General features: G+C 37.8%; 2 protein-coding genes across 2 annotated transcripts; one reads left to right on the forward strand and one right to left on the reverse strand.

Moving 5' to 3' along the window:
- Positions 1–14,928: 14,928 nt before the first annotated feature.
- Positions 14,929–68,696, reverse strand: LOC121374366 (H/ACA ribonucleoprotein complex subunit DKC1-like). Its single transcript, XM_041501471.1, has 15 exons — positions 68,631–68,696; positions 63,598–63,638; positions 61,790–61,876; positions 59,907–59,998; positions 54,779–55,028; positions 53,114–53,240; positions 47,624–47,754; positions 43,000–43,143; positions 36,471–36,591; positions 34,239–34,357; positions 31,401–31,504; positions 30,789–30,852; positions 25,399–25,518; positions 21,059–21,163; positions 14,929–15,796 (listed from the first exon to the last, which is right to left on the reverse strand). Exons 1-15 carry the CDS (start codon positions 68,644–68,646, stop codon positions 15,737–15,739), a joined length of 1,581 nt encoding a protein of 526 aa, XP_041357405.1. The 5' UTR covers positions 68,647–68,696; the 3' UTR covers positions 14,929–15,736.
- A 7,569-nt stretch (positions 68,697–76,265) lies between these two features.
- LOC121374375 lies at positions 76,266–108,427 on the forward strand. Its single transcript, XM_041501479.1, has 7 exons — positions 76,266–77,352; positions 80,802–81,143; positions 82,653–82,789; positions 90,371–90,497; positions 91,527–91,795; positions 101,156–101,228; positions 105,282–108,427. The coding sequence occupies exons 1-7, from the start codon at positions 76,374–76,376 to the stop codon at positions 107,699–107,701; spliced, it is 4,347 nt and encodes a 1,448-aa protein (XP_041357413.1). The 5' UTR covers positions 76,266–76,373; the 3' UTR covers positions 107,702–108,427.
- Positions 108,428–143,404: the final 34,977 nt, after the last annotated feature.

Genomic DNA, 143,404 nt, shown 5'->3' on the forward strand with positions numbered 1-143,404 from the left:
ACCACGAAGGTTTCAAGCATGTCTGTCCCGGGGTCGAGTTCTGGATAGCCAGAGGTCTACTCCGGGACAGAAAATTTAACGGGATAATTTTGAATTTTACTCAAAAATTAAAAATATATATAGGGGGACAAATTTAACTATATTTAAAAAAAAAAAAATTGAAGGTGTAGTCCAAAAATTTATTTAAAAACTATTATTATATCCAAAATTTTCCTAGACTAATAAATTTTTCACCATTTTAAATGGGCGTTCTAAATTAAAATAATACAACAAACTCTAAGCCCTATCTGGAACGAAGTTGGAGGTTGTTGATTGAAGGTTGTCACAGGAGGTTGATATTAAAATATAATACTAACAGTAATTTACCTTTATGGGGAGGTACCGGGTCCATTTGTAGCTTCAGCGTGGCCGAGGGGGGGGGGGGGGGGGTCAGGGAGAGCGAGGGACGGGGGAAGGCCCCAGACAATCCTATCTCTCCCTAAATCCAAAACGCCTACGCCTAAGCGTCTAACCCCTAATTTCTGGTGGCATCCCCCTCCCCCCCCCCCCCCGAACCACCACCCACATCCGCCCAACCGTCGCGCCAGCCGGAACCCAGCACCACTCCCCTAACAAATAATATACTAAACCAGCGATGGGGTCTCCAAGTGATGGAAGACACTGTAATTAACCCAGCCCTGGCTACAGAAAAATAACTTTAGTAGATTAAATACTTAAGACAAAATTAAAATTTAGCAAATCATGGTAGAGGAAATGCACCCGGTCGACGCGAAGACCCATTGCGCCTCCAGTTAACCCAAAGAACAATATATATATATATTTATTTATTTTTTAAACAAAGTAAATTTTTAAAAATTGGATAAAACAAAACACATTAAAAAGAGCACACCAGTAAACAATTAAAGTTAAAAAACGCCAAACACATTATAAATTTTTAAATAACAAAACCTAAAATTGTTAAGGACAAGCCGGCGAAGGATGGAGTGCATTATTGCCAGATAATGGACCCCAGCCTATACAAACCTGAAGCTGACCAAACTAAACTAAATAAACATACATTCACACATCCATACAAACTAACATTTAAAAATAATTAAATAAAATTTAAAACTGTTAAAACAAGCCGAGAGAAAATTCTTTAAAAGCGGATAGAGCGCGAAGCGTTATAATCCGCGGACGGCGAAAGACAGCCCTCAGAGGTGAGAAAGCGTGCTAGAACAAAAGCAACTAACGCCAAAGATGAAGCAAACAGTCAATACAGGCAAAAATAACCAACCAACAAACGTAATTTGAGCTACAACAATAATGCCAGCAGCCCCAATAAAAATGGGGCCAACTGTACACAAAAATATAGGATCCAGTATATGGGTCCGGACACGACTGAGGAGGACAAACCATAAACAACAGCAGCACCCAGCCCCAACATACGTCTTAACCTTACGTAGAAGATCCAAAAATTAATTAGCAACAAAAACACTGGTTAGTTGGAACAGCAATACAAAGCAGAAAAATAGTAAATTTTAATCACAACATACCTGTTAGATATGTGCCCTAGATTGATAAACGAAGGCCACCAGAAGTCTATCAATTACTGCTTTATAACTGTCTAAAGGATTTAAAATAGTATAGGAATTAAAGATAATATTTTTTGATTTGAATAAGTCTTCCAGTTTCTGTCTAATGAATTTATACTTGGTACACTCAATACAAAAATTATTAACATTATCAATATTATTGCATACCAAGCAGTTGGGTGTATTGGATTTCCTGACTTTAAATTGAGTATCATTTAAACCATAAGATACACCCATTCTTAATCTTGCAATAATTTTAGTAGCTTTTACATTAAATGAAACTGGACCAGGAGTAGTGACCTTCGGTTTAATATAGGAGTGCCACACTCTGGTATGGTGATCCCATTCTAACTGCCACAACTTACCAAAGTGTGGCTCTGCCAGGGAACATATCTTAGCGTAGTTGTAACTAGTCGTCACCCCGACCTTGACCTCCTGGAGAGACTTTTTGGCATTTTCATCAGCCAGCTCATTATCGGCTATCCCCACATGGGCTGGGACCCATTCGAGGGTGACCTTTACTCCAATGGCTACTAACTTATTTGAAAATTTATAAATGTGTTTAACTATTACCGGTCTGACGCCATTAGAGCCTGATATTGCCTGTAAGGAGCTAAGACTGTCCGAGAAAATCACGTATCTATCAGGGCTATGATTTCGATGGTAATTTTCAATCCACATTAACGCACAGAGGATGGCCATTAATTCTGAAGTATAGACAGAGATGTTATCCGTGAGTCTAGCCCTAACAGCCACGGGTCTGTCCTGAATGTCTTTATTATAAATAACAAAGGCCATCCCTGTCCTGTCTGTAGCTGGATCCTTGGACCCATCTGTATACACATGTATAGCATCCGGGTACAAGTCCCCAACCACAGCGGAAAAAAGAATTTTTTTAATATTATCATTTTTAACTTGTATAATTTCTTTTCGGATGTAGTAGCCGACCTCGGGGGTACTGATCTGCCAAGGGAACTCAAAGTTCAGATCGGCACGACTGATTGGCAGACCCGCAATCCCGAAATCAACTGCAAACTTATACAAATATGAAATAATAGATACGTGTTTATCTCTAACAGAAGCTATTTGAATAGGTTTAATTTTATTTATGGGAGAATCAGGGACCAGATTTTTGACTTTACTCATATATCTGATCCCCTGCTTGATTCTCCTAAGAGCTAACGGGACCACACCCAATTCAGCCAAGACACTCTCATATGGGGTACATACGGTCCCTCCTACTATAATTTTGAGGGCCTTACAGTAGATCCCATCAAGTTTCTTAAGCTGATTATCAGTGGCACACCCAAAGGCAAGGGCCCCATATTGGAGTCTGGATACTATGAAGGCTTCAAAGATCATAAGAAGTGTTTGCCTGTCTGATCCCCATGGTGTGCCTGACAAGACCCGGATTAAATTAATGTAATAAAAATACACCTGTCAGTCACCTCCGCAATGTGCTCACCGAATGCAATGGACATGTCGAAAATAACTCCCAGAAATTTGACCGATTGCACCTGGCTAATCAGTACACCATTATATTTTAACTTTAGTTCAAAAATACTTTTAAAATTACGAGCTTTTTGAAATATAATACATTTAGTTTTTGCCTTGGAAATGGTAACACCAATCGACTCCGCCCACTTATATAAATTATTTATATCGTTCTGGAGATCTCTTTGAATATCTAAATAATTATTACCTACTCTCCAGAGCGCAGTATCGTCGGCAAAAAGGCCGACACTTAAATTAGTCCCCTGATTTGAGTCCCGAAATAGCACCGTAGCTAATGAATTAATAAAGACAGAAAAAAGAGTTGGTGCTATCACTGAGCCCTGAGGTATACCATTCTCCAAGACATTTATAGGGGATAGGGTACCATTAAGGTTTACAGCAAATGTTCTATTGGTTAAAAACTGATTAATAAAATTAAACATTGCTCCTCTTATCCCCATCTGAAATATTTTTATTAACAGCCCGCGTCTCCAAACCATGTCATACGCCTTTTCAATATCCACAAACACACCAGCCACCTTCTGTCCCTTTCTGAAAGCATCTTTAATCTCAGACTGAAGACGAACAAGGTGGTCAGTGGTTGAGCGGTGTTTCCTAAAACCACTCTGGTAGATAGACAACTTATTGTTCAACTCCAGAAAGTGGCTAAGGCGATGGTTAACCATGTATTCCATGGTTTTGCAGACGCTAGATGTTAGTGATATTGGCCTATAATTGGTCGGGTCGGTTGGGCCCTTACCCGCCTTGTGGAGAGCAAACACTTCTGCATGCTTGCAACTTGGGGGGAGGATTCCTTCCGACCAGATCAAATTAAAAAGTTCCAGGAACAACTCAAGTGTTTCTGGAGGTAAATGTTTAAAAAAGATATAACTAAAATTATCTGGGCCTGGAGCTGTGCCCTTACGTTTACAGAAAGCATCGAGTAGTTCCTGGATTTTAAAGGGTGCATTATACGGCAGGTCATCTTTCTGGTTAGCGGATACATGCGGAATAGGGCTACTTCTTTCAACTTGTATTTTTCTAATTTGAATTTTTTTCGAATAATTAGAAGTATCCGAATTATTTTTAAAAGTTGCTCCCAATACTTTAAACTTTTTCACTATCAGTTTTATATAATTTACTATTTTTTAACACATTATTTTTTTGTAAGTGATTTGCCTTGTACCCGCTTTATTCTCGACCAAACTTCTTTGGCTTTAGTATTAGAATTCAGTGAGCAACAAAACTGACGCCATGAGGCCGACTTCGCTTTGCAAACACTAATTTTAAATTTATACTTGCTATCTTTATAATTATCAATATTTATTTTAGAATTATCTTTTTGAAGAATTTTACGGCATTTATTTCTGGTCTTCTTGAGCCTGGTGTGTTCATCAGTCCACCAAGGGACCGAATTTCTTACACCAGGCCCCGAAGACTTAGGAATAGTTTTATTAGCTATATTGATGATGGCACCTACTAGGTTATCATTAAACTTTCCGGTGTCATCATCACGGATTGAATTATGATCTAATTCGCCACACAACATACCAAACTTAGGCCAGTTAGCTCGTTCGAAATTCCATTTAACTTTAGGTTTATAATTATTAGTTATTACCCCTGAAATATTATAAGAAATTTTAACAGGAAGGTGGTCGCTACCCAAGTCGTCCAGGACCTCCCACTCGCACCTGGCAGCCAAATTACTAGTGACTAAGGTGACATCCAAACAAGACCAAGTATTGTAGGCATCAGATAAGAAAGTAAAACTACCATCATTTAGACAGGCTAAATTTAAACTGTCCATCAAATTACCAATAATACGGCCTGTCATATTGGTAACCTTTGACCCCCAAATAGTATTTTTACTATTTAAATCACCTACTATAAACAAATTTTGATTATGGTTACCAATAATATCCAAAAAGTCATTTAAACTAATTATTTTCCTTGTTAATTTTAAGCCTTTAACGGCTGGATGTATATAAAAATTAAAAATATTTATATCATTAGTAGTTGTATGAATAGATACCCCCAATGACTCGATACATTGATGGGCGTCACCAGCTGGAATTTGCGAGTACGAGATACCGTTTCTGACAAAGGTAGCTATACCCCCTTTACTATTATCGCTATCTGTAGAAAAGAGACCCACATAGCCCGGAAATTTAAATTCTATAAAAAAGTTTATGTCTAATATCTTTAGGAGTCAGTTTAGGAAGTAAGGTCTCTTGAATAGCGATAATATCAATATCGGTATTAGTATCTAGGAATTTCTTGAGTTCCTGGCCATTAGCCCTAAGCCCCCTGGCATTCCACTGAAGAATGGTTAGGCCCCTGCTCTTACCAACTACAAAATTATTTTGATTATTAATATTATTATTATTATTATTATGTACTGACATGATGGAAGTGGAGCAATTCTAGCTGCAGAATAAACTATAAAGCTAATCTACACTATTGTTGCTCCTACTTTCCACCATAATAAGTTCTTTGGCCCCGTACCATGAGACACTACGCTTCTCAATGGCATCGGGGTCAATCCGCAAAGCTAAATGTTGGTTCACTACCTCACGGGCGTCTCTAGACGCTCTAATGACATCATCTAAATAAAATTTTGTATGCGGGACCTTTTCTAACTCTCTTGTCAAAAATAAACCAGAAATTACCCTAACCAAATCGAGAGCTGTAATGTTTGAATCTAAAGAAGAAATTTTGGTCCCTGAAGCCGCGCCGGCATACGTTTTAGTAGTATTAATTTTAGCGGCAGCTGTACTGACTGATGACTCAGTCTTATTAGTTGTTTCACGCCAGACGCAGCTGTGGGTTGACGGGGAGTTTGGCTATTTATCCCCTGGGTCGAACCTTTGGGAGCAGGCCTAGCTGCCATGATGCGGACCGCCCGCTGATAATCAGGGCACTCCTTTGCATGCGAGCAATGAGGTCCCCTACAATTGGCACACGAGATTTCTCTCGTGCAAGGACTTTCTGGGGACCTCTTGGGGTGCGCGGTTCCGCACCTGAAACAGACTGGGTGTTCCCTGGTCGACCTACACTTCCTGACTGTGTGGCCCCATTTCTGGCATCTGGCGCATTTCACTGGTTTAGGGATGAAGGTATTTAACTCGTGTCTCACCCCCTTCACCCTAATGAAATCAACCCCCGTGGGGCGGGTTAGAAGGACGTCCAGAAAACCATTTGCCCACACTGTCAAATTTTGAATGGACAAGTTGGGGTTATCCCTCCGTACCGCCTGGAGGAGATTCCCCCCCCCCCCCCCGGGCGCCCCTCAGATCCGTCTTGACAATCTTTCTTAGGGAAGGGGGGCGGGCAGTGTCCCTGGCGGGTTCACCCCGAATGGCCGAACACACCCCCCTGTTCACCTCCCGGAATGGTACCTGGGTGCTATCTGGGACTGGGGGCGGACGAACCTGGCTCGCCCCACCCCCCTCCCTGACTGGTTTAACCTGTCTGTAGAAGTCTGTCGGGACCCCCCCCCACCCCGGGGGAAACATCATCCCTGGGCTTAAGTGGGGGGGGGGGGGGGGGAACTGATCAACCTCCATCGCAGACGTATTCAACCTAATCGGTAAACTAGAATTAAGCTTTGTAGAGGGAAGTTGTACACCCCTCTTGGCCCTACGTTTGGCCGCGGGGGGGGGGGGGGGGGGACAATTTAGTTTTGGATTTTTTTAAAAAACCCTGCGGGTCGGGGGACTCTTAATTTCCACGGTCGGAGATGGTACGTGCCGGCGCTTCCTCTTTTGAGTAACCTGAACAAAGTCACCCCCGGGGGTAACCTGAGGGTGAATAGTTACAGGGTCATCATCCCAAAGACCCACGGCGACCGCCGGCTGTTCAATTTCAGCTTGCGCTGAATTATTGATTTTCTGACTAGCAGTCGCAGTAACACACACTGCCTCGTCAGAAGTAAACAATACGGGAGTCGCCGAAGGCTCACTCGGGGATTTCCGGTTGACTGTATCAGTCTTAACACTAGCCGGCTGACTACGTGCAGAATTCAAGTCTCTACCAAGAGAGGGCCTTTCTCGCTAGCGCGTGATCGTGCGTCGCAAGTGGCGCTTCAGCCGACTTTGCACGATCCGATCCCGATTCAACCCTTTTTCGATGCTTTTCGGAGCAGAAATTTAACGGGGGACAATTTATGCTGTATATAATCAACATGTATTTTGCCTGCCAAAGCCAAGTCCTGGCTAGGGCCGGGCCCAAAAGTTTAATGTAATGTCGGAATCAGACCAAATAAATATATCGGTGTTGTCTAAATAATTTAAAATTAAACACCCCCCGTTGAACTGACCATCCAAAAGGAAAAATAACCGCAATCTCCTTAATATTATTCAGGGATGCCCTTGTCTGGAGATTGGTGGTTAAGAGGACCCCAAAGGGTTCAAAAGCAACGTCGCAGTTTTAGAATTATATTTGTCTGGCCGTTCCGGAGTCCGAAAATATCGGTAAGCTATTAAAAGTGGCTAGGTTGAGAAGGGGGGGAAGGGGGTATGCTGTAAGGCTGCAACCCGCGAGTGGGAGAGGGGTCAGAATCTCCAGACAACACCCGTCTGATCCCAAAGGCCTGGGGGGTCGACTTTCGCCTTTCTGGCCTTAAGTCTAATCTTCCGGTTAGGGTGATAAAGGGGCATCCCTGAGAGCGTCGAAGCGGTTGCTGGTTGGAATGGGAAATTTGCTGTCATCATAACTAACATCATTATTGCTATGTTCAACACTACAATTCTCACCTCTCTTACTGGGCGTAGCCTCCGACCGAGCCAAAACCTGTTTCCTCTTTCTGGACTCACCCAGCGCCGATCCCGGGGGCGGGGTTGGTGATCTTGGCGAAGTTGGCTCGGCCGAAAGTGTTGGAGATTCGGATGTAGGGGCGCTTACCTCACCCGTGACAGCAAGACAAACATCGGAAACAGAACTTTTATTATTTATTTGTTCTGGCTTCCTATCCTCACCCCCCACGGGCAAACCGGCAACATACGGTTGAGTTTTATGTATTTCCGAGAGGGATGAGGAGATGTTGATCAAGTCGTCATAACTCAGCTCACGGGCTATATTGTCGCCGTCCGCGGAAATTTCCGGCCCCTCCCCCCAGGGGTGGCGATTACCGATGTACTTTTCCACGTTAATGGATAAACCACCACCGGGGAGTGGGGTATCACGCCTCGGTCGCTTTGACGGAGTTGGAAGACCTGGGGTGACGGTTCGGAATATATAACGAATCAAAATAACTGTCCGTCGCCCCCCGGGAATTAGCAAGTTCAGACCCGTCACAAACAGAAGTCTGTGACCGGTCATTATCACACGCCAGTAAGCTATTATCCAAAGTAGCAGCGATGTCGTTTGCGGACGACATAATAGCAAAAACAGTTACAACAAGAAAAGTTTACAATTAGTTATTTTAAAGAAAGCACGTGCGAATTTGGATTCTATATGTCTGGCAACAACAGAATCCGCGTAGCACGTGTCAATTACAAAGACAAGTGTAGCTCGGTTACTACACTTACAAAAACGATTACACGACACAAACTTACACACAATAACTTATTCAGCTTCAGGCTTGATTGGCCAATTAATTAGCCAATTAATAGTTTAGAAAAAGTAAACAATTTATCACTATAATGGGAGCGACGTAAAACGTGACTACACCATTCGCCGACTTGACCTGAACTGAGCCATTTGTAAATAGCAATAAGATAATAGAAAGGCAAACAAAATAGACAGGAACAAAAAGGAAATAAGATAGATACACTGGAAAGAAGAAAGAAAACACAAGACAGGCAGAGAAAAGAAAAACGAAGAAAATTTAAGAGAAAGAAACACAAAAGAATGAATAGAAAGATAGAAATATAAAGCGAAAACAGATATATAAAAAAAAAAACCCAAAGGAAAGCAGAATGAAAAAGAAGAAGAATGGAAATGTAAAGAACAAAAGAGAACAATTTGAGGAGACTTTCAGGGGCCTGTTTTACATTGCGAGGGGAAGTTTCACCCCTGTCAGAATAAGTCCCACACTATTAATGGACGATATGATGAAGCTGACGAAATGTTAACTCCAAAGCAAAACATTGTAGATATTGTAAGGTATGTTTATTTCGATAAGGGTGTTTGGCGTATAAATTAATAGCGAATATTTAATAATCATTTGTAGGAGACAGATCATAATTCTATATGTCAATCCACTTTCTAAAATTACATTTTGTACTAAGAAAATAACAACAGTTTATTTGGGAAGTTTACCCTGAGCCACCCCGTGTTTGTTATATATGTGTTGGATGTGCACTACTGAACATTCGTTTATCATATGATAAACATTATATGTTTAGTTTCAGAATTGGAGTCTAATCTAAATATTGAGCTGATCTTCGATTGCGACCTTTAGTCAATTTTTGCTTGGATTACCACTTTGCTTTATTTCCGAGCCATCCCATATTATCGTTTATTCCTAAATCATCCTAAATTGGTTGTTTTCATAGACAAACACTTGTATCTGAAATGAAGTTTAAAAAAAAAGTTAATTGCATCTTTCAAAAAAATATACTGAATGTTGAATGTTGTTCTGTCAGACCAATATTCAATACTGAATGTTGAACGTTGAATATCGAACATCCAGTCCGCCACACGTGTAAAGAATGCATTTTGTGAAAAATGAGGTTCAACACAGCCACCCCCAATTCACATCGCTGAAGTACACTCGCTGTTTCAATGACATAGACAACTATGTCTGTGTCGAAAGCACAGAAAATGTCCATTCCGTTCATTATGAAACAGACAGAGAATGTGGATATTGTTTATTGTCTACGAGTCAGGACAAATTTGACTACACAAAATGGGACTAAAAGCCGCTATGGTTTCCAGTTAGCTTGATGTCTGAACTGTAAAAAAATATGTGATGGACATTTCCGAAGCCCAGCTAAATATGAAAATGGCGGCCATTTTAGGAAATGGCGTCAACTGTATTTATCTGTTAATAGGAAGAAAAGATGGAATGAATAAAATGGTATCTGTGCAACATTTCAGGTTTTGTATTTTTACCATTCGGTTCATCTACTGTTATCCTTGTCTTCTGGAGGTTTTCTTTTTCTTTTTCTTTTAATTGTTATATTCTCATTAGGATATAGTCACGTATATCTGGTGTCAATCTAATGACAAAAGCGTATTCCATGATCAAAGTCGTATCTCTGTACAAGGCAGTCGAAAGGAAGTGAGGAAAAATGATTATTGCTTAATCATCCACTACCAGGTGCTCGTCCTTGGGAGGACAGCCACTCTCCTAGAAGATTCGAAACAGGGTGTTTCATGCATCCTACACCGTTTTGAAGCTTGGTGAAATTATTTTTAAAATGTGTTTTCTTCTTCTTTTTCTTCTTTGTATGTGCGCGCTCGTGCGTGGCTGTGTGTACAGGGGCGTAGCATGCTCTCACCCCAGGATGATTAGAGTATAAAACAAGCAGACTCTTTTGGTCTATATTTTTCCTGCACACGGTAACAACTATATCAACAGCCTAACACTGCGCTGTAAAACATAGCTTTAGCCTCAGCTGGGAGTTCGTTCGAACATCCCGAACCCTCCCTGGTGTGTGGGCGTGTACGTGCGCATAAGCGTACAAGACAGGGGGCAGTCTTTGATACTTTACCTACAAAGGAGAGTGGAGTTAAAGTTTCACGACACCATTAGAGCACATTGATTTATTAATCATCGGCTACTAGATGTCAAACATTTGGTAATTCTGACATAGTTTTATGGAGGAAGCCCGCTGCATTTTTCCATTAGTAGAAAGGGATCTTTTATATGCGCCATCCTACAGACAGGAAAACACATCCTTTGACATACCAGTCGTGGTGTACTGGCCGAGACGATAAATAGCCAAATGGGCCCACCGACAGGGATCAATCTTAGACTGGGAGTTCGTCAAAATCGTGAATAGCGTATCACTTCTGACTGAACTCTTAGAGGCCAAATTTACACACGTTTTTCTTAAACGCACGTGCAAGCCCCCCAAAACAGGCTCTGTATATTCGGCGCTTGGTGTCTCGGACTGGATTTTAGGTGTCAAGAAAACGTTAGAGTTTATTTTGTTTAACAACACCACTAGAGCACATTGATTTATTACTCATCGGCTATTGAATGTCAAATATTTGGTAATTTTGACATACATGTACTCTTTAGATAGCACATACCACGTCCTTTGAAATACCAGTCGTGGTGCATTGGCTGGAACGAGAAATAGCCCAATGAGCCAACGGGTTTAAAAAGAGACATCTTGAACTATTCTGGTTAATCAAGACTTCTACCAAGCTCACCGTGACGTAGCTGTGGAGGGTGGGGTGGGGTGGGGTGGGGTAGGTACAACACGACTCGGTGAGGGTGCCCCAACCCACCCCCAAATATACAATCCTGACTGTGCCAAGGACCAAGCTACACGCCACTCATGTCATATGCATTCCATTAGTAGCAAGGAGCCTTCCATAAATAAAGAATAACTAGTTAATGACGTAGGATATCGGCTTTATCCCTGTGATGGTAAGAATTTTAAATTCCGTGTCATTAACTAGTTGTTATCTTTATTCTGCAAACGATAACAAAATTATAAGGAAATAGAGAATACTACATGAGTGGCCGTTAGATCTATACCGTTTATCTTACGAGTTGTTTAAAAACGTATCTAACGAGTGAGTTGGAAGGAAATGTTTTACTTAAAAGACGCACACAACACATTTTATTTATGGTTATATGGCGTCAGACATATGGTTAAGGACCACACAGATATTGAGAAAGGAAACCCGCTGTCTCCACTTCATGATTAGCAGCAAGGGATATTTTATATGCAGTCCCACAGACAGGGCTGTACATACCAGTCTTTGATACGTCAGTCGTGGTGCACTGGCTGGAACGAGAAATAGCCCAAATGGGCCCACCGACGGGGATCGATCCCAGACCGACCGCGCATCGAGCGAGCGCTTTACCACAGGGCAACATCCCGCCCCCGAAAGTGAGTTGGACAAGTTTTTAAACGAGTTGTAAGACAAACGGTATCTAACGAATACGAATGCAGTATTCTATTTCTTACATATCTTCAGAAAACAGTTTTAAAATACATTTAAACGCCCAAGTTACAAACTAAAACCTATGTACGGCCCTAGCGCTTAAATTTAACTTGTGCGTCACCACAGAAGTCAATTTCAGGTTAACTTGTACGCCACATCTAGTGATCGATCTCTACCATGATTTTCCATTGGGTGGTATGGCATTGGCGACCTGGTCATCACCTAGGTGCAGCCAGTCGTGTTAACAAAAATAACGAATAATGTTCTCACCAATCAATTATTTCTGTTACATTGTACATGACCTAGAGGTCAAACGAACTATTTTGTAATGTAGCTATGCATGACGTCACAAGTCATAATCGCCCAGTACAAACTAGTTGCAGGATAAATCCACTTTCACAAAGTTAAAACTTACAAAAATTGTTTTGTTTAACTACACCACTAGAGCATTGATTTATTAATCATCGGCTACTGGATGTCAAACATTTGGTAATTCGGACACGTAGTTATCGGAGGAAACCCGCTACATTTTCCCCAATGCATCTTTTTATATATATATATATATATATATATACTTTCTCACAGACTGGAAAGCACATACCACGACCTTTGACCAATTGTATTGTACTGGTTGGAAAGAGAAACAACTATCAGTTTAACATAGGTGGTTCGATCCTGTGACGTAAGCAGCTCAGGCGAGCACTCAACCGACTGAGCTAATTCTCGCCCCCACCTAGCGTCAATGAGTGATTTTGATATGCAACTTCAAAGTGTGATAATTTGCTAGTACAAACACTGGTTGCAGGATAAATCCACCTTCACAAACAAAACGTTTAACTTGCCGACTGCAGGCAGAGAATAAACTACAAACTCAACATTTCTTATAAAACAGCTGCTGTGACAACAGCTCGTGTGATGTTTATTTATAGAATGTTTTCACGTTCTTCATGTACAAAATCATATTGTTCATTGATGTTCACTTTACATCCAAAGATTTCTGAGCTAACAAGAGCAACACAACATAATTTCATTTCAGTCTGATCCATTACAAACACCAGGGTGACCACCCCGATATGATTTCATGTAGAGGGTGGGAGTACAGTTTTAATAAAATTTATCCTTCAATTAAAATAATAATAAATCTAAAAAGTTAAAGTTACTCCACACCTGCTAAAGTATCTGGCTTAATGTACAAAACGTTTAAATAAAATTACACAAGTCCCGTGTAAATATACTTGGAACAAATAATTAAGCATCCCTTACTCTTTGATTAAAAAAACCTCCGTTATTGACACAAAATACTGAATATAGCAATCATTATCTGTAGAGGGCTGGACATAGCCCAGTGGTAAAGTGCTCGCTTGATGCGTGGTCAGTCTAACATTGCTCCCAGTCAGTGGGCCCATTTGGCTATTTCTCGTTCCAGCCATTGCACCACAACTGGTACATCAAAGACCATGGTATGTGCTATCTTGTCTGTGGGATAGTGCATATAAAAGATTCTTAGCTACAAATGGAAAAATGTAACAAGTTTTCCCACTTTGACAATATGACAGATTTACCAAATGTTTGACATCCAATAGCCAATGATTAATAAATCAATGTGCTCTAGTGGTGTCGTTAAACAAAACACTCATTATTTATGCTTTTTGTTAGTCAATAGATTCACCTTTCAGATACATTAATATTTCGATCATATTTCTGACTTGATGCAAGTAATTAGAGCACATTTATTATTAATCATCCGCGATTAGATGTCAAACATTTGCCAATTCTGACTGTCATAGAGGAAACCCACTACACGTTTTTCATCTGTAGCAAGGGATCTTTTATATGCACCATCCCACTGACAGGATAGCACATACCACAACCTTTGATATACCAGTCGTGGTGCACTGGATGGAACAAGAAATATGATGCGAGTAAGAACAGTTTGTTAAACAGTCAAGGTAGAAACAAAGGGGGAGGGGTGGTGATTAGTTAAGCTTTCTTTGTACATTTCTGAGATGTATTACTGAAGAAATTCAAACCAGTGAAATCTTCCCCAAAATCAGTAGTGTTTAAAAAATTTTTTTTTGAATAAATGAATACCATAAATGCTTAACAAACTAAATTGCACATACATCAAATCGGATTCAAATTGACCAATGAAACTGCACACAACTGACCATTCCATACATTTAAAATATATCACACACCCCCCCCCCCCCAACATTTCACTCCATCAGGCCAGTGTGCAGGAATTTTAGTGCGGGGAGGGGGGGGGGGGGGGGGGGGGAGAGAAGGAGACAGAAAATGTGCTTGAGCAGGGAGGGGTTTCAATCCTCAACCTGGACCTGCATCTAAAATAACTGGCAGATGTATATATACACAATGAAACGTATTAAAGATTACATCACAAAATTCTTAAATCGAAGTAAATGTGATGGAAAATGTTGGGACTTTTGAGACAGCCACTTAATCAAACTGGTTTACTTCTTCCAGTAGCAAGTGAACAATTCTATGTCTATTCAAATCAGCTAAATTCATCAAACTGGGCGGGGGAGGGGAGAGAGAGAGAGAGAGGTCTGCCGAGACAAAGGTGGCTGTGTATACGCCGGGGGGGGATGGCGGCCTGCTGAGTGTGTAATACAACTTGGCTGGGGGGGGGGGGGGAGAAGGGCTGAGTGGTATACAACTTGGGGGGGGGGGGGGGGGCATTCTTCTTATGCTAAGTCACATGACTGCCTATTTAGAACACTATTTCTCACGAAAATCACATAAGATGACCACAAAAGCAGATTCAGAAAACTGAAAATTATACATTTTAACACATCCTAGGTATGTAACAGACATAGATATTCCATTCTAAAGGCTTAAATATTAAAACTGTTCTACTGATGGAAACTCAGAGTTCGAAACAGCAACCTGCAAAAAGAAGTCAGTTTTTTTTTTAGACCTAACAGGTGCAATAAATTCACCTGCTAAAACTACTAAAGTATCAGAGGCAACGTTTCAAGAGACGGATGTATGTACGATTGTGTCATCTGTTATTCAGCTTGTGAACCACATTTTAATTCCATAATGTCCTCAAATATACCTTTAGAGAACCTCATTTTCACATACTAAATCAAAACTTGCTCACATTCCATGTTGTCATATTTCCAGCAGCTCATATGTTTTTTAGCAGGACATAGTTCTGTTCGCCTGCTATTTAAAAATAATAATACGGTAATAGCAGGCCATATTTTATTTCCTATTTTGAGCCCTGCAACCTTAACCCTGTACTCAAGTCTTCAAGACATATGGAAACACACATGACGGAGAAATGAAATAAAAGTGTTTTTGGACATAAAGGGCCATTCACACCATCCATTTATTTATGAATGAAACTGCATGTAAAGCTTCTTCTGAAGCAGACATCTGATCCAACCAATATTCTCCAACCGCTGAACAGAAGCTTAGTAAAATAATATAAAAACATTTATGTAACATGTTTTCAGTCACTAAGCCTGGATCAAATACCGTTGACCCCTACATGCAGCCAGTGTTTATGTGTTAAGAGGTCAGGAATTTCAGTCATTCATTCAGTTCAGTTTGTTTCAGTTTATTACTTTCTCTTAATCACTGTCTGTTTCTTTCTTGTGCTTCTTCTTTTTCTTCTTCTTCTTTTCCGAACCCTGAAACCAAGGAGAGTGCACAGAATGACAGAATATGGTTTCACATTTTAAACTAAAAAAAAATGAGAGAACAAATTTATTGTTATGACAGTGATTCATGAGTACATGTAAGCAGCATTGTGATGTCACATTTATCACCAATCACTTGTGGTGTTAACTTAAGTTAACTTAAGTTGGGTGCACCTTGAACTTTGACCCAACTGGAAGTTATTTGGTTTAGTACTACCTGTAGATGAGGCACCAGATAAAGATTCACGGAATCATCCACTATTTCGCTAAATGCCCATTCAACTCTACATTGTGAAGATACACAGCCCTGATCATGTATTACGGTTTTTTCAAAAAAGATAAAAATTTACAACCAACCATCTGCATCACATTTTTTGACTGACGTTGTGGTGGTTTCATTCTACCTCTTACCAAAGTTAAACCTTTGTTTTGTTTAACGACACCTCTAGAGCACATTCATGTATTAATCATCAGCATTTGGTAATTCTGACATACATGTATAGTCTTAGAGAAGAATCCCACTACATTGTGGGGTCGTTAACAAAACAAACATTTTCAAACTAAAAACGAATTTTTGTCCATCTTAAGGCATGTGAAATCCTCTGATGTACCATGAAACATGTCAACAGATCGCACGCATCGTGGTGTGTAGGACTAAGATGTTCAGTGCAGTAACTAGGATGGCAAACTCGTGTAGCCAAGGGTTAGTAACCCCAGGACATTTCTAAATGCATGTTCCCATTCAGGACACAATGAAACCACTGATATGCAAGTTGTGAAGCAGTGAATTTAACCAATATATATATATTAAATACCAGTTCAAGGGTTCGAACATTTTCAAAAAAATTACTTGCCACAAGGCAAGTCCCTATCAGATATTCACTTGCCCCATAGTTTTCCACTTGTGAATACTTCTTAAGGCAACAAATTGTGTTACTCCTATTTAATTTAATACATTGCTTAATAGTGTAATCATCTTGAAAGTTTGGTTTAATTGCACAAATAAAGAATTTTGCCAGCAGGTTACAACACTTACCCAGGAAGTACTAAATGTATATGTCTGTCCAGTAGTATCCAACGTCTTCTCTACTTGTTATTTAAACTTTATTTAAAAAATAGTGTCCATTTGTTGATTTAAACTTTACTTGTTTGGTAGAGTCCACTTGTAAATCTATATATAACTATTGTGTCAATGTATGTCTTAGTGACCACTTGTTGTAAGACCGTGGATGTGGTGAGATCCCTTTCAACTTATGAGCCATTATTTTATGGCTGGCATTGGTTGAAAATTGTTTAGGGATTTTGGCCAATGTGTCATTATTGTGCCCTAAAACACTTCTCTGGGATGTTTTTACCCTATTCATAGCTGAGAAAAGTCTCTCGCAAACAGCCGTGGATGGGCTCAAAGTAAACATGAGCTCTGTTATTCTGCAAATGTTTTTAAGTAGTGCAGGCTTGGCAAACAGCAGCAGGGGAGGGGGTGTACATTGACTGCAACCTTTGTATTTTTAATTTATTGATCATAATTTATTTGTTAAAAACTATTAATAAAACAGAAAAAATTAATATATTCATGTATGCTGATATATACCAGTTGTGAAGCACTGAAACTACTGACATATACTAGTTGTGAAGCACTGAAACTACTAACATACTAGTTGTGAAGCACTAAAACTACTGATATATACTAGTTGTGAAGCACTGAAACTACTGACATATACTAGTTGTGAAGCACTGAAACTACTAACATACTAGTTGTGAAGCACTGAAACTACTGACATATACTAGTTGTGAAGCACTGAAACTACTAACATACTAGTTGTGAAGCACTGAAACTACTGACATATACTAGTTGTGAAGCACTGAAACTACTAACATACTAGTTGTGAAGCACTGAAACTACTGACATATACTAGTTGTGAAGCACTGAAACTACTGACATATACTAGTTGTGACGCACTGAAACTACTGACATATACTAGTTGTGAAGCACTGAAACTACTGACATATACTAGTTGTGACGCACTGAAACTACTGACATTCACTAGTTGTGAAGCACTGAAACTACTAACATACTAGTTGTGAAGCACTGAAATTACTGACATATACTAGTTGTGAAGCACTGAAACTACTGATATATACTAGTTGTGAAGCACTGAAACTACTAATATATACTAGTTGTGAAGCACTGAAACTACTAACATACTAGTTGTGAAGCACTGAAATTACTGACATATACTAGTTGTGAAGCACTGAAACTACTGATATATACTAGTTGTGAAGCACTGAAACTACTAATATATACTAGTTGTGAAGCACTGAAACTACTAACATACTAGTTGTGAAGCACTGAAATTACTGACATATACTAGTTGTGAAGCACTGAAACTACTGATATATACTAGTTGTGAAGCACTGAAACTACTAATATATACTAGTTGTGAAGCACTGAAACTACTAACATACTAGTTGTGAAGCACTGAAACTACTGACATATACTAGTTGTGAAGCACTGAAACTACTGACATATACTAGTTGTGAAGCACTGAAACTACTGACATACTAGTTGTGACGCACTGAAACTACTAATATATACTAGTTGTGAAGCACTGAAACTACTAACATACTAGTTGTGATGCACTGAAACTACTAATATACTAGTTGTGAAGCACTGAAACTACGGACATATACTAGTTGTGCCGCACTGAAACTACTAAGATACTAGTTGTGAAGCACTGAAACTACTGACATACTAGTTGCGAAGCATTGAAACTACTAATATACTAGTTGCGAAGCACTGAAACTACTAATATACTAGTTGTGAAGCACTGAAACTACTGACATATACTAGTTGTGAAGCACTGAAACTACTAATATACTAGTTGCGAAGCACTGAAACTACTAATATACTAGTTGTGAAGCACTGAAACTACTGACATATACTAGTTGTGAAGCACTGAAACTACTAATATACTAGTTGTGAAGCACTGAAACTACTGATATACTAGTTGTGAAGCACTGAAACTACTGATATACTAGTTGTGAAGCACTGAAACTACTGATATACTAGTTGTGAAGCACTGAAACTACTGATATACTAGTTGTGAAGCACTGAAACTACTGATATACTAGTTGTGAAGCACTGAAACTACTAATATACTAGTTGTGAAGCACTGAAACTACTGATATACTAGTTGTGAAGCACTGAAACTACTGACATACTAGTTGTGACGCACTGAAACTACTAATATACTAGTTGTGAAGTACTGAAACTACTGACATACTAGTTGTGAAGCACTGAAACTACTAATATACTAGTTGTGAAGTACTGAAACTACTGATATACTAGTTGTGAAGCACTGAAACTACTAATATACTAGTTGTGAAGCACTGAAACTACTAATATACTAGTTGTGAAGCACTGAAACTACTAATATACTAGTTGTGACGCACTGAAACTACTAATATACTAGTTGTGAAGCACTGAAACTACTGACATATACTAGTTGTGACGCACTGAAACTACTAATATACTAGTTGTGAAGCACTGAAACTACTGACATATACTAGTTGTGAAGCACTGAAACTACTAATATACTAGTTGTGACGCACTGAAACTACTAATATACTAGTTGTGAAGCACTGAAACTACTAATATACTAGTTGTGACGCACTGAAACTACTGATATACTAGTTGTGAAGCACTGAAACTACTAATATACTAGTTGTGAAGCACTGAAACTACTGATATACTAGTTGTGACGCACTGAAACTACTGATATACTAGTTGTGAAGCACTGAAACTACTGATATACTAGTTGTGAAGCACTGAAACTACTGATATACTAGTTGTGAAGTACTGAAACTACTAATATACTAGTTGTGAAGCACTGAAACTACTGATATACTAGTTGTGAAGCACTGAAACTACTGATATACTAGTTGTGAAGTACTGAAACTACTAATATACTAGTTGCGAAGCACTGAAACTACTAATATACTAGTTGTGAAGCACTGAAACTACTAATATACTAGTTGCGAAGCACTGAAACTACTCATATACTAGTTGCGAAGCACTGAAACTACTAATATACTAGTTGTGAAGCACTGAAACTACTGACATACTAGTTGTGAAGCACTGAAACTACTGACATACTAGTTGTGACGCACTGAAACTACTAATATACTAGTTGTGAAGTACTGAAACTACTAATATACTAGTTGTGAAGCACTGAAACTACTAATATACTAGTTGTGAAGTACTGAAACTACTAATATACTAGTTGTGAAGTACTGAAACTACTGACATACTAGTTGTGAAGCACTGAAACTACTAATATACTAGTTGTGACGCACTGAAACTACTAATATACTAGTTGTGAAGTACTGAAACTACTAATATACTAGTTGTGACGCACTGAAACTACTAATATACTAGTTGTGAAGCACTGAAACTACTGACATATACTAGTTGTGCCGCACTGAAACTACTAATATACTAGTTGTGAAGCACTGAAACTACTGACATACTAGTTGCGAAGCACTGAAACTACTAATAAACTAGTTGTGAAGCACTGAAACTACTTAGATATACCAGTTGTGGAGCAGTGAAATCATTGAAATACCAGTTGCGGAGCAGTGAAATCACTTATATATACCAGTTGTGAGGCACTGATACTACTGATATACCAGGTTGTGGAGCAGTGAAATCATTGAAATACCAGTTGCGGAGCAGTGAAATCACTTATATATTCCAGTTGTGAAGCACTGATACTACTGATATACCAGTTGTGGTGCAGTGAAATCACCGATATATACCAGTTGTGAAGCAATGAAACTACTGATATACCAGTTGTGGAGAAATATCGCTGATATACCAGTTGTGAAGCAATGAAATCACTTATATACACATGCAATACAATTACTGATATATACAAGCAATGAAATTACTGATATATACAAGTTGTGAAGCAATGAAATCACTTATATACACATGCAATACAATTACTGATATATACAAGCAATGAAATTACTGATATATACAAGTTGTGAAGCAATGAAATCACTTATATACACAAGCAATACAATTACTGATATATACAAGCAATGAAATTACTGATATATACAAGTTGTGAAGCAATGAAATCACTTATATACACATGCAATACAATTACTGATATATACAAGCAATGAAATTACTGATATATACAAGCAATACAATTACTGATATATACAAGTTGTGAAGCAACTCACCATTTCCATAGCAGAAACGTCTTCTTTCTCTTCCTTCTTTTTCTTCTTCTTCTTCTTCTTTTTTTCCGTTGATTCATCAGAACTATCACTGTTTTCTGTTTTAACCTGAAAAACATTCATAGTTGTTTTCATTTTGTTTTTTCAATTGGTAATGGAATATTATATATATATATAAATTGTATTTTCTTTTCTTTGGGACTATGTAATTGGTAAGTTTTGTGATTTTAGCTGAGAAAGTCTACTTAATCAAGGGTTTTACAGAATTAGTAATAAAGCAGGACGGCTGATAATGGCCATTATGATTTTAGGGGTGGCTTCACGGTTATCCCACAACACCCTGTGATCTTCATTAAACAGGCACATATTTTTTGTGTGTCTAGACACCTTGACTGGTAACCGTCAAAAATTAACACCTGCTAATCAGTAATCACAGGTACAGGCCACGGAAATAAATATCAATTAATTAAGAAAACACTCCGATTATTATTTCAATATGTGGGTTAATGTATGGACAAAACATAATACAGTTATTTCGCCACTGACAAATGGTGGTTTATTTTGTATTGAAAAATAATATATATTTATTGTTGGCTTACTGGGATGGATATTATTACAGAACATTGTGATCCATCTGCAAAAATCAGGTACGTTTTGTTTCTTCAGTTCTAAGACTAATTCCTGACGTGACATGTTAAGTGTTGCGTAACCACCGTCTCGCCAGAGGGCATACTCACTGGTACAGTATAAAATGGCTGTGCCGGTTATATATAATAACCCTCGGATTTAACCATTTTATTAATTAAATATAAGATTATACTTGTTGATATTAAGCAATGTACATCAAATATATACATGTATACCAGTCCAAAAGCCTTGCTTAAGCATTCCTTTAACCCAAATAAATCCACTGGAAAATACTTAGTGCGTGCCTTCTTTTTCTCAGTACACAACCATAACTACTTTTATCATTTACTGAGATAATTTGTAACAGAGTAAGTGATGTGCAATCAACCGTTAGAAAGTAGTTTTAACCGTAGATGTTCAACATTAAGATGGTTGTGGATCCCTATCTGGATATTAATAATGATCACTGCGCTCCAACCAACTCTTGCTACATAGCACACATTTCCCTATCCACCATTACCATTATCATTACAAGAGTTCAAGTCCTATTATTAGTAAAGGACAGGATTTAGGCTCAGTTGGTTGAGTGCTCGATTGAGGTGCTTATGTCGCAGAATCAAACCACCTCAGTGGATCCATTCAACTGATTGCGTATTTTCTCTTCCAACCAAAATTGGGTCAAAGGCACATACCACGCCCTTTGACCAATTGTGGGCACTGGTTGGAACCAGAAGAAAGCCAATCAGTTGAATGGTGGTTCGATCCTGCATGGTAAGTACTTCTGGTGAGCACTTAACTGACTGAGCTAAATCCCACCCCTGTCGCTCTTTTAAAGCAGATTTTTATTTTCAAACTTGATCCAAAAAACTCAGAAATCCCCAATGCATGAAGATTGAAATGCATGAAGATTATGAAGAATGAAATGCATGAAGATTGAAATGCATGAAGATTGAAATGGAATTCAGGGCAACAGAAACAGTTTTGAACTTAATGTCAAAAGCAACGTTGGTTTACCTCGCAGTGAAACAATTTCAGATATTCCCTTAATGAGCTTTGATATTTAATCCTTTTAAATTAACCCCCACCCCAGTAAATTAACTTGCTAAGGGGGGCTAAAAATTACTCTTTTTAAACTAGTTTGAGGGGAGTGATAGGTCTGACATCAATCTTTCAAATGAATTTTTATTTTTGTGGTTTAAAATATTGATTATTCTATTCCACATACAACCAACATTAAAGGTTTCACATCAGTCTACATTTGCATGATAAAGTTAAACAATAGAGCACTCAGTTGTAATGGAGTAATACAGTATTTTATTAGTGAGTCTTTGCTTTAATATAAAGTTAAACAATAGAGCACTCAGTTGTAATTGAATAATACAGTATTTTATTAGCGAGTCTTTGATTTAATATAAAGCCCTACCAGTGTCATGGTTAAGCGCTCAGATATAAGGCTGATAGGTACAGGGTTCGCAGCCCGGCACCGGCTCCCACCCAGAGCGAGTTTTAATGACTCAGTGGGTAAATAAGACCACTACACCCTCTTCTCTCTCACTAATAACTAACCCACTGTCCTACACAGACAGCCCAGATAGTCGAGTTGTGTGCCCAGGACAGCATGCTTGAACCTTAATTGAATATAAGCATGGAAATCAGTTAATGAAATGAAATATATAATGCCAATTTTTTAAAAGATTTGTTAAAAGATTTGTGTGAGACATTTTCCAAGTCACAGTGTAGTATGTAATCGGAGCGTGACACGTTTTGCAGTCAGACGGGGGCGAGATGTAGCCAGTGGTAAAGCACTCGCTTGATGCAGTCGGTTTTGGATTGATCCCCATCAGTGGGCCCATTGGGCTATTTCTCCCTCCAGCCAGTGCACACGACTGGTACATCAAAGGCCATGGCATGTGCTATCCTGTCTATGGGATGGTGCATATAAAAGATCCCTTGCTGCTAATCGAAAAGAGTAGCCCAGGAAGTGGTGACGCGGGTTTCCTCCCTTGATATCTGTGTGGTCCGTAACCATGTCTGACGCCATAATACCGTAAATAAAATGTGTTGAATGCGTCGTTAAATAAAACAGTTCCTTCCAAGTCAGACGGTATAGTGTATAATCGGAGCTTGACACGTTTCCAAGTCAGACGGTGTAGTGTATAATTGGAGCTTGACACGTTTCTAAGTCAGACGGTGTAGTGTATAATTGGAGCTTGATATGTTTCCAAGTCAGATGGTGTAGTGTATAATTGGAACTTGACATGTTTCCAAGTCAGACGGTGTAGTGTATAATCAGAGCTTGACATGTTTCCAAAGAAAAAGAAATGTTCTTATTTAACGACGCACTCAACACATTTTATTTACGGTTATATGGCGTCAGACATATGGTTAAAGACCACACAGATTTTGAGAGGAAACCCGCTGTCGCCACTACATGGGCTACTCTTTCCGATTAGCAGCAAGGGATCTTTTATTTGCGCTTCCCACAGGCAGGATAGCACAAACCATGGCCTTTGATGAACCAGTTATGGATCACTGGTCGGTGCAAGTGGTTTACACCTACCCATTGAGCCTTGCGGAGCACTCATTCAGGGTTTAGAGTCGGCATCTGGATTAAAAATCCCCTGTCTCGACTGGGATCCTGTAGACCAATGGCCTAACCACGATGCCACCGAGGCCGGTGACATGTTTCCAAGTCAGATGGTGTAGTGTATAATTGGAGCTTGACACGTTTCTAAGTCAGATGGTGTAGTGTATAATTGGAGCTTGACATGTTTCCAAGTTAGACGGTGTAGTGTATAATTGGAGCTTGACATGTTTCCAAGTTAGACGGTGTAGTGCATAACTGGAGCTTGACACGTTCGTTCATACTCATATAGTAAGCTGGCTTATTAAACCAGCATGGTGCAGATACCAACATGTACCCATTTTACTGTAAGAAAGTAACAAGCTGGTGTCTGCAATACAATATTCCCTTGTTCTCTGTCATCTGTGCCTGGTACCATAAATACTACTGAGGAAAATTGTCTCTTTATTATGGTGATCACAATTAATGTTTTTCATAGAATTTGTTAATATTTTCAGAAATATTTAAGGTTTCATGTTTTCAAGGCTGCCTACTTACCCTCGAAACCCATGAAATAAAAGCCCACAGATGTTTCCCACAAGTATATACAACATTGTTGCAACACTACTATATGATCATCAGGGGATAGTAAAATATTTTATAACCCACCAGGTGAACGTCACCATTTTCGGAGCACTTGTTTTTCATTAAAAATACACAAAAATTAATTAAAATAAACAATGTAATTTATGTGCTTGCTTTAATTAATTAATGATAAGAGGTATATTTTATTAATTAATAATAAATTTTTGGGTGTTTTATAAAGTCAATTTTAGAATTAATTACTGAAAAAGGCTTGTTTAATCTCAGGGCAGCATGGCACTGATTGAGGCAAGATGGTGCTAGACTACTGAGGCATGGTGCTGCACCATGCTAAAACAAGCTAGGGAAAACACTACTTTATGTTACATAAAACTACCACATTAATGTTTGCTACGTATCATTTTTAGGAAACTTGTGAATCTCCAATGATATCTGACCTCATTTTTGTTCGGTCCAGTACCATGGACAGTTCACACATCTGTTCAGACCAATGCCATTTCATAAAACTTGTATCTAGTGAAAACAAGTGTAGTATTTTATGTCTACTAACCACTGCAGATTTGTCTTCTTCTTCCTTTCTCTTCTTCTTCTTTTTCTTTTTGTCTGTTGATGGCGTGACGGCAACAGCTGACGAATCATCAGAACTACTGGAACTTGTCTCGTGTTTCCTCTAAATTAACAAAATGGCAGTTTATTTTTTCATATTACAAAAGAACTAACTTTCAAAGCAACTATCACAAGCGTCTGCCAATTGCCCAATGAGCAAGTCTAGTTTTACATAACCTATTTGTCATTTTTACACTAATTTATTTATGTAATGAAATGGAGAACCTAAATTTCATGTGCTTGGATTTCACAAAAACAATCATTTCCAGCCCCACGTCGATAAATGCATGGAAACGAAATTCCGTCTGTCATGAGTATTAGATCAAGTATGACTATTCAAGAAAAAACATAATATATGAAAAAATAATACATACATGTATATATACATATTTTAAAAAGTTTCCGATGGGTTCCCATAATCACACGGCATGGAAGTGAAAAAGTGTTTTCCATGAAGCTCAGAATCCTATGGCCCGATTACCATAAATACCTGTAGTTTACACAAAATGATCTTGTAGGCTTGTATCACGTTTACAAATTATATTAACTTTGAAAGGACTGGAAGAAATATTTTGATTAAAAGCTAATTTTTTGCATGGGAATTTATTTCTTTTCAACATCACCTGTCCTCATAACTACTAGTGCATATTCCTTATGGTTAGTAGACTGGTCCGAACATCCCAACAGCCAATGTATGGCCTAAATTCTTCTACTGTGTACCCCTTCCTGTTCCGGTCACGTGACTAACTTCCTTCTTTTTCCTTCACTTCTATGGTTCAGACGGTCTTTATTTTGCTCTGTCATAATCTGAGCCATCTGTTTTATTACTATGGTTTATGTTTCGATTTATTGTGGTGACACATTCTTTAATGTTATTACCTTGCTACTATACCATTATTTTTGTTGTAATCACTTTATTTTAAGTGTTATATGAAATTCTATTTTTGTCATGTTTAGCTTGTCGGTCGCCGTTTTAAAAATGGCGCCTTCTTGTTTACCTGATTTGTACACTTTTATGTGTTTACTTTCTCATTACAGAGTGTTGAGAATGTCGGATACTAGCTCTACTAGAGTTGTTCGTTCCTGTACTAAAAATGCAGGAAGTTTTTGGCGGAGGGATACCCCCATGATATCTGTCCCGGGTGTTGGTCGCCTTGCAATGTAGAGTCACGTTGTCTGCTCTGTCTGCCTCTCGGGCCTGTTGAATTCGACAATTACCTGAAGGTGCTGGCCCAGTGGGCCAAGAAGACGGATCCTGTTCTGTCGGCTTCTCCTCTGGCCACATTGATTTTGGAGTCTGTTGCTGAAGTGCTCAAGTCTCTCCTACCTAGCATGGTTCAGGAAACTATCGCTTCGCTGCACACTACTACTATTGCAGTGTCAGTTCCAGCAACGGTTTCTTCACCGGGACCAGTATCTACCGTGATGGTACCAGTTACTACTCGGTATCTGCGACGGTGACCACGGCTACCGCATCGATGGGTGCTACAGTGTCTAGGCCAACCAAGGACCCTACCTCAGGTCATCGCAGATCTACTTCGTCTGTTGCTGGTCATCGCAGCCCCAGAAGATGTTGTTATTACAATATTAAATCTCTTGCTGTGGCCACGATGATCGCCAGGGTCAACGCGGAGTTGGATGCAGTTTTTGCGGAGACAGCTTCACCGTTGGCATTACCTCTGTGACATAGTTATTCCTATCCTGTCTTTAACATGCCTATCAAGCTCCGGACTTGGATTCTGACGCATCTCGACTTAGCAAACCTCCCTCGATGGTGGAAATTCCAGAACGGACTAACAGCTATCGATACTACTCAACGACAGCTGCTCTACGTTTTATCGTATTTAGATGTGTTTTTGGCTGCTCTAGCTTCACAAGTGAAGGATGGCAAAGGTTATGCACTCCTACAACAGTCAGCTAAGATGACTGTGATGATGACGTCGATGATCACATCTACTTCCACCATCTTAAAGCATCAGAGGCGGACATCTTGTTTAAAGATGATGCTCATAAAAAGATACTGCTGTCTCAACCGTGGTCGTCTTCTAAGCTGTTTGCTGAGAAGGTTGCTGATGTGATGACGGATAATGAAAAGGCGCAACAATCAATTGGGACCGTGAAAACCCTTGCAGTTGATTTCAACTTTGGAGTCGTCTAAAAGGAAATTTTCATTTCCTTCGTTAACTGTGTCGAAAAAATAGAAAAGCACTCCTTATAAGCGGCAGCCTTTTCGTGGACAACCTACACCAAGGAAGTCTGCCGGATCGGGGAATCGATCCCAAGGCAAGCCTCCCCGACGTTGACGCCAGCCATCACACCCAGGACTCCTCACATTATCACGACCTTCACCCGTCCCTCGATTATCCATTGAACAACGATTATCAACTCACACTTCCGGAGTGTCCTACACTGGTCGAACCGTCCAATGTCGGAGGTTGACTGCAGAGGTATTGGAGGAATTGGGAACACCTCTGCAACGACGTGTTTGTAACAGGGATATTACGACATGGTTATCGGCTGCAACTGTCTTCCCCACCATCTTTGACCACATCACCAAGGGAAGCCTGCCATTCAGATTCCTATGTGATGGTCTTGCAAGACACAGTAAACAAACTGGTCGAGAAGTGAGAGGTATGGAAGATATCGATGCAGCACCAATCTCCGAGGTTTTACTCAGAAATCTTTCTGGTTCGCAAGAAAGATTCAACCAACATCAGAATGATTCACAATCTGGAGTACTTCAACTTACATCATCTCGAACCTCCACCGCAGTTCAAGATGTTCACAGTCCATGATGTGAGAACCGTCATTCAACCAAACGGCTGGTTAGCGTCACTGGACATCAAGGATGCCTACCTCCACGTGCCTATCCATCCAGCCTACCACAAATATCTCAGGTTTGTGCTGCAGGGAGTGCACTACGAGTGGATGGTTCTGCCGTTTGGCATTTCGGTAGCTCCTTGGCTGTTCACAAGAATAACAGCTCTGATGTCGCGAGTTCTCCATCAGCAGGGTATATCATTTAACCCATGCCTGGACGACTGTCTTTTGACATGCCAGAGCAAGACGAAGTTAGCGGGCCAAGTCAGCTATATACTTCAGTTCTTGCACTGCCTCGGATGGATGGTCAACCAGGGAAGGTGACTACTGCTACCAACACAGAATCTCCAGTTGGGATTCACATTGATTTATAAGCAAAAGCAAAGTTTGTTTTATTTAACAACGCCACTAGAACACATTGATTTTTTATCTTATCGGCTATTGGACGCAAACATATGGTCATTCTGACAGGTTTTTTTTAGGAAACCCAGTTGCCACATAGGCTACTCTTTTACGACAGGCAGCAAGGGATCTTTTATTTGCACTTCTCACAGGCAAGATAGCACAAACCATGGCCTTTGTTGAACCAGTTATGGATCACTGGTTGGTGCAAGTGGTTTACACCTACCCATTGAGCCTTGCGGAGTCACTCACTCAGGGTTTGGAGTCGGCATCTAGATTAAAAATTCCATGCCTCGACTGGGATCCAAACCGGTACCTACCAGCCTGTAGACCGATGGCCTAACCACGACGCCACCGAGGCTGGTCTGACTAGTAAGAAGTACTGCATGTGTGCTTGTACGCATGTGCGAGCTCAACTTTTGAAGCTGTAATCGATTGTCAGGTTCAGAGCAATCATTGTTCTATATTAATTACTTTATATTGGGATGCTTTAGTAATTAAAGGTTTAGAAATCAATCATCATAGGTGGTCATCACATGTATTTAATAAATGTGACTGAGAAAGGGTTTTTCATTTTTTCATTAGATGCAGTGTACGTTATGTCTGTTAAACGCAAAAGCAGCGATTTGTCACTTGCTGATAAATACGAAGCTGTTAAATTTTTGAACTCCCAGCACACGTGCCTGAATTGGTTGGATTGTTAAAAAACAAGAACAAGAAACAAACACCCTGTTATTTACGGATCGTCACTAAAAGTATCGCTATATAGTTAGACACCAATCAGTCGGACCGCAGTGTGAAGGTCAGTCAATTGTGACAGAATGGTCAAGCATGCAATGTAGATTGCTGGAACTGATAACGACTCACTGACAGAGTTTAGCTTTAATTGCTTAACAATAGCCAAGTCATTATTTGGGTGTCACAAATAATGCCAAAGTTTGCCACATCTTTTGTGATGGAAAGAACACCAGACCAGTCTTCTCTGCAACTTGTACATGGTCACATAATTCTACTAGTAAGGTGCATTCAGTGAAACAACCATTCAATGGCCCAGTCATTCCGGAAACTGATGATATTTTGTAAACATGTGCACCGATGAAATGTGTGATGGTTCTGTTGTTATCATATTTAACTACATGGCTAATACACTTCGTATACACTTTGTTTACACTACTTGATGGTCAGTACTTTTTTTTTCTGCACAAAGTGTGTTTATAATTTTTGTTAAATTAATTATTTTATTTAGTTTATTATTTTTTTTAATGCCAAGATCTACGGTTGACAAGACTTATAGGCCTACATGCCATTATGTAGTGTTCACGTAACTTATTGTAATACTTTTTTAAAAACTTGTTTTAAATTGTGTAAATTTAAAAAATCTCCTGCTTTTTGACAAGATCTCCTGCTTTTTCAACACACACATCCTGCTTCGTCTTGACTAAAGGTTGACAGTTCTGTGTGTGTACAGTAGTCGACTGGACTGGAGTACAAACAGATCCTTGCGAAGTGCATCATCGGCCAAGTACACAGAAGTCAGTGAGCAGCTCAAATCAAAAGGGGAGCAGTAGTCAGAATGATGGGAAACTCTCCAAATGGCCTTGTATGTTAGATTTTCTTGCCCACTGGACTGAATTAGAATGGTGCTCGATAAACCTGCCTGATGTCATAACTAATGTTTCTCAGAATTGTGCAATTACTTATTCCCCAATTAGCCATTTCACATTGAGTCACTGTTTTTAAAGTATGTAAATAAATTACTATTTTCATCTCGATATTTATAGTTGTAACATTTTAATGTTGCATAATTTGGACTATATTTTTCCACCAACAATTAAATGAGTTTGTAGGTGAAGTGTTTATGAATCATTCAAGAATAAACAAACCGTAGGTCATAAAATTAATGTTTTGTTACTGTAATTAAATAGGCAAGAAAAAAGAATCTGTTTCTGTTGTGAGGTGTAGATAAGCCCTCAATAAACAGTGACAGTCACAAAATGTGTCCCTTGGGGAGGAATTGCCGTATCTACTCCTGACAACAGTGATAGATTCTGTTAATAGATTCATGTCTCGACGATTTATAACAGGGCTGTCGAATGAGAATGGCATACTTACTTTAGGTGTTTGTGGTTCTTGTTTTATAGCTACTCCATCACCAGACTCGGTCGGTTTCTTTACACTGTAAACAAAACAAAAACACATAAAACAGGCAATATAAATATCATATATATTGTTTTGTTTAACGTCACCATAAAGCATATTGATTTATTAATCATCGGCTATTGGATGTCAACCATTTGCAATTCTGACATACAAGTATGATGCACAGTCCTTGAGAGAAAACCCGCTACATTTTTCCATTAGTAGCAAGGGATCTTTTACATTTTACATGCACCATCCCACAGACAGGATAGCACATACCACAGTCATGGTGCACTGGCTGAGAAGAAAAAACATTTTAATGCATTTGATTGTTCGCCTGGCACCATTTCAGGAGGGTGATCTTCAGCTCCCCTTTTTTGGTCATGGCAAAACTGGCAAGGACTCTTTTATATGCACTTTCCCATAGACAGGACAGCACATAGCATGGCCTTTATAATATACCAGTGATTAAAGATTTTGGATGTGTTGTAGGGGACAAACTTCAATTTCTTTTTATACAGTTTTTCTAAACCCATGTAGATTTAACTTACAGATTCAAACCTCACCAATTGACAACAAACTTACTTGAAATCTAAGTACGACTTCTTCCAGTCTGTGGGAGTTTTGTCGTTCGGCTTACCATGGTCATCTAAAAGACCATCTTTTATCATCTTTTTCTTCAGTGATGCCTGAAATAACAAGCATTATGCGAGTACTGCTACAGCAATACATATCCCCTACCGAGCACAACATTTTATTTTAATCTCCTAACTTGAAGGATCGTAACTCTGTAAACAATGGGTAAATCGACATAATGTGTAACAGAACATCATAAAGCTATACACAAAATTTCAGCTCAATATCTTGAGGCATTGCAAAACAAAGGCTAAAGACCAAGAGTTAAATCGCCATAAAAGTTAAAACTTGATCTGTAACAGAATATGATAAAGCTATATAAAACCATTTCAACTCATTATCTTAAGGCATTGTGAAAAAACCCATCTGGAAAACTATGAGGGATGGACAGACAGAAGGATGGAGATGAAACCTATCGTCCCCTCCGGTTGGACCAGTAGGGAATTAAGTATCCTGATAGTACTGCTAAAGCAATACATGTCTCCTACCTGGCACAACAAATTTTTGTATGTCCTAAATTTCAGGGACAACTTTGTGATCAAGAGTACCAGTGAGGTACATGATATGTCCATCAGGAGTTTGATGGAAAATCATATGATGTTCAGAATATAGACAAATTATTCAGAGACTTAGTAACTGTATGTGACACACCACCATCCCAAGTTGTTCCTACATGCAAGATTTGATGATCCTGTATGCATCTGTATGCAAGATATGGCCCGAACAAGGATTTACTGTTATAAAGTTACTGTTATAAAGTTATAAAGTATTAAGAGTTAGAATAAAGTATTAAGAGTTATAACGTATGAGGAGGATAAAGAACATGTATAAAGAGGTGAATAAAGCATTAAGAGTTAGAACGTACATTGAGAAGGATAAAGAACATGTATAAAGAGGTGAATAAAGCATTAAGAGTTAGAATGTATGAGGAGGATAAAGAACATGTATAAAGAGGCGAATAAAGCATTAAGAGTTAGAACATACGAGGAGGATAAAGAACATGTATAAAGAGGTGAATAAAGCATTAAGAGTTAGAATGTATGAGGAGGATAAAGAACATGTATAAAGAGGTGAATAAAGCATTAAGAGTTAGAACGTACGAGGAGGATAAAGAACATGTATAAAGAGGTGAATAAAGCATTAAGAGTTAGAACGTACGAAGAGGATAAAGAACATGTATAAAGAGGTGAATAAAGCATTAAGAGTTAGAACGTACGAGGAGGATAAAGAACATGTATAAAGAGGTGAATAAAGCATTAAGAGTTAGAACGTACGAGGAGGATAAAGAACATGTATAAAGAGGTGAATAAAGCATTAAGAGTTAGAACGTATGAGGAGGATAAAGAACATGTATAAACAGGTGAATAAAGCATTAAGAGTTAGAACGTACGAGGAGGATAAAGAAATGTAAAAAGAGGTGAATAAAGCATTAAGAGTTAGAACGTACGAGGAGGATAAAGAAATGTATAAAGAGGTGAATAAAGCATTAAGAGTTAGAACGTACGAGGAGGATAAAGAACATGTATAAAGAGGTGAATAAAGCATTAAGAGTTAGAACGTACGAAGAGGATAAAGAACATGTATAAAGAGGTGAATAAAGCATTAAGAGTTAGAACGTACGAGGAGGATAAAGAACATGTATAAAGAGGTGAATAAAGCATTAAGAGTTAGAACGTACGAGGAGGATAAAGAACATGTATAAAGAGGTGAATAAAGCATTAAGAGTTAGAACGTACATTGAGAAGGATAAAGAACATGTATAAAGAGGTGAATAAAGCATTAAGAGTTAGAACGTATGAGGAGGATAAAGAACATGTATAAAGAGGTGAATAAAGCATTAAGAGTTAGAACGTACGAAGAGGATAAAGAACATGTATAAAGAGGTGAATAAAGCATTAAGAGTTAGAACGTACGAGGAGGATAAAGAACATGTATAAAGAGGTGAATAAAGCATTAAGAGTTAGAACGTACGAAGAGGATAAAGAACATGTATAAAGAGGTGAATAAAGCATTAAGAGTTAGAATGTATGTTGAGAAGGATAAAGAACATGTATAAAGAGGTGAATAAAGCATTAAGAGTTAGAACGTACGTTAAGGATAAAGAACATGTATAAAGAGGTGAATAAAGCATTAAGAGTTAGAATGTATGTTGAGAAGGATAAAGAACATGTATAAAGAGGTGAATAAAGCATTAAGAGTTAGAACGTACATTAAGGATAAAGAACATGTATAAAGAGGTGAATAAAGCATTAAGAGTTAGAACGTACGAAGAGGATAAAGAACATGTATAAAGAGGTGAATAAAGCATTAAGAGTTAGAACGTACATTGAGAAGGATAAAGAACATGTATAAAGAGGTGAATAAAGCATTAAGAGTTAGAACGTATGAGGAGGATAAAGAACATGTATAAAGAGGTGAATAAAGCATTAAGAGTTAGAACATACGAAGAGGATAAAGAACATGTATAAAGAGGTGAATAAAGCATTAAGAGTTAGAACGTACGAAGAGGATAAAGAACATGTATAGAGGTGAATAAAGCATTAAGAGTTAGAACGTACGAAGAGGATAAAGAACATGTATAAAGAGGTGAATAAAGCATTAAGAGTTAGAACGTACGAGGAGGATAAAGAACATGTATAAAGAGGTGAATAAAGCATTAAGAGTTAGAACGTATGTTGAGAAGGATAAAGAACATGTATAAACAGGTGAATAAAGCATTAAGAGTTAGAACGTACGAGGAGGATAAAGCACATGTATAAAGAGGTGAATAATAAGAGTTAAACGTACGACTGGTCCGAGACACCACTTCCTGGGGTACGTGTCACGCTCCATGATCACTCGCTTGATCTTGGCAACCACCCCGTGATCACACGACGACATCACCGCCGTCGTCATCTGACCAATAGCTGAAACAGTCACAGATCACAGTCACAAACACAACAATCACAGATCACAAACACAACAATCACAGATTACAATCACAAACACAACAATCACAGCAATCATAGTCAAAGATCACAAACTACAATCACAGTCACAGATCACATCACAACAATCACAGTCACAGATCACAAACAATAATCACAGTCACAGATCACAAACAACAATCACAGTCACAGATCACATCACAACAATCACAGTCACAGATCACAAACTACAATCACAGTCACAGATCACATCACAACAATCACAGTCACATATCACAAACAATAATCACAGTCACAGATCACAAACAACAATCACAGATCACAATCAATGGTATTTTTTCTTTTTTTCAACCAAAAAGAAATCTAAAGCAGGATTTTCCAAAAAAAAATTCAATATATACTCTTCAAAAGAAGAAACGCAAAACCACATTGTCGTAACATTTGGAGAATTGATTTAATTATTGAATGGTGAGTCCGATAATTACCAAATGTTGCAGGATTGTTCACAATTCACTCTAGTCCATTGTGAGTAAGAGATAGGACACACCGTCAAGGTCATCTGGAGTCAATACCGGGTGTGGCCTCCGCGTGTGTTGACAACTGCCTGGCACCGCCTGCCCATTGAAGCAACCAGAGTACGGATGACATCCCGGGGGATGGTGGCCCACTCGGCCTGCAAGGCTGCTGCCAGCTCGGGCAGGGTCTGTGGCTGTGGTTGTTGCTGTCGGAGGCGTCGGTCCAACTCGTCCCATAGATGCTCAATTGGGTTCAAATCCGGTGATATCGATGGCCAAGGAAGGACATTAATGTTGTTCTGTAGGAAAGCCGTTGTGAGACGTGCTGTGTGAGGCCTGGCGTTGTCATGTTGGAACACTGCGTTGGCGTTGGCCATAACTGGAACGATGTGTGGCCGGAGGATCTGGTCAATGTAGCCCTGTGCATTCAGGTTGCCCTGCATGTGGACCAGGTCAGTTCTGCCAGTGTGTGAGATGGCTGCCCACACCATGACACTACCCCCGCCGAATCTGTCCACTTCCTGCACGCAGTTTGCCGCATAACGTTCACCACGACGCCTATACACGCGACATCTTCCATCATGACGTCGGAGCAGAAATCGGGACTCGTCACTGAACCACACCCGTCTCCATCGCAGTTGAGGCCATTGTCGATGAATCTGGCACCACTGCAGTCGGAGTCGACGGTGTTGTGGTGTTAAGATGACACCTCGAACTGGACGTCTGGTACGAATTCCTACCTCACGTAGGCGGTTCCGTACGGTCTGGTCGGATATCCTGCGCAAACCTGGTATTGCTGCGGCTGTGGAGGTGGCAGTAGTCAATCGTTCCCGAAGGTGGCGTACCCGGATGTAGCGGTCCTGCCCAGGGGTAGTGACCCGTGGTCGACCGGATCTAGGGAGGTCACGTGTTGATCCATGTTGCTGGTAACGGTCCCCCAGTCTGGAGATGGTGCTTGGGGACACATGGAATGCCCTGGCAACGGCCGTTCTGGATTCGCCTGCGTCTAGTCGGCCGATGGCATTGTTTCTCTGCGGTTCACTGAGACGTGGCATGTCCTGGATTGTCAACTGTCGGCCAGATACAGAGGCCAGGCAAGCGAACACCCTGCACTTTTATACTGTCGGTGTTCATGTTGCACGTGCAGACAACGCACGTGCAGTGGTGACATGGTTTGCACGTGGCTGCGTTTTTGCGAATATTCACATTTTGGAACTTTATTGTACAGTAGCTGCGTTTTATCGAATGTAACCGTGGGAATGTGTTTGGGACATGCAATGACCTTATATTCACAAAGCATGAACCGGTAGGAAACATAAAATCGGAGTTATAACCCATTTGTACCCTTTTGCGTTTCTTTTTTTGAAGAGTATATTTAAAAATAAAACCACCATCATTGGAAATAAAAACATACATAATCTCCTGATATTCGACTACAACTTGGCAAACCATTTTTTCTGGTCTGGTTTTAACATTACTTTATTAAGTTAACCTTAAAAACTATTTTGTTTTAAATAAATTAAATTAGATTAATATAACAGATTATAAAGCTCATAAAAAGTAAAACCGTTTCTCACCAAGAGCAATAGCTTCTCCCTTGGTTGTAATTATGACGATCTCTTCATCTACTTCAATTCCATCTTCATACCGTAACACGCCCGGCAGCATGATCTTAGCACCGTAACATATAGCATTTACCTGAAAACAGTGAACACTTACCATCACATTTTGTCAAAACAAAAACAAATTTATACACAAATGTAATATGATCTTAGCACCATAACAGTGCATAAAATTTGGCACAAAAGATTTTGTTCTTCGTCTTGTCAGTTAAGCGTACTGCTCACCTTCTTTCTTCCCAAGGGGAATAAAGGCTTTCAAATAGCATATCCTGGATTAGACAAACTTGGCCAATCGCAGCGAAGCTGACGAAATCCAGCCAAGGGAATGTATTGCGCGGGAATACTACTTGCGATCGTGCGATACTACTTTTGTTTTTTGTTTGCACGTCGTTTTTTTAATTTAACGAAATAGAAAAGTGCATTTACACGTTTCCACGTAGCTCTCACATCCCTGAAAAGCTGTAATCGTTCATCAGAAAATGTTTTAAAAAGAAATCACTTTTTTTAAAGAAAATAAGCCTAGACTGCCGATGCGTGAAAGATGCAATGTATCCAATTGAAATCAGAATCGCAGTCGATATAAAAGGAATGTTTTATTTAACAACGCACTCAAGACATTTTATTTACGGTTATGACATCAGACATATGGTTAAGGATCACCTTGCTTTTACAATACTTCGGTGGGTTTAAAAGGTTTTGTTTTGTCATTTCCAACCCCAAATCAGCCATTTGTTTCATTACGTATTTGTCTTTCTTCATTATATTTCTCACAGTGTAACAAATAGTAAGATACATTTTCGGTTTCTTTACAACGTAAACAGTTTGACGTTGGGGAGCTTTTTAATTTAAATTTTGTATCATATTATATTATTTATACTTCATGGAAACCCTATGATGTAATAACACTCATCAAATGCAGCCTCATATTATAATTGACATACGTATTATTTATACCTCGTGGAAACCCTACGATGTAACAACACTCATCAAATGCAGCCTCATATTATAATTGACATACGTATTATTTATACCTCGTGGAAACCCTACGATGTAATAACACTCATCAAATGCAGCCTCATATAATAATTGACATACGTATTATTTATACCTCGTGGAAACCCTCCGATGTAACAACACTCATCAAATGCAGCCTCATATAATAATTGACATACGTATTATTTATACCTCGTGGAAACCCTCCGATGTAACAACACTCATCAAATGCAGCCTCATATTATAACTGACATACGTATTATTTATACCTCGTGGAAACCCTACGCTGTAATAATACTCATCAAATGCAGCCTCATATTATAACTGACATACGTATTATTTATACCTCGTGGAAACCCTACGCTGTAATAATACTCATCAAATGCAGCCTCATATTATAACTGACATACGTATTATTTATACCTCGTGGAAACCCTACGCTGTAATAATACTCATCAAATGCAGCCTCATATTATAACTGACATACGTATTATTTATACCTCGTGGAAACCCTACGCTGTAATAATACTCATCAAATGCAGCCTCATATTATAACTGACATACGTATTATTTATACCTCGTGGAAACCCTACGCTGTAATAATACTCATCAAATGCAGCCTCATATAATAATTGACATACGTATTATTTATACCTCGTGGAAACCCTCCGATGTAACAACACTCATCAAATGCAGCCTTATATAATAATTGACATACGTATTATTTATACCTCGTGGAAACCCTCCGATGTAACAACACTCATCAAATGCAGCCTCATATTATAATTGACCGATGTAATAACACTCATCAAATGCAGCCTCATACATTATAATTGACATACGTATTATTTATACCTCGTGGAAACCCTATGATGTAATAACACTCATCAAATGCAGCCTCATATTATAATTGACATACCTCGGAAACCCTGATGTAAAACACTCATCAAATGCAGCCTCATATTATAATTGACATACGTATATTTATACTCGTGGAAACCCTCAAACAACACTCATCAAATGCAGCCTCATATTATAATTGACATACGTATTATTTATACCTCGTGGAAACCCTACGCTGTAATAATACTCATCAAATGCAGCCTCATATTATAATTGACATACCCATTATTTATACCTCGTGGAAACCCTACGATGTAACAACACTCATCAAATGCAGCCTCATTTTATAATCTCCCGTTGGAAGGAAGGAAATGTTTTATTTAACGACGCACTCAACACATTTTATTTACGGTTATATGGCGTCGGACCACACATGTATTGAGAGAGGAAACCCGCTGTCGCCACTTCATGGGCTACTCTTTTCAATTAGCAGCAAGGGATCTTTTACATGCACCATCCCACAGACAGGATAGTACATACCACAGCCTTTGTTACACCAGTTGTGGAGCACTGGCTGGAACAAGAAATAGCCCAAACCGATCGTTCATCAAGCAAGTGCTTTACCACTGGGCTACATCCCACCCCTCGCAGTTGATACAAAGTCAGCACTGCAGTGATACAAAATTGAAACTGTGTTTATAAGTCTCGAAAAAGTTTAGTAACATACATGTAGTTACACATTCCATTTGATCATTTCGCTATGTGCACAAAATCATACGCTGTTCAGAAATTAAAGTGCCTGTCCTGAATTTCAGCCATAGCAAGAGTTCCATCCAACCTCCAACAAAATAAATATATACCCGACTTTTTTTTTTTTTTTTAAACAATATCTTATCTTAAACATGTTTTAAATGTGAAACACTACACACATAAAAACATTCAGAATTCCCCGACTTAATTATTTCAAATTTAGCTTAGCGGGTGGAACAAAAAATAAATTGCAGAGCATAGAATTTGGCACAAACGATTTTGTTGTTCGTCTGTAGGTTATGCAAAACCAATTAAATATCAACATAAACGGATTGTTCATGCAAAAGCTGTAATCACTTATCCAAAAATCCAATATCATCAATGTTTTGAAAAACTGCGTGCAGTGGGAAATTCCTGACCTAGATGTACGTCATATTTACTTGATGGTAATGTTCTAACCAGCTTTTTCTCCATCATTCAACGTTTATTGTCCAACCCAGTGTTATTGTGTAACCCAGTGTTTATTGTCCAACCCAGTGTTTATTGTCCAACCCAGTGTTTATTGTCCAACCCAGTGTTATTGTGCAACCCAGTGTTTATTGTGCAACCGTGTTCATTGTGTAACCCAGTGTTATTGTGTAACCCTGTGTTATTGTGTAACCCAGTGTTTATCGTGTAACCCAGTGTTATTGTGTAACCCAGTGTTTATTGTGTAACCCAGTGTTTATTGTGTAACCCTGTGTTTATTGTGTAACCCTGTGTTTATCGTGTAACCCAGTGTTTATCGTGTAACCCAGTGTTTATCGTGTAACCCAGTGTTTATCGTGTAACCCTGTGTGTAACCGTGTTTATCGTGTAACCCAGTGTTTATCGTGTAACCCAGTGTTTATCGTGTAACCCAGTGTTTATCGTGTAACCCTGTGTTTATCGTGTAACCCAGTGTTTATCGTGTAACCCAGTGTTTATCGCGTAACCCAGTGTTTATCGCGTAACCCAGTGTTATTTGCGTAACCCAGTGTTTATTGTGTAACTCAGTGTTTATTGTGTAACCCAGTGTTTATTGTGTAACCCAGTGTTTATTGTGTAACCCAGTGTTTATTGTGTAACCCAGTGTTATTGTGTAACCCAGTGTTTATCGTGTAACCCAGTGTTTATCGTGTAACGTAGCAGTGTTAGTAGTGTAACAGTGTTATTAACCATGTATGGTTGTAACCCAGTGTTTATTGTGTAACCCAGTGTCATTGTGTAACCCTGTGTTATTGTGTAACCCAGTGTTAATTGTGTAACTGTGTGTTTATTGTGTAACCCTGTGTTTATCGTGTAACCCTGTGTTTATCGTGTAACCCAGTGTTTATTGTGTAACCCAGTGTTATTGTGTAACCCAGTGTTTATTGTGTAACCCAGTGTTATTGTGTAACCCAGTGTTATTGTGTAACCCAGTGTTTATTGTGTAACCCAGTGTTATCGTGTAACCCAGTGTTTATCGTGTAACCCAGTGTTATTATGTAACCCAGTGTTTATTGTGTAACCCAGTGTTATTGTGTAACCCTGTGTTATTGTGTAACCCAGTGTTAATTGTGTAACCATGCATGTGTAACTAGTGTTATGTGGTAACAGTGTTATTAACCCAGTGTAACCCTGTGTTTATTGTGTAACCCAGTGTTTATCGTGTAACCCTGTGTTATTGTGTAACCCAGTGTTTATTGTGTAACCCAGTGTTATTGTGTAACCCAGTGTTATTGTGTAACCCAGTGTTTATTGTCTAACCCAGTGTTTATTGTGTAACCCAGTGTTATGCATGGTTGTAACTAGTGTTATGTGTGTAACCCTGTGTTGTATAGCTGTTGTATAGTAGCCATGTTTATGGTGTAACCCAGTGTGTAACTATTGTCTAACCCAGTGTTATTGTGTAACCCAGTGTTATGTGTGTAACCAGTGTTATTGTGTAACCCTGTTTATTGTGTAACCATGCATGGTGTTATTGTGTTACCCAGTGTGTATTGTGTAACCCTGTTGTTTAACCATGCATGTGTAACCCAGTGTTAATTGTGTAACAGTGTTTATGTGTTAACTAGCTGTGTAACCCATGTGTTGTAACTAGCTGTTATGTGGTACCCTGTGTTTATCGGTGTAACCCAGTGTTTATTGTGTAACCCAGTGTTATTGTGTAACCCAGTGTTTATTGTGTAACCCAGTGTTTATTGTGTAACCCAGTGTTTATTGTAACCCAGTGTTATTGTGTAACCCAGTGTTTATTGTGTAACCCAGTGTTATCGTGTAACCCAGTGTTTATCGTGTAACCCAGTGTTTAACTAGTGTAACCCAGTGTTTATCGTGTAACCCAGTGTTATTATGTAACCATGCATGGTGTAACTAGCTGTTATGTGTAACCCAGTGTCATTGTGTAACTAGCTGTGTTAGTAACCATGCATGTGTAACCCAGTGTTATGTGGTAACAGTGTATGGGTGTAACTAGTGTTTATAGTAACCATGCATGGTTGTAACCCTGTTATGTGGTAACAGTGTAACCCAGTGTTTATCGTTGTAACCCATGTGTTGTAACTAGCTGTTACCCAGTAACAGTGTATATGTGTAACCCAGTGTTATTGTGTAACCCAGTGTTTGTAACCCAGTGTTTATAACCCAGTGTTTATTGTCCCAGTGTTATTGTGTAACCAGTGTTATGTGTGTAACCCTGTGTTGTATCTAGTGTTGTACCCATGTTTATGGTGTAACCCAGTGTTATTGTGGTAACCCAGTGTTATTGTGTAACCCAGTGTAACCCAGTGTTATGTGGTAACAGTGTGTAACCCAGTGTTATTGTGTAACCCAGTGTTATGTAACCCTGTGTGTAACCCAGCTGTTTATTGTGTAACCCAGTGTTATTGTGTAACCCATGTGTAACAGTGTATTGTGTAACCCTGTTGTATAGTAACCATGCATTGTGTAACCCAGTGTTTATTGTGTAACCCAGTGTTTATTGTCCAACAGTGTTTATCATCTAACCCAGTGTTTATTGTGTAACCCAGTGTTTGTTGCGTAACCCAGTGTTTGTTGTGTAACCCAGTGTTTATTGTCTAACCCAGTGTTTATTGTCTAACCCAGTGTTACTATCTAACCCAGTGTTAATTGTCTAACCCAGTGTTATTGTCCAACCCAGTGTTTATCGTCCAACCCAGTGTTTATCGTCCAACCCAGTGTTTATTGTCCAACCCAGTATTATTGTCCAACCCTGTTTTTTTGACAAACCCAGTGTTTACTGTCTAACCCAGTGTTTATCGTCCAACCCAGTGTTTATTGTCCAACCCTATGTTATTGTCCAACCCAGTGTTTACTGTCCAACCCAGTGTTTACTGTCCAACCCAGTGTTTATTGTCCAACCCAGTATTATTGTCCAACCCTGTTTTTTGGACAAACCCAGTGTTTACTGTCTAACTCAGTGTTTATCATCCAACCCAGTGTTTATTGTGTAACCCAGTGTTTATTGTCCAACCCAGTGTTTACTGTCCAACTCAGTGTTTACTGTCCAACTCAGTGTTTACTGTCCAATAGTGTTTATTGTCCAACAGTGTTTACTGTCTAACCCAGTGTTTATTGTCCAACAGTTTTATTGTCGAACCCTGTCCAACCCAGTGTTATTGTCAAACCCAGTGTTTACTGTCTAACCCAGTGTTTATTGTCTAACCCAGTGTTTACTGTCCAACCCAGTATTTACTGTCCAACCCAGTATTTATTGTCGAACCCAGTGTTTATTGTCTAACCCAGTGTTTATTGTCTAACACAATGTTTATTGTCTAACCCAGTGTTGATTGTCATAAGTATTGAAATAGAAATAGGCTTGATATTGTAGCTTTAAAATCAGCACTGGTGTGCTGACAACTCCAGTAAGGTAACGTACAGCCGTGTCTTTCATGATGATTCGTTTGTGAGATGTGAGCAGAGCCTCGAGGGGTCGGATGACGCGACGCAGGTACGACTCATCTTTCTGGGTGTCATACACCCACTGTGCATCCATCACGTCATGCATCGTCACCAGTCCTTCCTGAAAACAACAGCAAACTATGATATTCTTATTCTTTTCTTAAATAAATATTTATTGTCCCATATCATATAGCAGTTCCGGGGTTGGGAGCTATGAATCACTGCTTAACACACATATATCCACATGTTCTATGCAACAAAAAACCCTTTAAAACTAACAAACTAATTGAAACAAATCTGATATTCTTATTTCACTTCAGAATATAGTCAGATTAAAAAAAATACATTAAACCTGATAAAGAAATAACCAGCATCAATGACGAATCTGTTCCCTGATTTAGGACCAGCTCAATTATTCTTACTCAAATACAATTTAGAATATATTTAAGGATGTTTTTAATACAACATTGAGAAGGCAGATACATGTACATGCAAGTTATCTTTAACCATAAGCTGATTGCGTGTTGAGTTACTAGAAAACTAACCAATTCAGCAATCAAACATAACTTAGAATATATGAACATACTGTGTTAGTTCTTTACAAATATACTACTAAGAAAGGCAGTTATTTTGAATTAGAAACTTACATTTTTAATTTGGATATGAATTTTGTTTTCAGACAATGAAAAGAAACTAATCATTAATGTTAAATAAAAGACAAGAGTACCGGTGAGGTACATGATACGCCCATCAGGAGTTTGATAGGAAACCATATCTATATTAATGAATAATGAATATGTTACGGGTATGATTCAGTTGTCAGTGCACAATTTTAAGGATTTTGGTTGCTTGCCCAGAGGGCAAGTATGGGTTCACATTGAGATTGCCCCTCCAAAATTTTGGTTACCTATTTCATCTGTGTTTTGAAAATAGAGTTATATTTATATTCCAATAAAACAGCAACCAACAGGTTTGGAATTAATATGTTGTCACTGAAAAATGTAATATGTACCGTCTGACAATAAAATACATCACTTTTTAATATTTTAAAAGGTTTTGTATTAGAAATTTTAAATTTGTAAATGCCTATTGTCTTGGTAATGATAAAGACCAGAATATAGTTAAAAACACACAATTGATACACACTTCAGGTGGGGGGTTTTCTAAGTCCAAATGTGAATTAAAAAGGTAGAGATAAGAGGTGGATGAATGCAAAATGGAGTCTGATAAAAGACAGCACACACAAAAACACTATTACAATAGTTATATATTATCGTTTTGTTTTATTCCATGTTTTTTTTTAAATAATGTTTTTAAATGTTTGTAGTTATACACATGTACACGTAAGGCCTAACTGCTTAAGATTTTTGTGATTTGGTGACATGTCAGCTATTTTCCAATTGAACGCACTAGAATGTTTCAGCTGATTACGATTTTTCCCGATATCTCACAAGATCGGCTGAGGAGTTCCGAGTGGCAAACAAACCCATGTGATTTCGACTGATTGACTAACGCTTTAGATAACGATAGTTTAAAAGCGATTGTGGGCAAGGAAACTGCACATTATTATGGGATACAACTTGCAATTTGCTGTAGAAAAAAATTTGTTGTCCGACAGGCAACTAGTATCATAAAATTAAGTTGCCATACTGAATATTAGGGTCGTCACGGAAGATCGGACGACTGTAAAAATTGAGCGCTGACTGTAATTATTTGAAATTAAAATGGGATGGATGAACTGTTTGTTTTGGACCAACCACCGTCCCAAGTTGTTCCAACATGTGGTTTGATGTGTCCTGTATGCAAGATATAATCTGGAGAAGGATTTACTGTTCTGTGCAGTAGACCATAGTGACCTAGTACTTGTATGCAACACAACGCCATTCCAAGTTGTTCTTACATGTGAGGTTTGATGGTCCTGTATGCATCTGTATGCAAGATATGGTCTTGACAAGGATTTACTGTTATGTGCAGTAGACCATGAAAAGTCGATCACATGTGATGTTTGATGGTCCTGTATACATGCATCTGTATGCAAGATATGGTCCAGACAAGGAATTACCGTTATGAGCAGTAGACTGTGAAAAGTAGGTCACAGTGACCTAGAAATAGTATGCAACACACTGCCATCCCAAGTTGTTCCTACATGTGAGGTTTGATGGTTCTATATGCATGTGTATGCAAGATATGATCCGGACAAGAAAAAGTTAACAGATGGAGGTACAGATCCACGGATGTATGGAGGACAACGCCATACTATAATGCGACCCCATAGATGGGCATATAAAAAATCAGATGGACATTATGAACTTCTGTGAAAACATTCCTGTCAATAAACCAAAAACATAAATAACCAATCCTATTAAGCTAACAATATTAACAGCTGAAACCATAAATAATTTCTTCCTGCAGTCAGTACAAATTAGACAATACACCGTTACTGGTGACACGGCAACATGGATTGCTGTCACTGTTCTTGACATGCATGTCCGTTATACCAGAATCAGAGGATTTGATGAAAGAATAATCTCAGTGATTTCAATATTGTGAGATGTATGCAATCTATTTAATAAACATGCTTCAAATATTAATAAATAAACCTATAAAATATAGAGTAAATTCTCAAATCGAACCTGCTTCGATTAGCAGCTGGGTCTGAGAGAGTTTCAAAACAAATACAGGCCCGTCTTTAATAGACGTGTTTGTGCTATTGTAGCTTCTTCTCTTCCCCATCAATAGACATGTTTGTGCTATTGTAGCTTCTTCTCTTCCCCATCAATAGACGTGTTTGTGCTATTGTAGCTTCTTCTCTTCCCCATCAATAGACATGTTTGTGCTATTGTAGCTTCTTCTCTTCCCCATCAATAGACGTGTTTGTGCTATTGTAGCTTCTTCTCTTCCCCATCAATAGACGTGTTTGTGCTATTGTAGCTTCTTTTCTTCCCCTTCAATAGACATGTTTGTGCTATTGTAGCTTCTTCTCTTCCCCTTCAAGACATGTTTGTGCTATTGTAGCTTCTTCTCTTCCCCATCAATAGACATGTTTGTGCTATTGTAGCTTCTTCTCTTCCCCTTCAATAGACATGTTTGTGCTATTGTAGCTTCTTTTCTTCCCCTTCAATAGACATGTTTGTGCTATTGTAGCTTCTTCTCTTCCCCTTCAAGACATGTTTGTGCTATTGTAGCTTCTTCTCTTCCCCATCAATAGACGTGTTTGTGCTATTGTAGCTTCTTCTCTTCCCCTTCAATAGACATGTTTGTGCTATTGTAGCTTCTTTTCTTCCCCTTTAATAGACATGTTTGTGCTATTGTAGCTTCTTCTCTTCCCCTTCAATAGACATGTTTGTGCTATTGTAGCTTCTTCTCTTCCCCTTCAATAGACATGTTTGTGCTATTGTAGCTTCTTTTCTTCCCCTTTAATAGACATGTTTGTGCTATTGTAGCTTCTTCTCTTCCCCTTCAATAGACATGTTTGTGCTATTGTAGCTTCTTTTCTTCCCCTTCAATAGACATGTTTGTGCTATTGTAGCTTCTTTTCTTCCCCTTTAATAGACATGTTTGTGCTATTGTAGCTTCTTCTCTTCCCCTTCAATAGACATGTTTGTGCTATTGTAGCTTCTTTTCTTCCCCTTCAATAGACATGTTTGTGCTATTGTAGCTTCTTCTCTTCCCCTTCAATAGACATGTTTGTGCTATTGTAGCTTCTTTTCTTCCCCTTTAATAGACATGTTTGTGCTATTGTAGCTTCTTTTCTTCCCCTTCAATAGACATGTTTGTGCTATTGTAGCTTCTTCTCTTCCCCTTCAATAGACATGTTTGTGCTATTGTAGCTTCTTTTCTTCCCCTTTTCTTTTTTGTGTAACACCACCACCACTAAAGCACATTAATTAATCATCATCTGTTGGGTGTCAAACATTTGGCAATTTGGACATATATTCTAAGAGAGGAAACCCGCTATATTTTTCCATTAGCAGACAGGAAAGCACATACCACAGCCGTTGACCAGTTGTGGTGCACTGGTTGGAACAAAAAAACCTAATCAACTGAATGGATCACTGAGGTGATATGATCCTATGACGCAGGCGTCTCAGGCGAGCGCTCAGCTCGACTATTTTAGTTTAGATAGGTTCATGGCTAGTCATACTCGTCACAAGCTTATGTTTTTTCTTAATAAAAGTTTGTTCATATAATAATCTTATTCTTGAATAAAACACAATCTACAAACAAAAGAATGTGGAACAGGCAATCAACTAAAGTTGTTATTCTTTCAACAATTTATCTACATGTTATCACTGAAAATTCCCAATATATATTTAACAGTTGTATACTGCATCATCCAGTGGCCTGAAAAAAATGCACCAAGTATGATTTATGTGCCCTGCTTGAATCCCTGTCTTTAAATAAAATATTTGTATTTTAGAAAATGTTGCATGAAAAATAAAAAATAGAAGCCTGCCTGGAATAAAGGCCGGGTCTTAGAGCATCGCAAAACTAAAATTAGAAGCCTAGGCCTCAACTCAAGGATTTACTGCAGTTTCAATGCTTTCATGTACACATTAATTATGAGCTGAACACAAATTTGAACCTCGCATGGGACAAACCTTTTCTGACTGAATTCCCGATCTGACCCGACGTAGTTCCTGCATCTGACCTCCGACTCCGAGGAAGAGTCCCAGGTGAACGCACATTGTCCTGATGTATGTGCCGGCCTCGCAACTCGCCCAGAATATCCCTGAGCAAATATGGAGAGCACAATGTTAGTACGGTCGGGGACAGCAGCAATACCAGATACATGCTGCCCACTACACAACACGGAGTACACAATGTTATTACGGTCGGGGACAGCAGCAATATCAGATACATGCTGCCCACCATACAACACAGAGAACACAATGTTAGTATGGTCGGGGACAGCAGCAATACCAGATACATGCTGCCCACTATACAACACAGAGAACACAATGTTAGTACGGTCGGGGACAGCAGCAATACCAAATACATGCTGCCCACCATACGACACAGTGTTAGTACGGTCGGGGACAGCAGCAATACCAGATACATGCTGCCCACTATACAACACAGTGTTAGTACGGTCATGGACAGCAGCAATACCAGATACATGCTGCCCACCATACAACACAGTGTTAGTACGGTCGGGGACAGCAGCAATACCAGATACATGCTGCCCACCATACAACACAGAGAACACAATGTTAGTACTGTCGGGGACAACAGCAACACCAGATACATGCTGCCCACTATACAACACAATGTTAGTACAGTCAGGGACAGCAGCAATACCAGATACATGCTGCCCACCATACAACAGTGTTAGTACAGTCGGGGACAGCAACAATACCAGATACATGCTGCCCACTATACAACACAATGTTAGTACAGTCGGGGACAGCAGCAATACCAGATACATGCTGCCCACCATACAACACAGAGAACAATGTTAGTATGGTCGGGGACAGCAGCAATACCAGATACATGCTGCCCACTATACAACACAGTGTTAGTACGGAGTAGCACATGCTGCCCACTGTTAGTACGGTCGGGGACAGCAGCATGCTGCCCATACCAGATACAGTCGCAGCAACAATACCAGATACCTGCCCACCATACAACACAGAGAACACAATGTTAGTAGGTCGGGGACACAGCAATATCAGTACATGCTGCCCACCATACAACACAGAGAGAACAATGTTAGTACGGTCGGGGACAGCAGCAATATCAGATACATGCTGCCCACCATACAACACAGAGAACACAATGTTAGTATGGTCGGGGACAGCAGCAATACCAGATACATGCTGCCCACTATACAACACAGTGTTAGTACGGTCGGGGACAGTAGCAATACCAGATACATGCTGCCCACTATACAACACAGTGTTAGTACGGTCGGGGACAGCAACAATACCAGATACATGCTGCCCACCATACAACAGTGTTAGTACAGTCGGGGACAGCAACAATACCAGATACATGCTGCCCACCATACAACACAGAGAACACAATGTTAGTACGGTCGGGGACAGCAGCAATATCAGATACATGCTGCCCACCATACAACACAGAGAACACAATGTTAGTACGGTCGGGGACAGCAGCAATACCAGCTGCCCACTATACAACACAATGTTAGTACGGTCGTGGACAGCAGCAATACCAGATACATGCTGCCCACCATACAACACAGAGAACACAATGTTAGTACGGTCATGGACAGCAGCAATACCAGATACATGCTGCCCACCATACGACACAGTGTTAGTACGGTCATGGACAGCAGCAATACCAGATACATGCTGCCCACCATACAACACAGTGTTAGTACGGTTGTGGACAGCAGCAATACCAGATACATGCTGCCCACCATACGACACAGTGTTAGTACGGTCATGGACAGCAGCAATACCAGATACATGCTGCCCACCATACGACACAGTGTTAGTACGGTCGTGGACAGCAGCAATACCAGATACATGCTGCCCACTATACAACAGTGTTAGTACAGTCGAGGACAGCAACAATACCAGATACATGCTGCCCACTATACAACAGTGTTAGTACAGTCGGGGACAGCAACAATACCAGATACATGCTGCCCACCATACAACACGGAGAACACAATGTTAGTATGGTCGGGGACAGCAGCAATATCAGATACATGCTGCCCACCATACAACACAGAGAGAACAATGTTAGTACGGTCGGGGACAGCAGCAATATCAGATACATGCTGCCCACCATACAACACAGAGAACACAATGTTAGTACGGTCGGGGACAGCAGCAATATCAGATACATGCTGCCCACCATACAACACAGAGAACACAATGTTAGTACGGTCGGGGACAGCAGCAATATCAGATACATGCTGCCCACCATACAACACAGAGAACACAATGTTAGTACGGTCGGGGACAGCAGCAATATCAGATACATGCTGCCCACCATACGACACAGTGTTAGTACGGTCATGGACAGCAGCAATACCAGATACATGCTGCCCACCATACAACACAGTATTAGTACGGTCATGGACAGCAGCAATACCAGATACATGCTGCCCACCATACGACACAGTGTTAGTACGGTCATGGACAGCAGCAATACCAGATACATGCTGCCCACCATACAACACAGTGTTAGTACGGTCGTGGACAGCAGCAATACCAGATACATGCTGCCCACCATACGACACAGTGTTAGTACGGTCATGGACAGCAGCAATACCAGATACATGCTGCCCACCATACGACACAGTGTTAGTACGGTCGTGGACAGCAGCAATACCAGATACATGCTGCCCACTATACAACAGTGTTAGTACAGTCGGGGACAGCAACAATACCAGATACATGCTGCCCACTATACAACAGTGTTAGTACAGTCGGGGACAGCAACAATACCAGATACATGCTGCCCACCATACAACACGGAGAACACAATGTTAGTATGGTCGGGGACAGCAGCAATATCAGATACATGCTGCCCACCATACAACACAGAGAGAACAATGTTAGTACGGTCGGGGACAGCAGCAATATCAGATACATGCTGCCCACCATACAACACAGAGAACACAATGTTAGTACGGTCGGGGACAGCAGCAATATCAGATACATGCTGCCCACCATACAACACAGAGAACACAATGTTAGTACGGTCGGGGACAGCAGCAATATCAGATACATGCTGCCCACCATACAACACAGAGAACACAATGTTAGTACGGTCGGGGACAGCAGCAATATCAGATACATGCTGCCCACCATACGACACAGTGTTAGTACGGTCATGGACAGCAGCAATACAATGTTAGTACGGTCATGGACAGCAGCAATACCAGATACATGCTGCCCACCATACGACACAGTGTTAGTACATGGACAGCAGCAATACCAGATACATGCTGCCCACCATACAACACAGTGTTAGTACGGTCGTGGACAGCAGCAATACCAGATACATGCTGCCCACCATACGACACAGTGTTAGTACGGTCATGGACAGCAGCAATACCAGATACATGCTGCCCACCATACGACACAGTGTTAGTACGGTCGTGGACAGCAGCAATACCAGATACATGCTGCCCACTATACAACAGTGTTAGTACAGTCGGGGACAGCAACAATACAGATACATGCTGCCCACTATACAACAGTGTTAGTACAGTCGGGGACAGCAACAATACCAGATACATGCTGCCCACCATACAACACGGAGAACACAATGTTAGTATGGTCGGGGACAGCAGCAATATCAGATACATGCTGCCCACCATACAACACAGAGAACACAATGTTAGTACGGTCGGGGACAGCAGCAATATCAGATACATGCTGCCCACCATACAACACAGAGAACACAATGTTAGTACGGTCGGGGACAGCAGCAATATCAGATACATGCTGCCCACCATACAACACAGAGAACACAATGTTAGTACGGTCGGGGACAGCAGCAATATCAGATACATGCTGCCCACCATATAACACAGAACACAATGTTAGTACGGTCGGGGACAATCTAATTAAAATTAGCTCCACTATTACATGTGGATCTAACACCAGCCAGTTGGAGCTCATGTCCACCAATCAAAATCTTACTTGCAGAATCCTGCCATTGATTTAAAAATAATTTGAAAACATTCCGAATTATCCTGAGGGTATATGATATGTTTCATGTGAATTACGAATGCTGTATTTAGACCAGTAGAACTAATTTTAATCGGACACTGCATAGTCCCCAATGTCCAGGTAACATTTCGTCTGTAAATAATAATTTAAATATTGACCAATCAAACTTCGCCTTTTATAACGTTATTTGGGAGCATACAAATTCTAAAAATATCGGGCGAGTCTATTTTAGTGGCCACAGTACAGCGAACCATACCAATACGTACGGGGTGGGTTATCAGTCTTCAATTTTACATTAAAAATTATTTATTTATTTATAAAAAAACCCAAACTAAATCAGTCTTCAGTTTTACATTACAAATTATTTATTTTATAAAATAAAACATGTTTTAAGGCATTCGTAATTCACACGAAACATGTCGTATACCCTCAGGATAATTCGGAATGTTTTCAAATTATTTTTAAATCACTGGCAGGATTCTGCAAGTAAGATTTTGATTGGTGGACATGAGCTCCAACTGGCTGGTGTTAGATGCACATGTAATAGTGGAGCTAATTTTAATTAGATTGGGTCGGGGACAGCAGCAATACCAGATACATGCTGCCCACCATAGCCAATATATACACTGATCAGCTAACACATCATGGCCAATATATACACTGATCAGCTAACACATCATAACCAATATATACACTGATCAACTAACACATCATAGCCAATATATACACTGATCAACTAACACATCATAACCAATATATGCACTGATCAGCTAACACATCATAGCCAGTATATAGACTGATCAACTGACACAGCATGGTCAATATATGTAGACACTGATCAGCTAACACATCATAGCCAATATGAACACTGATCAGCTAACGCATCATGGCCAATATATAAACTGATCAACTAACACATCATAACCAATATATAGACCGATCAACTAACACATCATGGCCAATATATAGACTGATCAACTAACACATCATAACCAATATATACACTGATCAGCTAACATATTCTCAAATATTCACCAATCACTAACATACTTTGTTCAGTTCTGACACGTACATAAAGTTAAATGTTGTTTTGTTTAACGACACCACTAGAGCACATTGATTTATTAATCATTGGTTATTGGTTGTCAAACATTTGGTAATTTTGATACATAGTCTTAGAGAGAAAATCTGCAACATTCCTCCATTAGTAGGAAGGTATCTTTTTATATATGCACCATCTCACAAACAGGATAGCACATACCAAAGCCTTTGATATACCAATCATGGTGCACTGGCTGGAACGAGATATAGCCCAATGGGCCCACCAACAGGGATCGATCCTAGACCGACCATGCATCAGACGATTGCTTTACCACTGTGCTAGGTTGTGCCCTCAACACACATTGTAAGTATAACAACTACAAAGCAGCTTACCCATTGCCCTCTCCTTGTCGTACTCGAGCATCTTACACTCGTACACAGTGCGGATGCGCAGCTGACGCTTGACTGCAGAAATTAAGGGTGGCCGCTGAAACAATGCACCCGTCATGTTCTCCAGTTGCTGGAAGATAAAACCAATAGCAATTCAGGGCTAGCTCTGGGCGAGCAGAACATTTCGCCAAATTGTCCATTAAGCTTCAAAAATGGCAAAAACTCCTAACAAAATATCAATAATTACCTTAAATTTGTTCGCCAAATGGAAATAAAATCACAGGGCAAGGCCATTTGACTTTGATTGATCCTGCTGAGTACGATGGCCAGTTAGTAACATGCAAAATAATGTTCAGGGCATTGGGGCTTATTACTAGGACACTGCAGAAATTTGCCACCATTGAATTTGAGCTCTGCCAATTGTTTTTTAAATTTTGCAATTGGCGAATCTGGAGAATGGCAGAGCTAGCCTAGGGAGTTAGTTAGTGACATGTAGCAATATTTAATGCCCCGTTTTTCATGCTGCTTGTGTGTGGAAAACGGATGCTTTATAAAATCATTTCTATTGTTAACAATAGCAGTGATTTCATATAAACCTGTTTTCCCCACATGCTGTGTCTGCCTTAAACCACATACCTGGACATCTGTCCCGAGCTGGGAATATTTTATTATTAAACCACATACCTGGACATCTGCCCCGAGCTGGGAATATTTTATTATTAAACCACATACCTGGACATCTGCCCCGAGCTGGGAATATTTTATTATTAAACCATATACCTGGACATCTGCCCCGAGCTGGGAATATTTTATTATTAAACCACATACCTGGACATCTGCCCCGAGCTGGGAATATTTTATTATTAAACCACATACCTGGACATCTGCCCCGAGCTGGGAATATTTTATTATTAAACCTTTGATTTGTGATTAGTATTTCAATTGATTAGCAACTACTACTTAAAAGTGTTAGAATTGTGTTGCAATTTTTAATTTTGCAGAGCAAATTCTAATGTGATATTATCAAAATGTTCCCCAAAATTTCACGTATAGGTGTGTGATGTTTGGGATGGAGTTTGTGCACACTGAAATTATAAATAAATACGATACGACAGTTTGTTGAAAATCCTCCCAACTAACCACAAGACATAGACAAGCATTCTGAGACAACTGCTATAGCAATACATGCTGTCTACCTGGAGTAACACACTTCCTAAATTCATGGGCTATAACTGTCGAAAATGGGTAAATGGGCATGAGAGTCAAACTTGATCAAACAAACCCCAACCTCAGTAGTGTCATGGTTAAGCCATCGGACATAAGGCTGGTATGTACAGGGTTCCCAGCTCGGTAGCCCCCCCCCCCCCCCCACCCCCCGAGCGACTCAATGGGCAAGTGTAAGAGCACTACACCCTCTTCTCTCTCCCTAACAACCCCACTATCATGGACAGACAGCCCAGATAGCAGAGGTGTGTGCCCAGGATAGCATGCTTGAACCTTAATTGGATAGAAGCACAAAAATAAAGTTGAAAAGAAATGAAAAGGAAACAGTATATAATAAAACTATACACAAAATTTAAGCTATATCTTGAGGCACCGTGAAAGAAAAACAGCGACAAAATGTCTAATTTCCTCCGACTGCAGTGGCAGGTGACTAATGACACCAACCTGTTTGACTCTCCGCTCATCGTCCACGACGCTGTGTAAGCGGAAAATGCACACGTACTCCTTCCCAGCATTTTGTTGCGACTTGACCAAGCGTGTGGCCCGCTGAATGCACACAATGAGACAGCCCGTCACCTTGGGGTCAAGCGTCCCACTGTGTCCCGTCTTCTCAACACGCAGGATCCGCTTCACCCACGCAACCACTTCATGAGATGACGGGTTTGCAGGTTTGTCAAGGTTCAGAAAACCACTCCTGAAGGTAAAATTGTTAATAAAATAACATTTTTAATCATCCTCAAAAAAATAAGTTTTTTCTTTTGTTTCACGACACCACTAAGAGCACATTGATTTATTAATCATCGACTATTGGATGTCAAACATTTGGTAATGCTGATATATAGTTTTAGAGAGGAACCCGGCTAAATTTTTCCATTAGTAGTAAGGGATCTGTTATATGCACTATGCCACAGACAGGATAGCATATATACCACTGCCTTGGATATACTAGTCATGGTGCACTGGCTGGAACGAGAAATAGCCCAATGGGTCCAGTGATGGGGATCGATCCTAGACCTAGCACGAATCAGGCAAGTGCTTTGTACTAGGACCAGTGACAGAAATAAGCAGAATTTTTCACTAGTCCACCAGACAAATAGATCTAGAAATCTACTTCTCCAACAATATTTTTACTTGTCCAAATAAATAATTTGTTTTATTCAAGTACAACTACAAGGACAATGTTTTTCATTGCTCAAAATGAAACTTCATTGAACATTTTCACTTGTCCACTGGACAGCCACCAAGGTACATTTTGTTTGTCCAAGCACATTTTCGCTTATCAGGACAAAGAAAGAAATGTTTTATTTAACGACGCACTCAACACATTTTATTTATGGTTATGTGGTGTCAAACATATGGTTAAGGACCACACAGATAATGAGAGAGGAAACCCACTGTCGCCACTTCATGGGCTACTCTTTTCGATTAGCAGCAAGGGATCTTTTATATGCACCATCCCGGACAGGGTAGTACATACCACAGCCTTTGATATACCAGTCGTGGTGCACTGCAATGGGCCCACCAACGGGGATCGATCCCAGACTGACCGCGCATCGAGCGAGCGCTGTACCACTGGGCTACATCCCACCCCTTGTCAGGATAGACAAGTGCTTATTTCGAACACTGTAGGACTCATTCTTCACTAAAGAGCCTCTTAGAGGTAACGTCTATTTTAAGGTTCTCATTGTACATTATGCTCGATAGTTTTATTTCAGCGAAACCGTAGTAGTTGGCAGCTCTGTTTTTGACTAATGGGATGTAAACATATTGGCGTGAAATTGTTAGTGTGTGTGAATGAGCCACATGCTGAGTGAGTGAACCAGTAAATGCACTACATGCAATACACAATGTCAGCAAGGCATCTCGAATGCAGTAACCAAAAATTGATTATTTATTTTGCCCAATTCAAGTTTTTATCATCCTGGTGTTTGTAGCTCTAAACTAAGTATGTTATCTACAACAACAATGATCAGCAGCTTTAACAAAAGTTTGTTTTTCTTTAACATCATCACTACAGGCCTTGACCTTAGCTTATAATATGTAGTAGCCCTCAGTAAAAATTGGTAGCCCCATAACTTTAATAAATTTTGAAAAAAGCAAAGAAAAAACCCAATTTTTAATTTTTTTATTTAAACATTTTTTTTGTTTTTTTTTTTTACTCATGAGCAATACACTGTGAAATATACACTACACCATAGCCCTTAATGAACAGTAAAGATCCAGGGTATTGCCAATTTATCATTAACGGAAGGGACAATTAAGGCATTTGGCCTGGTATGCATATTCAACAATATATAATGCACATTATTGCTTAATATCAACAAGTATAATCATATAGTTAATTAATAAAACGGTTAAATGTGACGGCTATTATATATAACGGGCACAGCCATTTTGTACCATCTCAGTGAGTACGCCCTCTGGCGAGCTGGTGGTTACATAATACTTAACGCGTAACATCAGGAATGAGCCTTAGACCTAGAGAAACATAATCTACCTGGTTTTTACGGGATTATAAAATAGTCATACATTGCAATGTTCTGTAATAATAAACATCCCAGTAAGCCAGCAATAAGTATATCCAGCACTATATATATTATTTTTCAATACAAAATAAAACACCATTGTCAAAGTGGCTACACAACAAGTCGAAATAATTAACGATGTTTTGTCCATGCATTAACCTACGTACTGAAATGATACACGGAGTGTTTTCTTAGTTAATTGGTCTATGATGTTAGTTGCTTCTACCTGTGATTCCTGATTGGCAGGTGTGCATTTGATTGGTAACCAGACGAGCCAATTAATTGACACTGTCTAGATACAAAAATACATACCGGTATTGTGGAATATTACCTGTTGCCCTTAAAATGGTAATAGACATGGTTTATTACTGTAAATAGTTCTGTAAAACTATTGATTAAGTAGACTTTTCCATCTAAAACCACAGAACTGACCAATTACGTAGTCCCAAAGAAAAGAAAATTATCACTTGGGTATCGTGGGTTGTCTTTTTTGCTCCAATGCAGCATATCAATAGGCCTAATAGTGTACATTTTTCCTTTGGATTATTTAACAGCGAAAAATACTATAACCCCATTTTGTTCCATTAATGCAACTTGAAATATATTTAGTTAAATAGTTTATTATATGATTACGTCATTTATGCTGTTTTACAAGTCAGGTCGGTTAAAGAGAAGCGCCTTTTCGAAAATTACTGCTTTTGTTTACACTGTACATACAGGAGATGGTCAGGAGCTGAAGTCACTTCGCCCCAAGCTATCCCACCGGACGTCACAAAAACGAAACAAAATGGCTGCCCCCAGTTAGCAGGAAAAATCATGGTTTTTTATTAACTCTAAAATTATGTGTTTTTCATTTGCTAAAGTGTCAGTATGTTTTGGTGGTCCGGGTATGCATCTTTCCAACACATAAGGCTCTTGTTTGAGTTGACCCTACCTTTAAATAGTGGATAAGTAGATGTTTAGTTGTACCTATCCAGGTGAAAAATTCTAAAAAAAATTCTATGGCTGACTGATAATGTTTGGGAAGAGTTAAAATCTGATAAAAAGTGATATTCAAAACTAGGACATTAATATGTCTCATATGTGACATTATATGCAAATGATTTGTTTTATTCTTGCCATAATATGTATGGGGCAAATAAAAATGTGTTAAAAATCCATACCTATCTACCCACATTTGGAACTACGGAAATGGACAAAATTAACTGTTTTTAAGAATGGACTCAAAAGAGGGGTAAATGTAGTATGAAGAAAACAAAATTGATATATAACCACCAACACCAAAAAAACTACCAATTATATCTATAGTCACTTGTTTGGTACGATTTCAGAAACACACAATAGGTTCAGAGTTTTTTGTAGTTTTTTTCATTATATATATATATATATTTGCCTAATCTTGAAATGAAAGCTTACAGAATATTACTAAAACCGTTTTACATGTAGAACCATCTGCTAATCGTACGCTTCTGAATATCGATATTGCATATTTTAATACTTAAAATGGCTCTATAACTATCTTCAATAGATGTCATTTTGAAGAATCTTAACAAAACTTGCCTTTATTCCACGACAATGGTGTTTTTTTTATTGATGACAAGAGACTTGTAAATGCTGTAAGCAAATTATCCCAGACAGGGGATCACCATGTGTGTGTTATCTCGTGACAAGGTCAAATGTTATTTTGAGCAAGGTTATCGCACAAAGCTATAGTAAGCGATGAGATTTAATTAAAAATAATTTGTAAGAAAGATTAATATTTTTAACAATGAAAATATTCGTCAGTTTATACATTTCTTTAACATAATAATAGATATTAATTTTGTAAACAATAATCGGAAAATTTGCATAGGCAGCCTAGAAGGGAATAAACAGTTGAGTTATGGTTTAGTTTTGACTTCAGCTGGCGGCAAATAGTCTTGATCATACCAGGCATTAGTTATAAGTAGGCATCAAAACAACAGGCCATGTTGTTGACCGTCATAAAGGATAATGAATAGATAACCCATGACCCAAATGAAAATTCCACAACCCGTACGAACCCTGTATATCTGGCCACTGAATTACATCAAATTATTTATATTAGTCTGCCGTTAAACAAAAAAATCCATTTAGTCTTAGAGAGGAAACACGTTATATTTTTTCATTAGTAGCAAGGGATCTTTTACATCCACCATCCCATAGACAGGATAACACATATCATGGCCTTTGATATACCAGTTGTGCACTGGCTGGAATGAGAAATAGACCAATGTCGATCCTCGACTGACCATGCATCAAGTAAGCACTTTAGCACTGGTCTACGTCACACAAATCCCCCGTATTTAACAAGGAAAGGAACATGTCAACACATTTTATCCGCCGGGCTCCTAAATGTTTTGGCGAGTCCATCACTCCACAATCAACAAGACGTTTAATTCATCAGTGTCTGGAATTCCATCTTTCATGCATGCACTCTGTTGCCAGGAATCACTGTAACTGGTAATTGCTCCCCTAGTCTGACCCACAGGTGTCGATTGTGCATTTATGATTTAGTGAAATAAAGCAGAATATTTGCCAGTGGTAGCATTTTTTTTTAACATAGCAGACTAATAATACAAATACGTTGATACAATTCAGTGGCCAGATATACAGGGTTCGTATTGGTCATGGAAATCCTGGAAAGTCATGGAATTTTCATTTGGATCATGGGTATAAACTATTCGTAGTCATCAAATAACACAGCCCATTGTTTTGAGGCCTACTTATAACTAATGCCTTGTATGATCAAGACAATGTGACGCCAGCTGAAGTCTAAACTAAACCATAACTCAATCATGGTTTATTTCCTTCTAGGCTACCTATGCAAATTTTCTGATTATTGTTTACAAAATTAATCTCAACTATTATGTTAAAGAAATGTATAAATTGACGAATATTTTAAACATTAAAATATTAATCTTTCTTACAAATTATTTTTAATTAATCTCTCTCATTGTTTACTAGAGCTGTGCACGATAACCTCGCTCAGCAGACAGTTTTACACATGAAAACGGTTTTGTACAAACCTGATGTAATCTTGAATGGGTCTCTTCAAAGGGGAACAACCGCATGGGATTGGCGTGTAGTGCTGTGTTCGGATATTCAGTTTGTCAAAGTTCTGAAAATAAAATAACAAATAATAAGTTCACAAATTCTTCACTGCAACCAAATCACTGCATCAATAAAGGATTGTCTGTTATTCCTTTTACATTCATCGAGTATGAACAAACAAAAAATCATGCACAAACTGAATCGGCAAAGCTTACAATTAACTTTGAAACACATTTACTAATAATAACAGCAGTGTTTGAAATAAGCACTTGTCCGTTTGTCCTGACAAGTGACAATCTGCTCGGACGAACAAATTGTACCTCAATGGTTGTCCATTGGACAAGTCAAAATGTTAAATGCAATTTCATTTTCAGCAATCAAAAACAGTTATTTGAACAAGTGAAAACATTGGCAGATAACCAGTTTGTAAACATACTGGTCCGGTGGACTAGTGAAAACATTGGCAGACAAGCAGATTTGTAAACGTACTGGTCCGGTGGACTAGTGAAAACATTGGCAGACAACCAGTTTGTAAACGTACTGGTCCGGTGGACTAGTGAAAACATTGGCAGACAACCAGTTTGTAAACGTACTGGTCCGGTGGACTAGTGAAAACATTGGCAGATAACCAGTTTGTAAACGTACTGGTCCGGTGGACTAGTGAACATAGCTGCTTATTTCTATCACTGACAGGAGTAAAAACTAACGCTCGCCCCCTCGCCTGACGTGAACCAGTAGAATTTAAGAGATGCTAGTCCCCCGGGCAAATAATTTTGAGTAAATTGGATCCACATTTAAGAAGCTGACTATCAGACAATATCACCAATTGAACCAACTAAGCGTTACTTTATGTCATCAAAATTAATTTGTCAAGAATTTGGTCTCGCTAAATCCGGGTGTTTACAGTAATCACTTTCGGAATGTTTCGGGGTTTTTTGTTTCTGAATCCAACTGGCTACAAAAATTGAAGTAACATCCCGAATATTGCAATAGCTACAGGACTAGCTCTGGGTGAGCAAAATATTTCCAATCATGCCCGATGAAGCTGAGATTCAGATACTTTATTAATAATGGTGTAGTTACTGTTTTTAATATTTACTTTTAATCCGTTTTCAATTCACAAAGTATACTCTTCAAAAAAAGAAACTTGACATTGGTAAAAATAATGCTATTGGATTATTTTCACAGAATGAAAGACATTGTAAAGACAATCAAGTAATTGAGCAAATGGTGATGCAAAAACACTAGAAAACATGTCCGATTCGCATAAATGTTGCCATAGTCAACGGTTGTACTGAAACGCAACCATCAGAGAAGCACATGCATCATGAAGTTCTATAACTTTGCATGCTGAACCTTCCATAGGTGGGGCATAAAAGGCCACATTAGCAGTGATTCATAAAGACCACATAATGACTATGTAGGTCCTTGAATTTAAGAATTTGTCTCCAACAGCAATTTTTAAAAGAATTGCCATGGAAGAAAGAAGCCCACTGATGGCAAATATGTGCCTGCATATGGTAATTTTTTTAAAGTAACATTTGCAGCAAATAAACATGACAAGTTTTGGAGCCAACTGATCCAATCTTGAAGGCGGGGAAAAAAACGACTGAAATTTTGCTCTTTTATTTGTGGATCACTAGCTGACTGTGGACTTTCAGGCTTTTATCACCTATGTTTGTAGATGATAATCGGCATCATTCCCCACCATTCACAAAATGTTTTTATTCCCAATTTTGTACTAAAAATTCTCAATCTGAATTTAAATATTCCTTTTATTATTATTATATACATCTAGATATATTTTGAAATCGACACGCAATACTTGACCTGCCCAAACTCAGCATAATTAACTAACCTTGAGCAACAGCGGCCATTGTGATGTATCCAAACTCTTGACACTGTCTGAAGGCTGGATCTGAAAGTTTTCCGATTGCTGTATCTCCTAAAAACACACAATGAACACTGTTAGTTACATATATACAATTTGATATATATATATATGAATGAATTCCATTCAAAAACTTCAAAAAATGGTGCACTACCAACAGCTGTATATGTAGTTTATTTGTAATATTTATGAGGTGTTAGTTCAGTGGGGGTCAGTGTACAATTGGGGATTTTAAATGTTTATTATTTGTAGTGCTGTATATGTAGTTTATTTGTAATATTTATGAGGTGTTAGTTCAGTGGGGGTCAGTGTACAATTGGGGATTTTAAATGTTTATTATTTGTAGTGCTGTATATGTAGTTTATTTGTAATATTTATGAGGTGTTAGTTCAGTGGGGGTCAGTGTACAATTGGGGATTTTTAATATTTATGAGGTGTTAGTTCAGTGGGGGTCAGTGTACAATTGGGGATTTTAAATGTTTATTATTTGTAGTGCTGTATATGTAGTTTATTTGTAATATTTATGAGGTGTTAGTTCAGTGGGGGTCAGTGTACAATTGGGGATTTTTAATATTTATGAGGTGTTAGTTCAGTGGGGGTCAGTGTACAATTGGGGATTTTAAATGTTTATGAGGTGTTAGTTCAGTGGGGGTCAGTGTACAATTGGGGATTTTAAATGTTTATGAGGTGTTAGTTCAGTGGGGGTCAGTGTACAATTGGGGATTTTAAATGTTTATGAGGTGTTAGTTCAGTGGGGGTCAGTGTACAATTGGGGATTTTAAATGTTTATGAGGTGTTAGTTCAGTGGGGGTCAGTGTACAATTGGGGATTTTAAATGTTTATGAGGTGTTAGTTCAGTGGGGGTCAGTGTACAATTGGGGATTTTAAATGTTTATGAGGTGTTAGTTCAGTGGGGGTCAGTGTACAATTGGGGATTTTAAATGTTTATGAGGTGTTAGTTCAGTGGGGGTACAATTGGGGATTTTAAATGTTTATTATTTGTAGTGCTGTGCTTAATAAAAGGAAGGACATGTTTTATCTAACGATGCACTCGACACATTTTATTTACGGTTATATGGCATAAGACATATGGTTAAGGACCACACAGATATTGAGAGAGGAAACCCGCTGTCGCCACTTCATTACTACTCTTTCCAATTAGCAGCAAGGGATCTTTTGTACGTCTGTAACTAGAGACTACAGCTTTAAGACGAGGAGAAACCTGCCGGCACATGTACGTCTGTAACTAGAGACTACAGCTTTAAGACGAGGAGAAACCTGCCGGCACATGTACGTCTGTAACTAGAGACTACAGCTTTAAGACGAGGAGAAACCTGCCGGCACATGTACGTCTGTAACTAGAGACTACAGCTTTAAGAGGAGGAGAAACCTGCCGGCACATGTACGTCTGTAACTAGAGACTACAGCTTTAAGAGGAGGAGAAACCTGCTGGCACATGTACGTCTGTAACTAGAGACTACAGCTTTAAGAGTAGGAGAAACCTGCCGGCACATGTACGTCTGTAACTAGAGACTACAGCTTTAAGAGTAGGAGAAACCTGCCGGCACATGTACGTCTGTAACTAGAGACTACAGCTTTAAGAGGAGGAGAAACCTGCTGGCACATGTACGTCTGTAACTAGAGACTACAGCTTTAAGACGAGGAGAAACCTGCTGCTACCACATACAGGTAGGCTACTTTTACTGACCAGCAGCAGTGATATTTTACATGCACTTGTTTTAAACTGAATGGAGCTTTTAGAAAACAACACTTACACCGAGATCACCAGATTTTCTCTTCTTCTTTTTGGAATATTCTGAAAAATTAAAATTAATGTAATAAAAATTCAGAGCACATAGTTTTCTTTCAAACACCATAATGTATTCATGATGATCAAAGTTTGTTACCAAACTGCATGTAATGACTAACATTCCATTAGTTTTAAAGGCATTTTCTAGGGGTGTTGATTTCCGCAGGTCTTTCCTTTGGCAATGTTAATACATACGCGTAGTGTTCTCTCTAAGTGACTCTCTTTTCTTCAACATTACAACAGATGTGTATCTGAATCCAACATGATGAACATCTCGGCTTGCGTGGCCTACACACCAGCAACAACAGCACTAAAAGTGAATGAACTGAACTGTCTGTTTAGTAGTTACATACATGTACAACTACGTGTAGACCTGTGGACAGGGGCTGGTGCATTCTGACTGAATAAACCAAATGCTGACGAAATATTAACAGAATGAACCAAATCGGTATTAAAAAAAATTGCGGTTTAGATTGCATTTTCTGTATACATTTTTACAAATATTTTATTCATTTTGTCAAGACTTCTTATTCCGCACCCCCCCCCCCCCCCCCCCCCCCAACCTAATAAATGTTTTAAATATTTTTTGGGGTTAGGCAAGGCTTGAATGTGGCAGGCGGCAGGTGACAATTGCCACTCAAAAATGCACAAAATGCTTTCCAATAATCCATTTCACAAGCAGCTTTTGCTTTCAATCTTACTTCTAAAAATTGTTTTCAGTATATATTATCCCAGAATTCTTGATTTGTGTTTTTCCGCATTTTAATTGAAGAAATTAAAATATTTTAAAATATTACTACATTTGTACTAACATTGCATATGCGGCCCTTGTACACTGGTGCGCACATCAATAATGGAAGAATTATCTACCATACTGCCTGGTCATTTCATACCAGAGTCATAAAAACCCTAGTCATTGCAGGGCTTGAACTTGAAGACAGCAAGTCATTGAGATATAAATTGCCATAGGAAGAGAGCATCACAAAAGTGCCATCAGTAAAACTCTTCAACAATGGCAAAATATACACACCTGGTGTACATAATCTGCCAATATTTAACATTTTCACATTTCAAATATGTTTACATACAGCAAAATAACCTTACAGTCATATTTATTTTCTGCAAATGTTACTTTAAAAAAAATGCCATAGACAGATATTAAGACTGAAAAATGCCATCAGTGGGCTGTTTCACCCAAGACAATTCTTTTAAAAATTTGCTGTGGAAGACAAATTCTTAAGTTTGTGACTTGCATTTTTTCGTCATTTCATACCATTGTAAAATGTCATTTCATACCAGTATATAGTAAATTAATCGACAATATCATAAAAGCACTTGTACTGCATTTTTTTTTGGGGGGGGGGGGGGGAAGGGGGAACTTTATTTTGAAAGTTGGTAATTTAGAACACATTATTTTCATTTTACTTGAGTTGACCAGACCCTCATTACCACTAACTGTCCTGGTAATTAATATAACTGTCAAAAACTACGAACCAACAAAATGGAGCATGAAAATGTTTTATGTATTAAGTCTTCTTTTTAAAATTTTGAAATGTTTCTTTTTTGTTAACAATTACAATTTGCAAATACACCCACAAGAAAATAAACAAAGACCAAACAGTATGATGTTTTCAGATGTAGATTTCACATTTGTTAACAAAATTAAATGGTTTATAAAGTCAAAAAAAAAAAAAAAAAATAAGTTGCAGGTGATGTTTGCATCTTATAGAAGTTTGAAACGTAATGTTATTTGTAAAAGACACTACCGGGGTGATATCATGTCTAAAATTTACAAATTTTTTATGGTATGAAATGATTTTTTGCAATGGTACGAAATGACTAGGGTAAGAAATAGTTTGTTTTGTTTAACGACACCACTAGAGCACATTGATTTATTACTCATCAGCTATTTCGATGTCAAGCATGTGGTCATTTTGACAGTCAGAGAGGAAACCCACTACATTTTTCCATTAGTAGCAAGGGATCTTTTACATGCACAATCCCACAGACATGATAGCACATACCATGGCCTTTGATATGCCAGTCGTAGTGCACTGCCTGTGATGAGGAATAGCCCAATGGGTCCACCGACCGTGCATCAAATGAGTGCTTTACCACTGACCAGAGTATGAAATAAGCAAATTAGGTATGAACTGACTATGCTACAGAACGACCATGGTACGAATTGACTAGCAACCGACCGTGCATCAAATGAGTGCTTTACCACTGACCAGAGTATGAAATAACCAAATTAGGTATGAACTGACTATGCTACAGAATGACCATGGTATGAATTGACTAGCAACCTCGGTTGACAGATGAAAAAGAGTCGGAACATTTTTGTCAGTGATATTTGCTTCAAACAAAAGTTAGGACTAAATGTTTTTTAAACATTCGAGTACCACGACTAAACTTTAATTTTGGACCCATGTGGAAGTGAATGGTAGGGTATTGACCCCAGTATTTAATACTGGGTCATCTGGTCGAATACCGCATACTGTTCATTGCAGCACTCAAACCTACTCTAGTCGACGTACTGTAAAATACTTTATTTTCGCAAGATCAAATTTCTGTGATTTAATGAAAATAAGTTGGTTCGTGTGCATTTATTTTCACGAATTACCATCCCTCCCCAATAAAAAAAAATTAAGTACCAGTTCTGATGTTAATAATTTTGACATTTATTGTTTACAAAATACTGTAAGCTTACACAAGGTGCTTAGGCTACCCTGTGCTCTTTGTCGTAATACTCAAACTTGTTATAAAAACTGAACCCTAAAACAAAATGGAATTTGAAGGCGCAATGCTAGCTCAACTTTGATTTAAACATTATTTATTACTGTCAAAATACCTGTTCAGTACGGTTTATGATTGACCAACAAGTAAATAAAACCTTTAGTGTGAAAGCCCAATAAGAACTACAAGTATAATATCGCTACAGCATACAAACCGAACACGGACTTTTTTCACATTCACATTTTAACATACTGTCAGGGTTCCACCTACAATGTAGCATCTGGAAAATGGGAGTCATCATGACTCTCAGGGTTTTATAAATTTGGGAGTCATGCATTCAAAAATGGGAGTCATCTATTATATATTTCTTAAATCACACAATTAACGGAATATCTGTCTTGTATATATTACATGCATATATTATATCCACTATTCTATCTGTTTAATAATTTTTTCTCTCTTTTTATGCACCCTTTGGCTTTTAGTCACCCATCACAATGCTGCATGCTAACCTGCTTTGTAACATACATGTTGTAGCTTCATCTGCACAATCATTATGATTAACCCCTATTTCGAGATATGCTCATGCAACAATCTACATTTATTAAAACAACAAAGAACAACTATAAAAACAAAACAAAAATCCAAGATATATAAACCGAACTAAAAACTTGCAGCTGGTCGACTAGTATCTGATTCCGTAAACAGACCGTGAATTTGACATTGTCGCGATGATCTAAAGTCAGTGGGTCTGGCACGCAACATCAGCCACACTAGATTTTACACTAAATATTACATTAATTGTTGGAAACAAAATTTAGCTATTGCATCACCTTAACTGAACCATGGTGGAGTGAAATCCATGTCAACCCTCTCGGCAATTTTAGCTTTTGAATTATGGACCATTGCCATAATTCAATTATTTTTACAAAATATCATTAATAAATAGAGTATGGTGGTTATGAAGATGGTTGAATAAAGTACATTTAGGGACAAATCAAATTATTTTTGTTCCAGTAATACCTTGTTAGACCATTAAATAGGTCAGTGGTCTGTGACAATATGCCTTTAAATGTATTGACAAGGTTGGGAACCAGTTAAACCGCTTAGGTATTTTCATTTTTGAACTTCATAGCCGTTAGATTTTTGCGTGACGCACACATATTTTATTTATGAGTATTTTAGGTAAATACTGCGTCAAATATGCAGAATTCCTGCGTCATGTGAAACAATGACTTCAGTTTTTTAAATGTGTATTGCTTTAACTTCTGAAAGAAAACCATACAAACCTTCATATTGTTTATTATCACATCTCGCTTCATTATATATGAAATGTTTTATTTAATGACGCACTCAACACATTTTATTTATGGTTATTTGGCGTCAGACATATGGTTAAGGACCACAAAAATATTGAGAGAAAAAACTCGCTGTCGCCACTTTATGGGCTACTCTTTTCAATTAGCAGCAAGGGAACTTTTTATGCACCATCCCACAGCCTTTGTTACACCAGTTGTGGAGCAGTGGCTGGAATGGGAAATAGGCCAATGGGTCACCGACGGGGATCGATCCAAGACCAATTGTGCATCAAGCGAACACTTTACCACTGGGCTACGTCTTGCCCCACTTCGTGATATAAAGTTTTAAGTGTCACATTTTTACTACTGTAGTCCTGTGCGGCAGAAACTAATCGTATCTCAGATCTGAATTAATGTCCAATTTTCGTCAGTAATTAAATTCCACGCAAAAATAAAGTATTTTACAGTATACTGCATGAACAAAACTTTGGTTTATTTCATGAATAGCATTGCCAGTAGGCCTATGCCAATAAAACAAACATGTTATAATTATTTCTTCATTAGCAGTCGAATACTGGGCATGTTGCCCTACCACTTATTGTATATAAAATAAAAAAAGCCGTTTGTTTTTGATTTTTTTAATTTAAGGGGTAGGCGGGAGGGTCTGTGGGGTAAATATAAATATGGACGTGTTGCTGTGATTATGAGGGGGTTGCTCGGAACAGTACACAGCACACTGTGTCACAACTTCATATTTATAAATAAACCATGCGGTTCGACCACGTGTTTGTCAACAGCAGACGGAGGTAGCCTTCAATGCCATATAATATCTGTGTTGTCAATATCACCAGAAAAACTTAAATCTAAATATTGTTTTAAATACGTCTTGCTGCATCTAAGAGATGCGCATCTTACCAATGCATACTCACAAAATTAAATGTATTTAGATTAATAAACAAAATACCTCCGTTTTCCGCCATTTCGATAATAAAGATTAAAAACCACGTGGAAATGTAGTTTCCTGTGTGAGGGGTTAGAATGTTACCTGTGACAATTTTATACCGGAAATTAAACTTTACAACCATAAAACTCGAAAAAATATGTTTCCTTTTGAAAACCTTTTATACCAGATAAAGTTGGGTTTTTTTAATCGAAAATAGTTAGCCAACTTAAAATATGAAAAATATTCGAACTAATTCGTTTTAATCAGCGGCCGTCTCCCGCGCTGGCATGTAGGCCTACAAGTTCGACCATGGTCGGTAGCGAGCGAGGTTTAGATTTGGTGCTATTGATTTTGCAATTGTTCCTTAGGATCGATTAGGTCCAAAAAGAAAACAAGTTGCATAATTTTGTGAAGTAAATTTGACGCATAATTTGGAGCGGTTTATCGAAATTAAAATGGAGCTATTTGACTGATTTGACTTAGTTTATCGAAAGTTTGTTTCTTGCTGTAAAGTCGCGACCACATTTAATACACTGCGGCAGTTTTAATTATTTAAAACTATGGAGTCCTTCAAAATACATTTCATCAAAGTAATAAAGGTAGAAGGTATGCTTTCCTAAATAAACAATTTAAATTTCAAAAATAAAGTTTCTTGAGAAATGACAGCCAGTCTAATTAAAATTAGCTTCACTGGTTAATAACAATCACCACTTGAAATAGTGGAGCTAATTTTAATTAGATTGAATGACAGCTAAAATATGTTTGCGTAACACCATTGACAACAGAAGTAACACCAATGACAGTGTGCAACACCAATGGCATTCAAGACTGTATCCTTGCAACACAATTATTCTTGAGACTACCACTATTTGTTAGCAAAAGTAGCCTATGTAATTAATATTTCTTTAAATGGTTTTTTTTTTTTTTTTTTTTTTTTTTGGGGGGGGGGGGGTCTTCAGTTACAACTATTAAAGGCCTAACAAATTATGTCACTATTCAAGAAATAAATCGTACGAACTGCGTCATTATTCAAGAGTTAAATCTTTCCTTTTAACTAAAAAGCTATTTTAATGCAGTATTTTTTAAATAAAATTTAAATAGCCTTTATTGGAAATGAAAACACGTAATGTAATTTTCCGATATTTGACTACAACTTGGTAATACATTTTCGGTATGATTTTAACTTTTCTTTATAATAAAGTTAACCTCTTAAACAGGAAAGGTTTGATCTAGTAGTTTCTAACTGCGTTTATCATTTGGAAAAATAACATATCCGCGCATGCGCAGTTCTACATTTTCATTTTTAAAAAACAACAACATAGGCCTAATAAAAAAAATATTTCTAAACTATGCAGTGGACGAACACTTTGTTTAATATTTTTTAAAAGGAAAAAATCATTTTGTCCAGCATTCCGGTCCGGTCCACGTTTTACCAACAACCATCGCTAAAACTTGGATATCAATACTGCATTACGTTCATACCAGTGAATAGATTGTAAAATATCAATTTTCTAACGAATTGATTCTTAATTAACAGAATTTATACAATTGTTTACAATTGTTACGAATGGATTATTTGTCTAGTATTCACTACAGTTGAGTCATAAATATGTAGCATACCTTTTGCAGATCGAATATATAATAACTGAAAATAAATTCTAACAATAGAGGGCTTATTGTCCGAACCAAATTGTTAACAACTACGAAAAATTACTCTCCTACCTTTAATTGCTGTTAGATTTTCTCCAAAGTTTGTCCAGACACAAATCTTGAAAAAACCATTACAATGACACAGATTCCACATACCAGATGATAACCATGTCACCTATATCGACTTCGCTGAGAGCGCATAGGGAAAAAAGCATGTAATTTTGTATCAGCTGCCATTTTGACTTTTTATGGAATATTCTTCAAGAGGGGTGAAAGGATAGGACTTAATCTAACAACATCATAACATGTTATGATATAAAAGCAAACGTGATGACGTCATATTATTAATTTTTATTATTATTATTATTATTATTATTATTTTAAAGATACCACTAGAGATCATCGATTTCATATTAATTGTGTCACATACTTTGGAGGTTTTCACCCCTCTTGAAGAGTATTCCATAAACAAGCAACATGGCAGACGGCAGAAAACTGCATGTATTTTTCCCTATGCAATCTCAGCAAAGACAATATCGGCGACATCGTTGCAGTCTCGTGTGTGGAATCTGTATATTTGTAGTGGTGTTTTTTACGATTTGTGTTTGGACAAACTTTGGAGGAAATCTAACGGCAATTAAAGGTAGGAGAGTAATTTTTTGTAGTTGTTAACAATTTGGTTCGGACAATAACTGAATAAGTCATAAACATTAGGCTAAATGATTTGGCCTTGTTGATCTAGCACGTATGTGGTCATATGACATGCACCGAATGTTAATCATCTTCCTCCAGTTTAAGTCAGTTTTTACGAGTCAAGCTACGGAATAAACAAAAACGACTCTTATAGTTGGTTTCACAGGGAACGCATTTTTTCATAATATGAAATTTACTACATGTTATTTATTTCTCAGCCGATTGTTTTGTAAATTGGACACAAAAATAATATTTATTTTTTATTTCCAAAACACTTTTACTTGTCTTCTTATGTCAAACTAAACTGAAATTGTTAACAAAAAGCACTTTTGTAGAAGGATAGGACGGACTATAGTAAACTTAATTAATGGTTTTAGGGGTTTGTAAAGTTTTGTATTTAGATACTTACTTGTCTGAACTTTATTGTTAATGAAAATCTCCACTAACTGTGAAGAAAAACCTCACAAATGAACGACAAGCAGACAACAAATCGGATGTTAATTGCGCGAACCAAGCATAACGCAGTTAGGGACGTTGAAGATATACTCTACATTCCAATAAACATTTATTTAACCAGTGCTATTATGCAACTATGATGCTGCATAAGTCCCTTTAATTTTCAAATCATCTTCAAAAATATGCAAAGCGAGGAAAACGGCATCTTATTGAAACGCATTGTCATTGGTGTTACTAATGGTCATTGGTATTACTCGATCAGTACTTGGTAACACCAATGACAGGTAACACCAATGACAAATAAGTGCACAATTAATTCATGCTCTCTAAAGAAACAGTTGAGAAAACTGAAAAAGTGCATGTTGTAGCAGACATACGATGTCTATAATAACATAAAAAACGTTTCTTAAAATTGTTAACCATTACATAAATACGATTGTAACACCAATGACACTGAATAAAGCTACTTTTATATTTTGACAACACATTCATGACATTTAAAGAAAACTATTTACAACTGTTCATATGTCTGCTGTTTTTGACAAATAAGTTTGATGGCCGATATCTACCGGTGGAATGTTTCGTCCAGAGAGCATTTAATTTATTTTGTTTTCTCATAAGTATATACAGTAACACCAATGACATAAAACTCCAGGGACAAGCTTATATTGCTCACCATCTTTTGAATACGGAAAATATTTACAAGATTCCTTCTTTAGTGAGTAAGTCAGCCATCAGTACATGTTACATTAAAGTTATTCAACGTTATGTCTTCTACTATACATTTTAACAGTGCATGTTATGTATAGTGTTATGCTATCTCTATCAAAGCTGATTACCAGAGAGAAAAAAAAATGCTCTGACAGGATGATATTATTAATAAGGTATCGTTAAAAACAACAAATTTAGTTTTCTATACATAAATAAAAAAGAAATTGTGCAAGTAAATAACAGTGACACTTTCTGTAGAATGACCCATATAGTCTTCTGTTTCTATTTTCCAGCCTATATCAACGGCACTTGGTGTCACTGGGTCATACTCTACATTACAATCTGGTTGATTGGATGTGTATGTTTTATCAAACAATCTCTGCATAGTTACACTTGGTATATTTGCATGTTGTGTATTAATTAATTTTTTTAAACAATCAATGCATAGTTACACTTGGTGTCTTTGGATTCTGCCCGTCTTTGCACGGAACAAAACTATATCCTTGCAGACTCTAACCTAGGATTGAAAAAGTAGAAGTGACGTCTCACTTTTAACAGAAAAGGGAAGAAGTTTGATAAAAATAGGCGAAGTGAACATTTATCGGTACATTTTGTAATGTTTCGTCATGTTCCGAGTTCAACCGGAAAGTTTTCGAATTAGACACTCGGTTCTGATTCCTGAGAACACTGGCAGTGTAACCCCCAGCATATGCAACTTTACAAACATTTTCGTTGTCAATACAGAGGCAGTATCCACTGAAACTGTCTTTGCAGTACAGATGTTCTAAGCAAATGCATTTAATCAACTTTGAATGAGGCTTACTACCAGTACTGTGGAACATATTCATAATCACTTTGGAAACTTTGTGATGACACGTTGATGTTCTGCTCTGTCTTTTTAGCAGCATAATGTAGCTTAAACCCTGTTGCGACCTCTAGAGTCTGGGTATTCTTGTTCACTTTAACTTTGTGGTTTTAAGGAATGCATCCACAAATATTGTTGCCAGACATCTGATAAAAACAAATGCTGCCAATCTAAAGGCTAATATGGAAGATATGTTTTGTGCTTAATAAGTTGGTGTGTATGTGTCATAATATTAGTATAATATGATGTCAAAGCAGAGCACCGTGGAATTACTAACTTAACATGAGATGCCCGTAGAAGGCTAAGCACTGCATCTATGTAACCGCGAGGCATCAAAAATGATGCAAACTCTTCATTTCTGTGGGACAGACATTTTAATAAATGTTTCCAGAGATTTTTTAAAGGAGGGTCAACTCAAATATAAGCCTGATGTGTTGGAAAGATGCATACCCGGATGACCAACACACACCGACACTTTAAGAAATGAAAAAACGCGTAATTTTAGAGATAATAAAAAACAAAACGTGATTATTCCTGCTAACTGGGGGCAGCCATTTTCTTTTGTTTCCTGTGCGTCAGGAATTCTAGCTTGGGGCGAAGTGACGTCAGCTCCGACCAATTCCAGTATGCTCAGTGTAAACAAAGGTAGTCATTTACGACAAGGCGCTTCGCTTTTATCAACCTGATTTGTAAAACAACATACATGACTTTATAATATAATAAACTATTTAACTAAATATATTTCAAATGCATTAATAGAACGAAATGGGGTTACAGTATTCAGTGGTAGATCCAGAAAATCCTTCTTTTTTGGGGGGGTGGGGGGCAGTGACATGAGGTGAAATGCCAAGGGAACTTTGGGGGAGGTTTGGAGGGGGATCGTAAACAAAATGAAAATTAATATATAATAAAATTATAACAATCGCAAAATATTAGGGGAGCCCGGGTCCCTGTCACCCCCCACCCCCCTAGATCCGTCTCTGGATACTTTCTCTCTTTAAAAAAAATCCAAAGAAAAAATGCACATCATTAGGCCTATTGGTAGGTACGTTGGAGTAAAAACGACCACTCACGATACCCAAGTGATAATTTTCTTTTCTCTGGGACTACGTAATTGGTCAGTTTTGTGATTTCAGATGGGGAAAAGAAAGAAATGTTTTATTTAACGACGCACTCATCACATTTTATTTACGGTTATATGGCGTCAGACATATGGTTAAGGACCACACAGATTTTGAGAGGAAACCCGCTGTCGCCACTATATAGGCTACTCTTCCGATTAGCAGCAAGGGATCTTTTATTTGCGCTTCCCACAGGCAGGATAGCACAAACCATGGCCTTTGTTGAACCAGTTATGGATCACTGGTCGGTGCAATTGGTTTACACCTACCCATTGAGCCTTGCGGAGCACTCTCTCAGGGTTTGGAGTCGGTATTTGGATTAAAAATCCCATGCCTCGACTGGGATCCGAACCCAGTACCTACCAGCCTGTAGACCGATGATCTACTACGACGCCACCGAGGCCGGTCATTCAGATGGGGAAGTCTACTTAATCAAGGGTTTCACTGAATTATTTATAGTAATAAAGCAGGACGGCTGATAATGTTTATTATCATTTTAGGGGTGGCCGCGTGGCTACCCCACAATACCCTGTGATCTTTATAAAACGTGCACGTATTTTTTGTGTGTGTAGACACCTTGACATTGTGACCATCCAAAATATGCACCTACCAATCAGGAACCACAGGTACAGGCCACGGAGAGAAAAGATCAATTAACTAAGAAAACACTCCGATTATCATTTCAGTTTATTTTGACTGGTAATATGTAATCATACCATTAAAACTGGCATTATGTTTCTATTACCGTTAAATGTCGGAAATTCCGCCATATCACAAAACTCGTACCATAATATTTTTTAAATCGGAACCATTTGACTAAACATGTTGTTTTTGTCTTTTATTTTCCTAGAAGTAAGCACAAAAAAAAAGAAAAAAAAAGAGAAAAAAAAGAGAAATGTGACCAAAGGAAATGTCCCAATTTTAAACGTCGGTGAAACATTGTGACCCTTTGACCCTCTGGTGACCTAATTAATCAAGCGACCATGTAGAAATACAGATCAATGATTACCTCATGTTATCTTCTACAATTTGAGATGTAATATATAATCCTACCATTAAAACGTTCAGTTATGAGGCAGTATGTTTCCCCATCCCTTAAATATTGGAAAGTCTGACATGTAAACTGCCATATGATGAAAATCATGTCATTATATATGATACGTCGGAACCAGTTAACTAAATCTGCTGTTTAACTTTTCCATGTACATAGAAGTATACAAAATAGTTTAAAAGATTTGATAAACCATATTTTAGAGAAATGAGAGAGACGTTTGACCCAAAAATGGCCCAGATTTTAAGCACTAGTCCTAAATGGTGACCTTTTAACCTCTGCTGACCTAATTAAAATACTTGCATCGTTATGAATAGCTAGTAGAGACCGCCCGCGCTGGAAAGTGCAAGAGATCACCAGCAGCCCGGCCAGTGTTTGTAAGCGGACGGGGGCACTTGTGGTGCTATTGAATTTTGAATGTCCCGTAGAATTATGTCCAAAATATAAAAAAGTTGCGCATTTTTCATGAGGTAATTTGGCGCATAATCGAAACGAAAAGGAGCTGTTTTAGTAATTTTGACTTAGTTTGCCGAATTGACCTGTGTGTCATGTCATGTCATGTCATAGGGCTTAACGTGCACATTCAGAGCAAGCTCTTGTAGCGCACGCCAGTCATGGGCGCAGGTGTCGACCCATGCCGGCTCCTCTGTCCAGGACAGGAAAGGCTTTGGGGTGAGATGGAGGGGGGACCGCTCGCGCTGGTAAGTGCAAGAGAGCACTATCAGTACGACCAGGGTCGGTAACAGGCGGGGGCACTTGTGGTGTTATTTAACTTTGGATGTCTCGTAGGATTAAGTCCGAAATATAAAAGATTGCGAAATTTTTCTGAGGTAATTTGGCGCATAATTTGGTCCTTTTTTGGAATGGTTCATCGAAAAAGTAATGGAGCTATTTGACTTAGTTTGCCGAATCGTAGATCATAGACCTCGGTGTGTTAAAACGCTGCTTTATATATTTTATTAGTAAATATTAATATTATAGGCAGTAAAAATTGATTTGGTTCTTTGAAACCTATATAATAATAATAATAATAAAGTTATCTCCCTTTTTGTAGTTCTCTTTTAATTGGAAACAGATTTGTTAAAAATATATGGTTTCCGGTAATTTGTCTCACTGAGTCTCTTGGTGGCAAATTTAGTTTTAAATCGAACTAGCATGATAAATTATACCGATTCCTTGTTAACTATCTGTATGATGGTAATGTGTATAAGACTGCAATGTCGATAAACACCATTGAATTGGCATTTCCAGTTGACTTTTTGAAGACTTTGTTGTCAAATGTTGTTGAGCTAAAACACAAACGTCATTTTTCAGCTGCAGTGACGTCTACATCAAGCTGGACAAACCGATCGAGCCCAAAATACGACGAAAGAGCTAGGACAGCGCGAACCTCTTGTACTTTAACCTCCTTTTGTTCTAACTCAAAAACGATACACATTTCTATAGTTGTTGATTCTCCATTTGTAAACAGTGGTACTCTCAGTTGTTGTGTTGAGGATGTTGATGAAATAACATGTAAATCAACACAACTGCAAACTGTTGCAAACAAATCGGTGGATGCAGTAAAACAAATTGATACTTGTATAAGCAGTAAACACAGTAGACATGCTCGTACTGACACTGCTGTCAAGGTTATAAACCACAGATTTAACATGAGTAATCATTTGCAGAATAGATATGAAAGGTTACGTAGCCACTGTAAACGAACTCGAATGCTACCAAGATCACTTCAGAATGATTACATAACAACATGGAAACCATCAAATAAGTATGGTCACGACAAGAAAATATCAGAGAAGTGCAGTACGAAAGTCCAATCTAGCGTGTCAAAACGTACACCTACATCTAGAGTGTTTAAAAAATCTGGTACCCTTAAAAATGATGAACAATCACTGCAAGAATGTAAAGTGAAACTTGTTGATTGCATAAATAAAGAACAAATAGTAGGTTTTGTACAAGAGTCAAAAATTAATTCTGAAATTCAGAAAGTTGATGGAAAAACATTTGTGATATTTAATTTACAAAATAGTAAATGTAGTGCAAAACATTCAGGACCAAAAACAAGGCAACAATCTGCTGCAAAAACAACAGCTGTAACAGGTGAAGAGACTTCGCTGGAAATGACCGTAAACTCTCATATTGGCCATGGTGCAGGATCTGAACCTGATGAAGAAGAAAATGCTGATCATGATTTTGGTACATATAAAAAAAAAAAAACTTTTAATATTATTATTGGTTTTTAAAATGTCAGAGCTTGCCCCAATCTACTATTCAATAGTCTACTGTCAGCTGCTTGTTGTAAAGCTAGAAAATGCAATCAAATAATAATATGAAATACTATTAAGACATGTTGCATTGTTGATACTAAATGTTTGATTACTAGCTACAACAAGTTTTACTTTTTATTAGTCATATATCAAGTGTTTTGTTGTACCTGCTAATTAATTAATGTTATAAATCTAGTTCACATGGTAGAGTTCATTTCGACAAAGTGGGTGTGTTGGTGAGGAATACATATTGTTTCTCACTTATAAGTTATATACATGTATATATACAATCATTATTAGTTATAACTTTCTAAGTTTTCAGATTTTATTTCAGACATATTCAATGGGGGAAATTATAATTTATTTGTGGTATGCATATTGATATAATATTAGCACGGACATGATACATCCCTCCGCCCCTTGTAGAGAACTACAAAACTCTTGAAGAACATTGGCGTGAAACTGAAAGAGCTTTTCTCCCACTTGTCAAAGACAGTTGCACACCAGTGTTTTGATAGCAATAACATATAAAGATCTTTTCTTTGTCTTTATTTTGGGTGCATGGACACCAAAACAATTATAAACAGTATTCAGTGTAAAACATACAGATACATGTAAATTGGGACGGGAGTGGATATCATGGGATGTGTTACAAAACGATGTCATGGGGTAGGGGTATGATCAAGAGTTATGCACTTCAAAAACCCAGAAATGATAAAATTTTTGTTCATAAACTAAAACAGCCAGTTTTCTATATACATGTATTTACTACCAAAGCAGGGTTTCTGCCAGAGGGTAAAACGCGTATGGCACCATACCCAAATTTATGTTTTGCAGATTTCTTTTTTTAAGTTGACCTTTTGACAAAATTAATTACTTTTATCATTACTGTATGATTTTCTTAACCCTAAACGTAACCCATTTTGTTCTGGTGCCTTTCTGTGGCCTCTCCCCCCCCCCCCCCCCCCTCCCACCGTACCCCCTGTTGACCCCCTGTTGCATTCAGTTCTATATAGCACCATACCCAAAAATGTCTTTCTAGCAGAAATACTGCAAAGAGATCAAAGATACAGGCCCATAGCCTATAGGCCTGTGGCTTTGGAACAATATCTGGAGGGGGTAAAGTAGAAAAGAAAACAGATTGGGTCCTGTTACTACATACATTCCAGCATTTTGCATGCATATCCTGAAACATACTGAATTAGTGTTTTCCCTAGCTTGTTTTAGCATGGTGCAGCACCATGCCTCAATAGTCTAGCACCATCTTGCTTCAATCAGCGCCATGCTGCCCTGAGATTAAACAAGCCTTTTTTTCAATAATTAATTCTAAAACTGACTATATAAAACACCCAAAAAGGTATTATTAATGAATGAAGTATGCCTTTTATATATTTTACCATTCATTTATTAAGACCGGCCTCGGTGGCATCATGGTTAGGTCATCAGTCTACAGGCTTGTAGGTAATGGGTTCGGATTCCAGTCGAGGCATGGGATTTTTAATCCAGATACTGACTCCAAACCTTGAGTGAGTACTCCACAAGGCTCAATGGGTAGGTGTAAACCACTTGCACCGACCAGTGATCCATTTAACTGGTTCAACAAAGGCCATGATTTGTGCTATCCTGCCTGTGGGAAGTGCAACTAAAAGATCCCTTGCTGCTAATCGGAAAGAGTAGCACATGTAGTGGCGACAGCGGTTTCCTCTCAAAATCTGTGTGGTCCTTAACCTTATGTCTGACGCCATATAACCGCAAATAAAATGTGTTGAGTGCGTCATTAAATAGAACATTTCTTTCTTTCTTTTTTTTCATTTATTAAAGCAAACATATAAATTACATTAATGTTTATTTTAATTAATTTTTGTGTATTTTTAATGAAAAACAAGTGCCCCGAAAATGGTGAAAATGCCCCAAAAGTGTTTGGTCTACCATGCCCTGCTTAATTTCTAGGAAAATCACTACTGAATGATACAACTCGTTAGGTTATTAAATATTTAAACATTATGTACTTAACCATTTCATACAGTCATGTGCAAAAATAGATGTATAGTGTATATCTTAGTCAAGTTAATCATTGGGGGAACTGTGACTGCTTATTTCAAATTACAAAGAAACATACAATTTATATCATTATCTGATGCATATAAAAAGTTAAACTGCCTCTTTTTAATATAGCTCAATTGGTCCATTGACGGGGATCGATCCTAGACTGACCGGTCATCAAACTAGCAGTTTACAACTGGGCTATGGCCCGCCCTAGACATCAGCAGCATTTTACTATTAGATGAGTAAAAATAGACCCCCTAAAACAGTGTCATACAAGACCCCCCCTAAAACAGTGTCATACAAGACCCCCCCTAAAACAGTGTCATACAAGACCCCCCTAAAACAATGTCATACAAGACCCCCCTAAAACAGTGTCATACAAGATGTAAACAGAATAATAAGTATATTTTGGCATACATATTCAGGGTTTCTGCCAGAGGGTAAAATGGGTATGGTGCCATACCCAAAATGTTTTGCAGAATTTTTTTTAAGTTAACCGTTTGACAAAATTAATTAATGTATGATTTTCTTAACTCTAACTCTAAACATAACTCTCTGTTTTTTCGACTGAAATTAAAACATGTAATTGATGAATACATATTTAAATTGGCGAAAGAAATTGAAGATTGGCAAATTTTTGCAAACAAAAATAGGAACCCAGGGCTAGCCCTGATTGTCATTGAATATCAACAATATATGCTAAAGGCATACTTTCATGGATTTAAGGATCTTATTTCTCTAAAAATTAATAATAAATAAAAATTACATTAATTGTTGGAAACCAAATATAGCTATTGCATCACCTTAACTGAACCATGATGGAGTGAAATCCACGTCAACCCTCTCGGCAATTTTAGTTTTTGAATTATGGACCATTGCCATAATTCAATTATTTTTACAAAATATTAATAAATGGACTATGGTGGTTATGAAGATGGTTGAATAAAGTACATTTTGGGACAAATCAAATTATTTTTTATTCAGGTAATACTTTATTAGACCATTAAGTAGGTCAGTGGTCTGTGACAATATGCCTTTAACTGCTTGGTACAGTTCAAAGCTGCTTTAAGATTACAGACTACATACATGGTATATGTAGACATTAAGAAATTATATTAAAACAGAGCAATTTAGTGTATATAATTATTATTTATTAAGTAGGGAATCACTTGTACATGTACCTTGGTCTCTTGCCAGCAACTACTTAGGGCTTAGTGGATGGGGAACAAGTATTATTGTGTGAGACTAGCCCAGATGGAAACATGTTATGACCAAAACTAAATAGAATGGATATTGCAAAACAAATGAGAACAGGACATTTTTTTTTTACAGATGGCTTTGAAGATGATGAAGAATATGATGATGATGATGCAGATGAGAACTATGAACCAGAGAAAAAGAGGTACAAAGGTCATCACAGCATGGCCAGATCTGTTTGGAAATCGCCAAGAAAGAGAAAACGAGCTGGAAAATCCACAAAGGGAAATGAAGATGAGAATGAAGATGAGAATGCTGCTGAAAGCCAGAGTCAGAAAGTGAACGGAAAGAAAGCTAGAAAGGCAAACTCTAAGTCACTAACTGCAAAGCTAACAGTTCTGAAAAAACAACTTGTGGCAGATTCAGCTGTACCATTGGTCCATATAGAGTTATCTGGGACAGAATCTGGTCCTGAAGGTACAGCACGTAGCTCCAGAACTAGTTTATTTACATGTTCATTAATTAGTCTTGTGGTTAGCTCACCTGCATGTGACCCTGATAGTAACACATTTATTTCATACAACTAAAGTTGTATACAACCAGAAGAAAACTGTTAAAAGTGATGGTCTGGCAGTTAACAATTGACAGTGCTTTGGAGATTGCCCTTCATTGGCTCATTGGGAAATTTCTCATTCCAGCCAGTGCACCATGATTGAAATTTGAAATGATTTCAACTGATGCTCTGGGTGAGCAAATAATTTTGCCAAATTATTAAACTTCTAAAATTGCCATTTTACCTTAAAATTGACAATTTGCAAATTTGGCGAGTGCCAGAGCTAGCCCTGACTGGTAGTGTGTATGTTGTCATGGTGTACTACACGGTGTACTACACTTAGCCCTGGCTGGTAATGTGTATGTTGTCATGGTGTACTACACGGGGTACTGCACTTGGCCCTGGCTGGTAATGTGTATGTTGTCATGGTGTACTACATTGTACTACACTTAGCCCTGGCTGGTAATGTGTATGTTGTCACGGTGTACTACACTTAGCCCTGACTGGTAATGTGTATGTTGTCATGGTGTACTACACTTAGCCCTGGCTGGTAATGTGTATGTTGTCACAGTGTACTACACTTAGCCCTGGCTGGTAATGTGTATGTATGTTGTCATGTGTATGTTGTCACTACTACACTTAGCACTGTAGCCCTGGCTGGTAATGTGTATGTTGTCATGGTGTACTACACTTAGCCCTGGCTGGTAATGTGTATGTATGTTGTCATGGTGTACTACACTTAGCCCTGACTGGTAATGTGTATGTTGTCACGGTGTACTACACTTAGCCCTGACTGGTAATGTGTATGTTGTCACGGTGTACCACACTTAGCCCTGACTGGTAATGTGTATGTTGTCACGGTGTACCACACTTAGCCCTGACTGGTAATGTGTATGTTGTCACGGTGTACCACACTTAGCCCTGACTGGTAATGTGTATGTTGTCACGGTGTACCACACTTAGCCCTGACTGATAATGTGTATGTTGTCACGGTGTACTACACTTAGCCCTGACTGGTAATGTGTATGTTGTCACGGTGTACTACACTTAGCCCTGACTGGTAATGTGTATGTTGTCATGGTGTACTACGCCAATGGGTTAAAGCCCTTTTCAGGACTGACTGGTAATGTGTATGTTGTCATGTGTACTACGCCAATGGGTTAAAGCTATGTTTGTCTTTTCATGAGCTACCACACTTAGCCCTGACTGGTAATGTGTATGTTGTCATGGTGTACTACGCCAATGGGTTAAAGCTGTGTTTGTCTTTTCAGGATCTCTTAGCCCTGACTGGTAATGTGTATGTTGTCATGGTGTACTACGCCAATGGGTTAAAGCTGTGTTTGTCTTTTCAGGATCTCTTAGCCCTGACTGGTAATGTGTATGTTGTCATGGTGTACTACGCCAATGGGTTAAAGCTGTGTTTGTCTTTTCAGGATCTCTGCAGCTGAAATCAACCCAGTCTGTCATTTTTACATCAGTTGAGGGAGAAAACTTTGAGATTTTGTCACCTACTTTGCTGAAAGGCAGTTACAAAAAAGAAACCTCTCAGACATCTCCCTTGTTTTTACAGGTGTGTATTCACATGTAGGACATGAAACAGCACAAGTACATGCCCTAAAAAATAAATACAAAACAAATCTCAAAGTGCTGTTCCAGATATATGATGTACTGAGTTATATCAATCAGGAAACGCTAAATGAAGATTTGGAATCTATACATGAGTGGTCAGCTAGTTGGGGAGCTGAATTTAGTATAACTAAAACCAAATCAATGTTGCTCACAAGAAAACCACATATTGATATTCCTAAGCTATACCGTAATGGAATTCCTCTTGATAATGTAACCTCCCACAAACATCTAGGGCTTACTTTATAGATCATATTAATGATATATATATACTAAAGCTTGTAAACAACAACATTCTACGTATGTTAAAATATAAATTAAATAGAAATTCCCTAACTAAACTGTATGTTGCATTTATAAGACCAATCTTGGAATATGGTAATATAATTTGGGATAATTGTACAGCAGAAGAATCCAATACAATTGAGTCAGTGCAACTTGAGGCTGCCCGTATCATTACAGGACTTTGGAAAGGAACATCTCCTGACAAACTATATTATGAACTTGGTTGGGAACCATTATATAAACGTCGCAAAACTAGTAAGTTAATTCTAATGCATAAAATACTTAAAGGGACACGCCCTAGTTGTTACCATTACGCCGTTGTTTTTCGCTATTAAACCCATTTTCTCACAAATAAAATTGCACTTTACCTACATTTTATTATTTAGAATATACATTTCCATTCACCTGAAGTGTTTTTTGGTAATCCTGGTGTTTGTAATACATCTTAAAAATGCATGCACGTTTGAGAAAAAAACGTTGAGCAGACAAGGTCTAATCTGTTTTTAGAGGGGATCTTCCCGTTTCAACATTACAGACGTTGGTATACCACGTGACCATTATCATTTTGGTTTGGTTTGTTTTCTCATGCACGGTTCGTGCAATCAACATCCGATTTGTTGTCATTTGCTTATCGTTCATTTGTGAGGTTTTTCTTCACAGTTTGTGAACATTTTCATTAACAATAATGTTCAGACAAGTAAGTATCTCAATACAAAACGTTACAAACCCTTAAATTTTGCTAAGTCTTACGATTTCTGGAGAGGGGATACAACCTTGGGTGGTGGTGGTGGTGGGGAACACACTATATTGTTATCTTTATTTAAATAGAGTAGGACAAAAAAAATCTTACATTTTCATCCTACTGTACTACTACCACTACCACTACTACTACTACTACTACCCACAATAATAAACAGTGCATCTAATTGCTAATAACAATAGGTTAGCCACTAGTACCCGGTGCCAAATAGCAAATGTAGGCTAATTGCTTTTTATATATAAAATTTATTATTTCAAACACTGTAGTATAGTTAACATGGTCAGTGATGGACTATCATTGTCGTCTTATTCCAATTTAAGTATCATGATTATCTACAAACCTGTAACACACTTAGATCACGTTTTTATAAAATGGAGTGAAAAAGCAGGTTTTATATCGATAAATACCATGGGAATCCCCATGACCCATTTGCTTGAAATAATTTTGAAAGTTAGTATTCTGATATCACCGGTAGATGTCGCTCGAAGCACAAAAATGCCTACGTCACGACAAATTTCACAGAGTGCACACATACTTGGGGTGCGTTCCTTTCACCTCTCCTGGACATGTTCCAACTGTTCTGTCCTGGACAGCGAAAGGAATGAGTATGGAACAGGGAGTTACTTTACGAACATGGATGCTTCTTTTTAGGAAGTGGCTGCTGCAGCAATCGTGATACTTGAATGGGAATAAGACGACACTGACCATGTTGACTATACTACAGTGTTTGAAATAATAAATTTTATATATTTTGTATAAACTGCAATTAGCCTACATTTGCTATTCGGAACCGGGTACTAGTGCCTAACCTATTGTTATTAGCAATTAGATGCACCGTTTATTATTGGTGGTGGTGGTGGTGGGTGGTAGTAGTAGTAGTAGTAGTCATAGTAGTCGTCGTCGTCGTCGTCACGGGTGGAGAGGCACTTCCCCTCCCCAGGACGAAAATGTAAGATTTTTTTTTCCTACTCTATTTAAATAAAGGTAACAATATAGCTTGTGTCCCCCACCCCCACCTCCCAAGGTTGTATCCCCTCTCCAGATATCGTAAGACTTAGCAAAATTATTGGTTTTAAGGGTTTATAACGTTTTGTATTGAGATATTTACGTGTCTGAACTTTATTGTTAATGAAAATGTTCACGAACTGTGAAGAAAAACCTCACAAATGAACAACAAGCAAATGGTAACAAATCGGATGTTGATTGCACAAACCGTGCACGAGAAAACAATCCGAACCAAAATGATAATGGTCATGTGGTATACCAACGTCTGTGACATTGAAATGGGAATATCCCCTCTAAAAATAGATTAGACCTTGTCTGCTCAACGTTTTTTTCTCAGAGGCACGTGGCTTTTTAAGAAATACGAAAAATGCATTTTGTGGTATTACAAACACCAGGATTACCAGGATTACCAAAAAACACTTCAGATGAATGGAAATGTATATTGTAAATAATAAACAGTAAGTAAAGTGCAATTTTATTTGTGAAAAAATGGGATTAATAACGAAAAACAACGGCGTAATGGTTAACAACTAGGGCGTGTCTCTTTAAGGAATTACCTTAATATCTTAGACATTGATCTTCTATTATCCGGTTCAATAAACCTACCAATTGAAAAAAACTATTTCATTTTTAAAGCAGTACATAAATATATAGCTGAAAGTAAGAGATTCGAGTTGCACTAACTTATTATTCTGATTTTAACTGCCCCCATATAAGGTTTAGCTCCAACAATAGGATCATCACTATCATAATTTTTCTCGACTATCCCATTTCTATTCTCTCTACTCTCTACCTTTTATTACTATATATTAATAACTATTAATTATGCTAACCCTATCGCTTCATGTGGTAGGCTACAGATTTCTTTACTGTTCTATGCCTACCGCATTTCAATGCTTTCCTACCACTTCCAGCAAAAAAAAAACAACAACAAACCCCCCACCCCCCCAAAAAAAAAAAACCCACTAAAAAAGAAAGAAAATTTAAGCTTTAAAAATTGTGATGGGTTTAAATTGATACCAAATAATGATTAATCCAGTTATTTCAGTACCACTTGTAGACCCTCATCCGGCACAAGCTGACCTCACAGTGCACCTACCACTTGGTAACCTGACCCTCATCTCACAAGCTCCCTCAAGCGGGAAACTGCACAACTAAAAGCAGCACTTGTAGACTGCACATAAACTATTGACCAGTCACACAGAAACCTATCATCGTCACCACTACTAGACCCTCATCTCACAAGCTCACTTTCTAATTCTAAAATGTTGGTAAGTATGGTTATATACTTTATGCCATTGGGCATTATGTTATTATTTTTTATATATGATTATGAATATTGATTAGGCCTATTGTCTGATGTCCATCTTGTTTAGGAGAGCACTTATATAGGCTCTGCCTGTTGTACAATCCTTTTGACTTTTTTTCTTATCAATAAAATATTTCAAAACGAAAGATATTATTTAGTATGATTAGAAAATGAAAACAAAAAATTAAAAAGAATTATATACCGCTATATTTTCGATTTAAAAATATTCCCCTGAAAAACAGAACCAGCTGAATTCATTTCGGGAATTTCTGTAAGATTTGATCCATAACGTCACGAAGGGAACTCCATTCGATAGTGAGCGTCATTGTTCATTGCCTCTTTTGTGTTTATTATGGTTAAACGACGTGTTGTTGATGGTTCTAGCAATAGAAAAGCCGATAAATTTAGCCTTCACACATTTCCTAGTAATGTTGCAGTGAGAAAGTTGTGTGAATTTGATTCAAACAAAGTGGAAAGACTGGACAGGAAGGAAATGCCCGAGACCATTGTGATAGCAGTGGACATTTTAGTTTCGATTCGTTCGAACTGGCTTGTAGGCTTAAGCGAGATATGGGAATACCATGTGTTATGGCTTTTTAAAAAGAAAGAAAGAAAGAAATGTTTTATTTAACGACGCACTCAACACATTTTATTGACGGTTATATGGCGTCAGACATATGGTTAAGGACCACACAGATTTTGAGAGGAAACCCGCTGTCGACGCTACATGGGCTACATTGTTACTGTCAAATCATGACAAGTTACAAATTTGTACCGGACAATGACCCTGACCGGCCGCTTATTTCATGGCTTGAACTCTGTTCAGAATGTTTTCTCATGCATGGTTCGTGCAATCAACATCTAATTTGTTGTCGTCTGCTTCTCGTTTATTTGTGAGATTTTTCATTACAGTTCGAGAATATTTTTATCAACAATAAAGTTCAAACAAGCAAGTATCTATAGCCTAGTCCATCCCATCCTACAAAATTGTTTTTTTATTAAATAATTTCAGTTTGGTTCGACATAAGAAAAAAAGTAAGTGTTTTGGAAATAACAAAAAAATACTATTTTTGTAAACACTAAAAAAATGTATTATTAATATGTTTTATTTCAATTACTTTTTTGTTTTTAATGAAAAAAAAAGTGCCCTGAAAATGGTGAAAATTACCCCAAAGTGTTTAGTCTATGCGCCATCTTGTCTCCCCTGCACTTCAGTATGAGTATGATTACTATATTAGCGCCATACTGCTCCGAGATCAAACTATCCTAGCCCATGATTTTTTATTACAGTGACTTTGATAAATTACTCCCAAATTGGCACATTAAAATTATTTACCACAACCATTTATTCTTATTCAAAAGATAATATTTGAAGACTTACGAAATCAACAGTTAACACACATAGTTAATCCTTTATTCTTTCCAATACAGATGACCCAGACACAGACTGCTATCAACCACACCATGCCTTCTCTGTTTATAAGTACATGTAGTTGTCAATTAATTATCTGTTACACCCTTTCTATACAGTTAAGTTGTCAATCAGCCATTTCTATCCTGACACCCCCTTCTCAAAACACACACACACTAAAAACATCGATGTGTGTATGTCTACTCACTCAACATCAAAGAAAACAGTGTTTAGTGAGTATTTAAACCATGATAAAAACTTTGTTATTATGTCCCATACAAGCGTCCATTTGCTGATACATACAAAAAAGTTATGTTTTATTTGAGCAATAAAAACATTTACTTTATTAATATTACGTCAGCAATTTCTGGCTAGAAAACCACTTATTTGGTGCCAAATATGTCATATGTTATTGTCTGATATTTTGTCTGATATTTATTCAGTAATTCCTAATAAAAATTAGAAACTTTTTATTTTGTTATGGATATCATCGCTTATAAAAAATAACGGACATTGTAATTTATTAAGCATTACAATTGTCTATTTTGGGTGCCAAATAATATTTACACTGACTTTATAAAAACAAAACTACTTTTGTCAGCCGTTGATATTTAAGCAATTGATTCATTTGAAGAAAATAGAAATAAAAAGGCCAGACCAGTGTTATCCAACATTAGGGGATCATATTAAAAATTCTTTATTCAGATGTTTGAGATATCTTAATTAAATTAAAACTGATCGGTTCACCAAGTGAATGCCTATGAATGACAGACTGACATTATCTCTGGTTCAATTACATGTTAAACCACATCGTACCAATCGTTTTTGTACCAGATACTGAGGTGCTAGTGGGGGAGGGGCAAGGGGGGCAGTTGCCCCCCCCCCCCCCCCAAAAAAAAAAATCCGGAAAGCATTATAGAAACTTAAAGAAAATTCTCTTCTTAACTGTTTAAGGAGTTTTAGACTATTAACTACTCAGTTGCCCCCCCAAACAAAACATTCTAGCTACGGCCCTGAGTAGGCCTATCCATAGAGTCAACTAACACACAACCATATACACTAAGCAAGCTTTCAAATGTTTTTAGTGGATTTTTTTTTTTTTTGATTTAATTGGAAGGATGGGGGAGTGGGAGTTGCTCAGCCGCCCACCTTTTATTTTCACCCATTTAAACACAGAACTAACAGAATGACAACATAATAAACATAAAATAATAATTATAAAAATGAAATAAATAGGGCAATGACCCCAGTATTCGACCACTTAAGAAAGAAAGGATTATAACATGTTCATTTTATTGGCATTTGCTAATATTTGTTTTTCTTCGTAAATACTTACTGGCAATGCTATTCATTGAATAGACCCAAGTTTTGTTCATACGGTATACGCCGATTAGAGTAGGTTTGAGTGCCGCAAGGAACAGTATGCCATATTTGACCAGCTGACCCAGTATTCGACCACTTTCTAATTAACTAATAAAACTAAACTTTGAAGTTTATTTCATAGTTAATGCAGCATATATCAAACAACTAACTCCAAAAAGTGTTGATTTTAACAACTGTAACACATATTCATGCATTTACGCACACACGCACATGCTTAAAATACACATTCACACACACACAATTACTTTCTGATGAAGAGTCTCTTTGGTCCTATCTCAATTTACAAATAATGATATTAGACTGAAAAAAAATAAATAATAATAGTGTAAGTCCTGACAAACAGCACCGAAAGACATAAACGTAGTAAATTTGTGGTTCTTTGGAGTTTATTTTGGGAATGTATCCTCAAGCTTTTGTATTGGTCGAATACTGGGGCAACCCTCTCTATCATATGTCATTATTTGGTCACGTGGTCACGTGATCGAAATTATAATGATTGAGGTCACATTGCATTGCCAGCTCCATTTGATTATAAATAAAAACATAAAGACATTTTCAAAGATTTCAAATGGATTAAAAGTATTGCAAATGTTCACGGGATGTTGGATGGTGTAATAGCATGCTATAAAAATGGCTGACGTTCATATTATCATTATAGCCTATGAATATCTACTTACATTCATTCACATGGTTATCGTCTGCTATTTCATTTCCGGAAGAAGAATGTTCACCCTGTCACGTATGTTCAAAATACGTTGGGGAAAATCTATATACTATTCAGTTTAAACAAGTATGGTAATTAATTAAATACACTGGTCGAATACTGGGGTCACTGCCCTAATATAAATTAAATAAAAATAATTAAAGAACAATAAAGTAAATAATATAATAAAATAATTTGAAAAAACAAAAACAAACTTGATTTGCTGGTTTAAAGGCAAACACTAAAATGTTTTAAAAGTACTACCCCAACCACACTTATTTTGTCTTGATTTGTGTTAATTAAACTGATGAGTAAAATGTAAAGCCCCTTAAAAAAATCTGGGAAAAAGGCCTGGCAATCTATACTTCTCTAATGTTGTTTGAAAAGTATTTTAATCACAATGCAATACAACAAATTCACGGTAATACAATATTTTAGTTTCTTATGCAATAAATAGTATTTTAATCACAATGCAATACCACAACTTCACAGACAGTGCAGTAGTTCGTCTTATGATGCTATCAACAGAAGGTCTACTGCTGAATCCGAAAGTGTATTTCTGGCTGTAGAACTGAACTCAGTATATGTATTTGTTGATTGTATTCATGACCTATATTTATATATTAAGATTTAGTCATTTTTAATAACATTTTATTTTTGTGTTGACAGGGGTTATCTGTAGCAAGCCATTCGAGTACTTTGCTTGGACCATTTAAAGCCGTCTATGATCCAGTTCCCCACCTGGAGCTGATGTCACAGCAGGAGGCAAGAGGAGTGAGAAAACCTCAGGTGTCAGGTATACACACTGAGGGTAAACGTGTCCCCAGGTTGAATGGTGAATGGGCTATATCGTGCTACGGTTGAATGCTGAAAGGGCTATATCGTGCTAAGGTTGAATGGTGAATGCCACTCAGCTATATAGTGCTACGGTTGAATGGTGAATGCCACTCTGCAATATAGTGCTACGGTTGAATGGTGAATGTCACTCAGCTATATAGTGCTAAGGGTGAATTGTGAATGCCACTCTGCTATATCGTGCTAAGGTTGAATGGTGAATGCCACTCTGCTATGTCCTGCTACTCTTGTTCAATAATGTTTTTATCTAGATTAGTGAGTATACCGGTAACCAAGGATATCAAATGATATTTTGGGAAAGTTAGAATGGTGGGTTTAAATTTTTATTTAATTTTTCTTTTTCTTTTATCTGCTATTACATTTATGTTCATAAATTAAATAATTAAATTTCCATTACATAATTACAATATAACATCGTCCCATTGGTCCAGCCGTAGCAATGCGAGTTTGTTAATTTCTCGATGGACGTAAAAATAAGGTTGTCAGGGAACGTCATAATATCTGATGATGTCATTTTATATTGGTAGTTTGTCTAACTGAGCGTTTCTGTTGAAGAACCAAAAAATTATTCAAAATAAAATATTAACATTTAGGGTTATTATTAGTAAGTAAATTGCAAATTTTCGAAACAATTGGCAAATTTTATTTATATTTGGTGAATTACTTCCCTGTAATAATTGATATTTTGTTAAAAATAACCAGGTTTTTTGCAATTTTGGAAGTTTTTGCGATAATTAGGCAAATTTTTCTCCACGCCCAGAGTCAATGTAGCCGTGATGTTTTAAATTTAATGATAAGGATTGTCTGTTATTTCTTTTACATTCATCTTGGTATGAACAAACAAAATGTATCTGCAATCTTATGTGTGAACGGCTTCACCGATTCACACAGTTTGTGGATTTTTTTTTTCATACCCAGATGAATGTAACATAAATAATGGACAATCCTTAATTACATTATTTTTTGTTAGTTGAAAAGAAACCAAAACGACCTATGATGATGCAGCTGAAGTGGCCCAAAACAGGAATCCTCGGTGACAAGAGGCTGGCTATGGTGGACCATCATTATACAGGTGGGTGTCTCATTAACGACAGACAGCAAACACTGGGAGCTAATAAAACACAGAACACTGTGGACGTGAGCGGTGGAGAGAAAGAACATGACAGTGATGGTCCAGAGAGGAGAACGAAAGACATCATTCACCAGAGTCAGCTTGATGGGTTAGAGTCAGAAGATGAGGTAAATATTTGATTGCAATGAACACTTTCTTATAGGCATACAGGCTCCCATTTTTGTAGGGGGAGAGGGGGGGCAGACTGCTTTTTACCTGAATTAAAGGCAAATACCTGAATCTGGATAACAGCATTTATTCATATTACCTTTATACGCGGTTGGCCTAGGATTGATCCCCATCATTGGACCCATTGGGCTATTTTTCGTTCCAGCCAGTGCTCCACAACTGGTGTAACAAAGGTTGTGGTATGTACTATCCTGTGTGGGATGGTGCATATAAAAGATCCCTTCCTGCTAATCGAAAAGAGTAGCCGATGAAGTGGTGACAGTGGGTTTCCTCGCTAAATATCTGTGTGATCCGTAACCATATGTCTGACGCCATATAAATGTAAATAAAATGTGTTGAGTGTGTCATTAAATAAAACATTTCCTTCCTTCCTTCATATTAGCTTTACTGCCAAACAGCTACATGTATATAGGGGTGCAAATGAAGCACTACACATTTTTACATTACACAACTAATATTGTGGGTAGAATGATGGAATTAAATGGGGAAAACAGTGATGGAAATAAGCAAACATTTCACTAGTCCACCGGACAAGTACATCTAGAAATCTACTTGTCCACCTATAATTTCACTTGTCCAAATAAATTATTTGTTTTATTCAAGTGCAAGGACAATGTTCTTGATTGCTCAAAATGAAACTGCATTGAAAATTTTTATTTGTCCACCGGATAAACACCAAGGTACATTATTGCTTATCCGAGCAGATTTTCACTTGTCAGGACAAACGGACAAGTGCTTATTTTGAACGCTGACACAACAATGATTGTGGGTACAAAATGCACGAACACTTGAAACGAGCAGCGTGTAAACTGTCGTGAGTATGTACATGTATGTGTAGGTTCAAACAAGATGTGAGTATGTACATGTACGTGCAGGTTCAGACAAGACGTGAGTATGTACATGTACGTGTAGGTTCAGACAATGACGTGAGTATGTACGTGTAGGTTCAGACAGTGACGTGAGTATGTACGTGTAGGTTCAGACAATGTCGTGAGTATGTACATGTAGGTTCAGACAGTGACGTGAGTATATACGTGTAGGTTCAGACAAGACGTGAGTATGTACGTGTAGGTTCAGACAAGACGTGAGTATGTACGTGTAGGTTCAGACAAGACGTGAGTATGTACATGTACGTGTAGGTTCAGACAAGACGTGAGTATGTACATGTAGGTTCAGACAAGACGTGAGTATGTACATGTACGTGTAGGTTCAGACAAGACGTGAGTATATACATGTAGGTTCAGACAAGACGTGAGTATGTACATGTACGTGTAGGTTCAGACAAGACATGAGTATGTACATGTACGTGTAGGTTCAGACAAGACGTGAGTATGTATATGTACGTGTAGGTTTAGACAATGTCGTGAGTATGTATGTGTGGGTTGGGTCAAGACGTGAGTATGTGCATGTAGGTTGAGACAAGACGTGAGTATGTACATGTAGGTTGAGACAAGACGTGAGTATGTACATGTAGGTTGAGACAAGACGTGAGTATGTACATGTAGGTTGAGACAAGACGTGAGTATGTACATGTATGTGTAGGTTGAGACAAGACGTGAGTATGTACATGTACGTGTAGGTTGAGACAAGACGTGAGTATGTACATGTACGTGTAGGTTCAGACAAGACGTGAGTATGTACATGTACGTGTAGGTTGAGACAATGACGTATGTACATGTACGTGTAGGTTGAGACAAGACGTGAGTATGTACATGTAGGTTGAGACAAGACGTGAGTATGTACATGTAGGTTCAGACAAGACGTGAGTATGTACATGTACGTGTAGGTTCAGACAATGACGTGAGTATGTACATGTAGGTTGAGACAAGACGTGAGTATGTACGTGTAGGTTGAGACAAGACGTGAGTATGTACATGTAGGTTTCAGACAAGACGTGAGTATGTACATGTACGTGTAGGTTGAGACAAGACGTGAGTATATACATGTAGGTTCAGACAAGACGTGAGTATGTACATGTAGGTTGAGACAAGACGTGAGTATGTACATGTAGGTTGAGACAAGACGTGAGTATGTACATGTAGGTTGAGACAAGATGTGAGTATGTACATGTAGGTTCAGACAAGACGTGAGTATGTACATGTAGGTTCAGACAAGATGTGAGTATGTACACGTACATGTAGGTTCAGACAATGCCGTGAGTATGTACATGTACGTGTAGGTTCAGACAATGATGTGAGTATGTACACGTACGTGTAGGTTCAGACAATGGTGTGAGTATGTACACGTACGTGTAGGTTCAGACAATGACGTGAGTATGTACACGTACGTGTAGGTTCAGACAATGACGCGAGTATGTACACGTACGTGTAGGTTCAGACAATGTCGTGAGTATGTATGTGTAGGTTCAGACAATGATGTGAGTATGTACATGTATTAGTAGGTTCAGACAATGGTGTGAGTATGTACACGTACGTGTAGGTTCAGACAATGTCGTGAGTATGTACATGTATTAATAGGTTCAGACAATGTCGTGAGTATGTACATGTACGTGTAGGTTCAGACAGTGACGTGAGTATGTACATGTACGTGTAGGTTCAGACAATGACGTGAGTATGTACATGTACGTGTAGGTTCAGACAGTGACGTGAGTATGTACATGTACGTGTATGTTCAGACAATGTCATGAGTATGTACGTGTAGGTTCAGACAGTGACGTGAGTATGTACATGTACGTGTAGGTTCAGACAATGACGTGAGTATGTACATGTACGTGTAGGTTCAGACAATGATGTGAGTATGTACATGTATGTGTAGGTTCAGACAATGACGTGAGTATGTACAGACAATGACGTGAGTATGTTCATGTACGTGTAGGTTCAGACAATGACGTGAGTATGTACATGTATGTGTAGGTTCAGACAAGACGTGAGTATGTACATGTACGTGTAGGTTCAGACATTGACATGAGTATGTACATGTACATGTAGGTTCAGACAATGACGTGAGTATGTACATGTAGGTTCAGACAATGACATGAGTATGTATATGTACGTGTAGGTTCAGACAATGATGTGAGTATGTACATGTACGTGTAGGTTCAGACAGTGACGTGAATATGTACATGTACGTGTAGGTTCAGACAATGATGTGAGTACGTACATGTACGTGTAGGTTCAGACAATGATGTGAGTACGTACATGTACGTGTAGGTTCAGACAGTGACGTAAGTATGTACACGTACGTGTATGTTCAGACAATGTCATGAGTATGTACGTGTAGGTTCAGACAGTGACGTGAGTATGTACATGTACGTGTAGGTCAGACAAGACGTGAGTATGTACACGTATGTGTAGGTTCAGACAATGGTGTGAGTATGTACGTGTAGGTTCAGACAATGTCGTGAGTATGTACATGTACGTGTAGGTTCAGACAGTGACGTGAGTATGTACATGTACGTGTAGGTTCAGGCAAGACGTGAGTATGTACACATATGTGTAGGTTCAGACAATGACGTGAGTATGTACATGTACGTGTAGGTTCAGACAGTGACGTGAGTATGTACATGTATGTGTAGGTTCAGACAATGGTGTGAGTATGTACACGTATGTGTAGGTTCAGACAGTGACGTGAGTATGTACACGTACGTGTAGGTTCAGACAATGGTGTGAGTATGTACACGTACGTGTATGTTCAGACAATGTCATGAGTATGTACGTGTAGGTTCAGACAGTGACGTGAGTATGTACATGTACGTGTAGGTTCAGACAAGACGTGAGTATGTACACGTATGTGTAGGTTCAGACAATGGTGTGAGTATGTACGTGTAGGTTCAGACAATGTCATGAGTATGTACATGTACGTGTAGGTTCAGACAGTGACGTGAGTATGTACACGTACGTGTATGTTCAGACAATGTCATGAGTATGTACGTGTAGGTTCAGACAGTGATGTGAGTATGTACATGTATGTGTAGGTTCAGACAAGACGTGAGTATGTACATGTATGTGTAGGTTCAGACAATGGTGTGAGTATGTACACGTATGTGTAGGTTCAGACAGTGACGTGAGTATGTACACGTACGTGTAGGTTCAGACAATGGTGTGAGTATGTACACGTACGTGTATGTTCAGACAATGTCATGAGTATGGACGTGTAGGTTCAGACAAGACATGAGTATGTACACGTATGTGTAGATTCAGACAATGGTGTGAGTATGTACGTGTAGGTTCAGACAATGTCGTGAGTATGTACATGTACGTGTAGGTTCAGACAGTGACATGAGTATGTACACGTACGTGTATCTTCAGACAATGTCATGAGTATGTACGTGTAGGTTCAGACAGTGATGTGAGTATGTACATGTACGTGTAGGTTCAGACAAGACATGAGTATGTACACGTATGTGTAGGTTCAGACAATGGTGTGAGTATGTACACGTACGTGTAGGTTCAGACAGTGGTGTGAGTATGTACACGTAAGTGTAGGTTCAGACAATGGTGTGAGTATGTACACATATGTGTAGGTTCAGACAGTGATGCGAGTATGTACATGTATGTGTAGGTTCAGACAGTGACGTCAGTATGTACACGTACTTGTAGGTTCAGACAGTGTCGTGAGTATGTACATGTATGTGTAGGTTCAGACAATGATGTGAGTATGTACACGTACGTGTAGGATCAGACACTGACGTGAGTATGTACATGTACGTGTAGGTTCAGACAGTGACGTGAGTGTATACGTACGTGTAGGTTCAGACAATGTCATGAGTATGTATGTGTATGTTCAGACAGTAACGTGAGTATGTACATGTACGTGTAGGTTCAGACAATGTCGTGAGTATGTACGTGTAGGTTCAGACAATGGCGTGAGTATGTACATGCACGTGTAGGTTCAGACAATGACGTGAGTATGTACATGTACGTGTAGGTTCAGACAATGACGTGAGTATGTACATGTACGTGTAGGTTCATACAAGACGCGAGTATGTACATGTACGTGTAGGTTCAGACAATGGTGTGAGTATGTACACGTACGTGTAGGTTCAGACAATGGTGTGAGTATGTACACGTACGTGTAGGTTCAGACAATGTCGTGAGTATGTACATGTATGTGTAGCTTCAGACAATGACATGAGTATGTACACATACGTGTAGGTTCAGACAATGTCGTGAGTATATACATGTATGTGTAGGTTCAGACAATGACGTGAGTATGTACATGTGCATGTAGGATCAGACAATGACGGGTAACAGCTACCATCGTACACCGATCAAAAAAAAAAAGCAGAATACATGTTTACATGTCACCTAATTCCAACTCGGGTTAGTCAAGTGTAAATGTATAGGTTCATGCACAAGCTGTTGTTCATTTCACCTTTAATTTGTACCTGTATATACATGTGCGTACTCTGTACATGTACACAAACCTGCTGGGTACAACATTTATTTATACTGGTCAACTTTTGTCATCCGACACACACAGTAATTGTTCTTGTAAGCCCTCTCTACTGTCACATAAACATAAAAATATGGACTTAAATGTAATTCATAAAACAAATTTAAATCTATCTTTTTACAGTGATTTGGTTAATACATATAGTGCTTTAGGCAAAACAAAAGAAACTAAAAAAAAAACAAAAAAAAATGAAATGAAAAAAGGCTGAATAATTTATGTTCATACATGTACATGCATGTAGTGATAGAAATAAGAAACAAAATTCACTTGTCCACCGTATACCACAAAATCTAAGTATACCACAAAATCTACTTGTCCGCAAATATTTCTATGTATGGTAGAATGTGGATGCAGCAGGAAAAGTTAAAGCCCTTGGCTGTTCTTTTTAAACCAATTCGCATATTACTCTTCACTTCAAATTGCATTGTAATTTCGTGACTCAGGTGACTGCAACAAATTGTAGAATGTTTTACAGTGGAGATAGTTTCAGCATGAAACAAATCATAAACAATTAGTGTTTTTGTTTAGCATTCAGTGAAAACCAGTTAAATTGTTCTCGAGAACATTCCCTTCAAAACACATTACTGGTTTTCAGCTGAAGGCCTGTCGAAATGTCCTGTCATAAATGAAAATATGCCTGTTACCAAATGTTAAAATAATGTTATTGTTGTCCTTTATTAATCATGTACTGTTACATATACTAGTAGTACAAGTTTAACTTTACATGATGCAGTGAACCTCCTCTAAACAGTAGCCTAACCCCACGGGCCAAATTGGACCCAAGTAAGCTCAATGGGTATCCAGGTTACAGGGGTTTGGATTGAGGTAAAAGTCTTTGTTGTATTCTGTTCACTATTAAATATGGAAAAAGTAATAAAATGTCAAATAACAACTACAATAAAATGTGGATAAAATGATGCAATTTATAAGCACTTGGCTTGTGAGGTCGGGCTGCGTTTTCATCATCAAACAAGTTGATGTTTTGTCAAACTTTTGAAATACAGTTGACATCTTTCCACAACTCCAACCCGAAGAATTTATTTTGTTAAATACATGTTAAGAACTTGACAGATAAAAAACGAAATTCATGATTGTCCGGACACTGCGGAAAGACCTATGACATATAAACAAATTCCAATCATATTCGCAACTCCAAGAATTTTATAATAACAAAGCTAGTGATAAACAAAATGAATAAGGTGTACTTTACTTACTTCAGAATAAAATTTTCCATTTAACTTTGGATGCTCAATTGACATTTGTCAAGAACACAACACAAGTTGAAGTGAAGGTACCATAGAGTGACAGTTAACCCGGAGCCTCATCCAAGGTAATATTCTGCCATAAATGATGGCTGCTACTTGTGGGGCCATGCGCTTTCAGAGGGACAGGCTACATTAAATAAACAAAATGAAACAAAATGATTCATCCACTGTTCAGTTTAGAAGGGTAGGCCAAAACATTAATTTAAAGGATACGTTGGTCGTTGAACCATTTGCAATGCATAGGGATTCCTCGGGTCTATTAATAGACATGGGAAACCTTTTTTCCTGGAAAACGCGAAGGCCTTCTAGTAACAGTTCAAGTGTAAGCACGTGCATGATATGGTAAAAAAACAAAAACAAAAAACCCCTTTAAATGTGCATTTTAAAACGTACTACATCGCACTGCTTCAACACAGAAATAATTACTCTCAATATTAATTAAGTTTGTGATTACCAAAGCCTGGCAAATGACACGTTTGTACCGGGCAAAGTCCATGACTAGACGCATATTTAGGCCTGTAGGACGATATCTGGAGTGGGGGATGGACACAACCTCTATGATGGGGAGACAAGCCAAATGTTTACTTCTTTGTTTTATTGAACAGGTCTGTTATTTTCAGACTTGTTCTGATAACAAATCAATAAGAAACCACATGACCAAACTTATCCCGCCTTTTCACGGGTTTATTGATCGATCGTCATTTGGTTTTGGTATGTAAATTTATTTTTAAGTAACTTATTTCATAAAATTCACTGCAGAGATATATGTAAATATTACTTACACCTAAATAATAAAATAATAAATGTTAACTAATATGCTTTTAATCTTGGATTAACCTGTCTGACAGGTTTTCGATTGATCACATTACTGATGATGTAATCAGAAATTCACAAAAATCAAAGGAAAACTGACTTTCACATTTGTGGTAAACAGGCAACTATTTCATTGTAAACTTAAACAACAAAACAATAAACTTTTTTTTTTTTTTAAATAAGTCGCAACTCCAAGATATTCTGAATATTGACAAGCTAAGACTACTACATGTATGTTATCAAGACCAGGTTTATTTCACTCTCAAACCACGATATTTGTATAACAGTTTGCGATGAGACACTGCTTCTTTTTTCTTTCTTTTTTAAAGTACAACAATTGTTAAAAGTTCTGATACTGCTTTATAAAAAACCAAAATTTACTTGGGCTCCGGATAACCACTACGGCAAATTACGCTTGTCTGAGTAAATTTTCACTTGTCGAGACAAATGGACTTGTACTTATTTCAAACGCTGGGAAAGGTTTCGGGCCAGCTTATTTTGCCCCAAAATATCTATAGTTTCTGCCCAACTTGAGGATTTACTCCAGCACTAGCCCAACCCTGTCTTGTATGCTCATGCTCTTTCTTATGGAGGTTGGTGAAGGCAGAGAATTTCATGTACACTATTGTACAGTTTGGTTAATATTAAATGCAACTTTACTTGATGCAAACAAACAACATTTACAAAGTGAATAAGATAAAGTGTCAGACTTCACTGTTTGTCAAAATCTACAACCGCTATGTAGGAAGACATCCAATCAGTTCGTGTCAAACAATCAAGTCTGTTAAAAATTTGGACAAACCAGGCCTCTGAAATTTACCAGAGCGATGATTTCGTTCACACGTCGCTCGCGTAAGTATAGTTTGTGTAACCCCGTTTTCATTCGTCCATTGAATTTATGACATCATTTACATGGTTATGATGGGTTACATAAAAACGAAATGGGTTACCTTAATTTGTTTTTGTGTAACCCAAAAATGGTTTATGCAAATTTTCAGTTCTAAGAGGCCTGTAAAACGACTTACTTTTTAAAAATCAATGAAAGAGAAAAAAATCTATTAGAAAGTCTATAAAACAAAAACATTGTTTCAAACTTTTTTTTAAACAACATTAATTTTGGAAACTACATGTATGTGAAACAATAAAAATATGTATATACTCAACGAAAGAAGAAGAGATTTCAGGTATCAACTTGAAATACATGTATAACTATATATTTTATTTAGCTATGAAACAATAAAATACAGGGTATATGAGAAACACACTAAAACAAGTTTGTGGAACAACAATATATTGAGCAAAATGTGTCTAAAACACACTAAAACAAGTTAGTGGAACAACAATATATTGAGCAAAATGTGTCTAAAACACACCAAAACAAGTTTGTGGAACAACAATATATTGAGCAAAATGTGTCTAAAACACACGAAAACAAGTTTGTGGAACCACAATATATTGAGCAAAATGTGTTTAAAACACACTAAAACAAGTTTGTGGAACAACAATATATTGAGCAAAATGTGTTTAAAACGCACTAAAACAAGTTTGTGGAACAACAATATATTGAGCAAATGTGTTTAAAATGCACTAAAACAAGTTTGTGGAACAACAATATATTGAGCAAAATGTGTTTAAAACGCACTAAAACAAGTTTGTGGAACAACAATATACTGAGCAAAATGTGTTTAAAACACACTAAAACAAGTTTGTGGAACAACAATATATTGAGCAAAATGTGTTTAAAATTTGTTTTGTAACATCCTAGTGTTTTGTTTCCTTCATTGTGAAGTGATAACTTTCTTTCAGAATGATCAACCAATGATGATTATCAGCAACCTTAAAGAAGCTTCACTGAAGTTTTACAAGAAAAAACAAAATGGTAAGAACTTCTCTGACATATATTTATATACCCCAGTCGTAAAATGAGTTGGGGGCAGATATGGTTTTTTCAGCCATAGCCCCAAGGCTCACCTGACACAATTGGACAATTTTTTTAGGTATGTGATGACCTAATGACCTCAGCAATGAAAATCCCATAACAAAGTGAAATCTCTATACATCACTTTTAGATCCAAACTAATACCTATGCAAAAGGTTTGTTTTAATGACACCTCTGGAGCGCATTGATTTATTTATCTGTGGCTATTGGATGTCAAACATTTGGTAATTTCAACATATAATCTTAGAGAGGAAACCAGCTACATTTTTCCATTAGTAGCAAGGGATCTTTTGTATGCACTTTTACACATACAAGATAACACATACCATGGCCTTTGATAAACCACTTGCGGTGCACTGGCTGGAACAAGAAATAGCCCAATGGGCCCACTGATGGGGATCGATCCCAAACCAATCACTCATCAAGCAAGCACTTTACCACTGGGCTATGTCAATAACCACACCATACCATTCAAAGGGAAGTAACTCGTGGTAAAAATAAAGAACTGCTAATGGTTGTAGGTTCCATTAGACCAAATCAATTCCTATTGCCGATAATGTTAACGTTTACTAGTAAAATTGATATAAGCAGCGTATCAACACACCCAGGAAGTACAGCAATAAAAAGTGTGGCACCTCACATGTAATCGACCTGCAAGAAAATGGGGGGTCACATGCCATTTAAGAGATTTAATTAATATACTACTCAAAAGAATTTAAGGGTCAAAAATTTATAACCAAATAAGTTTCAGAGTGTATTAGATTGATGATGTAAACTACACCAAAAAATTAATTTATTGTTCCATATTGACAAAATACCACAAATAAACGTCACTGTATACAAGAAAGTCACATGACATGCTGTCAAAGTTGAAGGTTGTCAAACATGGATTTTACACATTAGAACATTCGTTTAATAGTGTGTGAATCCATCCCTGGCGCGAATACACTCGACACATCGTTGCCTCATGCTGTTGATCAGACGTCTGAAGAACTCTTGGGGAATGGCCTGCCACTCTGCCATAAGAAGTTCACCCAGATTATGAAGGTTGGCCGGAGGGGCATGATTATCCCGAACTCTCCTGCCTAATTCGTCCCAGGCGTGCTCTATTGGGGCCAAGTCAGGCGAATATGCTGGCCAATCCATCCTGGCGATACCTTGTTGTCTGAGAAAGTCCGTTACCACCCTGGTGCGGTGGGGTCTGGCATTGTCATCCTGCAGAACTGCCCCGCCGCCAATCTGCTGAAGGCCTGGGAGAACCAACGGCCGGATAATCTCATTCAGATAGCAGATTCCATTCAGATTGCCATCCACCACATAGAGGGGGGTCCTGTGGTGGATAGAGATGCCGCCCCACACCATGACGCTGCCACCACCGAACCGGTGACGTTGTCTAACGTTAACAGCAGCGAAGCGCTCCCCAGGACGTCTGTAGACACGAACCCGACCGTCGTTGAACTGGAGACTAAACCTGGACTCCTCAGTGAACATCACTCGACCCCACTGAACACGTTGCCACCGCAGATGAAGCGTGCACCAGTGACGTCTGGCCGTTCTGTGACGTGGTAGGAGTGGTGGTCGAACAGCCTGGCGACGGCAGCGTAGATTATTGGCTCTCAGACGATTGCATATGGTTTGATCAGACACTCGAGTTCCAGTTGCAGTCCGCAGATTGTCACGTAATCGGCGTGCAGTGGTTGTGCGTTGACGTAGAGCCATATTGGTGATGTAACGGTCCTCTCTGTTTGTAGTGCTTCGGGGTCTTCCCGAACGTGGACGATTTCGAACAGAATTTGTTGCTTGGTACCGTTGCCACAGTCGGCCAACGACACTCTGACTGACACCAAGTCTCAGAGCAACATTTCTTTGCGTATTGCCATCCTGAAGCAAAGCAATAGCCCTTCCTCGATCTTCGATAGTCAGTTGAAGTTGTACCATTGTCGAATTTGGTGTGTGCACTGTACACGAACGCAAGCTCCAATTATACGGAAATTCAGCATTGGGAACATGGAATACACGTGCAAAGCGTGCAAATGAAGCGCTTTGTGAAAAAGCAAGTTATGGGCATTTAGCAGACCTTTCGCTTTCGCCCTAATTTACGTGCAAATGTAAGCATGTTTTCGCCATTAGAACTAGTCGACAGTGTCAATGACAGTGGATTTTAATTCATTTATGGGTTGCTTAGACCCACTTTCGTCAAAATGGAACAATACCATGCGTGACATTATGGTCTAGCTAATATAATTGACATTCAGAAAATAATGTCGAAAATATCGTCTGACCCTTAAATTCTTTTGAGTAGTATATTTTTAATAGCAACTGTCATTTTTGCTGAAAAGTGCACTTCCATTTTGGGGGGTACCCCACATTAGTTTCAAACTCTGGTATATACTGCATAACAACTGTATAACAAATAAAAGTATATGTATTCAATGGATAATAGTATTTGCACAAATAATCAATGTCACATATTACTACCAATCACACCCGCAGCTACTTTTACTTCATAAATATTTCACGGTGCACCTCGAACTTTGTAACGGAACTCTCTTCTTTGGTACTATGCAACCTGTACTACAAGGATACCAAGTAAAATCCCAAAGGCAACAATGTTAACATTTGGGTTTAAAAACAGTATATACATGTATATCAAGCAAATTAGCATCTGTAAATATCAGTACTACAACCCCTTCCTCAAAGTTCTAACTGAATGCTACAGACCAATTGGTAAATGTAATGAGTCAAAACCACCCAATTATCAATAGGTAAGTTTATTATTTTATAATTTGATGAAAAATTGCTTGTTTAATACATGGAAGAATAATTTTTAAAATAATAAAATCCTACCCCCCCCCCCCCCGAGGTCTATACTTTTGTTCCTCTAGCAGCAGCATACACATCTATGAACTTTGTATTGTTGTTTTCATTTTCCATTCATATGTTGGATAAAATAATTTTATTTTTGAGTTCAGTAGGAAAAAAGGTAACAAAAGGTTAACATTTTATGCAGACATTATTTAGAACATACTGGCATTAAGTAATTTTTGTACAAATTTATTTTTAAGTGTGCCACTTTTTTGCACTAGCTAATAGTTTTGTTGCGTTGAAAAACATATAATGTCAGAAATGCTATGGTTAAAATTATTTTATAGCTAATGTATTAAGTACATAATCTCAACCCCAGTGTCACATACTATAGGAACAAAACTAGAACAAATTTTCGTTTAGCCAATTTTTTTATATGTGGAGTACATGTGTATTTCCTTGTTAGTTTTTAAAATGTAGTTAATTTAAAGAATATTTTATTTGCTAAAAGGTAAATGTTGTAGCCGCTTTGTATAAAAATCAGCAATTAGCAATTGGCTAATTTGGCGATGGACAGGCAGTGTTCAATAAATGATTGAGAAAGTCACTCGCCCTCACAGAAACTTTGGCTAGTGCCCTGTGTATTATAGTAATACAGTTAATTTCCACCAGCCCAGACCAAAAAGCTGCTAGCCGGAACCAAGAGCTGGGGGCTAGATGATTTCTACATATGCTTGACGTCCTAACTCATGTTTATGACGATTGACGTCATAACTCATTTCTTTTCAGAATTCTGTTTGCCATTTAACGTATCATTGTTTTCAAAATATTTAACAAAACAAATTAATATTTTCAACTTTATATTTATTGGTAAGTTGTTACATTTTTATGTCGTTACATAATGTGGAGTATATTTTTTCACGTATGACTAAAGGAGTTTGTAGTTGAAATGTTTATGAATTGTTCAACGATAAGCAAACCATAGTTTAGAAACTTAATGTTTTGTTACTGTAATTAAATGGGCAAGAAAAATAATCAATCACTGTTGTGAGGTTTAGATAAGGCAATTCCAACCCTCGGGACAAAATGTTTTTGTCCCTCAGGTTGGAATTGCCTTATCTGTACCTTACAACGGTGATAGATTCTATTAGTCTAACCGTTTAATTGTGGTTTGTTTCTATTTTTCAGTTGTTGTAAACCCTTCATCTGCAGGCAGCTTGTTTGAGCCCGTTAACTTTGACGATATTCCTCCAGCGTTGCAGGAGGTTACGGTCGGTGTGTCTGGGAAAGCAGTCACTCACCAATTTAAACTGAGGAACAAAATCTTGATTAACGGGGAACAGGTACAGAGTAATCGTCTTGAAAAGACTAGTGATGGCATAGTTATTGAAAGTCTGCAACAACTCGGTGATGACACAGACAAGCTTCCATTCACGTCCTTCACCTGTAAATACTGCCTCAAAATCCTCTCCAGTGCAGCCACATTGTATTCTCATGCCAAAGTTGTTCATGCTGGTGCATCTGACATGCAGAGCTATTTGCAAGAAATCAAATTAAAAATGAGAGTCAGGTGCCCTCACTGTGTGGAAGATGTTTGGCTCTTGGGATACCAGAATTTAGCCCAACATACTAAAACATTTCATCAAGATGCTTCAAGTGTCCCCTTGCAACGTCTGTTGTCTTCGGAAGAGAAAGTCGACAGGAGGAGAAGGCGCTATGGCGTGGATTCAGTGATGCTCTGTCATCAGTGTCCAGCAACATTCAAATGCAAGTCTTTCTTTGAGAAGCACTTGCAGGAGCATGTTATAGTGGAGGATGTTAAGGATGGTGGGCAGCTTCCTGGTAGTAGACATATTCCCGATAGTGGACAGCTTCCTGGTAGTGGTCAGATTCCCGATAGTGGGCAGCTTCCCGGTAGTGGGCAGCTTCCTGGTAGTGGACAGATTCCTGGTAGTGGACAGCTTCCCGATAGTGGGCAGCTTCCCGGTAGTGGACAGCTTCCCGGTAGTGGACAGCTTCCCGGTAGTGGACAACTTCCCGGTAGTGGACAGCTTCCTGATAGTGGACATATTTCAGCTGCAACAAAACAGCTTGACAAATCTGAAACGGCAGGTGACCCAGTTCAGCCTCCTTTTTTCAGATGTGAGAAGTGTGAGATGGTTCTACACACAGAAGAAGAGCTTAGAAATCATTTTTCACGTGCTCACAGTTTGGAATCAAAATCCAGTCTTATCACTTGTGATATCTGTTGTGAATCTTTCGATAGTTTGAGTAAAGTGAAACAGCACAAGATGGACGAACATGATGGACGAGTACCTCTACACTGTCCTTTCTGTGTGTTAGGCTACCACGACAGGCTCAACCTGTACAGGCATATAGGCCATGTACATTTAGATGTTTCGCCTCACAAATGCCCCTATTGTCCCAAGTTGTTTGACAGAGTCACATCTCTGGACCACCATCTGCACAAGCAGCACAAAGACGAGTTGGACGATTCAGTGATAGAGGGCATCAGACACACACAGGAGCTGCTGGAGTGTCCATATTGTCCGGATGTCTTCATCAGTGGAAACCCTTTGGTGCAGCATCTCCTTGACAGCCATCAGGACACATTTCCTTACAGGTGCTCGAGATGCACACTGCGCTTCCTAACAGAAAAGCTGATGCAGCACCATCTAGCTAATGCCCACTGGAACCAGACTTCAGAGAAAAGCTCTTTGGTGTCAAGGTCAAAGGATTCAAATAAGATACTAGATTATGAGTTGAAAACCCCAATTGGAACTGACAGTGGGTATGCTGAGAATAAAGCAGAAAATGTTATTAAGTCTATAGATGATTTACCAATTGAAGCACAGAAAGCTGTGAAAGATCTTCAGAAACGTGGAAAGTCTGCCGTAGTTGTTGTCAATTTTCATGAGGAGAAAGGTAAAGCGAGTCAAAATGGAAACAAACTCAATGTTTCCAACAGAACCCAGTTGACTACAAATGAATCAGACATGGTAAATGCTGAGTCTGTTTCACTGACGAGTCATTTTCATAGACCCTCGGAGATTTATACAGAACCTGATGTTGATACAGATATTTCAGATCTTTCGAGAGTACATCTGTCTAGCAAGCATGGAATACCAGCATTAGAATCATCAGCTGGATTGGTGAAGCATGTTACTGTTGATGATACATGCCCTGCTCCTCTGTCCAGTTACACAGAGTTACCAGCTGTGGAGACGGGGATTCCTTTGGCTCACTATGTTGCCATTAGTGATGGTAACACAACTACGTATACTACAGCTGAGGCCCTGAGCTATTATGAAGCAGGTGAATCTGTGTCTGGCTCGGTTGAGGTGGATCCTGCTTCCTACATTGAGGAGTATGTGTACGGAGGCCAGCCTACTGAGGTAGTGGAGGAAATCATTGATGATTCGTCGGTTGAGACCGGGGTCCTGGAAGGTTATGGGGAAGTGATCGCCATCCCAGTCTCCCAGTTCGGTGAACATTCTGTCTATCACGGGCATCAGATTGAGATTCTGTCCGGGTCAGACACGATATCTACAGCAGACTTCATGAAGCTGATTGGGGATTCAAATCTAAAATATACACCTGGAAATTAATTAGGTACCACGTGAATTGTATTGCAGGCTCTAGAAGGCGTCTAGAAGTAGTTGTCCATGCCAACGTGGTTTAAAGCTGATATTAAGAGTTGTTACATGTTCTGTGTCTACTGGGTATTAACCAAGATGAAATTATTAACTTACTTACGTTAATGTGATTTCAGGTCATTAGATAATTACTGAACATTTTCAAACATATTTACGGATTGTGGCTTTTTCTCTAGAATAAATTAATTTAAGTGTTTTGTATCCACCAAATGGTCACAACTACTTCCAGGGTATAAGTCATATAATCAAAACTACGTGGTGCCTAAGTAATTTCTACGGCTCCGTTTTACGAAGCAATCTTTGCGCTAAGATCACCTTAATTGCATAACACTAACATCGTGTCGTAAAACGGGGACAGGTGTATAATTCACAATCAGGGGATGGACCTCCAGACTAGCAGTGTCCTGTCATAAAGTTGTTGTTCACACTGTTCTATCAGTGCAGGGCTCATGGTGTGACAGAATGAACTGGTCATCCGCTACGTTCAACGCGTATGGCATCCGCGGAAACAGTGTTATTACCTAACACGGCCCTAGTGGCCGGGACGTAGCATAGAGGTAAAGCGCTCGCCTCATGCACAGTCGTTCTGGGATCGATACCCGTTTGCAGGCCCATTGGATTATTTCTCATTCCAGCCAGTGCACCCCAACTGGTATATCAAAGGCTTTTGTATGTGCTATCCTGTCTGTGGAAAGGTATATATAAAGAATCCCTTGCTACTAATGGAAATATAGCGGTTTTCCTCTAAGACTACAAAATGACCAAATGCTTGACATTCATTACCCGATGGTTAATAAGTCAATGTGCACTAGTGGTGTTGTTAAACAAAACAAACTTTAATGCAGGCCCTATTCTAGCATCTAAATGTGCACTAGTGGTGTCATTAAACAAAACATACTTTAATGCAGGCCCTATTCTAGCATCTAAATGGCCAGGCTTTCTGCCAGAGGCTACAGAGGTTAAAAGTACTTGCCCTAAAACTTGGAAATTAGTGGATATATATTTTTTAATTTTTAGATAGATAATAGTAAAAGAACAGCTGTCAGATTTTGTCAAATCATATAAAATGTAGTGTGCAGTTTCGAAACATTTCAAGCCCATAACCACTTAGTAGGGCCATTTATAGGTGGGTTTTTTTTTTTTTCTGGCACAAAGCCTGAAGGTGCCTATTTCAAACTATATTTAATGACTTTGTTCGTCTTTATAAAACCAAAATTAAAACAAAGAAAACCAAAGTCTTATGTACTTGTTGTCGTATTAAGCCTGCTGCTCTATTTGCTAACGCCTTTTTTCGTATGATGGAATTTGATGCAAGTTATTTATTTGCACACAAAATTAGTCTCTTTTTTATATTTCCAAAACACTTTTACATTTCTTCTTACGTCAAACCAAACTTAAATAATTTACAACAAACCAACAGCATTTTTGTAGGAGGATGAGACGGACTATAGCAGCAGATTGGTGAAAATTATAGAAGAATTGTGCCTTTGATGATAAAAGCATGAAACTTGGCATGAAGTAAGGACATACCAAAATAGTTATTTCTAGATATAGGGACATTGCAGATTTTTTCTGTAGTTGCTATGGCGACCATTTTTCAAAATGGCCGCCATGGTCACAATACAACTTGATGCAGGGGTTTGAATGTAGCTTACTTTTTGTTCTTTACACAGTTAATGACGTTGATTTATAGATATGCCTTTTCACATCATGTAGGGGTGCTGATTTCAACGACAAATCTAGAGTATGAGCCAAATGAAATTATAATAATTAAGAAACTATGGTGTCTATATGTTCTTTGCCAATAAATAGTTTATATAATTATAGTGCAAATATTTACAAGGTTCATATTAAACTGTTTTATAGGTATGTCCATTCCACATATAGAGGTGTAGTTTATTAAACATCCCAGAGCATATCCTGAATGAGAGAGAATTGCCTATGGGAAAGGGTAGCGTTTCTCCCCGTTTACTATATTATTTGTTCCTTAATTAATCATTTCTGAATTTTACTTATCAATTTATAGTATTACCGAATTCAAATAGAGAACAAATTATTATTTTTTAATTGCTTTCATTCACAATATATATGATTTGTTGTTTTATAAGTAGTACAGGACGTACAGTACTAATAAAAAAGTGTCATGACTGTGTCGTAATTTTGCACCTTCTTACAATGTTTCCGAATGAATACCTGTCAGTGAGTCCATTGGTCTATTTCTCGTTCCAGCCAGTGCGCCACGACTTGTATATTAAAAAGATCATTTGCTACTAACTGAAAAATGTAACAGTTGTCCTCTCAATGACTATTTAACAGAATTACCAAATGTTCTACATCCAATAGCCTATCAATGCCCTCTAGTGGTGTCGTTAAAAGAAAACCCTAACTTTTCTTACAATTTTTCCATGCATACATCTTAAATCCTGATTAGGTGGCAATAATTACCCTGGATCAACCTTTGTATGACACTGATAAACGAATTCGTGGTCCCGGCCAGCAACTCTCGATGTAGACAAGTTTATTATGTTCTTTTGGTGCTCTTCATATTGATACGGCAGCCCTTAAGGTGGTAAGGGATCTATTTGATGGCAGTGGTTGGACAGATGCCCTTGTACAGGCTGGAGTTGCCTCTGCAGTTATAGCAGATTCTTTCTTAAAAGCTACAAATTTAACACACACTCATAAAGCTCATCAAGTTACAGCTTGTAGCCTGCACATACTCCTACATGGTGCAGCCGCAGACTTGTAGAAGACAAACATCTGATGTCAATCAGAGCGGTGAAGTATCAGAGCTATAGGTAGTACTATACCAAATAACTTTCGGCTGGGTCAGAGCTCGAGGTGCACCCAACTTTTGATAGAGAAGTGAACACCACAAGTCCTGTGATTGGTTATAAATGTGAGTGTGTTGGTTGTAAAAAATAATAGTTTCATCTGGGTAAAATAAATGTGCAATTTTATTTCATCTAGTACCAATGTGTCGAGTAGCCTTGTGCTTGAAACATGTATGGGGTACCTGTAAAAAAAAGTACTCGAATTTTGTGCGAAACTAGGGTAGTCATAGACGCTACCCGTTATTTCAGAAACGAGCAGCTTGACCCCCATTTTTTTCTGATTCACTTTAAGTGTAAGGGGTGGTAGTATTTATATCCGTGGCGTTTATGTCGGTTGATACGTTGCAGGTAGGAGTTTTAGCGCATATGTTACTATTGTCGTCTATGGGATTTGATTTGGTAGTATACGCCCTATAGCACATATTCAGTGCATAATAAAAAATATTATGATTTTGTCATTTTATTTAATTAAACTATACTGGTTGATTAATTAGCCATCACTCGATCATGCAAGTTCACAATGACCTTGACCTTGACAATAATCTCTGTACATGGCTCTGAATGGAGTTTGAATCAAAGTTAGCACTGAAGAAAAGTTGGTTTTGGCCTATAATTCATACTGTAAAGATTTCAATAATTTCTTTTTACATGGTATTTGACTTGCCATATACAACTGCTCTTAAATATGGTATTATATATAGGCAACCTGAACTAAGATTTTAATAGCAATTTATTTTTATATTAAAAATAGCATGTGCCAATAGTGGGTTAATGTCTTTAGTTTCCATTAACATTGTTAATTTTTTATGTATGAAATTCTGAAAACTCAAATTTGTAAAGAAGTTGATTTTTATTGTCATTTTAACGTATTTATAGGGTGCTAAGTTATATTTTAGACAAATTTGTAGTTTTATGCAAAATTTAAAGTAAATTTGAAGAAAAACTTTACCAAAAACATAATTAAATTTGTTGTCACTATGGTGCCTTCTGTTCTTATTTGTACATAACAATAAGGTTGTTAAACATATACTTAGATCTCCAGATAATTTTTGTTTCTTAATAATCACTTAGTTAGCTCTCATGAAAAGCATTTTGAGTTTATACTAGATTCAGAACCAATTTTTTCAGATTTGATTATCTGCCTTGGATTAAGTTGATAAATTTATTTTATTGTTAAAGCTGTATTACCTAATATTACTAGCTAAATAAAATGCTGGATTACAGATTGCGGGAATACATCTAATGTACATATTGTATTCATTCGGATTAGAAAATAATGCAAGAAAATAGATGTTCGGGTAATTTTGTCATTTAAAAATAGTTTGTTTCAGTAATTAATCAAAAATAAATATGTTAAAGCTGCATGATTATTCCAGATATCACACCTATTAAAACCTCCAACTACAGTAGGCTATAAATAAAATATAGTCAGGAATATTGGTGGCTGCCAATAGTTTTGATGGTTCATTATGAAAATCAGCATGGCCGATGGATTTGAAATTCCCACACCTGGTAACTTGAAGACACCCACACCCAGCATACAGGATTTCCTCACAACACTAATGTTCAGGACATTAAGTCATTACTTCATACAGGTACAGTCATGTTTGTGTTTCCTTCCTCAGACAGTGTATTTTTTTAATACTGATATTTCTTTGATGTGCCTGTTAAGGTCTTCATAGTCTAGGGGTCAATCAAGTGCATGTGTTTTAATGGAATTCTTTAAAGGGGTAGAGGTACTCTGACTATCTTTGTTGTCTCTACATATATACCCGAGTACACACACCCAACTGAAAGTAAATATCTCAGGAGTTTTATTTTAAAACATTTTGTTGTTTAATATGACATATTGCATTTGTACATAACTATATGCAATATATATGCTTTTTGAGGTGTACATTATATTAGGTTGCACTGTAGAAACAACAGTTTCAGTGAGGTTGTCAGTTTATGTCAGAATACACCAGATCCTGGTTGTCATAAAGACACATAGCTGGACACTTTTTGAAAAATGTATGTTATCAGTATAGGTAGTACTATACCAAATAACTTCCGGCTGGGTCAAAGCTCGAGGTGCACCCAACTTTTGATAGAGAAGTGAACACCACAAGTCCTGTGATTGGTTATAAATGTGAGTGTGTTGGTTGTAAAAAATAATAGTTTCATCTGGGTAAAATAAATGTGCAATTTTATTTCATCTAGTACCAATGTGTCAAGTAGCCTTGTGCTTGAAACATGTATGGGGTACCTGTAAAAAAAAGTACTCAAATTTTGTGCGAAACTTGGGTAGTCATAGACGTTACCCGTTATCTCAGAAACGAGCAGCTTGACCCCCATTTTTTTCTGATTCATTTTAAGTGTAAGGGGTGGTAGTATTTATATCCGTGGCATTTATGTCGGTTGATAGGTTGCAGGTAGGAGTTTTAGCCGCATATGTTACTATTGTCGTCTATGGGATTTGATTTGGTAGTATACGCCCTATAGCAAGTCCCCAGTTTTAGTTTTGGTTCATGGTTTTCAGCTGGAAGTGAAAGTCTTGATCTTTGTTCCTGCAATCCAGATGACAAAGTTTCTTTTGTACATTGATACATTGACCAACATTACCCCATTCTTCTTTGCCTTACATCACACAAATTATGCCAGATGGATTCCAGTCCATTTGAGAGATTTGGTAACACTTAAAGAATGTCATCTTCTTTTATATTCCGAATTTTAGAAGGCAGGTTGATGGTCAAGCAGACTTTTCCCTGCTATTACCATTGATTAGACCCAACATAACGCTGCTGTGAAAGGTGATGGTGGAGCTATAATCCTGACAGAGAATCCGACAGTTCTTAGGTGTTGGATGGTATGTGGACCAGAGATAACTCCAGTAATAGTTTGAGTCATCCATGGAGATGAGTTAGAAGAAGGCAGCAATTTCGGTACATCATGAACAGACCAAACAAACACAGAAATCATTTCTTTGAGATGTCAAGTCACTGACAAATACCATAGAAGGGATCCATTTTGTGAAGGTAATGATAATCTACAGAAACTAGACGGCCAATACATTGCAGACCATGCTATTGTTTATACCATGCGCAGATTTGAGACGTTAGGACAGGATCAGTATGAAATATTTGTGAAAGAACAACATGTTTTAGAGACAAAATCCATCCAAGAACCAATCGAGAATTTCTGCCGCTCTTCAAACATCCTCCAGTTCGAAATAAATCCAAAGTACAACAGCAAATGTCTGCTCAGTTTCCCAGACTTGACGTTGCTTGTCAGGTAAAGGTTGGCAACTTGGATGAGTTGTTTTAGCATGAGATTCATGCCTGGCCATCACCACTGCCACATATAGGGAAACTGAGTCTGACCCCTTGTGTAGTGTGTACTAGAGGAGCTTATTACATCAGATTGCAATATTAACAGACCTCCTGTTGAGGTAGGCATCCTTGATGGTGAAGCTGTAAATAACATGTTGAAACCAGGAATTTCCATGAATATGCAGGTCAGATCTTCCTCGCATATCTGGTATCACAATTACAATAGGCTATAAGGAATGATGTCATCTGGGATTTTTACAACCTAACTAGTCTGAATTCAAGCACTTTAAACATGAGAGGAAAAGGCACATGGAGCCATTGAGTAAAATTCCTGGAACCTGGCATGGATTACTAAGACTGAACTGTTTTCCTACCTTACCAAGAAATCAGTTCTGTTGGAAACAGAGTGTCAGATCATTTGGACACATGGCTAATTTTATTTTAATATGGCGAAATTATTCTTATGTCATAATTGATATTATTTTTGAAAATATCTCAGTTTCTACTATGTTTGAAGTTTTATACATAATTTGGTGAAACGTCCTGCACACCCAGCTCTAGCCCTGGCACACATCTTCAAAATGTCCTATGCAAACAGCCAAGAGATGTCGCCAGTATAGCCCGATATACCCAAGAGGAGGCAGACACACGAATATTGCTTCATGTAGCTGATGCTATCAGTGAAGAACGCACTGGCGTCTTGGCACCATAGCAACTGTTCAATATCTCTGAACTCTGGGTGGCTTTTGGTACTGGACATTTTCGATACCTGGTTGTCCATGAGATATCTCATGTCTTGGGTTCAGACAGGTGCCTTTCATTGCCCATGTTCCATGGCTTTACTGTCTTCATTCTGTAGTAAGGGCAATGATGGAAGTTGGGCCATCTGGAAAGTAGCAAATGAAGTCACACTAGTTGTTGGTGCCTTAACAACAACACCAAGCGCCACCTGTGCTTTTCGACCCTCCCAAAAAGAGTACTCGATCAAATACCTCCTACAAAGGCAACCTTTCTACAGTATGTGAAAAGGACAATGTACCAGCCATCACGCTGTTGGGGTCAGATGCTAGTTTGTGCACCAGAACTCCCACCACCAAATGAATAAGGATGACATCAAGGTAACACAACCTTGCCTAGGGCTACCAATGCATGTAGAGAACTCATTAGATATGGTTGTAGAAAAGGAATTGTTTCAAGGCTGCCATTCCTCATCAGCTTTTAGCTGTTGGCCTAGTGTGATCTCTTCGGGGAGTGTTCAGTAGTTACTTCTGGCATTGTTAAGAAAGAAATGTTTTATTAACGAAGCACTCAACACATTTTATTTACGGTTATATGGCGTCAGACATATGGTTAAGGACCACTCAGATCTTGAGAGGAAACCCACTGTTGCCACTACATGGGCTGCTCTTTCCGATTAGCAGCAAGGGATCTTTTATTTGCGCTTCCCACAGGCAGGATAGCACTAACCATGGCCTTTGTTGAACCAGTTATGGATCACTGGTCGGTGCAAGTGGTTTACACCTACCCATTGAGCCTTGCAGAGCACTCACTCAGGGTTTGGAGTCGGTATTTGGATTACAAATCCCATGCCTCGACTGGGATCCGAACCCAGTACCTACCAGCCTGTAGACCGATGGCGTAACCACGACGCCACCGAGGCCAGTCAGCACTTGTAACCACCCACTATACACCCCTACTACTGGCGGCTGTAGTATGACGTCGTTTAGCTTATGTTCCGGAACTGTCCCTCAAATTTGTATAAAATATCACCTCTACGTCATGTACAATGGACATATGTATAAATCAGTGTAATTAGTTCTAAAAAGGACACAAAATATGGTAAATTCAGACACTCGCATTGGATCTTGCGTTAGTCATGGTGGCCATTTTGAAAAATGGCCGCCATGGCTCCCAGAGGACAAATCTGCAATGTCCTTATATCTAATTTTTGTCTCTAGGGTATGTCCTAGCATCATGCAAAGTTGCATGCTTTTATCATAAAAGGCACAATTTTGTCACATATCTGCTGCACTACTATAGGTAACTTCGTTTATGTTTCTTTGTATCTATTGGAGGCGTCATGTAGCCCAATGGTAAAGTGCTCGCTTGATGCGTCGTCGGTCTGGCAATGGATCCCCGTCCATAACGTCGGTGGTATTGGGCTATTTCTCATTCAACCAGTGCACCACGACTGGTATTTAAAAGATCCCCTGCCAATGAAATAATGTAGCAGGTTTCCCTCTAAGACTATAACAAAATTACTAAATGTTTAACATCCAGTAGCCGATGATTAATAAATAAGTGCTCTAGTGGTGTTAAACAAACTTTTTCAAATACAAGCACACGCACAAACGTACACGCATGTGTTTGACGTGCGCGCGCACACACAAACGTACACGCATGTGTTTGACGTGCGCGCGCACACACACGCACACCACCAATAACCAACGAACAAAAATAAAGAAAAACAGAGCAGTCTTACTTTATAACATAATCTCTTATTTACGTCTTAGGCCAAGTATTTACCTTGAATAATCTCCACCTAACAACAGAAATAATTGCAGGTGATATTCACCTGAACTACAGCTTTACGATTACATCATTTTGCGGACTAAGACTAACCCAGTTCCAGGTATCCACTGACCGGAGCTCAACTGTGTACCATGGGAAAGCTGTTCTCTAAGACAATTCGATGTTATGTAGCAGGTAAATTTTAATGAGACCGACCCTAGTTTTTAAACACTACGACATATTTGTTTACTATTAGAGCCGTTTTTGATCATGTAAATCAAGACATTACTTAGATTTTATTGTTTAGATTATCGTTTTCCGTACATATGACGTGTTTCCGGTTATTCTGGTATTTTAATACCACCGTGACCCCTCCCCCCCCCCCCCCCCCCCCCCCCCCCCCCCTGCATAAATTCCTGAACATGCATGTGGCATTAATGTTTTAAGAGTGTTGCTGTTAACGTAAAAAGTGATGGTAGGTTCCTGGCATAAAATACCCCGACTGCAGTGTAATTTCAATGCAGCAGAAAGTCCTGGTTATCTGTTCAATTGAAACGTTAAGAGTTAGTTAATGTTGAGCTTAAAATAAACATTCTGGAGTACATAATAGTCTTACGTCGAGCGGCGGAACATACGGTATATTCAGGTGACCTCGATATAATATGACACAAGCACGCTGTCCTGGACACGCATCTCAACTGTTTATTATGGCTATTTAATTTTTTTTATTTTATTGATATTTCATATATATTGTAAAAGGTATATGTAAATACCAAACAATATAGAATTACGTTTTTGATAAACGTGGACCATGCGGGAAATTATAAGCGTTAACGTATTTCGATTCTGATAAACAAACAGGAATGTGCGAGTCTTATGGGTGACATTATGTAATAAAACAATTATTGACCAAGTTTCGGACGCTTTATGGACCGAAGAAATTCATATTGACCTCGGCCGTTGGAAACGTGCTTTGAACTGCCGACTGATCGCATAGAACAGACAACATTGATACATGGCATATGTTATTATATTGTATATTATTGCTATGCATGTGTTACCCATTTACTATAGAATTTTATCGATTGTAACCCGATGCTACATACCATTCCCCGCTATGTGCACATTATATTATTTTATATATAAATATGTAGGCCTATGTAGGCCTACAAAATGTATATTATTTTGGCCAAAATAAAATGTGTTTATTGGGATGGATTTAATTAACAACACTCGGACAACATTACAAATATATAACAAGAGGTCAATACGTAGTTAACATACAAGACAAAAACGAGCTTGGCCACAGCATCAAATAACTATAGTTAATTAGGAATACAGGGAACGTAATCAAAATAGCTAAAACGTGCGAAGGAGAAACATCAATTCACAAGGCTAAATAAATAAATAAATGCAAGGTTTTTCAATAATGATGCATTACACAAAAACAGCATACCTTTCATTTTAAACACGCTACGATTAGATATATAAGTACAAATTTTTCAGACGCGTTTGCAGGAAACTTAACAGGGGTGGGTCTAGACTGGCGAGCCAAGTTTATTCATTTTATTTTTTATTTTTTTCGGTGAGGGGGGAGGGGGAAGTCTGGATATACTCCAATGAAAAATGTATTCTGGGGGGTTTAAAATAAAATTTGCCTTTAGTTTTTCCGAATATTTTGAATATTTAGATTTTCACAACTGAATAAATAATGGTATTCATCTCCAACATCAGTATTACAAAGTTTACACAGCATATTGACTTCAGAAATGTTAAACCATCTACCTGTTTCTAGTAAATAGGCGCAATTTAGTTATTCAGTTTCTGTTTTGGTACAATAATTTCGATAATAAAGTAAAATTTTGTTTTGAATAATTTATAAAATTGGCCCCAAGAAGATTTTGTAATATTCGAGAAACCGCAGCTTTTGTTTTAAATTCTTGTTTATAGTACTTGCAATCGACATACTGATTCCAGTAGAGGAATCCCATCCACATGTTACTGTTAATACTGTGTGAACGTCAATCACCCACATGACGTCACAACTAATACTCTATTCTGAAACTTGAGATGTGCCCTAAGATCAGCCAGCAAACGTTTCGCTAACGTTCGCGAACTATTTGATTGGTTCCTGGCGTGGTTTAACGTGAAGCGCATAAAGCAGTGTGGCTAAACGTAGCCATGCTTTATTATAATCCCGACTGAATGCCAGTGGCAAGCAGGGTGCAGGGTCGATCTCACAATTCAAAGAAACTGCATTATCCAGCTCATTGAGAGTCATTTCTTACTATGACCTACAAAACCCAGATATTCGAATACTTGTAAATACCATTCAAATATTTCGAATAGCATATTAGCGAGCGAATATTTAGACCGAACACTAGACATGATAGTACACATCATGGTGTTTGATGTGCCAAATGTGAGGGCACTACATGAGATGAGGAAAAACGCCAAAATACACCGAAGGCGATCTGTCCAACGACACATCGTACGTCAGGCGAGCGCTCTAACACTGAGCCACACACACACACAGAGAGAGAGAGAGAGAGAGAGAGAGAGAGAGAGAGAGAGATATACACACAGACACTCGCACACACATATACAGACAGACATACACACACAGACATTCACACAAACACACTTACAGACACACGCATACATACACTCACACAGACACCGCACACGCACATACACACACACACGGTACTGGGAAGCGAACCCAGCACTTGGTAGCTTTAAGGTGGGTAGGCTGACCACTACCTGACCGAGGCCGGTCACCCGACAGTGTCCTGGTACAGGCTTAACCACGTTGTCTAATTCAGCCGAGATTAGTGTATCAATGACCGGCTAATCCGACTTGATACCATATTCAGAGCGCGTCAACACGACACGATTTCAAATAACCCGTTACATGGGCGGATCCAGGAAATATTTTTAGGGGGGAACCAAAAAAGAAGGGCACATTGACTCGTCAAAAGGGCACCTTACTACAAGTTTTGATATTTACAATTAATATGAATTCCTACAGTTCTACGTCATAATATACTAGCAATAATGAAGTAAATTGGCGTCACTCGCGTTAGAACCTCAATGGGGCCCCATTGAGACTCAATAACACAGACACATATCTGCAAGCTTGCGCATGTACACGAAAATCTTGATTTCATTTATCTACAATATAATTATTGTTTACTTAAAAAAAAAAAAATTCTACAAACAGAAAGGGCACTTGGACATTTTGAGGGCACTTGAACAATTTTTTGGGGGGACGCGTCCCCCTGGTCCCCCCCCCCCCCCCCCCCCCCCCCCCCCTTGGATCCGCCCATGCGTTATAATCAGACACGTCTTACAGCGTGAACGTGAAGTGTTTTTACATGCCCCTATACCACTAGGGTTTCAGGCATGTCCGTAACGGGACCGGTCTCTGGACAGCCAGGGATCCGACCCCTGACAGAAATTAATTTTGGGGGACAATTTTAATAAATTAAACTAAAAGGAAAAGGGGACCTATAATTTTGAAAGCGCAAATTAAATATTTACAGCACTCATTGAGAAATATAACATAAAGCGCCAAAATGTAGAGCGGGCATTTCTAAAAATAATATTTATTTATTTAAATTAAATGAATAAATTGTATTTAATTTTTATTTATATCATATTAGCATTTTAGAGGTTAAGGAAGAGGTTGGGCCCAGGCGTCACAGAGAAGATTATCCATTTGGTTTAGGAAGATCGATGGAAGGAAATGTTTTATTTAACGACGCACTCAACACATTTTATTTATGGTTATATGGTGTCGGACATATGGTTAAGGACTATACAGATATTGAGAGAGGAAACCCGCTGTCGCCACTTTATGGGCTACTTTTTCCGATTAACAGCAAGGGATCTTTTATATGCACCATCTCACAGACAGGATAACACATACCACGGCCTATGATATACCGGTCGTGTTGCACTGACTGGAGCGAGAAATAGGCAGAACGCTTTACCACTGGGCTACGCCCCGCCCTAGGGTTAGGAAGAACACCAATCGTATGGGGAGGGCCTACCACTGGCGTTTAATCCCTTCCCCCAAACTCCTCTCTCCCCAGCGAGTCCAATCGTCGTGCCATCCAGCCATGGTGCTCTTCATCAGATTAAAAGTGAAACAAGTCCAATGTTGGCACTGCTAGGAGCGCAGTGCAGAAAGGTCCAACGGTGGTTTATTGTATAGGAGTATTGAGGCAGTTAAAGGAAAGCTTTGCTTCTGAGCGAAACTTGTCAGGATTAGTCAGAGAGGAGGAGCCTAGCTGTCAAGCAAAAAAAAAACCATGAAGGTTACGTAATCCATTGACGCCACAACTTACTTTAATGTTTAAAAACAGTAGCAGACATGGTATATAAACACCGGACTGCGACTGTCGGCACATGACAGTATACTGCCCTGTCTAATTATGATTATGATTTTTTTAAAATTAATAATAAAACCAGAATAAAAGATATATAACACATATTAAAACGAGCAATTTTGTAAAATATGAAATACAGTTTTAAAAACAATAACAGAATTAAAAAAGACAATAATAATATATATATAAATAGTCAAAACCAGAGAGTAGAGGGAAAATTACTGCCATATAATCCCCCCAACCACCCCCCCCCCCCCAAAGAAAACCAAAAAACCAAAAACAAAACCCAACAACAAATAATAATTAAAAAAAATAAATAAATAAGCCGACACATTCATACAGATTCATACAACACCATAACCATAAAACACACAAAATACAACTAGATATTTTAAAATATAACAAATAAATAGCATTAAAATTTATATTACAATTAAAAATATATTAAAATTAATTTATATACAATTTTATTACAACAAAAACAAGGAAAAGAAGGCTTGTTTAGGGGTTACGATATCACAGTTTAAAACGTTGAGAGAGATAGAGAGGGAGACAGAGAGGACAGGCGGAGAGAGGGGACAGACAGAGAGAGACGGGGGGAGGGGGGTAGAGAGAGAGGGGGAGAGGAGGTGTAAAAGAGAACAAGAACAACAAGGGGATGGGTATGGAGCAGGGTTTATGTCAGTTAGGACGTAATGACAGGAGCGGTAAATAATTAAAGAAAAAAATCCATAAAAGGCTAACAACTGAAATGGAGATAGATCCGTTACATTATAGGTGATATACCCATCTAAGCATTCTGATTTGAAATATCCCTAATCTTGTGTACGAGTTGTAAGACAATGTAAGGAAGAATCTTGTATATATACTACTGTTTGTCACAGACAGGATAACCAAGGGAGCCCGCCCCTATAAATGTTACTAATTTAGATTAAAATTGCCCCTTCTTTAAGACATATATTACTTTGGCATGATGCGTTTTACTGCCCAGCATCCTACACTTTATTTTAGGCTACGTACAGCCATGGTAGCACATACCAAAATATTTGATCAACCTTTCGTGACGGGCATAATTATCTCAGTGCTGTACCGCTGAGAGATATATCTTAAATATTAGTGATGTTTACTACAAAAACAAATCATATTGTGATATAATATTATAGCGATACGTACCATGATATATTGCGAAGACCAGTTCACAATTATGAGAATATATAAAGTGTTCTAATTTCATATACACCTTGTATAACTTATTAAAATGATACACCAGTCAATCAGGATTCGTTCCGAACAAGTGAAGGTATTGTTTCTTTTTCTTAAACTGGTAGTTTTTGTTTGAAAATATAACACGTGTGACTAACACACGTACAAGCTATATAGACGCAATATACCGGTATGCAAGACGAATATCGCGATACTTATTGTTCAACATTTATACTGCAGTATATCGGTATACCTCTATTAAATATGCAATTCGCGCATCGTTACTTAAAGTCACATCATGTGAACGTACCTTAAGTTAAAGCCCTTGGCATTAGTGCAACACCCACGTTGATCAGTGTAGATCGATATAGAAAGGACGTCAGACATTATGAATGGCATGCGAGTTACGTGTGCTTATAGCTTCGTGAGAGAACGTACCTCACTGAGATTGACAACTCTCAACAAGTGAGTATTTAGCATTGACTGTCGTATTTTCATTGAGTTTAGTGCTTAATTCTATACTGTCCTGTACTACACTGCAGTGTAACGTACTGGTGTTTACTCTACTCTACTCCACTCCACTTTACTCCACTCCACTTTACTCCACTCCACTCCACTCCACTCCACTCCACTCCAATCCACTCTACTTATACTGTGCTGTGCTGTGCTATGCTGTGCTATGCTATGCTATATTAATACCATACCATACCATACCATACCATACCATACCATACATTACCATATCATACTACAATATAATATAATTAAATTAAATTCCTTTACATTCATTACAATTTAACGTCATCCCATTGGTCCAGCCGTGGCAAACGTGAGTTTTTCATTTCTCGATGGATGTGAAAATGGTGCCCAGGAACGTTCTGATGACGTCACTTTATATTGGTACTTTGTCCTATTATGCTAACATGAACTTTTTGTGTCATTATTTGAAAACGTATTTCAAATTTAATTATAAGTATTGTCTATTATTTCTTTTACGTTCACAGAATTTAGTCAAGAATAACATTAATTATAGACAAAATATAATTAGTGGAACAGGTAGTAATTTACCTTTAAAGTTAGTGTAGTGTGAGCACTGACTGTTAAGTAACAGATTGAAAAGGTACACGTGCAAAAGCAGATGCTGACCATCAAGTCAGTAGCACCAAATCAAACCCCATAGACGACATTAGCAAATGTGGCTAATCCTGCTACCTGGAACGTTTTCATCAATTTGTAAATCAGAAAAATATGAGGTCATAATGCTAACTTGAGATATACTAGAACGCGCCATTACCTAGCTCGCTCCATACCGAGATTGTGGCACTCTGCACGTTTCAAGTGCAATACGGTAGAACCTGACACGTATACTGATACCAATATAAATTAATATAACGAATATATTTACTGGCCATATGAAAAAACATTTATGACAACATGTTCTTTTACATATCTCACCAATGATAGGCATTACAATATTTATTACTCTCTGTAAAACTAGGCGCACTTGCAACTTTGATCGGGTGAGATGCTATTTAATATTTTACTACCAGGAGGCAGAAAGTGTAGAAGCATTTTCAATTTTTTTTTTTTTTTTTTTTTTTTATTATTGTCCCCAGCTCATTTTGACGATGCCAAAGTTGGGGTGCCCTGATTCATCGCCTCACAGAAGATGAATTAAATTATACACGCTTATTATTAATGCATATGTACATGTAATATTAATAACACATTTTAAAATGGCTAGATAATAGAAATATATTTAAATAGGCTGGTTGATGTAATGGGACTTGAACTAAATATAAGTTTAGAAAGAAGGACTGTTAAAAAGAAAAGTTGTAGTAGTAATTATAATGATAGTTAATAATGTCAAATTCACGTCAAGCGCTCGCTTGATAATTATTTCTATTTCCTTCCATCAAATTACTTTCATGACTGAAAAGTCGTTTCCGTGGTGCCCAGATTGTATTATACTCTTCATATCTACAGTTTTTAAAAATAATATATTTTTCGTATTTATTTTGCAAAATGTTTTGAGCAGCTACTATATTTATTTTTAAAATTTTCCCATTTTTGTCTTGTATATATAATATTTAATATTTATTAAAAGCCAATTTATAAATATGTCTTTTGTATCGCCCATTTGTCCAAATAAAATAATTGTTTTATTTAATTTTATTCGAATTCCTTTTTTGTTTAAAATGCAATTTACAACAGCATGCCACAGATCAGTCACTTTATTGCCATAGTAAAATAAATGTGTTAATGTTTCTGGTGAACTGTAACACAATTTACATTCGTTAGAATCTATGTATTTAATTTTATGTAAAAAGGTATTTGTTGTTAGTATCTGGTGTATAATTCTGTATTGAAACCATATCAAAGTTGTATCTTTGACACTTATAAAAGGCAATTTATAATAGTTTCCCCAATCTTTTGAGTCAAAAGCAAAACCTTGGTTTCTACATCTTATTTGTGATGTTGGTGTAATAATTTCGTAATTTAATAATTTATACATGTCTTTAATACCTGTTTGACTTTTAAGTATAATATTAAATTTTACCGGAAATACAGGATTAGTTAACAATGTAAAGTGGCCATTTCTAATATTGTCTGCTTTATTTTTAAATGTCTTAATGCTATTTATATGCGATGAATGTTCTAAAAACTCTGAGTTTACGTTATATATATTTTTTAATTTCTCTAATGTTAATAAAATTTCCATCTTCACCAAGAAGATAGTTTATAAATAATAAACTACGTTTTTAAATAATTTTTTTAACAGAATGGTTTTGTATTTATTGTTATATTGCTGTTATACCAAATATTTGAGCTTAAAATGTCTTCTATTTTTCCAGAATTTGTTTTTGTTGAATTAACTCCCAACTGTATAAAACATCTTTCCAAAACATGTCTTTTAATTTCTTTCTTTTTATATTCAAGTAATAATCACCATTTATTACAAGGTCTCTATTGGATAAGTTAGTAGTAGCGTCAGACAGTTTAGTCCATTTTGGGTTACCTAAAAATAGTCTCCTAAGCCATGATGATTTTAAAGCCATCATGAAATTATATATATATATAACATTTGTAATCCACCATACTTGAATTCTTGAGCTAATAAGACTCGTTTTATTTTATCGGGTTTATTTTGCCAAAGGAATTTATGAAATAATCTATTCAAATTGTCAACTACTTTTTTGGATGGATTTGGTAGTGCAGTTAGCAAATACGTAATTTTAGGTATTATTAGTGTTTTTAATAAGGTTATTCTTTTTAAGACAGTTAACTTCCTTATTAACCATAGTTTTATCAATAGTTTAATTTCATTAATTTGTGTGGGGTAATTCGCTGTAAATTTACTGTAAACGTTATTCCAAGCATCTTAAATTCTGTTGTATTCCATTCCAAATTCCATCTTGAATGGTGATAAACTTCTTTTGATTTTTTTTTACTGCCTATCCAAATAGCTTTTGATCTTGTATAATTTATTTTTAATCCAGATACTGTGGCGTAATATTCTAATATTGTTAAACTATTAAACAGAGATCCAGGAGTTCCATCCAGTATACAAGTTGTATCGTTTGCGTATTGGGATATTAAATATTGTTCACCATCGATTGTTAATCGATTTATGTTTTCGTTATTTTTTATTAATATAGCTAGAATGTCAGTGCAAATAATAAAAATATAAGGAGAAAGTGGATCTTCTTATCTACATCCTCTTTCTAATTTAAATGTTTCTGACAGAAAGCCAATTGGAATCACCCTCGACATTGCATTATTATATAGAGTTTTAATTCAGTTTTTAATTGAAGTTTTGAAATTAAAAATATCTAATGATTTTTCAATAAATGCCCATGATACATTGTCGAAAGCTTTTTCAAAATGTACCAAAAGCAGGAGACCTGGTGAACGTCCGTGTAGTGCATGATATATATTAATGGACTGTTTTCAACAATATATCTACTGACGTTTTCTCACAGGCCTTAATAGTTTGCAGGAGACCTGGTGAACGTCCGTGTAGTGCATGATATATATTAATGGAATGTTGTCAACAATATATCTACTGACGTTTTCTCACAGGCCTTAATAGTGTGCAGGAGACCCGGTAAACGTCCGTGTAGTGCATGATATATATTAATGGAATGTTTTCAACAATATATCTACTGACGTTTTCTCACAGGCCTTAATAGTATGCAGGAGACCTGGTGAACGTCCGTGTAGTGCATGATATATATTAATGGACTGTTTTCAACAATATATCTACTGACGTTTTCTCACAGGCCTTAATAGTTTGCAGGAGACCTGGTGAACGTCCGTGTAGTGCATGATATATATTAATCGAATGTTGTCAACAATATATCTACTGACGTTTTCTCACAGGCCTTAATAGTGTGCAGGAGACCTGGTGAACGTCCGTGTAGTGCATGATATCATATATTAATGGAATGTTTTCAACAATATATCTACTGACATTTTCTCACAGGCCTTAATAGTGTGCAGGAGACCTGGTGAACGTCCGTGTAGAGCATGATATATATTAATGGAATGTTTTCAACAATATATCTACTGACGTTTTCTCACAGGCCTTAATAGTGTGCAGGAGACCTGGTGAACGTCCGTGTAGTGCATGATATATATTAATGGACTGTTTTCAACAATATATCTACTGACGTTTTCTCACAGGCCTTAATAGTTTGCAGGAGACCTGGTGAACGTCCGTGTAGTGCATGATATATATTAATGGAATGTTGTCAACAATATATCTACTGACGTTTTCTCACAGGCCTTAATAGTGTGCAGGAGACCCGGTAAACGTCCGTGTAGTGCATGATATATATTAATGGAATGTTTTCAACAATATATCTACTGACGTTTTCTCACAGGCCTTAATAGTATGCAGGAGACCTGGTGAACGTCCGTGTAGTGCATGATATATATTAATGGACTGTTTTCAACAATATATCTACTGACGTTTTCTCACAGGCCTTAATAGTTTGCAGGAGACCTGGTGAACGTCCGTGTAGTGCATGATATATATTAATCGAATGTTGTCAACAATATATCTACTGACGTTTTCTCACAGGCCTTAATAGTGTGCAGGAGACCTGGTGAACGTCCGTGTAGTGCATGATATCATATATTAATGGAATGTTTTCAACAATATATCTACTGACATTTTCTCACAGGCCTTAATAGTGTGCAGGAGACCTGGTGAACGTCCGTGTAGAGCATGATATATATTAATGGAATGTTTTCAACAATATATCTACTGACGTTTTCTCACAGGCCTTAATAGTGTGCAGGAGACCTGGTGAACGTCCGTGTAGTGCATGATATATATTAATGGACTGTTTTCAACAATATATCTACTGACGTTTTCTCACAGGCCTTAATAGTTTGCAGGAGACCTGGTGAACGTCCGTGTAGTGCATGATATATATTAATGGAATGTTGTCAACAATATATCTACTGACGTTTTCTCACAGGCCTTAATAGTGTGCAGGAGACCCGGTAAACGTCCGTGTAGTGCATGATATATATTAATGGAATGTTTTCAACAATATATCTACTGACGTTTTCTCACAGGCCTTAATAGTATGCAGGAGACCTGGTGAACGTCCGTGTAGTGCATGATATATATTAATGGACTGTTTTCAACAATATATCTACTGACGTTTTCTCACAGGCCTTAATAGTTTGCAGGAGACCTGGTGAACGTCCGTGTAGTGCATGATATATATTAATTGAATGTTGTCAACAATATATCTACTGACGTTTTCTCACAGGCCTTAATAGTGTGCAGGAGACCTGGTGAACGTCCGTGTAGTGCATGATATCATATATTAATGGAATGTTTTCAACAATATATCTACTGACATTTTCTCACAGGCCTTAATAGTGTGCAGGAGACCTGGTGAACGTCCGTGTAGTGCATGATATATATTAATGGAATGTTTTCAACAATATATCTACTGACGTTTTCTCACAGGCCTTAATAGTTTGCAGGAGACCTGGTGAACGTCCGTGTAGTGCATGATATATATTAATGGAATGTTTTCAACAATATATCTACTGACGTTTTCTCACAGGCCTTAATAGTGTGCAGGGGACCTGGTGAACGTCCGTGTAGTGCATGATATATATTAATCGAATGTTTTCAACAATATATCTACTGACGTTTTCTCACAGGCCTTAATAGTTTGCAGGAGACCTGGTGAACGTCCGTGTAGTGCATGATATATATTAATCGAATTTTGTCAACAATATATCTACTGACGTTTTCTCACAGGCCTTAATAGTGTGCAGGAGACCTGGTGAACGTCCGTGTAGTGCATGATATATATTAATCGAATGTTGTCAACAATATATCTACTGACGTTGTCTCACAGGCCTTAATAGTGTGCAGGAGACCTGGTGAACGTCCGTGTAGTGCATGATATCATATATTAATTGCATGTTTTCAACAATATATCTACTGACGTTTTCTCACAGGCCTTAATAGTGTGCATTTGTTTTATATTAAAGGCATATTTATTCGTTTCATTCATTTTAGCTTGATTTTCGTGCATGTATCCAATTATGGTTCAAGTACGCTGTCCTGGACACGGTTCGGTTATCCAGGCTGTTTCTAATAGAAAGTGGATGAATAATTAATTGTTGGTGAAATGTCGGTGTAGTGGCTTTACACCCCCTCTTGGGCTGTTAAAACACTGTGTAGGAGCCGTTACCGGGGCGCCAACTCTGTACTACCACCGTTTAGACAGATGACTCAACCAATGCATCATTAAATCGAAGACTTTAAGGCATATTGCACGTGAAATACAATAATAGATATTGAGAATGCAATGGAAATCATAGCAAGTAGTAAATATAATACATAACATATTTTTGCTAAGACACTGCATTTTAAAACGGTTTACAATACGTTAATATCATTGAATTTTATGTTCACATTAATTTTACAAACTTTTTGAAGTCTTAGATAGCTGTTAAAGTTATTCTCATAATGTTTAATTGAGTCGCCAATTGAATACAGAAGCATAAAATAAAAATGTTAGTGTCCCCTAACTTATTTTAACAAGCGTATTATCAACGTTGAATATAAAATTGTTCCACTAATTATCTTGTTCTACATTTTTTATATGTTATTTTGTTCTAGACACAGAGTTGAATATAGTTGAAATTAAAACTTTTGCAATTTGTGATGGGTCTTTCACTACTTTGCCTGAACTATAAACAAAAACAAATCATCCGCAGACTAATGCTTGAACTGCTTCATCGATTTACACACACACACACGAGCGCGCACATACACTTACACACACACGCACGCATGCACGCACACACACACACACACACACACGCGTTAACTAAACTTTCTGGACCGAATTTACGAAGCCTGGTTTTTTTTAAACGCGGGTGTTTATGCATGTAGTTACACGCGTGTAAGACATAAACAGGCTTTGTAAATTCGACCCACTATTTTTGAGAAGGTTTCGGTAGCCGAACTGTTATCGTAGTGGAGTAGGAACTGTGAGCAAATCTGTGTCCTAGTTTCGAATCCATTAACGACACAAGATACAGTTTGTGAGGCCAGAAAGAATTTTATCCCCCGTGCTAGTGCATTAATATCTATACAGGTACTTGCAAAACGTGTCATACATAAAATATATAGATATTCATGCATCTATACATACATCCATACATTCCGACAAAACATTATATCAATGAACATAAATACTGACGTAGACGATTTCTAAAGAAGTGATCGGCACAGATCGACAATGACACTATAATACGCAGCTGTAAGTAAAATCGGCGTAACTGTGACAAAAGAATACGATAACATATATTAAGTGTGTGACGCACATTTACACATTACACCGACCCGGAACACCAACGTTATCAACAAACAGGAATAACAGAAGACGGCACAGGTATGTAAAATGCAAATCCTCACGTTGACTAACAAAGGTCGGATAAAGGGAACCGATGAATTTGCATGCAACTATATAATGAACAAGTTAAAATTCATCTAAAACATACTATTAAGTTTTAAACTCATACTACCAACTCAAATAAATATATATATTTTTTCTTTACAAATGATCATCAAATTGCATCCAGGTTAAATCTTATTTTAACAGGTACAAAGACCACTGATAGATGTTCTCACAACGTAAAGCCCGCACAGGTCTACCGTCTCCATGTACTGCATTATCGATTACTTCGATAGCAAAAAAAATAAATAAATACTAACGACACCACTAGAGCACATTGAATTATTAATCATCGGCTATTGAATGGCAAACATTTGGTAATTCTGACACATAGTCATAAGAGGAAACCCGCTACATTTTTCTAATGCAGAAAGGGATCTTTTATATGCATTTTCCCACAGACAGGATAGCACATACCTCGGCCTCTGATATACCAGTCGTGGTGCACTGGCTGGAACGAACGTCGATAGCAATGCAGCAAAGGCGGTTCCAGCATTTTGTCTTCACCCATGTATTAAAAATTAGATTAATCTAGATATATAATTTGATCGTAATTTGTTAAGAAAACTCAGTAGTATGTTTTAATATATGTTTTAATAATATTCATTACATAGTTATATGCCAATTCATCAATTCCATTTTCGCGCAAACGGATTATACTACCGACAACTTTAAATAAATGAATGAATGAATGAATGAATGTTTAAAGACACCCCAGCACAAAAATACACATCAGCTATTGGGTGTCACAAAAGGTAAGCGTATAAAAGTATTATTCATATAATTATGTAAACACACAGTGGGGAAAAGTAAAACATAATACAAATATCAAGGTAAATATATTTTTTAAACTTTGTATACAAATCAAAGTATTTAAAAAAAATTAAAATTGATTCTGGGTGGAACTTAAAAGATTCCAAAGCATTTCTATTGCCAAATATATCATTTCTCTTCGGCTTGAGATGATCACACTCCACTGACAATGTTCACACTGAGAAGCAGGGTCCTACTTTAAAACAAATGAATGCGTCAAATATGTATGGCCGATACGGACACGAGACAAGACTATTTCATCCTTCCTGGTGCTGGGGTGTCGTTAAACATTCATTCATTCATTTATTCATCCTTCCTGGTTCGCCTGTAGGAGGACCGCCAATCTCCCAAGACTGGCTTGACAGAATGAAGCTTGTTCGCGACCGCACCATACCAAAAGATATATTGATTAATATGATATTTAAAATCACTATAAGCGATACCGACACTGTCAGATGGCAAATTCAAAGCAGACTTAGCAGCAACGTTTGTTTTTTCATTGCCCTTAATGCCAACACGGCTGGGTACCCAATGAAATATAACATCTTTATTTTTGCAATGGATAAAAAGACACGCTTTCGTATCACAATCCCAACTACGAAAGTGAGTCTGTAAAAATAATATATTTAGATGCATATGAATCCGTAATCTGTTCCAGGGCTTTAATGATTGACCACGTTTCATCAGTAAAGATTGGTGCTGAATCGGAAATTATTGTATCTGATGGAAAAACTGTAGCAGAAGCCACGTTATCCGTTCTGTGTAAACAGGAATGTAATCACAGTACTGCTCATGGATTTCCATGAAATGTTGATTACAAATAACTGCATCTAAGTAGAATAGAATAGAATAAATGTTTAACGACACCGCAGCACGAACAATATATCGGCTATTGGGTGTCATACTATGATAAATGCAAAAATAATGTAATGATAAACATCAATATAAAAATTCAAGAGTTAAATAATAGAATAGAATAGAATATATGTTTAACGACATCCCATCACGAAAATAACTGCATCTGTGCGATCTTTCTTTAGATGCACAAGATCGAATACAATTTTTGGTGGTTTGATACACCAAGGTGGCAAAACAAAGTACAAAGGAATTTCCAAAATGCGGTTAAATCAATGTTGGAAGCTAATAAAAACTGTTTAATGCGAAGACCGAATGTTTGGATGACATTCGACTTCGCATCAAATAATTTCATATATATGTTATGAAACACCGCATTATGTGCAGGATGTTTTGGCATTGATTTAAACTTAGTGGCATATTGCAAAGAAAGCTTTGCACATCTAGTACTCAGACTAGGTTCGTGTGCATCAACGTACCAGCTCTACACAGGATATGTTCTAAAAGCACAAAGACAAAGCCTAAGTCTCTGCTTGTGTATAGGATCTAGTATTCATACAAGTAAGACTTGCGTGCTGACCCGTACACAATGCAACCTTTCGACCTGCTCCCCATTCAGTCTTGCGAATAACTTTTAAAATATTGAGGGTCTTTAAGCCCTTCTTGTTAACATATTGTAAATGAGGAAGAAACGATAGCCTACTGTCAAAAATACCCCCGGCTTGACATTTGGTCTCCTCCGCAACTGGAATTGGATTTTTGTGCAAAAACAGCTGAGGATCTAAATGGTGACAACTGTTCTGGCAGATATGCAAACCTACAGTCTTTGACATTATTAAAGTTTATTCAAACAAAGGTGCAATTGACGTTCAACGATACTCATACTGGACGACCTGTAGCAAATTTGAAAATGATCGACATATAACGAGCTATCAACTCCAGGTTTTAAACACTGTGTGATGCTGTTCATTTTCAGAGAAGATAAAGTACATCTTGAGGCACACCCATCTTTTGGCTGTGGGAATCGGATAAAGGTAGATCCCACTCGTACCTATTTATAAAAAGAAATTAGAGATAAAGACAACTTCAAAGTTATTTTCATGTTCAGCAGTTCAAACATAATAAGCCAATTTAAAACTGTTAAAAGACAGCTGGTTTTAGTTACAGAAAAGCCCATGTAAGCGTCCACAATTGAGATATTGTTTTAATCACACCCAACCCGCACCCCGAGATCCAGTTGTTGGACTGTCAAGTTGATAACAATTGTTCATATGAAGCCCAGACTCGCCCATAGTTTTCATTCATATTACCTTAATATAAACAAACAGAAACATTTCCAATTTCTCTTGTACGAATTGTCTGTTTGAACCCTATTCTAGCCGAGTTTCCTCCGAGTATGTCCATACCAAACCTACCTGCCCTTAATGGTTACTAATTAGTGGTGCTTCTTAAAGTGGCAGACCCGTAACGTTTCAACGGGTTGAAATTGTCACTAAGTTCGCTTAATCTACAAATCTGTAACACATCTGGATAAAACTACTATGAGTGAAACGAATTTCTGTGAAATGCCTTTATAAAATAGACTAGATCTCGTCTTCATAACCGTTACTTCTCAGAGAGACGTGCGTTTAAAAACAAAAACAATGAAAAATGCATTTCGTTGTACTGGAAACACCAGGATGACCACAATCACTTCGGATATATAAATATGGACAATGTGAACAACAAAATCTAAGTAATGTCTGATTTGAAAAAACGGCTCTACTGATGAACAATACGCAGCAGTGTTTTAAAACTGGAGCCTGCCACAAGTAACCGCCAAGTCGTGGCTCTACTGATGAACAATACGCAGAAGTGTTTTAAAACTGGAGCCTGCCACAAGTAACCGCCAAGTCGTCAGACTAAGCCCACAGTTAAGGCTGGGCTTGGGTATGCTATGAGAATGTTTTGGCGTGCTTCCAGATAGTTCGCCAGATAGTTCTGCCACGACAGAAGCTAAAACTGATGGGATCTGGCAGGCAAGTTGCATACATGACAACATGAGACATACACCTGTAATTTGGGAAGAATTATAACAATTGATCTTTTTAAATAGTAAGCTTTCTGGCTGGATTTTGCCCCTATTATTTTGTAATATTGTGCATTGACGTTTTGAGACATGGGTGTATAGAGGAAGTGGCGATAGGTGTGAATGGGTTCCTGAACCAGCTGTTCGGACCAGTATTACAGCCAGATGCGGTCATATAGCTAAAAACTGAGACAGAAATGTTTTCACTTTGAAGTGAAAATAAGTTTTGTTTTATTTAACGAAACCAGTAGAGCACATTGATTTATCTTATCATCGGCTATTAGACGTCAAACATATGGTCATTCTGACACTGTTTTTGAGAGGAAACCCGCTGTCGCCACATAGGCTACACTTTTATGGCAGACAGCAAGGGATCTTTTATTTGCGCTTCCCCCAGGCAGGATAGCACAAACCATGGCCTTTGTTGAACCAGTTATGGATCACTGGTCGGTGCAAGTGGTTTGCACCTACCCATTGAGCCTTGCGGAGCACTCACTCAGGGTTTGGAGTCTGTATCTGGATCCAAACCCAGTACCTACCAGCCTGTAGACCGATGGCCTAACCACGACGCCACCAAGGCCGGTACGAAGTGAAAATAAATGCTCATATAATGCACGGGTGTAGGAAGGTGCCAAAAAGTGTGTGGGGGGGGGGGGGGGGGGGGCGCGCGCGCGCGCACGCACACACACACACACACACACACACATATGCATTATATATAAATACATGTATAAATATAAACCAAAAAATCGCTGCAGCTTCTTACGCCAGTTCGCAGTGGTGTATGTTGTTAGTGCCTACGAGAACCCGTTTTACTGCCAATTTTCATTTGGAGTTGGTCAGTTTAACATCGATTTTAATGGCCGATGACATCTGTTTAGTGCCCCTGCGTGTACTGTAACCTCACCGTAGTTCAGGGGTGAAACATTCTCATTGAGAATGGCCAATAAAGTACACCTCCCCATTTGGGGCACCTTGTTGGCCGTGAGGTGCGACCCGTGAAAATGGATGATGGGATCCTGGTGATTGAGTTGGGGTATGACTTCTGACAATACATCACATTGGCCCGGAAATCAAATAGACGGGTGGTCAAGAAGGCCCGGCCTGATCAATTGGCTGGTCACGCCAAACTCGATAGAAAACAACTTCTGTTTTGTTTTCATTAGTCAAGAACAAACATTGTTTCATGTATCATATGTATTTGTTTCTCTCGGGATCATCACTTCATGTTTTGACTTACCATAGTTTGACACCCAATAGCCGATGTATTTTTCGTGCTGGGGTGTCGTTAAACATTCATTCGTTCATTCTGTGTAGTGAGACTTGAAAATAAAGCGAAAGGTGGATTTGCTTTGATTTTGTTTCCAGGAATACAGTTTGCATTCAACATTGTTTATCGCTCAACAACGAATGTTTATTTCGTGCTGGGATATCTGCGCACACCTACTCATTAATTCTTTAATCATCTCATCCATCCATCTAATCTTCCACCCATCCATTCAATATAAACATTAATTGTCAGCAAGATATTTATGAAAATTTGCCCTTCGAATGTTTTCCTCCACCTGTAAGATTTTGAAAAGTATTTACGAAATGTCATTACAATTATATACATAAATATTATTATTAACTACATAGTTCAAGCTATTCAGGGAAATATAACCAGTATGACCCACGTGTGACATAATGATTTCACGTGCACATCGAATGACGTAATTTTGTGAAGCGACGCCATAACTTAATGTGGCTTTCAGTGTAACCGCTTATCAAAATGACGTCACATCGGGAAAATTATGTCGTTTCGTCGTCTTTTTTTTAGTTACGTTTGAAATGTTTTGACATGGTCCTATCTTGCTATTCACAAAAATAATATTTTTGATAATGTTGATAATAAAGAAATTATTACACTCACGTGTGAGTCGTACTAACTTTACGAAACTCGTGTCAGGATTCATGTATTACCCTCGCTCTCGCTCGGGTGATACAATAACCCTCGTTTCGTAAAATCAGTACGACACACAAGCTCGTATAATAATATCTATTTCTCTTTTTTCAGGTTCAGCTTTTTTCCGAATAGACCAAGAACCAACTCGAAAATCCACCAAAGGTGATGCTATCATGACGGACCTGACAGACGAAGGGTACCAGTTGTTTCTCGCCATTTCCTTTGGGAAGATCCACAAGGTGAACGCCTATCTGAAGCAACTGGACGACCTGAACATCAGGAACGGGCTGAAACGGACCCTGCTCATCCACACCGTGTGCAGCGCCAAGGAGTCTCTGTGTAACTACATCGTGCGTCTCCTCCTCTATCTGGAGATCGACATAAACCTACAGGACATGTTTGGACGCACCGCTCTCATGTACGCATGCGCCGACGTCGACAAAGATGACGTCGTTAGACAGCTAATGAGATGCAGGCACTGCGATCCGAATGTCAAGGACGAGCACGGCAACACGGCGCTGATGTACGCCGTGGCCTATCAGAACAAGATGGCGATAGCGTATCTGAAGGACGACTCTAAAACGTGCCACAAACTCGACCTCTACGAGCGCAACAACCAAGGCCAGACCGCCGAGGACGTTGCTAGGTCGATGAAATTAAATGACATCGTGGCCTTGTTGCGAAAGAAACCGCAAGTGGTCCACGTTCAGAGCGAGGCGATACAATCTACATCCAGTGCCACGTGACCTGATTCTACTAACTTTTGGTAAAGTGGTAATAAAGACAATACTGTGCTAAACACTTGAACGTGTTTGAAAAAACATCCATCTACAAGTAGTTCCCACACTCTGCATAGAATCGCTGGTATCAACTGTATAAACTGGTATCAATTGTGTATCATCTTGCATCAACTGTGTATGAACTGTTAACAGATATGTACATGTATGAACTGGTATGAACTGTGTATGGACCATCTTCAACTGTATATGAACCGCCATCATCTGTGTGTGAACTGGTATCAACTGTGTATGAACCAGTTTCAATTATGTATGGACCACCATCATCTGTATACGAACTGCTATCAATTGTGTATGAACTGGTATCAACTGCTTTTGAACCGGCGTTAACCGAGTATGAACTAGCTACAACTGTCTAGTAATTGGTAGCACTGGTGTATGAACTGGTATCAATTCTGTATGAACTGTTATCAGCTCCGTATGAACTGTTATCAACTACGTATGAACTGTTATCAATTTTATATGTATTGATGGACATACACCAACTCTATAAACTGGCACAAACAATGTACTATATACGGACGGCACCCATGTACCGAAAGAAAAGTTAAGCCTTCCCCGATAGTGTGACCAAGAGGTGACAGAATTGGTTATTTAAGAAAAAGTAACCCTAGTCAGTTCTTTTAGTTTATTTAGAAAAATGCACACGTGCCCCTGTAAATGAATTAACTCTTGATGACTTTACAAAACATTTTAAAGATGTATATGGTTACAATGATGACTCTCCTGATATATATACCTGCAATGATTCAGATTGTATTTATCCTGAGTTAGATAACCCATTCATTGAGAAAGACATTAAGAATGTTATAAAGGAAGGGAAGGGAAGAGAATGTTTTATTTAACGACGCACTCAACACATTTTATTTACGGTTATATGGCGTCAGACATATGGTTAAGGACCACACAGATATTGAGAGAGGAAACCCGCTGTCGCCACTTCATGGGCTACTCTTTTCGATTAGCAGCAAGGGATCTTTTATATGCACCATCCCATAGACATGATAGCACATACCACGGCCTTTGATGTACCAGTCGTGGTGCACTGGCTGGAGCGAGAAATAGCGCAATCGTCCCACTGACGGGGATCGATCCCAAACCGACCGCGCATCAGGCGAGCGCTGTACCACTGGGCTACGCCTCGCCTCTAATGATATAAAGTTATAAAGAGTTTGAAATGTTAAAAAAATCTCCCGGAAAAGATCATTTACGTAGTTGGTCAGAAGGTATATTTAATCCATTGTATAAAACGGAGATGCTAATAACCCGAATAATTATAGAGGTATTACACTCACCAGTTGTCTTGAGAAAATATTTACCTCAGTTATAAATAATAGACTGCTTAATTTGTCAGATGAAAATAATATTGTGACAGATGCAGTTTGGTTTTAGACCTGGTTATGGTACAACTGATGCTAGAGGTATTACACTCATCAGTTGTCTTGAGAAAATATTTACCTCAGTTATAAATAATAGACTGCTTAATTTGTTAGATGAAAATAATATTGTGACAGATGCAGTTTGGTTTTAGACCTGGTTATGGTACAACTGATGCTATATTTTCTTTTCATTATCTGATTTCGAAAGCGTTGGGGTGTAAGAAGATGTTGTTTTGTTGATTATGGAAAAGCCTTTGGCAGTATAAATTGATATAAGCTATTATTTAAATTAGCCCGAAACGGTATCACCGGGAAATTCCATACTATTATTAAATCTATGTATGAGGTCTTAAAGACTTGTGTACAATTCCAATCTGGTTTTTGTGACTTTTTCAGTAGTAAAACAGGACTTATGCAATGTTTAAAGGCCGATGTATATACAACATATTCTGTTTCTTTTAATGTACGCAGACGATACTGTGCTGCTGTCAGAGTCTGTAGATGGTCTGCAAAAAATATTAGATTCATTATATACTTATAGTACTAAATGGAATATTGATATACATATATACATACATACATACATACATGTAATAGTCAACCTCGACATACATACAATATATAGATATTCATACATCAATACATACATACATACATATATATATATATATATATAAAACAAAGTTGTTGTATTCAGAAACGGGGGGATATTCTAATAAAGACAGCTGACTTACAATGACAATATAATCTAAGTGGTTAATAGTTTAATTATCTTGGATTAACGTTAAATTACAATGACGATATAATCCAAGTGGTTAATAGTTTTAATTATCTTGGATTAACGTTAAATTACAATGGTAAATTTACAGAAACTAAACAATTAACTGCTTTACAAGGCTGAAAAACCGTGGGTCATGTCCTTAGACTAAGTAATAATTTATCACTTAATAAGCAAACACAGTTACATGTTTTTGATACTTATATATCTAGTGTGTTAAATTATGGTTGTGAAGTATCGGGTTTTCACCCAGCTCATGATGCAGAAAAAGTTCATTTAAGAATTGAACGTTAAACGGAGTCGTTTAAAGCCTGAATTGTCACCGTCACTCACAGTGCAGACGAACTTAAGGATAAAAATAGGGGATTCCGTTGTTTACCGAAAAAATGCAAATTTTCACGTTCATGGAAGAATGAACGTTTTTTTTTTTTTTTTTAGATCACGTGAAAGCATTTTAGCCAATCAAGACGCCTATTACAAAATAGTAATTATAAAATGGAATTATATACATATATTATGTGGTATGTAAAGTAAGGATTGTTAAATATTGGTTGAAACTTTTAGAAACGATATTTTTAGTATCTTGAAATCAATAAATGATGATATGATAGAAAGTGAGGAATCTTTTAACTGGCTACACCATGTAAAACATTCATTATTTTCTTAGGTTTGGAGATGCATGGTTTAACTGGCTACACCATGTAAAACATTCATTATCTTCTTAGGTTTGGAGATGTATGGTTTAACTGGCTACACCATGTAAAACATTCATTATTTTCTTAGGTTTGGAGATGTATGGTTTAACTGGCTACACCATGTAAAACATTCATTATCTTCTTAGGTTTGGAGATGTATGGTTTAACTGACTACACCATGTAAAACATTTATTATCTTCTTAGGTTTGGAGATGTATGGTTTAACTGGCTACACCATGTAAAACATTCATTATCTTCTTAGGTTTGGAGATGTATGGTTTAACTGGCTACACCATGTAAAACATTCATTATCTTCTTAGGTTTGGAGATGTATGGTTTAACTGGCTACACCATGTAAAACATTCATTATTTTCTTAGGTTTGGAGATGTATGGTTTAACTGGCTACACCATGTAAAACATTCATTATTTTCTTAGGTTTGGAGATGTATGGTTTAACTGGCTACACCATGTAAAACATTTATTATCTTCTTAGGTTTGGAGATGTATGGTTTAACTGGCTACACCATGTAAAACATTCATTATCTTCTTACGTTTGGAGATGTATGGTTTAACTGGCTACACCATGTAAAACATTCATTATCTTCTTACGTTTGGAGATGTATGGTTTAACTGGCTACACCATGTAAAACATTCATTATCTTCTTAGGTTTGGAGATGCATGGTTTAACTGGCTACACCATGTAAAACATTCATTATTTTCTTAGGTTTGGAGATGTATGGTTTAACTGGCTACACCATGTAAAACATTCATTATCTTCTTACGTTTGGAGATGTATGGTTTAACTGGCTACACCATGTAAAACATTCATTATCTTCTTACGTTTGGAGATGTATGGTTTAACTGGCTACACCATGTAAAACATTCATTATTTTCTTAGGTTTGGAGATGCATGGTTTAACTGGCTACACCATGTAAAACATTCATTATCTTCTTACGTTTGGAGATGTATGGTTTAACTGGCTACACCATGTAAAACATTTATTATTTTCGTAGGTTTGGAGATGTATGGTTTAACTGGCTACACCATGTAAAACATTTATTATTTTCGTAGGTTTGGAGATGTATGGTTTAACTGGCTACACCATGTAAAACATTCATTATCTTCTTACGTTTGGAGATGTATGGTTTAACTGGCTACACCATGTAAAACATTCATTATCTTCTTACGTTTGGAGATGTATGGTTTAACTGGCTACACCATGTAAAACATTCATTATCTTCTTACGTTTGGAGATGTATGGTTTAACTGGCTACACCATGTAAAACATTCATTATCTTCTTAGGTTTGGAGATGCATGGTTTAACTGGCTACACCATGTAAAACATTCATTATCTTCTTACGTTTGGAGATGCATGGTTTAACTGGCTACACCATGTAAAACATTCATTATCTTCTTACGTTTGGAGATGCATGGTTTAACTGGCTACACCATGTAAAACATTCATTATCTTCTTACGTTTGGAGATGCATGGTTTAACTGGCTACACCATGTAAAACATTCATTATCTTCTTACGTTTGGAGATGCATGGTTTAACTGGCTACACCATGTAAAACATTCATTATCTTCTTACGTTTGGAGATGCATGGTTTAACTGGCTACACCATGTAAAACATTCATTATCTTCTTACGTTTGGAGATGCATGGTTTAACTGGCTACACCATGTAAAACATTCATTATCTTCTTAGGTTTGGAGATGCATGGTTTAACTGGCTACACCATGTAAAACATTCATTATCTTCTTAGGTTTGGAGATGCATGGTTTAACTGGCTACACCATGTAAAACATTCATTATCTTCTTACGTTTGGAGATGTATGGTTTAACTGGCTACACCATGTAAAACATTCATTATCTTCTTACGTTTGGAGATGCATGGTTTAACTGGCTACACCATGTAAAACATTCATTATCTTCTTACGTTTGGAGATGCATGGTTTAACTGGCTACACCATGTAAAACATTCATTATCTTCTTACGTTTGGAGATGCATGGTTTAACTGGCTACACCATGTAAAACATTCATTATCTTCTTACGTTTGGAGATGCATGGTTTAACTGGCTACACCATGTAAAACATTCATTATCTTCTTACGTTTGGAGATGCATGGTTTAACTGGCTACACCATGTAAAACATTCATTATCTTCTTACGTTTGGAGATGTATGGTTTAACTGGCTACACCATGTAAAACATTCATTATTTTCTTACGTTTGGAGATGTATGGTTTAACTGGCTACACCATGTAAAACATTCATTATCTTCTTACGTTTGGAGATGCATGGTTTAACTGGCTACACCATGTAAAACATTCATTATCTTCTTAGGTTTGGAGATGCATGGTTTAACTGGCTACACCATGTAAAACATTCATTATCTTCTTACGTTTGGAGATGCATGGTTTAACTGGCTACACCATGTAAAACATTCATTATCTTCTTACGTTTGGAGATGTATGGTTTAACTGGCTACACCATGTAAAACATTCATTATCTTCTTACGTTTGGAGATGCATGGTTTAACTGGCTACACCATGTAAAACATTCATTATCTTCTTACGTTTGGAGATGCATGGTTTAACTGGCTACACCATGTAAAACATTCATTATCTTCTTACGTTTGGAGATGCATGGTTTAACTGGCTACACCATGTAAAACATTCATTATCTTCTTACGTTTGGAGATGCATGGTTTAACTGGCTACACCATGTAAAACATTCATTATCTTCTTACGTTTGGAGATGTATGGTTTAACTGGCTACACCATGTAAAACATTCATTATCTTCTTACGTTTGGAGATGCATGGTTTAACTGGCTACACCATGTAAAACATTCATTATCTTCTTACGTTTGGAGATGCATGGTTTAACTGGCTACACCATGTAAAACATTCATTATCTTCTTACGTTTGGAGATGTATGGTTTAACTGGCTACACCATGTAAAACATTCATTATCTTCTTAGGTTTGGAGATGCATGGTTTAACTGGCTACACCATGTAAAACATTTATTATTTTCGTAGGTTTGGAGATGTATGGTTTAACTGGCTACACCATGTAAAACATTTATTATTTTCGTAGGTTTGGAGATGTATGGTTTAACTGGCTACACCATGTAAAACATTCATTATCTTCTTAGGTTTGGAGATGTATGGTTTAACTGGCTACACCATGTAAAACATTTATTATTTTCGTACGTTTGGAGATGCATGGTTTAACTGGCTACACCATGTAAAACATTCATTATCTTCTTACGTTTGGAGATGCATGGTTTAACTGGCTACACCATGTAAAACATTCATTATCTTCTTACGTTTGGAGATGTATGGTTTAACTGGCTACACCATGTAAAACATTCATTATCTTCTTAGGTTTGGAGATGCATGGTTTAACTGGCTACACCATGTAAAACATTCATTATCTTCTTAGGTTTGGAGATGTATGGTTTAACTGGCTACACCATGTAAAACATTCATTATCTTCTTAGGTTTGGAGATGTATGGTTTAACCAGCAAGTTGATACTCATGTAATATTTATAAAAAGAGTTCACATGCGCCTGTCAGATCATTGTATTCAAGAAATAGACAAACTGTTGAATAATTCACCAAAATGTAATATTTTAAGGCATTTAACAGATAAGTTTTGTTTACAATATCATTACCTTTTTGTTATTCATCTCTTATCACAAATTTCATCACACCAATGACTCAATGCACAAGGAAGGTAGTATGGAACTGAACGATCACAGAGAAAATGTCGTATGTGTAATCTGGATAACATTGAAGATGAATTTCATTTTATTTTAATATGTCCATTGTATTTTCATATTCGCATATTGTATGTAAACAAAAATACTACTGGTTAAGACCATCTGTTTTTAAATTAAAACAATTACTGTTTGTTCAGAATAGAAAATAAATTTGTAACCTTGGAAAATATTTAATGTGCACTACATTAAGATCGCAACCTGTATAACTGTCCATCCTCCAAATACACATCCACTTGTTTATATTTATGCTGATGATTGTTTATATGTGTTTTATAA

The sequence above is a fragment of the Gigantopelta aegis genome, chromosome 1, assembly GCF_016097555.1.
Source record: "Gigantopelta aegis isolate Gae_Host chromosome 1, Gae_host_genome, whole genome shotgun sequence".
Lineage (NCBI taxonomy): Eukaryota > Metazoa > Mollusca > Gastropoda > Neomphalida > Peltospiridae > Gigantopelta > Gigantopelta aegis.

Excerpts from the sequence above, each read along its gene's own strand:
- LOC121374366 (XM_041501471.1), bottom strand. Across the intron at positions 34,358-36,470 it reads GGGAGAAGCTATTGCTCTTG|CTATTGGTCAGATGACGACG; the intron begins GTGAGAAACGGT and ends TGACTGTTTCAG. Across the intron at positions 31,505-34,238 it reads AGTGGTGTCTCGGACCAGTC|GCATCACTGAAGAAAAAGAT; the intron begins GTACGTTTAACT and ends TTGTTATTTCAG.
- LOC121374375 (XM_041501479.1), top strand. The coding sequence starts at position 76,374 with ATGTCGATAAACACCATTGAATTGGCATTTCCAGTTGACTTTTTGAAG. Across the intron at positions 81,144-82,652 it reads GACAGAATCTGGTCCTGAAG|GATCTCTGCAGCTGAAATCA; the intron begins GTACAGCACGTA and ends TTGTCTTTTCAG. Across the intron at positions 91,796-101,155 it reads GGTTAGAGTCAGAAGATGAG|AATGATCAACCAATGATGAT; the intron begins GTAAATATTTGA and ends ACTTTCTTTCAG.